Source organism: Centruroides vittatus, unplaced genomic scaffold, assembly GCF_030686945.1.
Source record: "Centruroides vittatus isolate TY-2023 unplaced genomic scaffold, ASM3068694v2 contig_2054, whole genome shotgun sequence".
Taxonomy (NCBI): domain Eukaryota; kingdom Metazoa; phylum Arthropoda; class Arachnida; order Scorpiones; family Buthidae; genus Centruroides; species Centruroides vittatus.
In genome coordinates, this window is record NW_027121272.1 from 42,743 (window position 1) to 186,921 (window position 144,179).

The 144,179-nt window shown below is 29.8% G+C and overlaps 1 protein-coding gene across 1 annotated transcript; it reads left to right on the plus strand.

Moving 5' to 3' along the window:
- Window positions 1-45,743: 45,743 nt before the first annotated feature.
- LOC136970594 (uncharacterized abhydrolase domain-containing protein DDB_G0269086-like) lies at window positions 45,744-102,622 on the plus strand. The gene is made up of 6 exons (XM_067265041.1): window positions 45,744-47,432; window positions 97,171-97,239; window positions 97,328-97,417; window positions 102,235-102,303; window positions 102,379-102,468; window positions 102,551-102,622. Exons 1-6 carry the CDS (start codon window positions 45,744-45,746, stop codon window positions 102,620-102,622), a joined length of 2,079 nt encoding a protein of 692 aa, XP_067121142.1.
- Window positions 102,623-144,179: the final 41,557 nt, after the last annotated feature.

Genomic DNA, 144,179 nt, shown 5'->3' on the forward strand with positions numbered 1-144,179 from the left:
GCACAGATTCAATTGCCAATGCGCAGAGAAGTGGTTGTACATCCATATCTCGAGCTGAGAAAAACGTGTCTTTGGTGAATGGCACTTGTGGCTACATTGCATTTTAAAGTATGCATCCATTTCTCCATTTACTATGCTACATACCAATTAACTTTATCATCTTTGTCTTAAAATTGTAGAAATTACACTATTTATCCATGCCTAGTTACTTTCTACCTACCCTATATATATATATACGTGTGTGTGTGTTACGTTTGTTACTATATTTTATTATTTTGAGCATTGAGCATTGAACACAAGACTAATTTATTAGTTGACCTTTATTAGTTGCCTTTATTAGCAACATTTATTAGTTGGCTATTAGTCAACTAATAAAGGTGAAAAAAGCCAGGTGTTTGATAAATAACACGGTCGTGTGTTTAATGCTCAACATATAGTAAAAACACGGTTTCAAGAACATTTAAACTATATTTTATCAGTTAAATAATAAATATTAGTATTACATTTTAAAAATAGATATATAACATGATTCAAATGAATGAAGAGAACTTAAGAGGATTTTCTTGTTATGGATTCTTCGAATTTGATAAAATATTTGTTATCAGAGTAAGTATCAATTCAGCAAATTAGACATTAAATAATAGAATATAGATATTAGATTCGTGAATTAAATAAAAATATCTGCTTAAAATATAATTAATGTAAAGTTAATGTTTAAAAATGTGTATTATACAGAGTGCAGCCTCAAATATTGTACCAAGAAATGTTGTCTGTTACGTAATAATTAAATTGGAATGTAAATTTAGGTGAAGGGTGGTTGTTTCTTTCGACGTCCTTTATTACATGTGCAATTTTCATCTTAAGTCCTCTCTCTGCATGCCACATCGGAAATCCCGACGTCGGTGAACACCTTGCGCAGGTTAATAAGTGGTTAGTTAAGACGCCAATATGTATCCTGGGAGAAGTTAACACCATGAAAACTGAGTGGTGAAACTGTATAAATCTGCATGACCTTAGTCTCTAAACGCAGTCAAATGTAAAAAGGAAGCAGACTCTGATGCCTGCTCTATTTGTTTTAGAACAATAGTGTTTTTAATGGGAAACTCTTTAGTTTAAGAAAAGTATATACTTCTAAATAAACTGATACCAATTTTTGTTCTATAGACAAATACTGAGTTGAGATATGTCGATCTGAATACTAACCTTGTCTTAGTTGAACATCACATATTTGAGATTAACTTCAGAAATTAGTTGCTTAGTAATCAAACGTATAGATGTTAATGGCGGATAATAATCGTGCGTATTTTTTACTGTCGTTTAGCATTTTAAGAGAAAATATAATAAAAACGAAAGTATTCAAATATTGAAATTTTATGCAAAAGTATGCAAATTTGCTTAAACAATCTAAAACTTAAGAGGATTTGCTTGTTATGGATAACGCGGTTAATGTTACCTTAGGATCCAAGATGGCGACGGAGAAAATTTTTCCCTACGTTGGAGACTGCGACGGAGAAAAAATTTTTCCCTAGAGTCGAGACGTCGACGACGTGGGGATTTTTTTTCCTTCTTTCGGTTTCTATCCTGCGTTGGACGTGGCCGAGTTTTCTGTAACCTCGAAACGGAGACAGTAGTGTATATTTGTGACGGTAGAGTGAGCTTTTTCGTAACGTCGTGCGAGAGTTAAATAGGCGGGAAATACGTAGGGGTGTTACAAACGAATATGCAAATGCATAATCTACGATGTGATTTCTGTTCCTTTCTGGGCAATTTTATGCAAATCGACTAGTTTCCAGTTAGAATCGTTTACTGCAGTGTTGCGACGAATTGCGTATTGGAATAATTGCTGTTTTTTTTTTTCTCGTTACGATATTTCATATTTTTTCCTCCCCACCTTCCCGCGTTTAGTTTATTGCCAATTGTTGGATAATGAGTAGTTTTGCTGATTCGAGTTGCAACGACGAATTTCGGTCGAGTTGCACCACCCGTGATTTCTACAAGTTAATGGAAGACGACTTTTTGGAGCTAGGTTTGCCTCCCCGTATCGATAACGCATTGAAATTTGCTGTAAAATTAGACATACAGCCGACCGAGTTCGTTTGCATTCCGTGCGATTCTAAATGCAAATTATATTATCGGAGTAATAGAGAAAGCTGTTTGTTGCGATGTAGTAAGTGCGGAACGAAGACTTCTGCCTTTGAAGGAACATTTAAAAGTAAATTCGGCCACATTTCTTGGGGTCGCATTCTGTCGTTTATATGGCCAAGTAGTAATAAATCGAACGAAGGGAAACGCCAATCGACCAATAAAAGAGCAGCCGAATCGAAAAGAACAGGAAAGAAAAGAGCCGCACCAAGCGAAAAAGAAAGTATCGAGGCTGGCAAAACCGAAAAAAGAATGGATCGGAAAGGAAAAAAAACAGTAGGAAGAAGTAGGCAACCACCATCGAAAAGTGAGTAAAAATTTCTTTTGTTTTTTTGTTTATTTCGGTTAACGTCCGCGGAGTCTGCAGAGAAATTCAAATGGCGGCCGGAAACGCGGCCATCTTGAATCGAGGGAAAAATTTTCTCCCCGTCGCAGTCTCCAACGTAGGGAAAAATTTCCCCCGTCGCCATCTTGGATCCTAGGGTAACATTAACCGATAACGCTGTGAATTCAGACAGCTTCTTCAAAAAATGAGTTTACTCTATCCAGCCAGTTAGTTATCATGTGTGGAGAAGGCAAATGAAATGCACTGGAAATCTTGGAGATTTCATCAATGCTGTTTCACTGCCAAATATCCAGAGCATACAACGATATTGTGGATCATTCTATGACTGAAAGATTGTGACACCCCTAACAAACTGTCACGTTCTCTCAATCATTGAATGCTCAGCCGTTTACAGTGTTCCATTCAAACCAACAAATAGCCCACTATATACTTGTGTAATTGCTTTTATTTATTACGTCGCAGACACGAGATATAATTTGGTGCCATGTTTTTGTCTACATCTGTGTAGTGATATAATGCTCAAACTATACGTATAATCTTCTGAAATGAGGCTAAAAATATAGTGTTCACTTAAGCATGTCACTAAGGGCAAAAGGTATCTTTCCAGCATTACATGTGCAGTGCTAGAAAGATGTTTTTTGCCCTTGGATACATGTGGCATCCATATATTTTATATGTAAAATTTTTAAATAAAATTTCTTACGAAATTAATTTCAATATATATATATATATATCTTATTACTTACTTATTTTTCTTAAAAAATACAAAAATAACAAGCGAAAAAATTATTTTCTTTACAGATGATAAGTTTCTTCATTACACAAATTTTAATTTTCTTTCAAATCAGCCAAGGCTATAAAGAGTAATATAAGTGTCTAGAAAAAAAAATAAAAATATTTAAATTATTATTTAAAATTGGAATTATTTATTTGTTCATATGCTATTGTAAGAATTAAATTGGAATCCTTAATGGTGTCTTAGATATACTTGTATATAGTTGTAATAGTTGTGATATACTTGTAATTCCAAACAAATGCTATGAAAGAGAATAAAGATAAAGTTGGAAAAACTATAATCACTATCAATTTCATGTCTTGATTAGGAAGTAATTCATCAATGAGCTAATATATCTTTCAAACATTTCCGCCGACATTTAAAAAAAATTATCATTTAAAGAAACCAACAAACTCAATATTTTTTTAAAATATAAAAGCTTGAGGATCACATTTCTTATTGATAAGCAATTAGAGTGCTTCCTGCAACTGTCTGGAGTGCTGTGCCATTCTAAACCAGTACAGCTATTGGTTTTTTTTATATCCAAGAAAATTAATTAATGTTATTTGCCATAATAGTATTTAATTGATTGTCATTTAGTGCGAGGATCGTGTTGCAACAGACACTAAAGTCTTTTTGTCCTGGAGATTTAGATCAGAATCCAATCTCAACCATCATATTTTATCACTATTGCTTGAGAGATCATAAGATCGGTATAAATTTACATTTATTATCATGTTAACTGATCTTATTTCAGGACGGACTCATTTTAAATGGATAAAATTTTAATAGGCATGTACAGTTCGGTTTCATATACCAGTGTCTCACGTTGATGAATTAATCTATCAACATAATCAACTAATTGCAACAGCGAAAATATATGCTTCAACAACGATTTTCAGTATCTTTGCGATATTAACAACATTTTCTAGCAATGCTGGTGGTTGGTCGTGGATTGGCTTCTCACTTAATGAGCTGATCACTTGGATTTTTTCGGATTTTCAATCAATTTTGTATAACACCTAAATAGGAGCAGTTTCCCATATAAAGTCCTATCGGGAGGCATAGCTCCTTGGTAGACCGCCCATATATTGCATTGCCGAATTCAATCAAATCTCTAGTTTTTCGATATTTTTAAAGGTTGACCTTTCAGAAATAGGAAAAAAATATTTTAATTCAAATTAAAAGTAAAGGCAAAGCGAAACAAATTTTTAGTTTCACACAGTAATAAGTAATGTATTTCAGAACAATTCTTTTTATTTTTGTTATGTTATATAGCATGATCGTTATATACAGTAACGCATGAATGGAGACAAAATAAATGAGCGTTATAACCGATGTAATTATCAGTTGTCAGTTATTGACTAAAGAAGCTTTCAGAAACAAACAAATAACGCAGTGTATCTGAATAAGCGATATAACGAAGACTAATGTACAGTACGTACATACTGTATACACAAAATTTAGCATCTGACAAACTTCTGTAATCCGACACCTGCCAGTCCGATATATGCCCGATTAGCTCTGCTGTATTTGTTTAATTACGCCATAAGTTAAGTTTAAAGGCAACAACCATAGAAATTATTAAATTCACGTGAATTAGTAATTAGTAATTAGTAATTGAATTAGTAATGAGATGTGATAGATATGAACTACTTTATTATGATTCATAATTGCAGTGTATGCTTTCACAGCTGTTACAAATTATTCCAGTCTAAAGATATACAGAATAGAACAGTTCGATTATTGCTGATGAAAATATTCTAGTTTTTGTAAAACGATTTATGCTACATTATAATTACTACTAATTTATCAAACTAATTTTTATAAATATAACTTAGTTGTATAATTGCTGCTGTCTGGATGATAACATAGTTGATTAACTGAAATATAAAAACAAAGTGTTAAAAATATTTCATACAGAAATAGTATTTAAATTATATTTTTGTACCAAAATGGTACATAATCTAATTATAATGACGTTTATTTATAGCTACATATTTTGTGATTTATCAAGCCTATCTTGTATCTAACTATATTGGCAGTGATGGATAAGCCAGAGAATCGGATCTATTATTGTGTTGTTTCGTTTCCCCAAATAAGTCAAAAGTTTTGCATTTAATCTTTTTTCGCATAATAATGACTTATTTCATTATATTATATGTTTTCAATTCTTCAAAATTTATACAAAATTTCTATAAATTCTTAAATATACTAAAATTAATTATGATTAATTATAATTGATTATGATTTATACATTGTTATTACATATTGATTATGATTAATACATTTATGAATAATCTACATACCTAGATTAATCATAAATGAACATGGGAATAGAGATAATAATTAAAATTAGCCAAAACATTGTATTATTTTTATCCTGGAATAGCTATTCATAACACTGTGCTTGATTTGTATAATATTCAATAAACAAATATAAATAAAACGCAAAGTATAAAACGTCCTACCATTCATTATACACTGTACTGCAACAAGCATGTAAAGTACAGTAGAGCGTCGAAAAGTAGAACCAATTCGGGACTGGGGTCCTTCCAGTTAATGATTTGTTCCAGTTTCCGAATTTTTACGAAAAAATACATTAACCTGTCCGATGTTCAAATTTTTCTCCGTTGCGTATCGCTTCCTGTTGAATTTTTCTCCGTTGCGTGTCGCTTCGTGTTGAATTTTCGTCGATTTTAAGCCTAACGAAAATTTTTATAATAATAATCGAGGCTATCGTATCGTTAAAAATTATTTCTGCATTTTGTACAAACAAAATAAATATATTAAAGAATATAAAAATCATGAAAATTATACTTTAGAAGTAAATTTAGTATCAAAAACATTCGATTCAGCACGACACAGTCCGACTGAAAATCGTTCCACTTTCCGGCCATTCCACTTACCGATGTTCCACTTATCGACGCTCTACTGTAATATGGCAATTTATTATATACCTACCTGTTATATATATAGCTATACAGTACTGAAGACTATGTAAAAATTAAACACTCAGTTATCGTTCAATTAAACTTACTTTTACAATGAACATCTTATTCAAAATGAAATATTTATGACAACTGACCCCATCATTTGAACTTCTCTGCATTTGAAGCATATTCAATATCTAGATAAATAGTTATGTTTCATAAGAAATGAATTTGAATATATTTCACGATATTTTGAAGACTATTCTTACTTTTAATTCTAAGCGAACATCTGTGGCTTCGAAATACAGAGAGGTTAGTAAATTCCACATCTTCGATAACTGTAAGCGAAACATTTATTAAAACGATATCAAATTTTTCAATTTTGTTAAATACTTAAAATTTGATACTTACTTGTATTGATAAAGGGACAAAACTTAAAATGAATAAAATTAACAAAACAAATAATATAATGCCACCGATGCATGCGATGATAGCTAAATGAGTTGGCAAATCCGTAAAGAATATTGCATATAAAATAATAATTTCTTCCATTATTAGAGCGTGTGGTATTTCAAATATAACGTCACTAACCAGGCGATCCAATTCACAAATTAAATTATATAATATTATTCCATAATAAAAAATACGAGAGTAATCTTCATTGGTTATGAGCTTTTTATACTTCATTGTAGTTTGAAGCAAATGTATTACTTGTAAGAGAGAATACGCTATAGTATATGCCAGATATGCAATTATAACTATAACACCTAAACAATACCCAGCAACAATAGCAATGTAACTGTAGCAAAAAGAATCAAAAATTTTCCATTTCTCTTTATATTTATATCATAAATACATGATTGTATTTAAAATAATGAAGCGGAGAATTGATGTAACCAAATAAGTTATAATACATTGCAGTTTTGCGATATTTGCGATCGTTCATTTTCAAATCAGCTGATAAATGAATAAACAATTTTAGTATATTTAAGAATTTATAGAACTTTTGAATAAATTTTGAAAAATTGAAAACATATAATATAATTAAATAAGTCATTATCGTGCGAAAAACGATTAAATGCAAAACTTTTGATATATTTTGAGGGAAAGAAACTACACAATAATGGATTTCGCTCTCTGATTTGTCCATCACTGCTAATATAGTTTGATAGAGAAATGAACTTAACGTAACATATATTATAAATCGATAAAATATTTTAAATTTGCTTTCTGGTAAATTTCCCATGATATTAATTCCTAAAAATTGAGCCATATTTAAAATTGCGTAAGAATCGTCACAAAAAAATATTTTCTTAGTTCTTCTCGTATTATTCTAAAAAACGTGATATTCTCGAAAATAACGGCTGTGCTGTACCTATCGATGCAATTACTTCAATGAAAATTATTAATGCCATATTAATAATATTTCATTAAAACAGGTATTTCTTCTATTTGATGTTATGGATGGAAGAGAGTAAATAATCCATTAATTTGAGAGATATTATAATAATAAATTTTACATTACTTGGTTTACCTAGCATTAATTAGGAAAAAACTTTTTAAATGCATTTTATGTGACAGCTGTATGAAGATATATGACAAGGAGTTGTAGATAACTCACTCACGAATAGAATTTTATTTTGGTTTGCATTTTCGGATCTGTTACATACAAACAAAAAGAATGTATGGCGATAGGTCAAAAAATGACCTATCCAAGATTTTTTTATTTGGCCTTGACACATGAAGAAATTCAAAAATGGAGAATTTCTGTATTATGGATGTGTGTGTGAGGGAGCAAGACTTCTTACGTTCTCTGAAGCAAGCTTAATAATTTCTGTTTTATTGGTCGAAAATTTCCAAAATTCTGTTGGGAAATTTTATACCATGGGGATTTTTGCTGTTAAATTTTAGCGTTTAAAGATGGAGGGAGTGAGGAGACCGAAAGGGGTCATGTGTTGTATCTTCAGTAGAGTCGAACTTAATAAAAATTTTACTCGTTATTATCATTTGTAATTTTTGTAAAAATTATCAATTTCCTGAAAATTAAACTTTTCCCATTTTATATTAATTAATAACTTTCCATAAAAACTTGTTTATGATAAATTTTCATAACAGATGGTGTCACTTGCAATTTGGTTTATTATGATTAATATTATATGATTATTTTAAAATTATTTTTAAAATAAACTTTTACAACCAGAAAAGTTATGGCACTTGAGGCACAAAAGTCAAATATATTTCGTAGGCACAAAAGATAAAATCGCGACTCGATCTAAATCGATGATTGACTCCTCACTAGGGGGGAAAGGAAGCATCTTATATAGCTTTTTGCTGGGAAAGTTGGTCACATGAATGTGCTTAGGCCATAGGTGTTCCCAGGATTGGAAACAATACGGCGAATTCGGGCGCTAACTATAAACTTAAGTTGCAAGATGATCTGTACTCAGCGTAAGAACAATGGATAGTTGACAGTTATACGGCCAGGGACGCATATTTTCTCGTCCAGGACCTTTTTTAGGCAGGATGTTTATAATAGGAAAATTTTCGATTCAATATAGGGAACAATTTATTTATAATTCGGATTATATTCGGATTATATCCGGATATAAGAAAGGGATAATTATTACTTCGAATATAATTTATTGTAATTTTACGTTCAAGGGGATTTCCAGATCTCACATAACTATTTATCTAGATATTGAATATGCTTCAAATGCAGAGAAGTTTAAATGATGGAGTCAGTTGTCATAAATATTTCATTTTGAATAAGATGTTCATTGTAAAAGTAAGTTTAATTCAATGATAATGAAATAATTTCATTTTTACGTAGTGTTCAGTACTGTAAATGTAGAGACGAAAAATAGAACAGGTAGGTTGTGATATGCTGGACAACTTTTCAGTTTACATTTTATTTGTATTTGTTGAGTAATAATTTTATAGAAATTTTTAATTATGAATACACCTATAGGATGACTATTCCAAGATAGATAGTATGGAATATTGTAAATAATGTTTATTATTGTATTATGTTTATTTATATGATCATTTATTATTAATCTACATAAATGTAAAGTTTTAAATTGCAAAAGTTGCTTTTTTCAACCTTTGTTTACACAAATGTAATATTATTTTTTAAACGTCATAAAAGGAAAAAGAATTTTTGAGGAAACTTTTAGCTCAAAGGGCTACTAAAGGGTTGCAGTGAAACAAACCTTTAGAAGCCGCAAACAATTACTAGGTTCGCCAACTAACAGACAGGCACTGCATACCTGCTTCCATCCAGGCTGTGGAAATGTAGAGACAAGAACTTGTAAACAGCAGTGAGTCACTACTAAACAAAGGAGATTTCAAGCGTTAACATTATATCGTTTTTCTTTTATAGCGTCATGAAACTAAATTATGTAAAACAAGATTTCTTATAATTTGAGTAATCAATTTAGTTTCAATAGTTTAATTACTTTCTTGATCATTGTTTGCTTCTCCAGTAACTTACTCTGTAACTAGCACTTTCTGTACATTAAGAAAATTCTCGTGTTTGAAATCTTTGTATTACATTAATAACTTTTACACATTCAGCGATGGCATGTCAACTTTCGTGCAGATTTTTTTACGAGTCATTATGATAATTAGGTTTAGTTTTTTCACTTTTGTCCTCGAACAGTGTTCATTTCTTGTAAGAAACAATCCACTCAATTTCATATTTGATGTCGAAAGCAAGATCGATTATTACCGTTGATGGTTTGTGTAATATTTTTTTAAATGGTAAAAATCTTTTTCAATTACCCTGCATATTTATTTTATATAATTTGATCTTCTGGGTTTTTTCAAATCTTGACATTTTCTAACTATCTGAAACTAAAATAGTTAAAACGTTGGGGGAGGAGAAAATTTCGTTTGTGTGTGATTGTCTGTTAGCGTAAATTTCGTCTAGTATCTAAGGATAAGGTAGAGATTAAGAAACGAAATTTGGCACGATAACGTCTATATAAGGGGAATTGATAACTTAAATTTTGGGGGTTAAAGATGACGGGTATGGGAATATATAGGTGTTATACATCATATATCAAGAAGGATCGGTCTAATGAATATGTTATTACTTACAGACATTTGAAAAAACTCATTTCTAGCCTCAAAATTAAGCCTTAAAAAAAAAAATATTTTTAAGCAATATTTTTTAACAGTTAGTACCACACAAAATTTTAAGCTTGAACTAGTGTCACGGTGTTTTTAAAAAGATTCAGATAAAATTCATCGGTGTTTTTAAAAAGATTCAGATAAAATTCATAATTTATCATTAGAGATACATTTATATATATATATATATATACATATATATATACTCGTATACAGTTGGCTACAACAAAAAGCTATAAAAGAAAGCAAATTTATCACATATAAAATTAGTAGCACGATTACAATAATATATAAAAAACTGTACGAAAATTAGTTAACAAATGTAACGACCGAACAAAATTATATTAATTCCGTTATCTGATGTATATTTTTATGTAAACGGAAATAGAAACAATTGTCAAAATAAAATATTAATAACAGATGACTGTCGCACCATAATTGAGTTTGCTAGTGACATAATAGTCTCTTGCCATAGTTTTTGTTTTCAAACAAGTGTAATTTTTACTTGCTTTCTAAAGAACAAAAGTGAACATAATTGCTAAAATCGAAAATATACTTTCTTCCTCCCAATGATTCGCATTAGTTGATTAACAATAGATAACAGAGACTAATCGGTATTGGTATAAAGAAGATAAACGTTTATTTCGAATATACTACAGTTTCTATAATCTGTAACTCACCAGTCCGACATTTCCAGTAATCCTAAACTCTACAGAGCGTCGAACAAGAATTTCGTATGTCGATGTGTATGACAGAGACAAACTGATGTACTGTATTAATACATGTGTACGGTCAGTCGCTAAATGTTTGTGGCAAGTGCTGTGAAAAACAGTTACAAACGTAGTTAACACGATGGGCTAGCCTGTGAACTAATTGCAATTTTTACTACAGTACGTACAGTACAGTACATTCAAATGGTATAAAATATTCTATAGTACGTTTCATTATATAAGTCAACCTATTTCTGAAAATTGAATAAAACATAAAATTGATTATTCAAATTCTTATATAAGAAAAGTTAACAAAATTACGAGAAAACATCTTATTCATAATTTGTACATTAAGAGAAATTAATAACTTTCTAGAAATATTAAAAAAAACTGTATAGTTTTTACTTTCCTGGATATTATGTGTATATGTTAAGGAAAAGTATTGAAATCGTGTGAGATTTGACACTCCGAGACTTTTGTAAATCTTCATGTTTTGAGAGCCCGTGAACCCAAAAATATCAAAAATAAACCAAAAAATTACATGGATATGTGTGTATATCTGTATGTAGCTATGTATGGACTATACATACACACATATAATATATATATAATGCGTATGTGTTGCCGTCTATTCTGTATAATGTCTCGGGGTTGGGGTAAAAATTAAGAAACAAAATTTCGCATGATAGCTTGTTTATAAGAGACACTGATGCTATTAAATTTCCGTGTGGTCGAGGTGGTGGAAAGATACATGGCTTATCTCGAATGGTGTCAGACTTTACTTGAAGGTTTTACTTGTAACTAGTGTGGGAACGCCGGGAGGTAGGACGGGGTCGTACCTCCTTTTTCTTCGGCGAACAGGTCGGCAAGACCCACCCCACTGTCAAGGATGGCTAAATTTTTATGATATCCCGACTCGTCGGGATTGGGTAATTAATTGTCAGGTCGAGTGGAGGAAGTGTGTGGGTTCGTCAATAAGTTTAAGGCGATATTCGAAATAACGGAGCCAGGATAAAACAAATAACGATTTATTTGGATAGATAACCTAATACAGAGAATCTAACGCGTCCCGTCCCTAATCGCGGAAGAGAGAGTTTACAAATTTTTGAGGTCATACCTCTTCCTAGGAAGTATCGACAAATATCGTAGGACTGATCGGTTGTTGGAAGGAGGATCGATCGTTCTCCGGCTCTGGCAGTGGGCAGAAGGATCGGTCGGGGCGGCTCGTCGTCGGCGGGCTTCGGTGGCTTCGGGTTTCGGCTCTCGATTTTCGGGACGGATCCTACGGGTCGGGCGTCTTATGCGGACCTTCAGCGACCCCGTTCTCAGCCTTTTCCCCCTTTATATACAACAGGTCTCGTCTGCTGCGATCACCAATTGCGATCGTGGGTGATGAGTCGATCTCCGTGACTCAGAGGTCGGATCCGGAGAGGAGGGAAGTGCGTTCGACGGCGGAAGACTGCACATCCTTTGAATTTTGATCGCTGCTCCGATATCTCCCGAGGGGATTTGAACAATAAAATTTTAAAATCGGTTGGGCCGGATTAACCCGGTCCTCACACTAGCATTTACAATTTTTTTTTTTAAATAAAGCACCTCACTACCCATAAAATTAAGATTTTTTTTCCATTTTATTAATATTGGAACTTATTATAACAAAAACTCAACAGATAGCGGCACACTCAAATTTATTTATTATGATTATTAAAAATAACTTTTATATTATTAAACTCCTGTAATATACAAAAAGTTACGTTGCTGGATTTTTAAAATAAAAATACAATTTAAAAATTTTTTTATTTTATAAATTTTATATTTATTTAATACTATTCGTACAACTTTATTCAAAATAAATGTAAAGGTACAAAAATCAATTTAAAAAAGGATTTTAAAAATGAATTAAAAATAGTTAATATTGAATTGATTATAGCTAATTATAGTAAATTGTAATTCATAGCAAATATGAAATTAAATTAAGAATCCTGCAATAGTAAAGAATTTTATTGTCGTTGATAGAGTGGAATTCACAAGTATTCATGACTTAACCCGGTGATTGAGATCAAAGAATTCGATGAACTTAATTTTATAGGCTAACCTCTTGATTTCCTTTGTTATATACTGTATATCCTCTTTCTTGATAACATTTTGCATCTTCTTGATTTCCTTGTTTATATACTACATCTTCCTTAATAATATTTTAAATCCCCCCGAATTTTCATGATAATTCCATTAATATTATTATATCCATGATGATAATTCACATTCCTTATATTTCCTACGTAATTTACCATTAGCAAGTTTGCGTTAAATCTAATCTGGATATTTCTCATATTTATATCTTATAAATGAATTCTGAATCAGAATTATCTCTCACTAAACAATTTCATAAGCTTAGCCAAATTATTTTAGTCCAATTTATGAAATTCCAAACCGAAATTAAAATATAAAATTTATATGTTTATTCTACAGAGTATATACTGATTTATTATGACTATACCTTACGTAAAATTATCGTATGATGCTTTATATAACTAGACATAAATCATTGATTTGTAATATAGAACGAGATTTACGGTTACATAAAATTTTAGATGCAGCTTACAATTTCTATCGTTAAGTAGAATTGAAGACTGAAAATTCTACTCTCATTACTGATTACGTTAGTTCATAATGGATGAAGTTTCTATTATATACGGATGCCATTTACAGATAATTCATAGACTTTATTTAATTTATGGCTTGAGAATGAAGAAATACGATGACAATTCTGAATACACAGAGGGCAACAGTAAATGGTTCAAATACTATCAAATATTTATTATTTTTTTATATTTGTCATTTATTTTTCAGGAAATATGGGTAATTGTTGATTCTCCAAATAATGAAATTAATTATTGTTCATTCTCCACATTTCGATATCATACAATGGGCCTAACGCTTTTTCACAGTTTCATACTTTGCAATATGTTGATCATAATCGTAATTTTCTTGTCTTGTAATTTGCAGAAAACTTATCATCTCCTGAAACATTTCCATTCGCTTATAAGAGTATTGAATAGCTCATTGGAAAACGCTAAAAGTTTATCAATCTGCAAAACCCAGAAAAAGGTATTGAGCTTCATCTTCGCTACCTACTTCTTGTCTTATATAATGTTTGTCAATTGGTACATTACATTAAGAATGACTAAAACAGGCAAAATGTGGACACATAAAGATACGTTATGCAACATTTATTTTAATCTCATAATATTTTATGCTTTAGGCACTTTATTATTCCCCATGTTTGTCTGTTTCATCTATTTAGAAACTCTGTTGAAAAAATTTAAATCTTTCAATCTGGTCTTGAAAGCTTCGAAAGTTCAAAGTGTCGAAGAACTGAAATTTTTACAAGAAAATCATCTAAATTTATTTCAAGCAATTAAACTGTTAGATGTGATAGTGGGTTTCCCAATTTTTGTAGTGTTCTTTACGTGTATATTTAATAAAACAGCAATTATTTCCTTGATATTATTTCTTGCCATGTCAGAGAAACAAGTGATATTTTTATATATTATGGTAGTAATTTTATTTCTAAGTCTTTTATTAGTAAGCTTTGTTTCGATGCCCTTTTCTACAGAGGTGAGTACCTTTAAATACCATTTCAATAAATTCTTTATATTACATAAATTACTTTATATTGCAGATAACGAAAATTGGTGTCACCCTGTATGATTTGTATTTAGAATCACATGACAGTAATGAAGAATTAAAGGCAAATTGCTTATTGTTTTTATTTTGAATTAAATTATTCATGTATAAGTTATAAAATTTCTACAATTTTATTTTTACAGCTGTACACATTAATTCAATTAAATCAAAATAGGCAACAAGGTCTAACTTGTTTCAGATTTTTCACCTTTGATAAAATATTTATTATAAGAGTAAGTTTTAAATATTATTAAGTTATTTTAAAAATTACATTTAAAATTATTTGATAAAAATGATTTCTTATAAATACTTTTAAATAATTTTAATCTTTTTTACAGATGATCAGTTTCATAATTACGCAAGTTTTAGTTTTGATTCAAATTAGCAAACTTAAGGTGTAAAGATGTTTTTAGAAAAATATTAGTAAAAATTTGTGTTAAATGCCTTCAAGTAATTAATGAAAAAAATCATATCTTTTTAAGTCTATTCAAAGTTTATTCAGGACATTAGTAAAAAACACACCTGTTTTTAAGATTATTAGAATAAAAGGTATCATTTTATTCTGAATTAGAAAAACATGCAAATAATTTGCAAAAACTGTCTCTACAAGTACATTCATTAAATTCGATTTTGAATAATAGAATATGGCAAGCAACACATGGGTGACCTAATGAAGGTGACTGAAGTTGTGACCCTTAATTACGTATCATACACATGAAGAAAATCCAGTAAATACGCGTGGCCGCTTCGTGTTGTGGAACGAACTCAATACCAACTATCAGTGTTCTGTAGTTTTATCCATTTAGGCCTCTAATGGTCCAGTAATTACTTAAAATGACGTTTATTGTTGATTAAGGTAAATTATTTAAATATAACTATAAAGATGTGGGAATTCAATTTTGTGTATATATTTCCAAAGACGTATTCTTGGATTTTTTGTAATTTCTCAATATTTTCTTTCGTTTTCTTTTTGAAAATACTTATCTACTTTCATTAATTGTTTTAACGAAATGTTAAAACAATTAATGAGGTAAATGTTAATTAATTACAAAATAAAGTTAAATGTAAGTTGGTTAATTTTATCAAAACAATTAATATAAACAATATAACTATATCCTTACCTGAAATTAAACTTAATTATAATTCAACGTTGAATACAATTTCATTAGATCTGAGATTTCCTTAATTGGAGTGTTGTTCTTAACATTTTAATTTATATCACTGGTTTTATTGTTCTTGATATAATGTTACACGAATCACAGTCTTATAAACAACTCACATATGTTTAATGGGAAAAAATCACTGTACGATTTTTACTAGTTTGTTATACTATTTTACTTGTTTTTGTGTAATAGTAAACGAGAATAATCAGTGCCTGTGTTTATTTTTTCTTGCTTTCTGAACTATATTATATTTTGTATTAGAAATAAAACTTTGTATAAAAGCAAATTAAATGTGTAATTAATAAATTTATGTTTTGTCTTAATTATATATTACACATCGTAAAACAGAATTTCTTACAATGTATGTTTAATTATATATATTAATCCTTAGTGCACTATTCATACACCCATTTAACCAGACATTATGAATACATTATTTATTGTTTTTTCTTATTTTTATAGTTAAATCATTCAATTTAATTTAAACTTGAACAGTTTAAATGAAACAAATTTTTTACATTTAATAATCTGATAACTTATTTCTGAAGTAAAAGTTTTCTTCCTATTTTTAGTAATTTGTGTAACCAAGAAAGCTGTCATGTAAAAAAATTAATAATTGTATGCAAATTAATATTAATATTTTAAAGATGATAAGAGTTCAACTAAAGACAGTGTGAAAATTGGCTCAAAAGTATTAGTGACAGATTAGTTATTGTACAATATTGGACCCAATTTCTGGCGAATTTTTAACAAAACAACAATAATAATGTTTTCAAAAACGAGCAATTATGTATTGTGATATTGTCGCAATGCGGGAGCCGCAATTTTTCGTCACAATGCTCTCAATTTTAGCAATGCCTTATCCCATGTACCATACATTATACTTTCCCTCTTAACAAGAGAATTATGCCAGTTATCTATCTAAATCTATTCAAGACAAAATTTTAAATTAAAATAACGCGACTTCCGTTCCAAACTGTAAGGTCTTATATAGTTATTCAGAGCCTCCAGTATGTACTCTTTCCATATCTGGCCTCCACTTGCATCTATCTGACTACTTTCTCGAGATTAAGAGTAGTCAGACAGACAGACGCCAGTGGGAATTTATAGGTTAAATATATTTTTTAAAATTGCAGTCCAATTATTTTACGAGTTTAGAATAGGGCGAGAGTTCTATAAATGTTTAGGAAATTTTATATCATTAGTAAAATATCTTTTTTAATATTAAAATAAATAAAATACATGATAAAATTAAGTACATAACTGTTATTATTATTATATTTTTAACATCACATGTTAACATCCCTTGTGCATAACAAAACATTACAAAACGTTATCACGTCTAATCGAACACTACTGCGCAAATGAGGTAAACTACGCATGCACATAGATGGCGCTTCACAGTAATATTTTGTTAATCATTTTCGCGCCGAATAGAAATAGATTCAGCAGTATACTCTTGTTAGCAGATGAGCCCAGCGTTGCTCGGGCTAAAAATTACAACAGCAACGATTAAGATTATTGGATTATTTCGTACTTCTATACCCTTCTACTATATTACATTATATAGTACTTGATTTATATTTACGAAGGTTATATTACTTAAAAATTTATCACTCCAAATGCCCAATCCAACACAATTTAAGGAATTTTAAAATGTGTCAGCTTGGTCATTCGGTGTGATAAACCCAATTTGTAAGATAACTTTTATAGTTATATAGCCTATCATACCCGTTTTTACAGGGTGCAACAATTAGATCCCCTCTTGCAAGGTTAATTATAGTATTTTTAGATGGGTCTAAAAATGTGTTCGATTTCCCGCAAAAACTCAAAAAACTGCATGTAAAATAGTACAGTAAAAGACGAGCTCTTCAGGATAATTACTAACCCTTTTCCTCTCCCCCGCAGGGGAATTTCTAATAATCTCTTCTTAATGTACATTCTCATGGCGTACCCTAACTGTGCACCAAATTTAAACTTTCAACTCTTAACTTTGGGCTCTGCGCTTATTATTATTATTATTATTAGGCCTATTATTAACCCATCTCGATTATATTATAGGATTTTAATGTTATGTAACTCAGAAAACTCTTATTGAAATTTATGTGTAATTTAATCGAATATTTCGCCGTTTATGGCCCATTTTTATTTATCGTTTTACAATCTTATTTTTTTCAAAATACGCTGTATTTGGCAAGTGAAGTTGACAAGTTTTTGTTGTGTAGTACTTGTATATGCGAATATAAAGATTCCATAAAATAACACCTCCCAAGATATTTCTCGGATTTATGGGATCTTGAAACATCGATAAACGAAAAACATCTTGAGAATTTTTTCTTTCTGTATGTGTGTGATTGGGTGTGTGACATGATTTTGTTTACTCGCTTTCAAACTTAATTAATAACTCCTATGCCTTTTGTCAAAATTCTGAAATTTTGCATAGAGATTGATTTGTATATTTACGCTATTAAATGTTGGTGATTAAAAATAAAAGAAGTGGGAAAATAGAGATCATATGTGATATCTCGAGTGACATCAGAATTAATGATTTTATTCGCTATTATCAATAACTATTTGTTTATAAAAGTTATGCAACCGGTTGCTGGATTTTTTTTTCTTTTATTTCTTCACTTTGTGATTTTATATAAAGAAACGGCGATATTTTGAAAAATTATTTTAAAAATTTAAAATTCCACAAACATCAATTATTTTTGATTATTGTTATACCAGAACTAATAAAAATATATTATGCAAGTAATGTACGATTTTATGGAAACAAAATATCATTATAGAATGGTAAAAATTATGGAATGATGTTTTCCATTTAAGCATATGTGAATTGTTTACTGTTATATTAATTACAATAAAAACAATAATATAAACTGAAATGTAAAGAACAAGACCCCCCCCCAATAAAGGCGAATCTCATATCTAATCAAGTGAAATTGAGATGTACTCAATGTTGAATTATAAATAAGAACAATAACGTGTTGAAGTTTGATAAATTTTAATTAAAATTCTATATATGGCTACATTAATTCTATTTCTTGGTTTTAATAAAGAATTAATCCGTTCACATTGCTCATTATTTAATAACTAATTAATATGCATCACATTAATTGTTTTTACAAAATTTTAGTGAAGAGAGACGATTAAAATTTCTAATTATTTCTACAAATTCAAACTGGAATTGGTATTACATATTTTTGACATTGATTAAGATCTGACGGTTATTTTTGAGAACAAACGAACGCAAATATTGAGAAAAATTACAATTCAAAAAATACTTTATTAAAAATACATTTATATACATGAAGTTTAATTGTCATATCTTTATACTCATGCCCAAGTAATTTAATTTAATTAACAAGAAACATCATTTTCTCTAATTACTGTCTAACAGTAGCTGGAAGAGTTTAAAACCTCTGAAGCTGGCAGTTAGCAGAGACTTCGCGCCTCACCGTCAGAGTTTACCACTTCGCGTATACCGGATTTTCTTCAAGTGTACAATACATAAATGGAGGCCACTTTCCACAAAAGTCCTCCTGAGAGGCATCCTCTTTAGCTGATCGCCCAAAAGTTGTTCATCAATACAATTTAGTTTTGGTAGTTGGTTGTGGGTTCACGCTTAAACAACGGGCTAATTACTCCCATTGGTAGATCGCTCATGTGTTGTTTGCCTTATTTCACCATTCAAAATCTAATTTAATCACTATACTTGAGATGAAATTTTGCAGACACAGTGAATTTTTTTGCATATGATTTGCATGTTTTTTTGATTCATAAAACATGCTTTGAATAGACTTATAGAGAGATGATTTTTTCATTAATTACTTGAAGGCATTTAACACAAATTTTTACTAATATTTTTTTTCTAAAAACATCTTCACACATTAAGTTTGCTTATTTGAATTAAAACCAAAACCTGCGTAATAATAAAACTGATCATCTGTAAAAAATTAAAATTATTTAAAAACATTTATTTATAATTATTTTAAGAATATAATAATTTATAAAAAGTATTTTAACACATAATTTTAGCAACATTATTTAAAACTTACTTTTATAATAAATATCTTATCAAAGGTGAAAAATCTAAAACAAGTCAGACCTTTTTGGCTATTTTGATTTAATTGAATTAATGTGTACAGCTGTAAAAATAAAATTGTAGAAATTTTATAACTTATACATAAATAATTTAATTCAAAATAAAAACAATAAGCAATTTGCCTTTAATTCTTCATTACTGTCATGTGATTCTAAATACAAATCATACAGGGAGACACCAATTTTCGTTATCTGCAATATAAAGTAATTTATGTAATATAAAGAATTTATTGAAATGGTATTTAAAGGTACTCACCTCTGTAGAAAAAGGCATCGAAACAAAGCTTACTAATAAAAGACTTAGAAATAAAATTACTACCATAATATATAAAAATATCACTTCTTTCTCTGACACGGCAAGAAATAATATTAAGGAAATAATTGCTGTTTTATTAAATATACACGTAAAGAACACTATAAAAATTGGGAAACCCACTATCACATCTAACAGTTTAATTGCTTGAAATAAATTTAAATGATTTTCTTGTAAGAATTTCAGTTCTTCGACACATTGAACTTTCGAAGCTTTCAAGACCAGATTGAAAGATTTAAATTTTTTCAACAGAGTTTCTAAATAGATGAAACAGACAAACATGGGGAATAATAAAGTGCCTAAAGCATAAAATATTATGAGATCAAAATAAATGTTGCATAACGTATCTTTATGAGTCCACATTTTGCCTGTTTTAGTCATTTTTAATGTAATGTACCAATTGACTAACATTATGTAAGACAAGAAGTAGGCAGCGAAGATGAAGCTCAATACCTTTTTCTGGGTTTTGCAGATTGATGAGCATTCAGCTTTTTCCAATGAGCTTTTCAGTACTCTTATAATCAAATGGAAACGTTTCAGGAGATGATAAGTTTTCTGCAAATTACAACACAAGAAAATTACGAGTATGACGAATATGTTGCACACTATAAAACTGTGAAAAAGCGTTAGGCCCATTGTATGATAAGGAAATGTGGTGAATGAACAATAATTAATTTCATTATTCGGAGAATCGACAATTATCCATATTTCCTGAAAAATGAATGACAAATATAAAGAAAGAATAAATATTTGATAATATTTGAACCATTTACTGTTGCCATCTGTGTATTCAGAATTGTCATCGTATTTCTTCATTCTCAATCCATAAATTATGTAATGTTTATGAATTAACTGTAAATAGCATCCATACATATTAGAAATGTCATCCATTATGAAATAACTTATTCATTAATCAGAATTGATTTTTCAAGTGTAATTTGACTTTAAAATAGAAATTGCGAGCTTCATCTGAATGTTGTGTAACCGTAAATCTCGTTCTATATTACAAATCAATAATTTATGTTTAGTTATATAAAACATCATACGATGTTATTACGTAATGATGTTTTATATAAATCAGAGTATTCTGAGTAAAGTAAATAAATAAATTCTATATTTTAATTTGGATTTGGAATTTTGTAGATTGGATTAAAATTATATAATGAAATTTTGAAAAATGAACGGTGACTGCTTTTGTTATTATTGGCGTAACATGAGAATTAATTCTAGTCAAGCATTCAATAGTTAAACATTAAAATCACGAGTATTCATGTCATGTTTGAAACTTGCTTGAACTTAGGAAATTCAGAAAATATAAAATGTCATTAAAGAAATTATGGGAATGTAAAATATCATTCAGAAAATTATGGAGATGTCTGATTAAATTGAATTTGTCGAATACTTGATCTAAATTATTTCGGTCTCTCCTAAATATTTCTGAATTCAACACTGCTCACGGTGATAAAATTATTTTTAAGGATTTAAAATCTGTTTTAAAAATTATTTGACTTCAGCGTAAGTTTGAGATTGCTATTGAAATACAGTAGTTTTCACTTATAACGAAACTGCTTATAACGAACTCTCTGTTATAACTAGGGTTTCTCAAACGGGATCGGGATATATCCCAGGAAATTTTTCTCATCCCGGGAAATCCCGCGAATTTCTTAAAAATTCACTTTTTTCTTATTTTGAGTTAAGATTGAGAAAATTTTGCAAATGGAAAGTATAATTAACTCATAAACTGTCAGAATACATTTGTATTTATTAATTTTTAAAACTACTTATTAGTTTTTTAAATTTTTGCTCGTTATGGCATGTCACAAATGGTCAATAATCAATATGTAGCTTATTTGTGGCAGAACTCTAAAAATTATTTACTTGTCAGAACCTGTAACATCTGGAATAATTGTGCTTATGCTATCTTAATTTTTAATGCAAACTTATCCATCGATATTCATTTCTCATCTTTGGATGGAATGACATTACAATAATTAATTTTTTAATTTATCTGCATAAATAAAAAATCAGTCATTATAATTAACCATGATAAAGTAAATGTAAAGGGCGAAAAAAAGACGAAAATTTTATCTTAAACTTTAATCACTCTAAATTTCAACCGTTTAAAATTCCATCGTTTTATCAAAAAGCAAAGTTAAAATCCATAAAAATTAATTCCCACGGACTTGTTTGCTTGTTGAAGATGATCCATTTAGTGTGTCACCCGGAACCTTCGATATAAACTTCAAGTAGGCTATTGGACGCCCGACCCTTAACAACCTTCTCCTGACCTCATGGAAAAAACCCAAGAGAAGGTCTAAATAAAAAGGGGGGTGATGACGAACCCAGGCAGTCGTCATCTAGTCGTTCTAGTAATGTTATAGAAAAAATTCATCGAAAAATCTCCGAAAATTCAAGCGTATTTCTAGGATATTACTCTGTGGACTATTCCACCGGACTATTAATCGGACTCGTCTGCCATATCTCCGACAAGAAGTCCTGATTCTCTCTGTCTCTTAATTAAGCAGGTATTTATCAACACGCGATTCGTCTGTAAACTCTCTCTCTCATTATGACACAAATACGACCGGTCGCGCTGAGACCATTGGAAACGGTCACCATGTTTAATACCACCTTTTGTATTTACTTCTGTTAATATTAAATCATTATTACTAGTTAAAAGGGATCCTGAGTGAATCACTTCCTCGTTTGTCTCTCCTCACCTCTACTCCGAATTTAACCGCTTACCCGCGACCGCTCGCGTGACATAATTCCCTTCCGCTTCCAGATCCTTAGCGACTCGGTGGTGTCACTTCCTGACGTGGTGTCAAAGAGACACCGATCCTAAGGTCACATAAAAATATAAGTGTGTGTGTGTGTGTGTGTGTGTGTGTGTGTGTGTGTGTGTGTGTGTGTGTGTGTGTGGTGTGTAACTTGTATATAAGTGGCATTGATACTATTAAATTTCGGTGGCGAAAGGTCGAGATGGAGTGATAGAAGGGATCACGTGATATATCTCTTTAGGAGTCAGACTTAATGAAGATTTTACTTGTTGTTAGCTTAATAGTGTTTTATAAAACTCATCTCTACCCTGAAATTAAGTATTTTGCTATTTTATAATAATTAAAAATATATAAAGCTTTTATATTAAAATCTCATAACAGATGGCGCTAGATACAATTTAGTTGTTTATTTTGCTTAATAATACAAATGTTATTTTTAAAATAAAATCTCATAAAAGCCGGAAAAGTTATGCAACTCGTTGCTGCAATTTTTTTATGTGTAAATGGTTTAATTCTAAGTAATATAACATTTTGTAAAAATACCGCTTAGAGTAATTTATAAATATAATTGTAACTTTTATTTATTTTAATTTATAGTACAACTAAATAGGGCCAAACTAGTAATTTGGCCGAAACGCGTGTTGTAAACACAACTATGTTTCATTGAATAAAACATCTTTCTAAAAACAATAATTGTCCACTAATGTTTCATCTTCACAATACCGTGCTGCTATTTCTAATCGTATTTTAATTTAAGCTAAGGTTTTCGTATCTCGATTTTAGTACTGTCTTGTTCCTGTACATTATAGTTCTAATAACAATCAAATCATGCCTGTCATACATTTAACTCCATTCTTGAAAAAAATTTTGAATTGAAATCGCGAGACTTAAGCCCAAAAGTTCATAAACAGTTAATCATGAAAATATCACATAGCAAGTCGAAACCAGATATGTTAAGCATAAGGACCTCTAAGCTTTTTATATCTGGTCTGGATTCTCATTTATCTAGTTCCATTCTCGAGATTAACTAGGAACAGACAGACAGATAACAGTAGGAATGTATAAGTCTACAATTTGAAACTTGCAAGCACTAATTTTTTCACCTTTTCTCTATCTTTTCTTCTGGTAACTTAAACTGATTTGTATCAGAATGAGAGTCTGTGTAATTGTGAAACTTATCATCTGTAAATAAATATTTTAAAATATATTATTTAATTGTAATTCTTTCTTATGTTTTTAATTAAAAGATATTTAATTATTATAATAAAATTATTTAATCTAGTTTGCTTATTAATCAAATTTATTACTGATTTTCGTTTTAGGTAAAAATAATTTACTAAATAAAATATATATTATTATTTTTATCTAAAATTTTAAATTAAATTAGTAAATTATTAATATAATTTTAACTTTCTAACAATTTAAATGAAAATTAAAACTTACTTTAATAATTAACATTTTATCTAAATTAAAAAATTCCACACAAGTAAGCACAGGTTCTCTACTGAGGTGAGTCTGAATCATATTGCATACCTGTAATAATCGAACAGAGTATTTAATAATATAGCATGTTATGTGCGGTGTTGTGTGATCATAATTACTAACTCTGTCTCTGTATAAATATTATGCAAATCGCCTAAAGTTTGGTATATATTTTGAGGAAAAGTTTTTTAATTTAAAATTCAGCCGATTGGACAAAATTTAGAGCATTTATCCCTTAAAAATTAACGTGCAACTTCGTAATATTCATTTGTAATATGCCCATTACGGGGGGATGCAGCGCCAAATTTCGCCAAGCGACTAAATTTTGTAAAAAGTTAATTTGTATTAATAATGTAAAAATATTTCCCCCAAAATCGAATCCGCACACAAATTTCGTTGATATTTGCATAACACTTTTTCTACAGTGACCTCTGAACACCTCCACTTTAATTATGATCAATGTATAGTAGATGTATTAATAGTAACTTACCATTAATTCGAATTCTGGTTCATTTTCTTTGTAATACAAGGAAATTAAAGCATTCATTATTCTATATGCCTATAAAATTTATGTTTGTTTAAACACAAATTATTTGTATTAAGGAATAAATATATTAAAATTACCTGATCTGATAACGGTATGAAAAATGTGCTGAATATGATGAGAGTTATAAATATACCTATGGCAATAATAATTCCACAGATAACATAATATCTGGGCATATCCGTAAACAAAATAAAATACAACAGAATGCTTTCGAGAAAAATAAAACTTAAAAATAAACATAAAATAATATTTCCAACACACATATCGACTATTTTTATCATATTATAACAGCTGTACTGTATACAAAATAAATCTTTTATTTCTTTTCTTCTCGTTGTACTTTCTTCCATCCTGATTGAAAATAAATGTAAAAAAATACGTAATTTATTAATAAGAACATGTCCTATTAATGCTCCAAATACCACAACACCAAGTCCGTATACAGCTACTAAACCAATGAAAATGCTGCAAAATGTGTCTTTGCCCGACCATGTATGACTTAATTTCATTAATCTCAGGTACATGTAAGATACGATTAATATAACATAAAAACAAAAATAAAGAAATAAAGAAATGACAAATCCGTTGTTAGTATTTTCACACCCCTCTGAAATTTCTATATATTTGCTTAAATTCTTCAATAATTTGCCAAACTTCTTTAATTTCGACTTGACATTTTTTGAAGAAACAGTAAAGTGAAATGTAATTAAAACTAAAGCAAATATTAATATAATACCATGAAAAACTTTCGAAGGTCCATGTTCAAAGCTTGATGGCACACAATATTCAATTTCGTTTTCCAGCTTATCTAATATTGTACATATTGTAGTTATTAACAGCAGTATATACAAAAATAATATTGAAGTTTTGTATATTGAATAGTATTTATTTTGAAATTCTGCATCCAGATTTAATCCAAATATTTTTATTGTATTTAATATCAAAGGAAAATCGCAACGGACTGATACCTGAGTATATTTATCCATGGTGATTGATTTTGGTTATAGCAAAACGTTTTTTACAGTTATTAAAATGCAAAACATATATTACATTTCCTTTTCTCAAAGACTACTTTTCAGAAATATGGAGAAAATTCATGGCTAATGGAAAAGCGCTCTATTACGTTCCTCAATTATGGTCATGTGAGGTTTTACCTGGCCAGAAATTGCATAAACTATTCCTTTTTCTTTCGCTATATTACATTAATGGACTTACAAGAGGAATAAATTTCAAATATGTGTGTACATTGCAGATTTTTCATAAAATACTACTCGTGTACAAACAAACTGTGGTATCAGTCAACTAAACTGGAACTTTATAGATTGATTTATTCATCAATAAATCGTTTCGGACTAAATTTCCTGTTATATTAAGATATGCTGAAACGTTATATATATGTACTGTATACTCCGAGTAATTATATTTTATATAACTGTAATATTCATTATAGAAAGATTACGTAATTATGTTTTGAGTTAAACAGCAAACTTATTAGAAATTTGCGAATATTTATAAAATAACTAGTCTATAGTTATTTCTTATATTTACAATATGATTATTCTTTTACTTTAAATCATATATATAGATTACGTTTGAATGTATTTATTGCTTTAAAATATTAAAGATTATTATTAAATCACTTCAAACAAATGGCTAATAAAGTAGCTGCAGTAAAATGCTGTCAGAAAAATATTTATTTCTTGAAATTAGCCAATTACCAAGTGTATAGAACTACTGATCATTGGTAGTTATATTGGCGTGTTATAGATGCCAGATAAATTCGAATTAGGGGGTTCCGTGTACGATGTTTACATCAAGCATTTTTGTTCGGGGAATCCCCCGGTATCTTCGTTTTTTGATACGACCTTAGCGCTGTGCCTTTGCATCCAGACCCTGCACCATACCGCCAATCTAGGATCTCTAAATATGGCTCAAATTTAAATTTTGATATTTATCGTACAGTAACGAGTTTATGGAAGATTGGTTCGGGTATCCTGTTGATGGGGCTTCCAGGAAGTTGCTCTTTTTACCCATAGAATTATGGCCGGCGCGTGTGGGTGAGGCAGTGAAACTGTGAAAATAGTGAATTTTGTTACAGATGGTATTAAGTGACGAACATTTGTTGTTCTACCTCTCTTCTAAGATGAGACTACCCCTATGAACACTTAACAGTCATAAACATTCTAACATAAACATTCCAAGGGCAAGACAGTACTAAAATTGAGAGCATATTTTTGATTAAATAAATAAATAATATGTTTAAAAATTGCAGCCTGGAATTGTGTCGATATCAGAATTGCTCATTACCTTATATAATTAATTTAGTTAAATAAAAAATATTAAATAAAATTATTAAAAAGAAAATAATTCTTCTAAATATCAAGAAATGAAACTTCAAATTTTCTATATTGAAATTGAATTTTTAGTACTGTTATCTTAATTACAATAAATTAATCAATGATTTTTCTCCTTTTTACTTTCTGAAGGTATCTTTTCGAACACCCTTAGGATCTAGTCTGTTCCTTTTCTTTTGACTAATTAGACCAAAGATGCTGAAGGCAGACTTGCCAGATTGAGGTTTTTTTCCTAAAATAGGACTTTTTCAAGGAAAAACCTTTGAAAAAACTGAGGAATTAGGTATTAATAAAGAAATTTTGTGAAGAATTTGGTATTAATGGATAACTTTGTGCGAAATTTTATATAAATGGAAAAATTTTGTGAGTAATTTTATATTCTCGAAGGGGAAATTGAAAAATATATAATGCAGTATATTCAGCACTAAATAATTACATTCAAAACACATGCAAAAGAAGAATATGATTTATCAATACTATAATATATACGTAATAATACATAATAATACGCGGAGTTTTCCGGATTTTTTTTCACGTTCGTGCACTTAAATAGGGTTACGTTTTCCGTAGAAACTTATTCCTTGGAGACATCACCCACGTGTCTCATACAAACAAATAAACAAAAATAATTGAAAGAAAAGAATTAAGAAATTTAATATTAAGAAAAAATAAGAAATTTATAATGCAATTTTATAATTATATATCAAAGGTTTATACGAACTAATTGATAACGAAATGAAGAACATAAACATTAAGTTAGCACCATCATACCAAATTCAAAGAAAGTGTTGAGATTATTAAAAGCAAAAAATGTATAAATAAAAACCTTAGTATTAATATAAATAATAATTGGCTTAGTATATTATAAAATTATTTTTTTAAAAATAATGTAGAAATAAAATATTTTCAACATGTTGCCACAAGAACGTCACCTAGCTACCATATAATTATGTAAATGACAATATGTAAACTTAATTAAAAGCGTTAAAAAACAGTGAGAAGCTATCGAGATCCGTTCGTGTGAAAAACTTCTTCGATTCTGATGTAAAAAGTGTAATTAGATAAAAACGAATAACTAGGTACGTAATTTATTGTATAGTTGTTAAAATTGATTTATACGGGAGAATTAATGTAAAATATTTTTTAGATAACGATATATAGAAGATGTTATACGTGTAATGAGATTTAGTAGTTTAAACCTTACAAAAATCTGTAATTTAAAAAGAAATCTGTTTGTATGAAATAACTAGGTATGTAAATTACAGTATTATTATAAAAATCGATTCAAGTGTGATGATTAATGTAAAAACATTTTTTATATTTCCAATGTTTTTAGATAACAAGTAGTCAAATTTGAAAAGGGATTTTACGATTCTAACTTTCTGTGATCTGTAATTTAGAGGTATGTTTTTAAAAAACACAATTTATATATATGGTTTGTGCTGTTGTAACTTGTGACTTCTATTTTTAGTTGGCTGAAGAGGGGCATGAACTGCCCGAAACTTGTACAAATACGATGAACACGTATCAACTAAATAAATATTAAAGATGAAATTTGCGAAGTGTCTGAATGAATGAATATAATGAATGATTTGTGTCCGAATTATTAAAGCAATTTTATAAATAGGCCTATAAATTTTGGCGTATAAACAATAAATCTTAGCACTTAGAGCAATTAAAAGACGTCACATGAGCAAGTAATTGCCTTAAAAGCATTTGAAATATGCCATGCTTGTATGCAATAATGGATACTGAACTAATTAGATTCTAGAAATTTATCGATTTTAATAAAATGCATTAACGAAAATCCCTTGTTGCTCATTAGAAAAATTGATGTGTTACCATACACTAGAGTAAACGCATTTCTGTAATAAGTCATTTATAAAAAATGAATTATATTGATGATAATCCCGGATTTGAGTGTCCCTGCTTAAATTGCCTATTTCAAACTACTTTCTACATACTAAAAACTGTTGGAGTTTTTACAAAAGAAGAAAGAAAATCTAAATTTCAGAGATTTTATCAATTTGTGGTGATGTTCGTATATGTTCTATGTATTTTACAATACACAATTATATCACTGTCTTCAAGAGGAATTGTGTTAAGTGACGAGTTGTGCGGAGTGCCAAGTATACTTTTAACTGCCGAAAATAGCTCATTAATTAATACAACCATCCAAAATACATTTATTCTTTCATTATCTGTTTTTTTTACATTAAACTCTAGTAGAACATACGAACTTATGGATTTATTAAATGACTTGTATATAAAAATTGAGAGATTAGAACCGAAAATCATCGAGATTCGAAGAGAAATAAGCAAGCTGCAAAATCGTTTAATTATTCCTCTTATAATAATTATTATAATATTTACTTCACTAGCTGTAATATTTATATGTAAGGTTAGATTGGTAAATAATGAATCAAAATTTAAGTATATATTATGTACTACTTGGTTTACAATATCTTATATATACTTCTTTGCCATTATAATAATAGCTTTTTTCTGGTTAATTGGCCAAATTTTTTATTTGAAAAGTTTAATAGTATTTCTGGTTAAAAAACTTCATCAAATTTATAAAGATAATGTAAACGTACATACAAATTATATTTTTCTGTTTTCCTCCTCGATTTTACACCTAATTCACATTTTGGATTTAACTATTGGGCCGTTAATTGCTTCTGCTTGTGTTTCTTACTTTGTTTCTGAAACCTTGTACATTTATCTTCTCTTGTTTACTCGTGCAGGTGCTACTTTGTTTATTACATACGTATTTATTGCACTGTCTTTATTCCTTAGTGCTGTAATTGGCAGTAATTTACTTAGTTTAATTACTACACCGGTAAGTTTAATTACTATACGACTTTACAAATGTTTATACATGCATGATATATAGTTTTCTTTCTTTCTTTGCAGATACATTCCATGTATCTAATTTTGTATAAAATTTATTTAGAATGTTACAAATTAGATGTCAGTATGGCAGTAAGTAGAATTTTCCTTTTCATTTTTTAATTTAAATTATATTCTTTCCGGTCTGACGTTTTCCCTGTCTGTGAACATTAAGAGGGCCTTTTTAATCATAACCATCCGTTGGTTCCGCCAGGCCCAACAATGAACGTGATTGAAAAAATCTTCTTAGTGTCCACAAATGACTAGTGTATTGACATTTTCGGGATAAATTAAATATATATTTAACAAGAGATGGTGGCCTGGAGGCCTCTCTCCTGCCAAACTGCTTACTAATTATTTAGCCTTACAGCCCAATAAATAATTCCGCTGTTCGTTTAGTATTTGATATTATTGTCGGGTTATTTTTATTTTTATTTATATATTATGTATTTATACTACAGTAAAACTTGTGTAAACCGTACCTTACACAATATTTTTTCGGTTTGGCAACTCTCCAATTTATTTGGGTTTTGCTTTGGACAGTTTTTACTGTATTTAATTTTTTAAAGTAAGGCCTAAATATATTTAATACCGTATTCATTTTTTGAAAATTATATTTAGTTTATTATATTTTAAAATTTGATTTTTTTGCCAAAAGATGGCGCTATATGTAAAGCCAGCATTAGGATATCGACAGAAATTAATTATATATTGATTGATCAATTAAATTAATTGACAACATCCAATCAATATTTTGGAGTGATTTTATGATTTTATGATATTTTGAAAGTTAAGAGTTTATTAACATAACGGTGGCGTTTCAAAGCAATTGGTCTAACGGCCTAGGAATACATAGCGAACAATCGAACAAACAAACATCCTTATTTATGTATATAAGATTTAAATTGTTATTTATCAACATGCCTTTAAGCCGAAATTAAGATAACATTATAAATCATAAATCATTTTGTTTTGCAAAAAACATTAATAAAAAATAAATAAAATTAGATTACAGTGGTGCCTCATATAACGTACTTAATCCGTCCAGGTGCACGTCCGTTTAGTGAAACGTCCGTTATACGAAACGCATTTTCCCATAGAAATACATGTTAAAACATCTAATTCGTTTCGTAGCATAAAATAACTGTACTGTATCATTAAAAAAATGAACATGGGGTGCGATCTTTTATTCCTCCGCGTAACTCTGCGCGAGCGACATCTGTTAAAAAATTCCTGCAGAACGCGTTTCTAAATTCCGGTGGGAGTGCGCGCCGCCGAACGTCAAAAACGGCCGCTTGTAGCAGTAGTTTACGGTGGAAAGCAAAATGGAGTCCTCCATGGCTAAGATAGTTTCGTTTCCGGGCCCTTTATGTGGTTTTATGAATGAGAATTTAGAAATTGTGAAAGCGCGAGTTAGCTCACGCGGTGATGTAACTGTCTTTACGAATGTTTTTTCGAAGCTATTTTCAATACTCTTTCAACAAATAATCCATTTTATGGTTAAATTTTACAATTGGGATCCTTCTTTTGCCTTTAAAAGCTCATATTTTAGAATTATAGATTCGTTCATCACGGTATATCGATAGTGCGAGCGCTGCCATCTTTCTTTCTTTCACCGTCGTTCCTAAATGTCTACAAACAGCAGGGCACTTCCGTAGTAGCGGAGACGCAGAGCGACCGCTATTAAAGAACGCACCCATGGAGCAATCACCAATTATGCCGGAAAGTCCGTTGTTCGCAGCCAGTCCGTTATTCGAGGCGTACGTTATACGAGGCACCTCTGTATTTTATAATTTACAAGTCAGTGCGGCAGAAAAAATTATATAGTTCTCTAAAATACTTCTTCTAAAAAAAATAATAATAGAATTTACGTTTAACTTCCTGGGCCCTAGTGGATTAAAGAAATATTTTAATCTATTAAATTCGTTTTCTGCCTTAAAGGAATTAAACAGATAAGAGAGATGAACGCCCATAATTCTTATCGACGTTCATCGTGAGCTGTCTTAGAGTAAAAACGCCGAACACTTATGCTTCCGGTCAATGCTAAGCAATGCTAGGGATAGCCTTAATATATTAAATTGATAAAGAAAGACCAAAGCGCATCGTACTTTCTACAATCTTCTATGGTGGTGCGTATTTCTATATGCAAGACTTATGGTTAGCTGTCAATGGGAAAATGGGTGGTCAGATTCTGTTGTGTGCTGACTGCAAAGTTAAAAAATTTAATAATATTTTAAAACTCGTAAGGCTCAGTAGAGGCAAAATGTCAAGAGAGCGAACCAACGAACAAAGACAGTTCCACGGAATCATTATATTCTGTCGGAATTGCTTTTGAACTCAACGGTTTCACATCATTTCTATATACATTATATAAATAATAGAATATTTGTCTCTCCCTGATTTCATTTCCCTTATTAACTCGTAAACTTTTTGCTCGATCTGTACCAAAGTTTTTATACTTATTCTCTGGGACTCTGAAGAAAATATTGACAAACATCAAACTTAGACACCCCGCTCCCGATTAACTCCGATGAAAATATAAATTTCCATGAAATCTGAACGTCGCACTATCTTCTCAATTTCACCTCCTTCGCCCTTTCTAACAACCATAACAACGGTAGGCTAAAATAACATCTTGTAATAGTTTTTATTTTAAAGTTTATCCTTCTTTCTTTTCTGGTGGGCATTTCCACACATATCTGTTAGTTTACTAATAAAAACAAAAGATTATGAACTGTAATAAAAGTATACATTTTTATACTTTCTTTATAAATTGAAAATTCTAAAAAGTAATTCCATTAATCCCTAAAAGTCCCTGACAGTTAGTTTTATGTTCAATTCCAGATAAAGTTTACGGTTTCGTTAAAAGCCGTATTCATAAAAATACATGCTGTAAACCAGCGGTTCCCAACCAGTGGTCCGTAAGAGCTAACATATGGTCCGCGAAAGATTTAAAACTTTTATTCATTTTAAATTATTATTTCCACATTGATACAAACTGAATTTAATTTTTACTAAAAATGTTGTTTTCTATTATAATAGTACTGTTAAAGCATGTTACTCTTGAGTTTAACGATTATGTATGTTAAAAGTTTTGATTAAAGATTATATTTAGATTGACACAGTTTATTTTTCTTAAACCTTGTGGTCCCTGCTAACAACAATGAAATCAAAGTGGTCCATGGTCAAAAAAAAAGGTTGGGAACCGCTGCTGTAAACAAACCAAACCAAAAAAGGGAGTAAGATGGAAGAATTACGCGGCATTAATTGACATTTTGTTCCGTAAAACTATAGACTTGAAAGTGTTTTTGTTTGCTAATTTATTTTCACTTTTATAATTTTTCTTAAGTTTTAATAAAATTAATAAAAGTTTTAATAAAATAAAACTCTACAGTAATTCACAAAATCATAAAAATGAAAGTGTCGTATTTTGCGGCATAATATAATAGTATGGTAATGCTATCAATTTCGAATCTAAACCAGAAACCTAGTCTTGAATATGAGTAGAACTTTCTGCAATCTCTTTTAGTAAGGCATTTCTTGATGAGTTAGTAATGTGTGTAGCTCTCAGCACGTTCTTATTGTTACTCGCGTAACTAGGTCTAGATACCCACTTTTCATAAGATTTTATTGATATCAGAGAATCAGAGAATCGCTTCCTCCATTTCTGCCATGCTGATTGAATTCGCTGTTTCCTCCGTATTAGGCAAAGTTGAAACAAATGATGAAACGAACGCCAACGAAATGAACAACGCTCGCTTGAATGGTAGCTAAAGCATTATTTTTTGAGGATTCAAATTTGGATTTTTTGCTCCGATGGCCGGGTGAATAAAACCACTGAACACTGGTTATTCACGGGTTCGCGCCTGACCAAACGACAGGCCACGTGTTTCCGAGTTTTCTTCATTTATATAACACCCAAATACGGTTGACTTTCCGGGTGGCACCCGTTTGGCAGATCGCTCCTGTGTTGTTGCATTACCAGTACTTTATCCGATCAATTCAATCCAGTACATTATAGGTTTGGCCTTAACTGTGATAGGCATAAAAGCCCTTTTAACGCTACATGATTTTTTATTTTTTATAGATACGAGTATGTAAAATAATATACATTTTGTGAAGCCCACCATTCCACCCCCCAAAAAAGTATTATTGTATCTATATAGATAGAGTTTAAAATAGAAAAAAACTGTTTATGTTTATTTTATATCTCTTTTTTTTGTTCTGTCTGGTTGTATAAAAAATCAACTGTTAGATATCCGACAGGACGCCCTTTCAACCCACATGAATAGAAGATGCGTATGTAAACGTGACACCGAGATTGTTTGTTTATATATCAAGGAACAGTGTAAGGGAATTTCGCCTATTTTTCCAATTTTAGAGATCCCCTTTTCCAACTTTTTAGTAATATCGACTTAAAATAATTTAGAGAAACAAATTATTATAAAAAATTTATCAATTAACTGTTATAAACCTCACAACATGCGAAGGAAACGGTGAGGGGGATGCCCGTCGTTTTCCCCTTTTTCGATGGTGTTATGCCATCCATATCACATGGATGCACATAATTCTTCATTGACAAGAGAGGAGGAGGACCACTAGATGACCAATCATACATTTTTCAAATTACTTCATCTTCCTCCGGAACTGAAACATGATTGGTCAAAAACAAAGAATAAAATAGAAAGCAGTGAGGAAATTAACAGAATGAAAAAGAATTGAGAGAGTGAGAGAGGATTAAGAGACTGACTGACTGAATGGCTGGACAGGGGATTGACCGGACAAGAGATAACCGACCTAGTGAAGGACCTAGTGAAAGACCAAGTAAAGGAAAAGACGAAAAGGAAGAAGAGAAACAACCCTTTTCCTGGTATGTTGTGAGTCGTGCAGTTCGGATACCCTCATTAGGTACTGTACCTCCCTCGTTTTATAGATAGAAATAAGCCAATTTCCTAAATTGTATTTTATAATTTTGTTCAAAACTTTGTTTTATATATATATAATAAATTCTTGTTATTTGTACTTGACTCTGCATTTATCCTCCTGAAAGGCTCATTCCTGGACTTCAGAATGACTCTTACCCTCGCGCCTTAACTTCTTTTTCCGTCTAAATCGGAGGTGTGTCCGACAAAACACACCTGGTGGCACCTGGGGCCTTCCCTAAACTTGAGGAATGAAATTTTTGACGGCCCCCGACCCCCACAATTTCATTTCGGCATGAGTATATAAGAAATCACAACATAAAATTCAAGTCACTTGCAATAATTTATATCATTATTTTAAGTTCCTTTCTTGAATAGAAGATAAGTAAAACCTATTTTTTAACTTCAAAGTTATTTACTACTGTATTCTTATTATTTTTATATTTTTGTCATTATAGAACTTTATGCTAACATTTAATAAAAGAAAATCATTGACTTTAATGGGCTTTTTCGCATTTACAAAACTTACAACTCTCCAGGTCAGTAATTAATATTTTCATGAAAACAACTTTAATTCGATTTACGTTATATTATTTAATTTATATTAAGTATAATTTATAAAAAAAATTAATATAATTTTTCTTTATTTTAGATAATTAGTTTTGTTGTTACTCAATTCTTAATGTTGCTGCAGATAAGTAAAGCAGGATCGTCGTCTTGTAAATAAACATTACAATTTTTTTTTCAATTTCAAAAATAATTTAATATTTTATTGCAAAACCTTATTATGTATCTTAATAAACAATACAATTTGTTTTTATTTTTGTAATTCACGTGTCTATTTCTATTCGAGTATCATGTGAGAACGGCTGAACCGATTTGTGTGAAATGTTATACATAGATGCTGAATAGTTCTGGGAAAGATATAAGCTGCTTTCGAATTATCGTCTGCTTGTCTGTCTGTTCCAGAATCACGTGAGAATGACTGAATCGTTCTCAGGCTGTAGAATGTACTGTACTTATATAAAAATTTTACATCAAAATTACTTAAAGATTAATTTACTAAATGAAGTAAATCGAGCAGTGAAATACATAAATTTGTCGTCTTTGAAAAACACAAAGCGATCAGAAATTATGTAAACACCAAAATAAAGACGGATGGCAAATAGCTATCCAATGCTCCAACACATCTTATGACAGAAGAAGAAAACCTGTGAAACCACGTTAGCAACAGGGCAGCCATCTTAATATCCACCATCTTGAATTAAATTCCAAGTTTTTAACTGAAAGTTGGGTATGTAACATTAAACCGGTGGAGAATTTCACCAGAAAAACGATGTTGCGCTTAATTTTTAAGATAACTTTACATATTCACAAGAGTTAAATGACTTTTCGTTCAATGCAGGTGATAAGAATAACAAAGGCATTGATTAATATAAGCAGAACGTGTTAAACTCGTTTTCATATGAAGTGATCGAATCACTTCATATGAAAACGATTTTAACACGTTCTGCTCAACACTCCGACATGGAGGATATCAAACATACGTATAAACTTCGTGGTCAATATTATCTTTAACAAAATAACTTGATGAATTTATATAGAATACAATGGCCCGTACAGCCTTTCTCCGGTTTCACATAAGAGCATTTAAATCTTGAGAATAAATAAACCTAGCCACTGTTTTTCTGTTAAAATTTTTCATCAATTTTTCTCTCTTCTGTATTACTTATGTGCTGGAACATAAAATTCTATTTTTCAATTTGTTTTTGTTTTATATTGGTATTTTAAATTTTTGGATACCTTGTATATACGTAAATACACTTTCTATCATCTAGTTTATTCAATAATTTTTCAATGAAACAAAGTTCAAACCTAGACTTTTCAGTGTAGTTTTTGGACGTTTATACTCTTAAACAAGTGCTAAATTATTTGACATTAGCCTATTGATAAACATGTACGTTACTCTCTATTATAAAAAGCTACTATCACTTTGATAATACGAGGAATACTTTTTTCTTCCTTCAATATGCCTGGAAAAAAACGAACAGTGAAGATCAAAACTGTTTAATTTACAAAAGTTATATATACTTTTGAGCTACTCTTCTATATTATCTCTGTTTCGACTAGGTATTTATCTTATTGTGGCACCAGTTTTTCTACACCTTCATCAAAGATGATTGCCTCCTGGTCGTTCAGTCAAACCTTCACGCTGGCTTTCAACTCCTTGTTAGTTTGGATCCGATGACTTCCTAATCACCGCTTCATGTAAGTGAACCCGTGGAAATCACTCGGTGTCTGGGTTGTACAGATGATGATCAAACACTTCACATTTGAACTCCCAGAGTTTCTGTGTCTGCTGTTTAAGCGTTGTCGTCGAGAATAATAACTCCTGATAGTAACATTTCTTTTTTCTTGTTTTGTACTGCCTTGTATATGCTCGAAGAGTCTAGCGTGGATGGGGTGATGATCATGCGATGGCCTTCTTCCAGAAGTTCAAATGGAAAATGTCTGATCATCCTTCGTAAGCCGACTTAGCGCCGAGTGATTTTTATCACATGAAGTGGTGATTAGAAGGACAGCAGTTCCAAACTAAGGAATTGAAGACTAGCATAAAAGTTGGTTGAACGGCCAAGAGGCAATTTTCATTGATGAGGATGTAGAAAAGCTGGTGCCACGATATAAAAAATGCCTAAATAGAAATAGCAATTATGTAGAAAAGTAGCTAAAACTGTCACATAGGACGTTGAAAAAACACCCCCCCCGTAAATTATGGTTATAAGCACCTAGACAAACCTTAAAATTCTTAATGATGTTAAAAATTATTCCTGTTAGAATAGTGAAAACGTTATCAGATTATCATAGGCGTTAATAAATTAATTTTCAGAAAATTTCTCTTGAAAATAATAATTCTTTATAGTTTTAAGAGAGCGGTTGAAGAACTGTTAACTGTACTGTTAATGTTTAGATGTATGACTTAATGATTTAAGTTTACTTTGAAAATTATGTCTTTATAAGAGTGAAAATTGCAAATATAGAGAAACTTAAAACAAAACTATGGTTTATTATACAACAAAATATAAAATTATATAAAAATACATCTCCACGTGGAATATTTTCGTGCTATCCAAATATTGTATTGATCATAGTACCAATTTCCAGAAGACAAACGTCATCATAGCTGTTAGCTAAAGAATTATATTTAAAAAATATTACTACATTTATGAATTATATCAATATTCATTATGTAGCATATAATTTTTCTACGAATACTTACCTTTCCTTTCACGAACGACTCAGTTGCATAATTATAACGAAATTTGTCACCATAAAACTAACTAGCTGTTATAAAATATAAATAAATATATAGTTACATATAAAAATAAGCTAAAGTTTACTTTAGTAAAATTTATAATATTCGATATAATCTACAGAAACAATGCGATTTTATTACAATATTGCAGTGGCAACTCGTATTTTTAAAGAGAAATTAGACAAAAATTCACTTCGGACGATGCTTCAAAGTTCGAACTGCGTGAGCCCAAGTTATGTTTTCGATGCTTTCTTTGCTCTATTGTTGGTGTGTTTGGTTATATATATATATATGATATACCTAAAAGAATATCGAAGTTTAAAATAATTTGCACAGTTATATAAGCGAACGTACGCCTTCGTAATCTATATGTTAAAAGACCACTTCTAAAAAAGTCGCCGGGTTTAAATTACATATACGTTGATATGTAGGTGTGTGTAAACACTAAAAATCAAGATGTAGTCTAAACCCTGCTTAGACAATTTTTTATGTCTCCTAACATTTCTCTTTGGGGAAACAGTCATATATTGCAGTGTTGTGCCTGTCTAAACCATGGCTTAAGTCTAGACTTTGTTTCTGTAATCGTTCTTAGAGCTTAACCACCAGTTTTGTTTCCAAATCAAAGTAAATTCCTTAAATTAGACCAGAGTGATAATGAAAAATAGGATGTGTAACATGAGTAAGATTTTTACAAAAACGGAAGCGCACAGGCAATCACACTAAGGCCATGCTGGATAACTGAATTATTAAAGGACGGATTACCGAGAGTGCGCGTATGTATGAAATGTTATTTGGTTATAAATATTCGATAGCATCTGTCAAATATTTCAACAGATTCAGGATCAAAATTATTATACTACAAAAGTCAAAAATAAAATAAGTAAGAGCAATTATAAATCTATAATATAATTTTAATCATTTTTATATAAGTTAACTTACTTTTAAATAATATCGTTTATTAAAGTAAAAGCATCTGTAAAGAGTATAGCCTCTTCTTCTTCTTTCGTGAACCAATAAAAAATTATAAACCTAAACATTAAAAAGGAAAAGGTATTGAATTACTTACAATATAAATAAATTTAATAAAATATTTATTTTCTCAAATTTAAATCTATTGAATTACTTATTTTATTGGGTCCCAGCCCTGCCCATGTGGAATTTTCCGGGATTTCTTCACGTTTGTAATACATAACTTTTATACTATACAATATGTGTATTGAATGACAGAAATAAAATTGAAGATAATTACCATAGAATTGAGAAAATTTACCAGAAAATGATGAGCAAGATGCTAAGTCTCGCGTTCTGTGAGTAGAAACACGAAGGAGTATCACCTGTTAAGTGAATGGTCTCATTGAACAAGTTCAATATATTCTTGTAGTTACTCAAATAAGTCGAAGTTAGGCATCCTGACGTTGAAAAATTCACATTGAAATCTATTATAGTTGAAGTAGATTACGGTATAGAATATTTATAAATGTAGTGTAAATTCGGAAAAAACTTCAATTTCTTCTTACTTTGTCAATTATTTTTCAAAGGATATTACTAAACATAATTGCTAGAAGTGTACAGTTTGAAAGTAATAAATTGCATAATTACGATCCGATTTTTATGATTCTTTGTATCATAAATGCATATTGTGTTCAACTTTAAGATTCATTTTCTTTGTGATCTCTTAGTCTCTTCAATTCATCTTTGGTGCACATTTATTTTTTCTTTGGAATCTTTCTTCTTTCATTTTTACATCTTCATCGGTATGGCCAAATTTTCTTGTTTGGAAGAGCAGGAGGACATCAAAGAATTTTTTCAGACGTTCTTTCGGATGACGATAGTACTATTTATTACTTTATTATTATATTACTTCCAAGCATCTTCCTCCGAATCCATTTATCTGACACGGAAATCTTCGGCATGGGACATAGTATTCCCAATGGATCAAGTACAGGATCCAGTGAATTGCATGAATTTATTTCTGCTGCATCTACTTTCAATCCGAATCAGTCGGGTTATAACAAAAATGAATTTTCGTTCCTCAGTAAAGAACTGCATGCATTCTGTCGTTTACTTACAAACGGCAATATCTAAATAATAGTGTATGAAACGTATAATACTTTCTGCAGTAAGTAATAAGCTTTACCTTCATTTAACAAATTCTGAGAAAGGGAGCATATGAAGTGATGTGGACGGTACTTGTTCTTTCAGCTCTATATAATAAACTTAATTTATTTAATTACATTTCATCATGGAGGGAAACAACCATGGAGGTGATAATGCCAATTTTTCCGTATGTTTAATAATGCCACACGTAAAAAAATAAAAATACTGACCAAAACAAGAAACATTACACATTTATTTTTTTTGAAATGGAATGCTCTAAATCGGCATTACTTATTAGTGTGGCATTACTTAGAATGCCACACTAATTCCTCCAACCAAATGCAAGTTCCAACGAATAAATTATTTAAACGAAGGCCTCCGATGGTCTATAAAACAAAGACAAGTGTAAATAACTCAATGAATTTATTACCAAAAGTTAGGTACAAACATGTTTTCTTTTCGACATGATCACCGTGAATATTGAGGCATTTTTCATCTGTGGACGAGCGTTGCAATCCCCTAGTGAAGTTTTCTTCCCAAACTCCGTCTCGAGTTGGTTGCCAAATTAAGCACGACTCGATATTGTTAAATGTAGGTTCGGTGAAAACACACCTCCACACTCAAAACAAACAATATATACAGTTTATCTACAAAAAATATATAGAGAAAGTATACAAATTGGAACCACAAAGTATATAAAGCGTGATGCCTCGCGTTCCAGTTTGGATTTCGGAAACATTTGAGCTCTGCAGAGGCTTCGGTCAGCCTGTGGAGTGGCTCTACTGTATGGTTCATCTGGTCTCAGCACTTACCTGTCCCTGGGATAGTTTGCAGAGGAGTAGGCTCTCTCTAATCTCAACGGGTCTTCCAAGCGTCTGAGACTTCTGTGTTAGCAGTCTCGAGCCTTTCTCTCCTCTCTTTCGTTCGCTCCGCAATTTAAGGATTTTTTGGGACTGAAACTTCCAACCAATTACAAATCTTCCTTGCGCGAACAGCTTTAACCCAGGTTCGCTTTGATTGGATGAGGGTGAAGCGTACATTTATGTCCATCGATCCTCTGACTTACTTGTTTACTGCCAGGAGTTTACCATCTGGCAAGTGGTCTGACTTGTTTAATACCAAGAGTTTACCATCTGGCAAGTGAGGGCAAGTGAGTTTGCCAATCCGACCACCTTTGAATCCAAGTAGTGGGGTCGGCGTTCCTTTCGTTCCCTCTCCGTTTGCATGCCAATACTTTACGTCCCCTTCACAGAATGTTGCCGCCAGTAACTTGAGATGGGCCGTAACGTTGTTTTGAAGATCGTCATTAGTCTCGAACCTCTGCCCTCCTAGCCACGTTTTCAGTTCAGGAAAGAGATGAATGTCGCTTGACGCTAAATCGAAGTTATACGCTGTGTATTTAAAAAGTTTCAAGCTGGGAGGGTAGCTGAAAGGTGAAAGTCTTTTTACCTTTAATATGTGAAACTTCCACCTCTTTCCTGAACTGAAAACATGGCTAGGAGGGCAGAGGTTTGAGACTAACGACGTTAAGGCCCATCTCAAGTTACTGGCAGCAGCATTCTATGAAGAGGGGGTTGGAAAGCTTGTCCATAGTCATGAAAATATGCCTCAATCTACACGGTGATTATATCAAAAAGTAACCATGTTTGTACTTAAATTTTGGTAATAAATTCATTTTGTTATTTACACTTGTCTTTATTTTACGAACGATCGGAGGTTGAAAAAACAGCTTACATAATTCGAAATACTTTAGATAATTTAAAAGTTTAAGAGTTGCATGGAGAAATTCTTCTCCCCCGTAAGAATAATTGCATGGATGAATGTTTCTTCCATTGGAAGAGATGAATATTCTTCTCGGCAGTTCCTTCTTTCAAACAGGGCTACATTTAGCATTAAATTATTTATCATAGAAGATTGTACACTAATTATCCTTAAGATGTAATAGTTTATACAGAAAAGACAACAAATTTGTTGCAAGTAACGTAAATAAACCCTTTAGTTTCTACTATATGATAGATTGCTATATAAAAGATAGATATATAGGAGAAGGTTGACATGTTATTGAATTTAAAATCAATACAGGTTTTGATGGAACAGTTCCCTATCAAAACCGCTATTCGTTTTAAACTATAATGAAAACAAAGTTGCTATGGACCAGCAGGGCCCGCAGACTATAAAAAAGTGGGACACATTCTGTAAAAAGGCATCGTACATTATGCAAGGCGTTTCAAATCTATGATTCAAAGTCGGATCAGCGCTTCCACCAGGTGGCGCTGGTTGCACTCGAGGCTAACTTGATCTGGAAAACAAGGAATGGGGTTTTGGTCACCATAAAACCAAAGTAGCATGAGTCAATAGACAAATATCTTCATTAATTTCTTTTATGTTTGCAGAAGAGGCTAGAAGTCACGAATTTTCTGTTGTCTGGGATATTCTTGCAAATTAGGAAAAGAGCAACCGAAACGACAAAGGGGTACGTGCCCCAAGTGCCCCAATGTACGGACACTCCTGCTATAGACCAAGTATATCTTCCCCTTAAGAAGTATAATCCAACACCTAAACGTAATTAAAATTGTATATAATGATTCCATTTAATGAATACTTGCATTGATAACGTCTTCATAATATTTAAAGAATATTCATTAGAAAATAATAGCAATATGTTGTATAAAAATATTCCATATACACTATATATTCTCTAAGGATATTTTGCATGTCTTAATTTTATGACTATTTTTGTTTTTATAAAGCATGTATCTACCTCATAAAATAAAACAGCTTATAGGCCAATATTAAAAATGTTGCAATTTTGTCATACATTTTAATATAAACGTTATATACAATAATTTTAATTTATTTATAAATTAAATTTAAATTAGAGTTATCGCGTTCATCGCCTTCTCAATGGCGCATTATCCTATGGAAAAAAAAACACTTGCTTGGGCCCTCACTAATAGAGGGCCCAAACAAGTGAAACAAATATGTCTTCCAAAAAATTCCCCCATGGGACACTAACTGAGGTCAACACTACACCTGTAATTCATATTTGCCTGGGCCCCATAAAGCTAAAACGCACCACAAAAGGCCTTCTGCAGAGAGAAAATCAAAGGGCAAAACATTGTTTAAATTTGGTTTCCACACGTTTTACATAGAAAAGACTTGTGAAAAAATTTTTCATAAATCGCCTCTAGAGGTGCTAATCACACGAAATTCCCATCAGTTAGATTTACAAGAAAAACTTCATAGTTATCTGTAACAAGCTTATTCAGGCATACACACACGTTTAATTATGGACAATTTTAATTCTTTAACTGTAGTACTTACGACAGATTTTCTCAGATCAGTTGCCTGATGCAAGTTAGACTATCAGCTGCAGGTTGGCACCAAGGTCACCGCATAGCTTACATCCTGATTGACACTAACAACCAGAGGACGTCTCTGATTCCATTGTGTTTTATTCTCGATCGTTTGTTTATGCCTATACAAGCTAATTACAATTGAACACCACGAGTAAATTCTACGTGGTTTAGCACCACTAGCGGTAGGTTTAGGAACAAGTTTTTTCATTAATCTCTTCTCCAAGAACGGAAACCTATAAAGGCCAAATTTAATAAAGTTTCGCGCATTGGTTCTCTCTGCAGATGCGTTGAATAAGTTGATAAGTTGATAACTTCAATTTAACTATCGACATAAAGTTAAACAACAAAAGGAAAAAGTAAGTTATTTAGCTTTTCCTTATATTAAAAACATTTTCGAGAAATGTGCTACAAAAACAAATAATTTTAACGCCAACCATGAAAAATAAATTAAATAAAATAATAAATATAAATAGGAAAGAAAAAATTAATATCACACAAAAAACAGGAGTTATCTACAAATTAAAATTTACACGTCAAGAATCAAAAATATATCTAGGAGTAACAGGAAAAAACTGGAAAAAAGAAAGAGCATTTAGCAAAAATTAGATCGAATAAATATATAAATCACTGTAAATTCGCCGTGATTTATAATATATATAGCTTATATTTTTTTTAACTCTCTCCACCCTGTGGGCACTAAGAGGGCCTCTTATAACAAGCCCATTATGGGTTCGGACAGGCCCACAATGGGGCGGCCGGGTGGTGAGGGACGGGGACCGACATATCCGGACGGACCACCCCCGAAAAATTCCTGGGGATTTTTCGACCCGTTCGGATTCGATCCCGGGTCTCCCAGGGCGGTAGGCTGCTAACCTTGACCGCTCGGCCATCCGGCCGCTATAGCTTATATTATAAACCATATTGTAAGGTATGGAATCGCCAAGACGCGCGATTCCCACCTGTTTGTTATAACGAACTGTCATAACGGAAAAGTCGTTAGGATCGGCCGTTGGAAACGACCGTTAGGAACTTCCGTGGGAAGAACCGTTAAGTTTCGAATCGTCAACCATCGGACGATTGGCCGGCGGGAAGTGACCGTTGGCGGCCGTTGCGGGAACATTCAAATTTGATTGGAGCAGGGTTCGAACGCCGTCGACTATTTAAGCTCGGATCGAGCTCGTATCGGGAGATCGGATCGGCTGGCATCGTATCGGAGGTGATCGGATCGTATCGGATCAAGGGAGATCGTCGTTATCGAGGTGCTAACTAACTCTCTTGTTGGAAGTTACGTGTTTGTGTACGAACTTGTTCCTGACTCGGAGGTTTTGTTAATTACAAGTCTGTTTGTTCGTAAGGAGTTCTTTCGACGAATTTGTACGGGAATAGTCGGTTGTCGTTGGATTATTGTTTGTGCATAATTAATTGTAACTCTAATTTGGATTATTTTGTACATTTACTGTACATATAAAATTTGTGTTTTTCGTCAAACCGACTGAGTGGTTATTTTGAACATTACTGGCGCAGTCTCGACAGGATATTTTGGATACTTTGGATTACGTTGGATTATCCTGGATTACACTTCAAAGAATCGGAAGAACTGAGCTACGACAGAGAAGCAGACGTACGTACAGAGCATCACCAGCAATTAGACCCAGGTAAATTATTTGTTTCTCGCTAGCACACAGAGATGCCTAGACGCGCGAAATCGCGGCAGCTAGAGGCTAGAGACTGGGAGGACGACAAGCAGGGAACGGCGCGTAGGACAAGCAGGTCGAGTCGTGAACTCGAAGCACGTAAGTTACGGGCCGAGATCGCGAAAATCAAGGCGGCGACCAAGGAGAGAATTGCGGAAATCGAGGCGGCGAGCAAGAGCAGAAAGCGAAAGGCAGAAGCGGCGAGGAGAGCAGAGATAGAGTTAGAACGACTTAAGTTACGGCTGGGGATCACCGGGAAATTAGACGATACGAAGCGGCAGGAACAGCAAACACGATCCGAAGGACTTAAAGTCGAGGGGAACCGCGACTTCGGGGATAGAATTAGCTTGTCGGGAAACAAGCCGCAGGGGGAATTGGATAGGCCAAGGGAAACTGACCGGCAGAAAAGAGGGTGTCCTGATAGGCGGGTAGACGACGAGGCCGAACGCATGCGACCCAAGGCAGCGGACCGCGTGGTGGTGGAGGTGAGAGCATCCAAACTCTCTTGCCCACCGGGGAGCGGGGAAGCAAAGGATCGGGTCAAGGCAATGCGGGGAGAAGGGAGGCCCACGTACGTAGCCGGATCGAGGACGGGAACCGCTGGGGTCAGGGTGGCCAAAGTCCCCATGCTAAGAGTAGAAAGTAGGCGCAGCTCACAGGTAGACCGGGACATTAGGGAGCCTAGTGGAGTCGCGGCAAGACGAGAGGAGGCAGTTCATAATATCCAACCCGAAGTCGGGAGGTCGCTGAAGGAAGCTGAGACAGTAAGCGGCAGAAATGGTCCCCCAGTTAAGGACGTTTCGGGAACGGAAGCGTCGGGGTTAAGGGAGTCATGGGTCCCTAAAGCGGTGACGGGAACGAAGGAGGAAAGCCAACTCGTTGGAGCCTTCGGTCACCAGGTAGAGGCAGGCCTAGCGTCAGTACCGCTTGGATTGTGGGAGGAAGGACGCGAAGAAACGCCGGGATCGGCACGGGTGACGCGTGCGATCACCAATAGGTTAGGGAAAGCGACAGACGCTCTCTTAACGGAAAGGGACTTCCGAGCGCTGGTAGAAGCGAGAGAGAAAGCGGATTCCGAGGCAAGAAAAAGGGAATTAGCTGAGGAGCAGAGTATATTAAGTGCGGTAGCGGGGATGTTCGTGGAAGCGAGCGAGGCGGTTAAACGAGAGCCGCCCGACGACAAAAACCGGGGGATGGTCATAGGACCGCTTGACCAGACACAAGAGCGGCAGCGCACGGCCCAGTGTGAGCGGAGGGCGCAGTCTGAGCAAAATAAAGCAGGGGACGCGACTCCTATTGCGAGGAGATATTCCGGTAGCGAATCGGATAGCCGAAGCGAACGACCCGCCGCGAACAGGAAACTGGAGGGCGAGGACGCTGATGAAGGGAGGCCGGGAGTCAGAGCAGTAAAGAATGGGGTAGCTGGGACGCCTCAGGGTCAAAATTGTGGCGTCGGGGAAATAATCGACTTGGGAGATATCGGCCGGGAACCCGCGACGCAGTTGGCGCAACACGCCGATGACCAAAGACGAGCGATCGGGGAAACTAGCGAACCGCTGCTAGGGTTACCGAATGCGACACGGGATAAGCCCCTGGATGCTACGAAGGAGTGTCATTCCGTGGACGACTTGGCCGAATTGATTGGGCAACAGGCGAACCTGATCTTGGCGACCGTCAACCGGGTTCAAAGAAAACACAGCGGTAAAGAGACCCGGAGGTCTCGGGCCACGGCGGGCGCGGCCAGTGGCCAATCGGAACTACCCACACACGTGCTAAGTCCGGAGGGAGGCATATCGCCGGTCCGGAAAACGACGGACAACGGTCACAACCGAGCTCGCGGTAAGAAACCCAAATTCCGTGAGAAGGGCCGAGCGACATCTGGTGACCAACAAAACCGGATGACGCGCCGAAGGCGACGGGGACGACCTCCTCGTAGGGGGACCCGCGCGGATAGGTCTCGGGGATCCAAGGGGTCCTACACTATCGCGAGGCATCTCTGTGCGCGGGTTATAGCGAGTTTGCCCGGTTGTACCGGAGGTAAGGGTCAGTCCGCACGAACGGACATTTGTAAAATTGCTGAGTGTTGTTGGATCAAACAGGCTTGGGCTAAGCTCAGTTTGATCCTTGGCCGCGGAGGTGTAAGGTATGGAATCGCCAAGACGCGCGATTCCCACCTGTTTGTTATAACGAACTGTCATAACGGAAAAGTCGTTAGGATCGGCCGTTGGAAACGACCGTTAGGAACTTCCGTGGGAAGAACCGTTAAGTTTCGAATCGTCAACCATCGGACGATTGGCCGGCGGGAAGTGACCGTTGGCGGCCGTTGCGGGAACATTCAAATTTGATTGGAGCAGGGTTCGAACGCCGTCGACTATTTAAGCTCGGATCGAGCCGTATCGGGAGATCGGATCGGCTGGCATCGTATCGGAGGTGATCGGATCGTATCGGATCAAGGGAGATCGTCGTTATCGAGATGCTAACTAACTCTCTCGTTGGAAGTTACGTGTTTGTGTACGAACTTGTTCCTGACTCGGAGGTTTTGTTAATTACAAGTCTGTTTGTTCGTAAGGAGTTCTTTCGACGAATTTGTACGGGAATAGTCGGTTGTCGTTGGATTATTGTTTGTGCATAATTAATTGTAACTCTAATTTGGATTATTTTGTACATTTACTGTACATAAAAAATTTGTGTTTTTCGTCAAACCGACTGAGTGGTTATTTTGAACATTACTCATATATATACTTTTTTTAAACTCAATATTGGTAAAAATTTCGGAAAACTTAATGACTTTCAATAGACTCGAGCAATTCACATTCCTTAAAAGTGCAATATCTATTACTAAATATCCTAAAAGAATATCCAACTGATTATTTTAGTAATATTAATATAAATAAATATATATTACGATTAACGAAGAAGAGCATACAGTTATTTTGGCCTTGTTATGTTACACAGGGCATCCCATTTTAATTAGTCACCAAAAATATCTGGAAAACTATGCATCTCACGAAAATAATGTTCTTCAATGAGGCGAAAATATTCTGCCTCAAAATGACACAAGATGGCAGAATCTGTTTCCTCATAAATGGCGTCACTACATAATAAGCGAAAATATGTTCGCTTCAGTTGAAACGCCTATTTTTTATTACATACTTGGAATCAATGGAAAAAGTCACCAGTGATCGAGTGAATAAAACCAGTAGACTCTGGTCGTGGATTCGCGCCTCGCAACGCGAAACCGAGTAGAGTTTTGCGGTTTTCTTCAAGTTTGTAACACCTAAAAAGAGACCAGTTTTCCATAAAACTCTTGCCGAGAGTTATCGCGTTTCAGTAACTAAATAAACCAAACCGAGCCATTGTACACATGATACATTAGAAATGTGAGGTCACAAGCTCGTGTTTAAAGCCTCGCATGTCTTTACAGATCCTTTGCACGGCCAGGTAATGATATTTGTTATAACTTAGACAACAAGCCGTGGTTATAAATAGAGAAAAATTGTAGGGATTGCTTTTCTATATTGACAAGTTACTTACTCTGCAGTATTATAGAAAAACATTGTTTAATTCCTGTACAAAAGCAGCCAAAACTTTAAAAATATTTTAGAGTTTTGGTTATTTAGGCGTGCCTATCTTTAAGGTGCTTCTCCTTATACGGCACTTTTAAATTGTAATTATGTTTATTTTCTGCGCTTGCCTTACTCTTACAGGGGTTCGCACGATGTTTTTACTTATTAATTCAGATTTTTATACGCATTGGTAAGTAAAAGGCTATGATTCACTTCACGGAGGTGGTCTCAAACAGAACGTGCCATATTAGTGAAGTATGCCTGTATTTAGTGGCTTTAAACTGTTATTTAAATAATACTGAACATAATATACTTTCAAGCTTAATAAAATACTACCAAACACTAAATACTTTTTTCACGTGAGTACAGTGTATTCAAATTATCTTCATATAAATTATGGTAAAAAATTGCTATCACTAAAACACATAAAGTGCCAATTACTTACAATAATGTTTTCTTCTTCACTATTTTCTTCATAACATAATTCACAGATATACGAATATGGTTCATTTGACTGTAAGAAAAACACAGTTAAATCACAATTTATATAATTTAATTTGAATGAGTTAAATGTAACATGTCTTACCCATTTATAAATAGGAAAAGCAACAAAGGGACTGACGAAAATTATTGTAATATAAACAAATAATAAAAACATAATTAATAATTTGAAATTAAAATCACATTTTTCAAATAAAATAAAAACAGTGCATATGGCATTCCCTGAAAAAACACCAATAAATACGTTGGTAAATACGAGATTAAATCCGTCGTCTATAACTTTAACTAGATCATATAAAATGTTGATATCTTCTAAGTATTTGAACTTCATTAATTTAATTTGTTCAATAAATTCTTCAAAGAAGAGGGCAACAAAGCAGGACATAGACAAAGTTAATAGAAACAATAATGGAAAAACGCAAAGGTAGTATAAAACGGGTATAAATTGAAAAATAAAGCATATACAATCAATAAATGTAAACGTGTTCATAATAGATGAACGTAAGTAAATAAAAGTAAAGTAATTAATGATTATACCACCTGAAATGGCTAGTACGATAAACAGTGAAGAATAATTTTGAAATTTTTGAAATTTTCTCCTTTTATCTAATGACAATTTCATTACTCTGCAAACACTATTCCATACGTCACACAGTATTCCATTAACAAATTCACCTCTATACAGAAATATTAAACATACCAAAAGGTCTTGCACAATCCATATCAATGTATTTGCATAAATTACATCGAAATTTAAGTTTAGATTTACTTTACAATATTTCTTTTGTCTTTCCTCATCCATGAAATAATACGAAATGTAATTAATCATTAAAGCGAACAACATTATTATATATTGATATCGGAATAACTTATAGTATATTGTTTCTGTATATATTCCTTTGTTTCTAGTACACTGGCTGAAAGATATGCCTAGTACCTTTAGCATTTGCAAAATTGGTAGGAAGGTGCAATGGTAGCAATCACAATCCATGTTTGAAGTGTTTAACGAGTGTGATTATCTTCAAGATTAAGTAAAAACTATTCCTTTTAAATGGATATTCTCATGAATATCGAGTTTCTTCACAATAAAAGTATTTACGATCGATTATCTGGTGTCATGGTAACTAAGTGCTTTAATTGAAGATTCAGTATCGTAGCTTCTTTAGGTAATTTATTGCTGTAACAGAAATTGCATTACAAAGGATTTTTTAAAGTTTTAAATAAATTCTCTCGATAGTTTTAAAAATTACATTACTTTTAAGAAATTATAGTTTTTAGCAACAAACAGTTAAGAAAAAACAATTACTTATCTTGACACCGTCACAATGCCAGGCTGCAATTTTTAATTGTAATTTAATTTAAAATTAAGTATTCCGTATCTGGTCTCGATTTTCATGTGGGTGTAACTCCGTTATCATGATTAAGAACCGGTGGCTTAAATTAATACTACATATATACAGCACATAATAAAAATAATAAATACATTATACTTCATACTAATTACAGTTGCTACAATTCACAAAAATAGATACTTTGTTGTATTGAAATATTTCATATTAGTATAGGAGAAAGTGGTATTATGGAACCCCATTTTTATTATTGTAAATTGTAAACAAGGTATCATAACTATTCCCACATTTTTTGTGCGCAAAGTACTGGTAACTGTCAAATTAAATGTTCCTAATTGGATTTTTCGCTGGTATAACTATAAGTATGGTTTTTGAAGTCTTCTGTAAGAAAAGTCAGGAAGTCGTTTTTGGGAAACCGGATGGTAATATGGAACCCCATTATATGTTTTCAAAAAAATGCTTCAATGTATTCAAAAACAAATATAAAAGTACAAAAATGTTAATTACAGTAGAGAGTCGTTAATCTGAACCCCGGTAATCGGAACGATTTCCAGTCGGACTGTGTCGTGCTGAATCGAACGTTTTTGATACTAGATTTACTTCTAAAGTATAATTTTCATGTTTTTATATTCTTCAATATATTTATTTTGTTTGTACAAAATGCAGAAATAATTTTTAACGATACGATAGCCTCGATTATTATTATAAAAATTTTCGTTAGGCTTAAAATCGACGAAAATTCAACACGAAGCGACACGCAACGGAGAAAAATTTGAACATCGGACAGGTTAATATATTTTTTCGTACATAATCGGTAATCCGAACAAATCACTAATCTGAACACCCCCAGTCCCCAATTGATTCCGATTAACCACTCTTTACTGTAATTACAAAATCATTTCTCCAATGTATTTTATCGAAAAAATGCTTTAATAATAGAAAAATATGACCTCCATCAACAATATATATTCCAGCAGCTCTTTTTCGATATTCTCAGAAAAAATTAGCGTTCTACCCAGTGTCTTTTCACAAATTGCTCCGGACAAATCTCTGCTTGCAAAGAGAGAGTTCGCAAAGTAGTTTTTGGCATCTCATAAAATTTTGCAGCTTTCTTCAGCATCATTTTCTTATCCCTTACCATACTCAGCGTTTCTGCAATTTTTTTTGATTCATGTTTGTCTCTTCAGGTTTTTCTTTGGCTTGTTCAGCTGGGCTCTAAGCATCTGAAAAATAAAATAAAATAAATTTTTAAAAATCAGTTTAAAAGAACACTTATCTATCTCAGAGCAGTTTCTAAAACCAAAATAACTTCAGAATTTAGCTAGATCTACTTATCTATAGTTTTAGGTATCTATTTCTAATTCTTTTATTCGTCTACCATATACTTTTACAAAAACTATTCCATGGTTTTAATTTGTGGGTATTACGAACCCCAGAGAATTCCATATTAAAAGCACCAATGGGGTCCGTATTTCACGCATCTCCATTTTGGGTTAACTTAATTTCTGTCAACACCAAATTTTAAAACAGTAAACATCAGACAGATTAACATGTACTGTACCCCTAGGCCTATGAAACGGGACACATGCACCAGTTACTTACAACTACATGATTTAAATTTTAGAAATAATTATTGAATAAACTCACTTAGCATTCAAAAGTTTGGAATTGCGAAAAACACAAATGTCCTGTTTCTCTGAGCTCAACCGCATAACTGAAATGGGAGGCGTCCTCCCCTTTCTATGGATGTCTGCCTAGTGCAGCAAAGCCACAATTTGCTAGAGTTCGAATCTATTATCAGTCTGAAATGGAGGGGTTTCGTAATACCTGTGGGTTCCATAATATCAGCATGTCCTCTATATATTTATGGTTTTGTAATCAGATGTAATGTACTGTACAGTTTATCAATTGGTTAACATGCATACTAATTGAACCTACCCAGAAAACAAGATAATTTTTCCTCCTTTTAATATTTATTGCTATATTTTCTTGTCTCTGTATGTTGGCCTATGACCTTAGATGCAGATCTAGTGCAACGTGGAAAATGGTTTTAAATTTTACTAAAATGTATTTCAGCAACCTGTTGGTAGTGTTTTTCCAAACTTATCACAACGAGTTCGATGTATGTTATAATACATCGAACTCGTTTTATTCTTTTTAAGTACTTTTAATTTTTATCAAACGTTTCTATGAAAACTACAATTGAGTCACAAATTACTTCAAAATGACTCAAATTAGCGCTTTTCGTAAAATCCAAATTGAAATCGCAATCACCACCGGATTGCGATAAATCGCTCAATCTGGCAGCCGTAAACTTTATTCCTAAAAACCTTAACATAGAATGGCCGTTTATAGGATGGCCGAGCGGTATAGGTGGCAGCCTATCGCTATAGGGGCCCGGGATGGATCCGGATGTATCAAGAAACCCCACGATTTTTTTGGGGTAGTCCATTCCGGATAAGTCCAATCCGTTTCTCACCACTGGGCTCTTCATTGCGGGCTTCCCCAAATCCATAATGAAGTTGCGAAAAATACTATCATAGTAACTCTATTATAAAAAAGTATCTTGTTCATCAATCCTCACACGAGATTATTAATTAAATTACTACCACTCGAAGACCAGCATAACCAGGTCTCTAACTGCAGGAACATAAATTTTTAAACTATTGGGTTGCTCGGAAAGTAATTTCGTTTTTTTTTTTTTTTATTACTAGAGGAATTAGATGTATTTTTACCAGCCAATTTTAATTTAAATCACATTTTCATTATATATTTCGACAGCTGACATTTTAAGGCTTATTTGTAAAAAATTTTGTTTGATTCTGTACAATTGTTTTTTTTTCGGTGACCCATCAAATATGGAAAATCGAAAGCATCATTTTCGGCATATTTTACTTTTTTATAACTAAAAAATCAAAATGCTGTTCAAACAAGAAAAAAATTGTGATACAGGTTTGGAGATGCGTTGAGAGAAAGACATTGCCAAAACTGGTTTACAAAATTGCGTTCTGTCAATTTTAATATCGAAGATACACCACATTCTGGATCGCCATTTGAAGCCAATAAAAACAAAATAAAGATACTGATTAAAGCAATCTGCCGTATAACAACACGTGAAATCACTAAGAGATTAAATCTGTTAAATTGAACCGTTTATTATTACTTAAAATGAATTGGTTTCGTTTCAAAGCTCGATATATGGGTTTCACATGTTATTAACGAGAGACGCTCTCTATGGTGGGATTTTAAAGAAATTTTGTTTTGAGCTTTTACCAGACAATTTAACAATTGATTCGAAAGTATACTGCCATCGAATAAATAAATTGAGTAATATCATCAAACAGAAAAGGCCAGAATTGATCAACAAACAAAGTGTAGTGTTTTACCATGATAATGCCTAATTTCACACAAGTTTGGTAACTCGTGAAAAACTGTTATAGCTTAGATGGGATGTGTTATCACACCAACCATATAAGCCAGATCGGAGACACTCAGATTATTACTTGTTCCGGTCTATACAATTTTTTTTAACTGTAAGACATTTACTTGAAATGACAATGTCAAAAATCACTTGGATCAGTATTTTGTAAACAACAATCAAAATTTTTATGGATGTGAAATCATGCTACTACCAGAAACAATGACAACAGGTATTTGACCGAAATGGTCAATATATAATTCAATAAAATATTTATTTATTATAAGAATATTGCGTTTATTTTTCCGTGGAAAAAACGAAATTACTTTCCGAACAACCCAATATAATAAATAATTTGAAATTCTACGTTAATTTTAGTTAGAGTTTATGCTGTAAATTTACGATAAAGATAGTTTATTTTCGTCTTTATTTTTTAAAATACATTCACATAATTTTTGCAAATGGACGGCTATTAAGACCTAATGGTAAAGGCCGTAAAGCCTGACACTCTGGAGAATCCGGCTTTGAGTCTAAGTCAAGAATCTCATTAATTTTTATTGGCTGGTCTGTCCTGGATACGAAATAATAGAAAAAAGACCATTGAAAATTGGTTAGGTTATCTTATGTCACGGGTTTGCGCCTGAACAACGGATTAGCCAGGTGGAATTTTCCGGGTTTTTTTCACGTGTCTAACGCCTAAATAGAAGGCAGTTTCCCATAGAAAGACCTTCTAGAAGATCAGATCGCCTATGTGTTACGATTTTAATCCACGAATCCAATCTAATCCTACACTTCGGTTTCTGGATCAATAAGCACAGGTCCAGGCACTCTAAGAATCGGAAATGTTAACATGATTATTCTTTTTTCCTTCTTTATATTATAAAAATTTAAAGAAAATTTTATATATTTTTTTATTTGTGGTGACTTTTTAAATTTTTATATTGTTTAAAAAGACGCAAAATTTGTACGATGATACTTATAAGAATTGATACGTTTCTGCGCTTATGTGATCCAGATACATCTTTGTTATCTAATGATTATTATTAGTCACTAATAATAATTCTTGGATTCGAGATTTGTTTATAATTTCAGCCAAATCAGCCAGCTTCACGACTCAGAATTACTGTGATTTAGAACAAAAATTTAAGAAACTTAGGTTAAGTAATTTTTGGAATAACTTACCAGAAGTGTATCCCAATGTAGTGAATCGTGTAGTTTGAGTATTATTTCCTTTTGATACAGTTTATATCAGATCTTGCTTTTCCTATTAAACGCCCACCAGTAGACAAGAGGATAAAACTACTAAACACTAATAGATTGTTATGTGTTCGCGCCTGACCACTAGGCTGTGCACATGCTAGTTTTCGGAGTTTTCTTCATGTATCTAACACCTGAATTGTAGCTTGTTTCCCATAGAATATCTTCGAAGTAAGCACTCTCCTTTATTCCACCAATCCAATTCGTTTCCTATTATACTGCAGTAAAAAAATAATAAATAGAAATTAATATTCAGCTTTTCGGCGTCGGACATAATATTAAAGAAATTTGTGATCCAAAGACACAAAATAATCCCAAACATTTCATCATAATTTTTATCTTCTTTTGTCACGTACGTGTCATTATTGATTCTACCTCTGCAGTAATATAATGAATTCTGATTAATTAAAAAAATTAGAAAATTTATCTATACACCAAAGTCGCGTGCATTCTTTAACATGGCGGCGGGAACGGAGTGCATGAAAGTGAATGACGATATTATGTTCATTTTTGTGTTTTTCATTCATCGATTACATATTATTTTCTTAATTTCTTACTTGTTCAATCGTAATTTATATACTTAAAATTTCGGCTCTCATTATCTGTGTTAGCCTTTAGCGCGACGGCAATGTGACGATGTGGCAAATTACGGAAATGTGACAAAGGCAGTCATAGCCGTGTGTGAGTGAGCACTATCCTGTTGGTAAATGATTCTAGGGAGCCCTGCTACGAAAGGCAACACATGTGGCTGCAGGATGTGACTAACATACCGCTAGGCTGTCATTGTCCCTTGGATCACTACTAGAGTAGACCAGCTGTCGTATGTAATGGCACTCCAGACCATCACACTAGCTATGGGGACAGTGTGCAGCTTCAAAGCGTTAGGCAGGATTCAGGCTTCACCACGGGTCCTCCAGACACGAACACGGCCATCGTCAGGGCCCAAACCGAATCTGGATTCGTCGCTGTAGATGACTTGGTTCCATTGCGTTGTGATGTATTCCAATCGGGAGTGACCACTCCAAACAGAAGCGGTGAATGATATCACACATAATGGCCGCCGATCCTCATCCAGGCGCCTCGAAATGGTACGGACAGACACAGGGACCTCTAATGATGGCATCACCTGTTTCGGATGGCTGACGTCAATACTCTCGGTTGTGTGTGTGTGTGTGTGCTTGTCGGAAGACCAGGCGGTTCTCATAGCTAGTGGTCTGCCAAGAGTTTCCTGAGCCTGAGCTCCGTGTGTGCAAGCTTTCACTCTCCCAATAAACGTAGATAAGAGACTAAACATAGCTGCACATGGCATGTATAATGTTGTTATATACAATATGTGTGTATGAAGAGATTTAATGTAAACTATTATGTTAACTTCATGTCTTTTTACACTTCTCCAGTACATAAACTGTACTGGTTTGAACGAATTCAAAGTGATGTAACTTTCAAATGTACATTATTCTGACAAAACAAACGCATTTATACATCATATTGTTATTTTATATGTTAGTAAGAGTAACAAAAATGTGCATACATACTTAATAATTTAATAATAATAGATCTGAACTAATCTTAGATCTACATAAGTTAAAACATTTGATCCTGACACAACTACATGGTAAGCTACTATATGATCCTGATGTCTATACCGTAAGCTACTATATAAATGTTTATTTTAAATATTTTGTTATTGGAGTAAAGTGATGTCAATACAACTTTTTTACAGTAGAGCAGCGATTAACCGTCACATCGGTTAACCGACCTCATTCTAGTCGGCAAATTCAAATGTGCGCTAGTGATGTGGCGCTACAATATTTGGCTATGTTTTGGCTACTTTCATATTATTTTTGTTAAATTTTCGCGTGTTTTAGCTGGTAACACTGGCTTGACCATGAAAGGGAGGCCAGTATTTAAACCAGGCTTAATTTTTTATTTTGACTTTATTTTTGTATTTATTTTGTGGAAAATAAAGAAATAATTTTTAACGATACAATAGTGACGATTATTATTTTTTAAAAAATTTTGTTAGGCTTAACATCGATGAAAATTCAACGCGAAATAGGTTAATAGCGATATACTAATATACTAATTACATGGGATATATTAATATACTAACAATGTATTTTTTCATACTTTTCGGTTATCCGTTTTTTTCAGTTATCCGACCAACCCCAGTCCCCAATTAAGTCGGATAATCGATGCTCTACTGTATTATATTTTTTCTAATAAATTATTGATTTAACATTTTGCTTACCTAGAGACCGACTGAGTTGCATTATAATCAGGAAATTTGTAACCATGAAGCTAATTAACTGAAACGATAAAATAATAAAATGTAAATATACAGTAGACTCCCCTATAACACGGTAGATACGTTCCGTGTTATATGAATTCGTGCTGTACGAGTCCCTTAAATATATGAGCCAATCACAGCCCGCCACGTGTGCAGTTTAGGAGCTATGGCAGTTTGAAAGGTTTTCTTTCATAAAATTATTCGATTCTAGAATAATTTGACTCAACATTTCCAAATCACGTATAATTTTTTAGGAATAATCCATATAAATTATGCTATAAACAAAATATTGTTGGATTACTTACCGAATGTGCACCGTTCGAAGACACCATTGCCTAAGCTTGTTTTCGTCGCGGAGCGACTCATCGAACCGCAGATGCGTTTCCTGATAAGTTATTCTTTCTGTGAAGAATTCGCTGAACTTTGGAGATATCATTAATAGAAATATAATTTTTATGGCCGTTGAACAATACTGTAAATGTTGTTTTCACAAGAACTGTAAAAAAATTTATCAATACTTTCCTGCCTAAACTCTCCGTATATACGCGTGGCGCTGGATGGCAGCAAGTAGTTCGGCTGCTAGTCTACTATTGGTCCAGATTCGACCAATCTTGTCGCGACACGAGTCGGCGATGACGTTTTACCGTGTTATACGGGTCTCTTTTAGCGTGTTATACGAAACCGATCGCAATTTTTTCGCCGTGTTATATAAACCCGTGTTATAGGGGGGTCTACTATATATTCTAAAAAATGTTGCTAATGTATAAAAAATATTAGATCTTGTGTAATAATAACTCCAGTGAAGAATTTATGTAATAAAAATTTAAATTTGTAATTAAAATGTATTAATTAAACCATGATTTTTAATATGTATTTTTCGCATGTCTTTAAAAGTTTACAACTTCGATCTTTATGCAATAAAAGTACAGTAGACCCCTATAACACGGGTTCATATAACACGGATTCGTATAACACGGCGAAAAATTGCGATCGTGTTATACTAAAACAGACTCGTATATCACGGTAAAACGTCATCGTCAACTCGTGTCGCGACAGGATTGGCCGAATCTGGACCAATAGCAGATATTGTACAAACCGTTGAGTTTAAACGAGCACTGTTCTTACTAAAAAACATTTATTATTCAATGGCCATAAAAATTATATTTTTATTAATCATGTCTCCAAAGTTCAGCGAATTTTTCGCAGAAAAATAACTTATTAGGATACACGCGCCAGCCGTTCGATGAGCCGCTCTGTGACGAAAACAAGTTTAAGCAATGGCGTCGTTTAACGGTGCACACTCGGTAAGTAATCCTATAACGTTTTGTTTATAGCATAGTTTATATGAATTATTCCCAAAAAATTATACGTGATTTGGAAATGTTCAGTCAATTTAGTGTAGAATCAATTAATTTTATGGAAGAAAACCTTTCAAACTGCCGTACCCCCTAAACTGCACAAGTGCCGGGCTGTGATTGGCTCATGTATTTACGTGACTCGTACAACACGGATTCATATAACACGAAACGTATCTACCGTGTTATAGGGGGGTCAACTGTATTCAATAATAAAATACAGTAAAGCTACTGATTTAGTGACAAAATTAGTTAAACTAGAAGCAGTGGCGCACACCCAGAGGGGAGCACGGGAGCCCTGACACCTTCCAAAAACAGTTTATGTATTGTGAGATTGTCACAATGTGGGGTCGCAATTTTTAATCACCTTTTAATTTTAAAATAATCACGTGACATTCGGTCTAGACTGGCAGTTCGTATATAGTTAATCGAGGCTTGCTTTCCCTGAGCTTTCCACATCTATTTTCATTTATCGAACTCCGTTCGATTAACATTGGACAGACAGACATCAGAAAATCAGATAAACAGACGACAGCGAAAATGTATAGGTCTTCAATTTGAGAATTGCAGCCTAAACACACTAGAAAATTTTTAGAAAATCTTTTTCTAATCAACTCGATCGTTGGGACGTGTTTCAATGTGTATGTAACAACGTATCTGTATGGATATGTTCGAGAGAAAAAAAGAGACTGTGTATGTGTGATTAAGAGGAAACGGTTGCTGGTAACACAAGAAGGCAATCCTTGCACTTGTCGGCCACAGAGACGCGATTCTTGCACCTGCTTGGTAAGGACAGGCGATCCCTACATACGCTCGGATTCGATTTGTTTCTTTGTTACGCTCATTTTACGTTACGTGCGCGCAAAGCTGTCTATTTTTTATTTTGCCCCTAAATTCCGTTTGGCTCGCTCAATCGCGTCGGAGAGCATAGACATTGTCACTCTGACTCTGTACCTCGAAAACGAAGTCATGGATCCCCATTTTTTATTACATTTTTAGATTCCGCATTGCAGTCAATACAAAATGTCAAAGATTAATTGAAATCGATCAACAACTTTAAATATTTTGAAAACGAATACAGTTTTGCAACCCATACAAACGAAGCTTCGCAATTTGAAAAAGGGTATGTTTTCAGTTATACAAAATTGTTATGATTGAAAGATTAAAGACAACTGGAGAGGGGATTAAGGTTCCGAAGAAAATGAAATTTGAAAAAAAGAATTTCGAAATGAGGAAGACGTTTATTGGAAAATAATAATTGCAAAATGTGCCACTAGAAGATACAACAGCATAAAAAAAATGATTTTTGTACTCACTATTAAACTTCATATAAGAACTTATTCCCAGTACAAAAGTCATGTGCCAGCTCATAAACTGTTAATTTCCTCAGTGTTGCTGCAAGCAACAATGAAGAAATTAATGTGTCAACTCTTGAGGTACTGTCCATACAAAATACATGAGCTACACTAATTACAGCACAATGGTATATGGACTCATCATACAGTTTCTGACATGCATGAAAATCGATATCAATTAGTCATGGAACATTCTTCGTGACCGTGATACCCAATTTTGTTTAAACGAACAAATGGATACACACAATTGTCACATTTCAACGACAGAAATCTTCAAAGAATCTATGACGTTTCTGTAAATGTCTTAAAGTGACAATTAATTGCGGATTTAATATTATAGCGGATTTATCATTAAACTGTATTTTATGAAGTGTTGTCACCAGCTAGATCAAAGGCCTGTTCTGTTAATGAGCTTATATAGGAAGTGATGGTGTAAATTTTGTAATCCAAAGCTGTAGTAGCAAGAGTGTCTGCAGAATGCGATAATTATGTACTACAGGGTGCCAACAAGATCATGTACAACCGGATAGCCGAGGCAGTATTATGTTAGCCTATTGCTCCAAGGGACCCAGAAAAAAATCCGGACGTGTCGAAAAGCGTAATTTTTTGGGGTGGTCCATTCTGGATGTGACATACCCCGTCATCAACATCTGACCATTCCATTGTGGGACTGTATTGACTCCTGATACGTATAAAAAGTAAAGACCCTTTTACTGCACACAGGGAGGAAAAATAATATACAGATAACAATACTAATTATGAGTTCGGCCAGACTCTCAATGGGGAAGAGCGGATGATCAGAAACAGCAGTAGACACATCCAGGACTTCAACCCCATGAAAAATTGCTGGAGTGGTTCAAACAATAATTTTAAATATTATAATATTTTTAATATAAAAATTATGATGATAAATTCGTTTAAAACTGTCTTTAATCTCCAAAAACATCTGTTACATTCTTACATATTTGATAAGATAATAATTAATAGTTACATACAGTTGAAAAGAAAGAAAATCAATTGATCGATTCTTTAACTAAACTAAATTTCTTTTTTAAATTTTGTAATTAATCACAAATTTATGTACTTAAAAATTTTAGTAATTGTATTTATTTATTCATTGGAACTATAACAAGTTTTTCTATCATTAGTTAATATAATTCTCAACAGATGGCGCTCTTTACTATCTACTTCGATTTATAATTTTAACTACTGTATTGAATACAATTCTACATTCAAAATTTAAAAACTTGTGAATAAAACATTCGATTTGTTTAATATTTTTTGACAAAATGGTGAAGAAAAATTTTTGTCTCCCCCATTGTTATTTAGCGGCAAAAAAAAATCGTATTGATGCGTTCTCTACCGGGAGAGCCACCTCAAGGCCTATACATGGCTTATACTATATCAAAGAAATGCAATCAATATTAATATGTTTTCTATTCAGGTGTTAGACACGTGAAGAACACCTGGAAACTCCACGTGGAGACCATGACCTATTATTAAGGCTCAGTAGTTTTTTCCATTTGGTGACTAGTAGTTTGGATCCTGTTAGGATTTCGAACCAGACCTGAAGACTATTTACTAATGGTTTTCAATCTATGTAATTTAATAAATTACAAAATAAAAATACAATAAATAAAGAATCCAGTAAAGAGTTGCTTAAGTTTCGCGGCAACATTTGAAATTGCGTTTGTGGCAGTATCTGTTATGATAATTTATTTTTAAAAATTTATATTTTTAATTATTAAAAAATGGAAAAAAGCTTAGTTTTTATAGTAGTAATGAGTGTTTCTAAACATTGTAAATGCTAATAACAAGTAAAATCGTCATTAAGTCTGACCCTACTGCACCCTCTTTATCTCCCTGCTTTTCCACCCTTTAATTACCAAAATTTAATACCATCAATCCGCTTTATATTCAAACTACCCTGCAAAATTTCAGAAAGTTTTGACAAAAGACACAGGAGCTTCAAAGTGAGTGAACAAAATTATGCTCCTTACACACACTAACTCTTAACACACCATTGATGAGAATCTTTTATCAAAAATTTCTGAAATTTTGCAGGGAGGTTTGTGAATTAAGACATTCTGGTAGCATTACCTGGTGTGCAAAAGACCATAATCATTATAAATTCTTCTTTGGATTTTCAAAAATACAGATAACATTACTTTAGAAAAAATGAATAATTCGACATTTTTATAATTTTATTTATTAGAAAAAAGATTATTTCAACTTTAAAAAGCTAAAATAATCCTGTTTTTAATAAATATTATTTTAACAAATAATCCTTTTTGAAATATTTCAAACCGATTAATGTTTTTACGTAACACGTAACGTAAAAACATGACGAAATCGCAATACGTCACGCGTTGTTAAAAATATATTCCAACAATAGATAGTTGATAGATCCAGGCCGCACCGAAAGGCATAGCCTGAAAAGGCACCTCCACGTGGTGAGTTCTGGGTTGTCGTTCGTCTGGAAATGACGAACGACAACCAGAACCCGAAGGCAAGCGAAGAGCTGCTTGTTCTTTTCAATTGAATAATAAAAACTGAAAACACGCCAATAAAAGCAGAAATTACAAAAGTAATTAAAGTTAGGAGAACTAAGTATCTAACTTTTATATAAATCGTTTTAAATTTTGAATAAATGTTAATTTCTTTGTTTCAATCGTGAATTTCAATTGACCCTAGTTTGCTTTATGGCAACATATTCGTGTCATGGTTGGCTACAAGATTATAACTACGTGTTCGATATAATGAGATGATCTTAATGGCAAAATTGTTGAGTTGCTAATAAAACAATGAGAAAATATGAACGTAAGTCGTTAGCAACGTAATAAAAACACAGAAAACTGCACGTATTCGACCCGTTGGCAGTGCTCGAACTCATGACCGCCTATCGTTGTTTAGCGATTTTATCCATTCAACCGCTGCTGGGCAGCTTTCTTATGCCGTTTGATGTTGAAAGCCAAAAGTGTTTTGGTGTTTTGTTGAAAAAGTAGAGTACAAAATAAAATTAATGCAAATTTATTATAAATATAATATAAGTAAATAATATAAGTAATTTACAATTGTCCCTCTTGTGGTTTATTAACTCTAAAATTCAATATTTTGTTAAAAACATTGTATTATATTAATTCGGGGTGTCCCGACGGGGTCGATGAAAATTTGCGGGAATGGCTAAAATATTTAAAATTTTACACATTTTTCTTGCTCTTAATTAAATGTAGAAAGATCTTTTAAAAATTATGAGGTTATAGCATATATATTAGATATAATATAATATTGTTTAATAAAAATAGTACATAATATTGAAGGGGTCGAGAGAAAATTTTTAAAGGGAGCAATACATGGAAAAGTTCGGAAACCCTTGTATGAATTGGTTTAACCTTTCATTTTTATTGGTTTGTAGGGAACTGGAACCAATCTTCCATCTTACTTCTCCGGCTTCTTTTGTATATAACACGGTAAAGTATTAAAATCGTATCAACCTTGATCCTTCAAGATTTTAGCCAATTTCGACGTTCTCAACCCGAAAAAGCCTAAGAAATTCCCAAAATGAGTTGCATAAATCCTTGTGCTATGAGATGTTATTTAAAAATAACATTTAATATGTGCCTGGTACCATCTTTAATGAGATTTTGTAATAAAAAACGTTTTTATATTATTAATTATTATAAGATGACAAAACCCTTAATTTTGACGGTAGCGATTGGTTTTATAAGAAAAATCGTAATTGCTAATAACGGATAAAATCGTCATAAGTCCATCCCTACTCGAGATACACACGACCCCCATTATCTCCTACCCCCTAGACCTTTAATCACCAAAACTTAATAGCATCAATTCCCCTAATATACAAACCTCCCTACAAAATTTCGGAAATTTTCGACAAAAGACACAGGAATTATTAAGCTTCAAATGTGGTGGGCTCTCCCCTTTCACCCACACATAAACATTTATACATACAGAAAAACACCCGAATTTTTTGAATTTCTCGATGATTGAAGGTCCCGAATCTAAAAATGCAAGACTATCTGGGAGAGGTCATTTTTTGACCGATCGCCATACTTTCCTTCTGTTATACACAACTCTACTTTGATAAAGAATTAATAGTGCTGCAAGAGAAGCATTTCTAAATTGGAGGTTAAAAAGTTGAAAAATACTAGATTAATGCATCAAAGAAAGTTTATACGTATTGTCCTTTAGTATTTGGTAAATGAGGAAGGGCCTCTTTTATGTTGTAGCGTACAGTACGAAGTCTGAATCGTGCTCTGTTAGAGCTTACCTTTCTTGAAAACACTTTCTGCTCTGTGGCACTAAAAAATGCATTTTTTTAAACGCTTATTTTGGCTCAAGTAGACAGGCCGCATAGTCAGGAATAGGGCTCGACATATCTGATATTTTGAGGCTTCCTGAACTAAAAAAATGTCAAAATACAATAAAAAATTCTGTGGATATGTATATTTGTGGGTAAGTGGTTGTGTGTGTGTGTGTGTGAGTTGGCGTCCATCACGTTTAATATCTCAGGATAGAGTAATAATAAAGAAACGAAATTTTGCATTTTAGCTTGTGTGTAAGGGGCATTGGGGTAGAAAAAATCCCTAAGAATTTTTAAGGGGGTGGTTCATCCAGATATGTCGAACCCCATCCCTTTCCACCCGGACGCCCCATTGTGAGCATGGCCGAACTCATAATGGACTTGCTAAAAAAAGAAGAGACCCTCTTAGTGTCTACAGGGCGGAAAGTGTTAAAAAAGAAAAAATAGACTTACTTTTTTGCCATTCGATAATAATTAAAAATAAAAAACATTTATTTATAACAAAATGTTATAACAGATGCAGCCGCACGCAATTTTATTTGTTGTATTGTAATTAAAAATATAAATGTTATTTTTGGACTGCAATTTGAAAGAATTGTATACCTATAAATTACCACTGCCTGTCCGTAATCTCAAGAACCGTGTTAGATATACGAGAGACTGGACCAGACTTGGAAAGATTAGCAGCATACTAAGTACGATCTTCCGTTGCAAACCCGAAATCATGTTATTTAAATTCAAAATTTTCCCTGAAAGGAGTTAGGTAAATCACCAGCACAACTCTATTGTTAACAGGAACAGTATAATGTACAGGGGCAAGATACTACTAATTTAAAGTGGAGAGCATATAATTTAAATTAAATAAATTAAAAATATGAACCCAAAATTTGCAGCCCGGCATTGTTACTATGTCACAATAAATAATTGCTCGTTTACATAAGATTTTATAACAGCGTGGATAATTATGCAACTGATTGCTAATTTCTTTATCTGTTTATTAAATCTATTTAACCGGTAATTGCATTTAGTATTTTACATAAAATAAAATTTTAGTTTTTAAATTTAATCTTAATTTTCTCTCGCTCATATTATTTATCTTATATATTTTTCAGCTCCAGAAATTAAGAGTTATGCAGCACTACTCGATATGCATAAGCAATAAATCTGTTATTGCCTATTACAATCGATATGTATTTAAATAATTGTATAAACAACTTAAAACCCTAATTGTACTCACCCTTAAGTAAGTAGTCTTATTAAAGTAAATACATCTGCAAAGAGTTAAACCTCTTCTTCTTCTTTTAAATACCAATAACTGATTGTAAATCTATAAAATTGTAAATATAAAAATTATAAATTTTTTATATTTATTTTAAAATTTTCACCTTAAATTTTATGAATTTTAGTATAATATTATGCTATAAATTGTCAGTTATTTTGACAGGATACATTTAATATTCTGTTTGCTTGAACGATCTTAATCAATGGCTAGATTGATTGAGCATTGCATAAAGGAATGAGAGCTTTAAAATGAAAATTCTACTATTTTACAAGGATTACAAATTTTAAATTAGATTGATGTGAAGACAAGACAACATAAGAGCAATTTGCTAAAGGGGGATGCAAAGGTCTTGCAAAGGTCTTGATGACAGCAAATATTTTCTGTTAAAGAAAGTGGCTTATAATTATTATAAATTAATAATATATATTCGAGTGAGAAGTTTATTTTGTTTTCGGTTTGATTGATCAATTAGTTTACGTGAAGCACATCAAGACTATATGATCAGCTATAATTACATCTAATGGAAAATATCAATTAAGTGTTAGTAACAAGTAATTTGATACGCTGCTAACAACTTATTTCAACAGAATTCATTCTCTTTTTCTGTACAAATAATGGATAGATAAATAATGATAAAAGGAATAGTTTATTAAACCTTATAATCTCAAACTTTTTATACATATTTAAGTTCATTATTTTATAATAAGCATAGGAAAGTTACATAAACAGTTTTTATGATTTTTTTTACGTCACTAACACCCAATTAATTACCAGTTTCCCATAGAGTATCCTGTACTTATGCAACCTGGCTTCTCAGATTTCCCTTATGTTGTGTTGCCTTACTTATGCATTATCAACTATTGCAGAGTCAATCATAAATCATGCTTTAATAAAAATAGAAAAATGTGCTTAGTGTATCTGTAACATTTACAAAAACAAATAAAATTTTGTGACTTTAGTAACTAAAATATTTTTAATTAGATGTTAAAATGTATTCAGATTTTTAAAAATTCTGTTGAAGAATAAAGTCAGTAATTAGAAATAAAATGCTTTTGTGAAGAGACTAAGAACAGTTAGCCGTTAGTTAGGTGCAAACTCACGACACTGCTTTCCACTGGTCTTACTTACTTATAATATGTGCCACTAATTGGCACGTATTATTATATTACTTATGAATATAATTACATTACTTATATATTACTTACAGCCAATTTTTCTTTTTCTTCATACTCTTCTTCAAGATACATTTCACAAATAATTAAATATGGTATGTTTGTCTACAGAAATTTAAAAAAAAAACTTTATATAGAATAATATATACTTATAATATTATATTCTTTATCTCACTTTAAATCAATTTATATATCTTACCCATTTATAAATAGGAAAAGCAATAGCAGGAGCGATACATATTATCAAGGTATAGCTAAACATAAGTATGCAAACTAATAACTTCAATTTAAAATCGCATTGTACAGAGAATATAAATATAGTACATAGAGAATTTCCTACTAATACACCAAGAATTGAAATGGCAAACACTGGGTTGAAACTATCATCAATGTTTCTAACAAGAGAATCTAACATGTCCATCAATTCTAAGTGAGTAATTTCTTTTAATTTAAATTTTTTAATGAATTTTTTATATAAAAATGTAACATACAACGACATCAAGAACGTTAACGAGCATAAAAATGGGAAAACAAAAAAGAAATGCATGGGTGGTATGACGCCAAGCGCCGAACATATTAAGTTATTTATATTAACATCATCTATTACATAATTTTTTAGAAATAATACAATTAAATTATAGGTCAAAGTTACTAAAGAGCTGACGTGTATGAAAAACAATACCAAATATTTCTGAAATTTTTTAATGTTAAACCAATCTTCTTTGGATAAGGTGATCCTTCTAGAAACCCTCTCCCACACCTGGCATAGATTTTTAGTAAAGGATTCGTATCTGTTTAAGAACGTTAAGTAAACTAGGAAGCTTTGTATGGTCCAAATCATTTTGTTTAAGTAGAATATATCAATTTTTAAACTCATGTCGTAAGCTTTCTTGCAGAACAGTCCATTCTCTGTAAACCACTGCGAAATGGTGATGACGATAGAAAAAATGAAAGGAAAAGACAGCGTGTACTTATAAATTTTATAGTACTTCGTTTCTGAATATGGTTTCCTGTTCATTGAGCAATTGCTAAAAGTTATACCGAACACTTTTAAAATGAGTATAATTGATAAAAATGTACAGTGAAAACAGCCGCACTCCATAAGACAATTTCTCTGGAAATTTATTCTATGGATATTGAAATTAATGCCGCCTGTATTGCATACATTAATTGATGATGAGTAGTGTGTTACACGTACGTCTCCGATACTAAATTCTTTGACGTGACAGAAGTTTTATCGATCTTCAGTAGCATAGCAACTAATTGCATCGTTGATTAATGATTATAAAGTGAACCTACTAAATGGAAATTTATTGGGTCGAAATTCATCTTCTATATATAAATGAGAATGCTTGTTTGTTTGTTTGTTCGCTATACACTCCTAGGCCGTTCTATCAATTGCTACGAAACTCGGCAGTTAAGTTTACATACTTCCAGCTTGGATAATATAGTACATCCCACTCCAAATTATTGATTGGATTTTTATATATTAATTTTTGTCTATATTTGATTTGCTGACTTTACATGTAATTTACATTTAATTTACAAGTAATTTACATTTGATTAGAATTGCTGGCTTTATATGTAAAGCCAGCAAATCAGACGTATCACCACAACCTGTCTAACACGGATCACTTTTCAAATATTAATAGCAGATCTGTATTAGTTAGTAGTCGTTGATTGAATAACCAATCTAACAAATTTAAAAATTCTTTATTCCTCTACTATAGACAATTTAGAGAATTTTTAAAAAGTGTTAGATTGAACAGTTGATGTGGTAAACTCTTACCTAATATAACCCTGCAAATATAAATCAAATACTACAATATAATATAATAGAAGTGTCAGAAGTATGAAGCAATCTAATAATGTTAATCGCTGCTGTTATTTTTTCCCCGAGCACTCCCCTGCTCATCTGCTACTTTTTAATAAAATTGATGAAATTCAGATGAAAATACAGTTCAATCTGTGGCAATCATCTATATATATAATCGAGACGAGTTGATAATAATAATAATAATAATCAGTGCAGAGCCCAAACGGTTAGGAGTTGATTGTTGAAATTTGGTACACATTTAGGGTACGTCACGAGAACGCATACTAAGAAGGGATTTTTCGAAATTCCTCCCCACGGGGGAGAGGGACAGGATTAAGGCTTAACACTTCCATCAACAATGAAAGTGTCAAGTAACAATAAAAATGTAAACAATGGAAGTGTTACGTAACAATGGAATTGTCAAGAGAAAGCGACTTGCAAGACGCAGATGCAGTTTTTTTCGTTTTTGCGGGAAATCAAACATATTTTTAGACCCATCTAAAAATTTTCTAATTAATCCGGAAACAGGGAAATCCAATTCTTGCATTCTGTGAAAACGGGTAAGGTTGACTGTAACGTAATAATTTTAATTTTCGCTAAAACAGTTAAGAGTTGAAAGTTGAAATTTGGTACACACTTAGGGTATCAAATTTAAGTACCAAAGTGTTAAGTAACAATGATAGTGTTAAGTAACAATGGAGAACAAGAGAAAGCGACATGAAAGATTTACGGGCTCTGGAAAAAAAGAAAAAAGAAAAAGAGTAGTATGTTAGAACATATTCGATTTTCAAATTTAAACAGATTAGTTCGGTTTTTCTCGATCTTTCTTCTTTAGAACATTCGATGAAAATCGAACGATGTAATCAGAACACGTCGTGAAAATCGAACAATATTAGAACATTCGATTTTCAAATTCGACCTTTCTTTAGAAATATTTAGTTTGTTGATGAAATTACTCTTTTTCTTTTGTGATTATAACGTAATAATCTTAACCTTCGCGGTCGTTACTTTTGCCCGAGCAACGCCGGGCCTACCTGCTAGTTTATTTATATTCTAAGATCTCCATTAGGAAATTACAATTCGTATTGCGTCACAATATTAAAAATATGGAAGAATTATTTGTGCCATGAGTAAAACAATTTTAAAGAAAAATGTCTATGATTTCATTGGATTGATGAAATAAGGCAATGCAACAAGTGAGAGATCGGCCAAGGGAATGTGCTTTCTAGAAGTACTTTCTATTGAAAATGGTTCCTATTTAAGTGTTAAAGTACCCGCATTCAAAACTGTCTACATGTAGAGCATAATTCAGTAATCCAAATGAAACGAAATTTGGTATGGTAATATTTCATGATCTGCGGAAGACAGTTGCGTAAAATATTAATACGTACTGTACTGTGCATTCTCCTCGTGACACTTTTTGAGCTGAATGCCGTGTGATTATTAATTGTGGAGACATTTAAAGAGTGCAGTTTATCGAAGACATGTAAGAAAGTTGGCAGCTTAAAAAGACAGCATTGCATTGTATGTGCAAAACATCGCAGAGAATCAGATACATACTGTTTATTGCCTATAGAATGAGCAACACATTAAGTGGTATTCTATGAAAGGTCCCTGTGTAATATGAGATGTTAATGTTGTAGAGGATACTACTGCGAGACACTCTGTGTAGCATGAATGCCTTCTACAAATAAAATGTTTGTTGCTCTCTTAAAAAAATGCTAATATGCCTAACAAAAGCATTATATTCTATAAAAATAAATTGTTTTTACTGTAAGAAATTAATGTTTTACTTTTGAATTACATTAAAATACCAAAGTATAATCCTTTTAAACTCAGAACTAACTTGTTTATTTTGCTATTGATGTATATTTAATATTAGAGTTGTTATAATACAATATTTAATTAATTTCTAGTTTATATTATTCTTTAAATAAACTTTATTAAATTGAATATTAGCTTGAAATTTTAGTAATTAAATATATAACTTAATTAATATAATTACTGTTTAAGAGTACTGTATCCATGACAGACAATGATTTATCACCCTTTTCAATCGAGATGAAACCACTGATATTTGGCGAGAAGTCAGATTGATCACTATGATCAATATTGAAGTCACTATTGGTCGTGGGTTCGCTCGTCGCCAATCCGTCGCATGTGGAGTTTTCCATAATTTCTTCGCAGTGGTAACAGCTAAACAGGGGCTAGTTTCTTATAAATGTCCTCCAGAGAGGCATCCTTTCTTCAGGGTGATCTCAACACAGAAATAAATTTAGAGAACACAGGGTGCAGTAACACCCCACTTATGGGGGTGCAGTAAAGACGGGTACTTCAGTTAGTAAAACACTAATTTCCGGATCCGCTAATACCTAAACAAGTGTGTGATACTCTATTTAATTGGAGAAAGAAATAGAAAATTATAAAAATAGACATGTTCTATTTACTTAACTTCCATTATAAATTTAAAAAATATTTAAACTGTTAATATAAGATAAATATTTAAACGAAATATAAGTAAAATAATAGAATGGATTAACAACTTGATTCCGCTTACCTTTAATTTTTGCTCAACTGAATTATAATTATATAATGCGTAACCATGAAACTAATTAACTGTAATGAAAAATATATTACTTTATTCAACTTTATTAACTTTAACCTGTTAAAAATAAAATTAGTTTATAATTTAAAAGTTTTACTTCACAAATGACAGCGTTTTATTCTTATGCTCTTTATAAAATTAAAGCATTAATATAGCAAAACCTGTCTAAAACGGAAACAGAAAGGAAAAAATTCCTTGAAACGGGGCGATTTTCTATTATAAAAAAAAAAAAAAAAAATCTGTTCAGGACGGAAATCGTCCAAACTAGGAAAAAATATTGGGTATAGCGCAATTTCTCTTTATACAGGTTTCATTGTACTGTAAATCTGGTCCTAGTAGGCAAGTTACAACATTATAATTCAAAATTTCGCTGCTGTTAATTCCGCTTTACTCGGGTTATGTAAGGCAATTGTTTCCCAAAGTCTTACGTTCCGCGTTAGACAGGTTCTCGATTATAATTGTATCTTACGTAGCAACGCGCTTCGTTCGGAAACTTATTTTTTTATTTAAGCAGGCATCCGTTTTTGTGTCAAGTCCGTTCTATACAGGTTTTACTGTATTACTTAATAAATTATTTGATTTTTAAAAGTATTTTACTTCAAATTATACGTTTTAGAAGGTGTTTCGAATGCATTAATTTATTGAAAACACGAATAATATTTGTATTAATTACAATTTGGTATTTGAAAGGATTTGTATAAGATTATAATTGGAAAGAATTGGCTTATTCGTTAATTTAAATTTAAAAACAAAAAGAATCTAAAAAATGGAACCAATAAAATATAACAATTCGGAAATTTGTTCGATTCGTAATTGTACGAAGATATGGCAAAAGTAAACTTTCCTAAATTCCTATAAAAGTAAGGCCCACTGCACGCTGTGACTTAGATAAAATGTTGGGTAAATAAAAACTGTTAACACTGCTGTTAGTCGGTCGTGAGTTCGCATCAAACCAGCGTACTGTATGAAAACTTTCCCGGGTTTTCTTCACGTGTCTAACCGAAGTTGGAGACATTTATCTATTTAAATCTTCCCGGGAGGCGCGGGTTTAAATCAAACATCGAGAGCGACAGCCAACCAGTGGCCAAGTGAGAAAGCACCGAATGCTGGTTCGTGCTTGACCAGCATGCTGTTAAGTGAACTTTACCGCGTTTTCTTGTGGGAAACTGGCCTTTATTCAGATGTTAGACAATAGAAGAAAACCTTAAAAACTTCATGTGGCAGCCTGTTAGTGGCCCACCAGTGGCCTATCCGCTCGGCTACTGGTGGGCCGTATGACATTTTAATAAACAATAACATGCTATTTCAAAAAGAATGCAATGAAAAGAATTTAATATATTTTTATTTGAGAACTGGTTATTCAATTCACAAATATATCTTTGTTCCTGTCGTCTTGGTTTAGGTTGTTCCAATAATATATCAATACTTAAAGTGTTCTTTTCCAAGTTATCGATTAAAGTCATGTTGATCATCGATATCGATCGGCATTATACTAAAGCTTTATACACTTTATCTCTAGTGTCATAGAACACAATTTTAGTCTCTTAGACTAAAAAGTAAACATTTTTTACTGATACATAATATTTATAAAGTGGTTTTATACTTTACATTAATATCCCTCGGAAGTGTTATTATACTCTTTACTTCCGTTCGGTGATTTTAGTAGAAGTATCGATTTTATTTGTCTTTTCCCCTATTATATGTATTTATTATGAACATTGCTTTGACAGTTTGATCATACACCTAAACTACCAGAGGAAATAAGGATAAAATATTCAAAAAGTAATGCGAATAAAGATAAAATTTAATAAATATAATAATAATATAGTGGATTGAATTGGAGAAGGGTGGGTGTCAAAATTTTGTAGTCGACTATTCTTCCGTAAGGTCCTAGAGAGTAACTATGAAAAATTTAGTGCAAATCTGTCAAGGGGTTAGAAGTGTATAGAGAAACGCAGATATTCTGTTTATATACTGTATATATATAACTAACAATAAGAATATTTTTGTTTATTTCTTATGTTCGTCCCGGAGGACTTTCTATGGAAAACTGGTCCTTATTAAGGTGTTACGTGTAAAGAAAACTCGAAAATCTACATTTGGCCATTTCTTTGGTGAATCCGCGTACCCCTCATTTTACTGAGCAGGATTCGAAATAGTACAGCTGTCCATTGATCTAAGAGAAAAATTATCTTTTAGATTAGTGAATAACTGAAACGGGATTAATATAATTTTCTCAGTATTCTGTAGCATACATTAAAAATCGTTTATACTTTAAGAATTTAAATAGAAAAGAAGACACGTAATATCTCATATGACTTCTTTTCTATTTATTCCCAAAGTATGTGGACATACGAGGGTAGTCCGTACACTTTAAACAGAACACGACATATAAAACGTATTTCTAGAAAGACCAATTGAAAGAGAAAAGACAAGAACAGAAAAAAGCAGATGGTTTAGACAAGAATGATAGAAGAAACATATATTTAATGCCCAACAAAAGCCTAAGGACAAGAGTAAATGGAAATTTATAGTCACAGAGAGACTGTATCTAGAAAAAAGTTTCGTAAAGATGTATAGTTTGATTTAACTGTAAAATCTACAAGATTTGAATCTCAATTTTTTTGTAATTACAAAATTTACAATACAAATTATTCAAATTTTGTATTGTGTTGTACTTCATACCAATGAAACAATACTAATTTTGTCACTGATAGTAAAAGGAATTGTACACTAGTGACCGAGTTGATAAACTACTGAACACTGGTAACGAATTCGCACCGTTCAATTTTTTTTTCATTTTCCTCACATTTGTAACACCTAAATAAAGTCAGTTTACACAAGAAAGTCCTTTTGAGAGGCATACTTCCTCGGCAGATAGCTCAAGTAATAAGCCCACAAGCGACCGAGTAGAAACAAACATTGAATATTGGTCGTGGGTTTGCCCCTCACCAACTTGCTGGCCACGAATTTTCTTAAGATATGTAACATCTAAATATGATTTAGTTTCCCATAGGAAATCGTCCAGGGAGGCATTTTTCCCTAGGCAGACTGCTAAAAAAAATTACCCCTTCTACACTTTTACATTTTTTTTTTTAATTCAGAGTGACCTTGAAACATCGAGAAGTGCAAAATAATTTGGAAGTTTTCTGTATGTGTGGTTATGAATGTTAGTATGAAAGGTACATTTTTGTTTACCTTGTTTGAAGTTTAATAACTCCTGTGCTTTTTGTCGAAAATTTCTGAAATTTTGCAGTAAGGTTTGCTTATTAGGGGATTGATGCTAATAAATTTTGGTGATTAAAGGTCGAGCTGATGAGGAGATAAAGGGGGTCATGTGTATCTCTAGTAGGGTCGGACTTAATGAAGATTTTCCTCTTTATTAGCATTTCCAACTTTTTTTAAATAAAACTTATCTCTACTCTCAAAATTAAACTTTTTTTCATTTTATAATAATTAATTAGTATATATAAAAAAGTTTCTCTAATAAAATCCGATAACAGGTGGAGCCACTCACAATTTTAAGTTTTTTCCGGAAAAGTGGATTTTTTATGAATATTATCAACAGTAAACTGAACCAAAATAATTTAATAATATTAGAATAAACTAAAATCATTTTAGTATTTATTAAATTAAGCAAATTACAGTAAAACCTGTCGAAAACGGAAACCTTCATAAACAGGAAATATCTTCAAAACGGTGCGATTATCTACGTTAAAAAAAAAGGAAAAAAAAAAAGACCTGTGCAATACGTAAACCTGCCAAACCAGAAAAACTATTCGATACCACGGGTTCCGGTTTACACAAGTTTTACTGTATATTATTAAAATACTTACTTGTAAGTAAGACTTTTTGTTAAAATAAAAAGCTTGGAGTAGAGTATAACCTCTCCTTCTACGTTGGTGACTCGTTAAAGCATGGAGAATCTGATATTATATAAAAATAAATTATGAATACAGATCAATAGAAATTATTTTCTATATAAATCTATCATAAATTACTTGTATCTAATTAGCATATTGATTGTTTTCTTCTAGATACATGCAGTTATGAATAAACTTAATAAATTAACTTAATTAGTTCGAATATTTGATGATGATAAACGTAATTAACATTATGAATAAATTCGAAAGGTCCTTCCCCTCCGCAAAATAACGGGTCCATGAACTATTGTATACATTATTCATAGAAGGGGGTAAGTATATCATTGTACACAATGGTAAGTAGGGAAGGGATCAAAATTGGCGCAAAAAATAATGGACGGGTCCTAAACTATAATACACTCATAACGCTAGGCCCTAAGCCATAGTAGCCTCGACGCGAGGTCCTGAGCTATAGCAGACTCAAAACGAAAGACCTAAGCCACATTGACTCATAACACGAGGACATAAGCTATAGAACACTCAATGCCAGGCCGTAAGCCATAGTAGTCCACTATGGATAATAATGCGAGAACCTAAGCTATAACTCGTTTAACTCATATCATTTGTTTTCAAGCATCTAAAACTTTTATCAATGTACTCAAAAATGATAAAATTACTCACAGCTACTGTTTCTTTCTCCCGTTCTGTTTCAAAGTACAGTTCGCAGACATAAGAATAAGGCATATTAGACTACAAAAACAAACTTAATTTTAAAAATGTGTATGTAGCTAATGTGTTTAATGAGTTAAAACATAGATAAATATGATATCTTACCCATTTATAAATAGGAAAAGCAAAAACAGGCGCTATGAATAGTATTATCAAATAGAACAATAGCAACACTAATATTAACAATTTCAGGCGGATATCACAATCTATAAAGAACATAAATATGGCGCATTGAACGTTTCCCAATAGCACACCAATAAATGTAACCATAAACACAGGATTAAAGGCATCGTCGATGGCTTTAACTAACGAGTATAATTGATTTAAATTATGAAAATAAATATCATTTCCTTCTTTAAAATTCTCCAAATATTCTTGAAACATGTAAGAAACTGTTATAGACGTCAAGAAAATTAACACACCTAAACACGGGAAGATGAAACAGAAATATATTGATGGTAATATATGTATAATGGAACACAACACATCAGTAATTCTGTATTGTTTCAGTATGAAACGTTGCAAATACATAACAAAAGAAAGGCAAATAATCGAACTGAACGATCCTAAATTAATAAAATATATAATTAAATACTTCTGAAATTGTTTAATTTTACTTCTCCTTCCACTTGATAAGTCGATCCTCTTTGATACTTTACTCCATTCTTTACACATTGTTTGATCAATAAAATGGCTATTTCTTGAAAATATTAATAAAACAAAAAGTACCATGGATGACCATAGAAATCCATTTATATAAAATGCATCCACTTTTAAATTAATGTTATAAGTTAGCATGCAATAAGTTCTTCGACTTTCCTGCTCCATGAACCACAGTGAGATGCTACCATACACCATAAACGAAAAGAATAAGAAGAGTAAACACTTGTAAATGGTGTAGTATACATTTTCGATATATTTTCCATCCCTAGCACATTGTGTAAATGATATGCCAAATACTTTCAACACTAATAAAGCCGGTAGATACGTACAGTAGTAACATTCACATCCCATGTTGAAACGATACAGTTTTCATCTTTTACATTAAAATCATTAGGAAATATGCATTGACAAGTTAGTTTCTGACATAAAATTCGAATATTAATAAGTTTGTATAGCCATTAACCATTGTTAAAGTTGATAAAATAAATGTACTCGTTAATAAAAATAATACATAGCAACCATCGAATTTTTATGTCGTAGCAACTAGCAACGATGTTTATTCGCGTAGTGTGATTAACAGTCATTAATCTATGTTCGTGTGTACAGCATCTAAATACAACTGTACAAACTTCCTATCTTTTGCAACAATTCATAATACATCAATAAATTTTAGTTATAAAACTATAAACCCTATTCTGATACAGTAAACCCTGTCAAAAACGGAAACCTACCCAAACGGAAAAAATCTCTTCGTTTTCCGTGTTAAAAGAAACCTTATCAAAACGGAATTCTAGTCTAAACTGAAAAAAATATATATTCGGTACAGCGCTATTCCGGTTTACACAGTTTTCACTGTATTTCCAATTGGTAAGATTAATTTTGTAAGTTTTATAAATTGACATATTATATGAATTACAGATTTTTATAAGAAAGAACATTTGAAATGTTTTATGCTTTAATTATTTAATAAAACAAAATTTTATTAACTTATAATTTGAAGATCTTATACCAGTGGCTAGTGGATAACACCACTAAACGTTAGTCGTGGGTTCATACCTGGCCACGTAGAGTTTTCCGTGCGTAACACCTAACTAGATGGCCAGATTCGTATATAATATCCTCCATGGAGTCATATCCCTCTTGACTAAGCGCTCATGCGTTGCCTTATCCCATCAAGACCAAACCAAAGCAGGATCCTGTAGAAAGAAGGCGCAAAAAAATTTGGTTTAATATTAATTTTTATTTTTATTTTTATCTGGAATATTTTCATATCGTTTGTACAAAAAAGCTCTCATAATTTTGCTTGAAGATGCGCCTGATACAGATATTAAAAGAATGAGAAATATAAATGGGAATCATAACAATGATGAAGTCGATATCATTTATTCTATCGTCCCACATGCCGTACGGATGTATCTATATTTGTATGGCGTTGTCTGTACAGGATACCAGAACAATACGCAAGACAACTCTAGAATTTCCTGACAGATCTCAAATTCTTCCATTTTATCATAAAATGTAATGGAGGATCATAAGCTGAAGAAAGAGACAAATGTTATTTAACATCAGCAGATAATGAAGATAAACATATAAAAAAATCAAAGAAATTATATTATTAAAAGAAAGAACTTTATTTATTTAATATAAATGTTATAAGGACTTCAATAAACATAATTATATTGTAATATATTTGAAAAAAATCCCAGGAAGGAGTTGCGTAACTTTTCCGGGCAAACTTTAAAATAGTTGTGGCGCCTTCTGTTATGATATTTTATTTTTAAAATTTTATATCATTAATTATTATAAAATGGCAAAAGCTTAATTTCTTGAGTTTTAGTTACAAAACTACTCAATTATATAAATCCTTAAAATAAATATAATTATCAATATTTAATTTAATTTAATCTAATTATTATGCATAATTTACAACAGTTTGATGTAACTTAATGTTTGTTTAGTTTTTAACTTAACTGTTGAATCGAGGACATCCGGAAGACTTTCTATGGAACAGTTTCTCATATTCAGGTGTAATGTCGCTCGTCTGTCCTTTGTTAATGTCAAGGACAATTATTTGAAAATCGAGACCAGATATGGAAAGATTAAGGACAGAGCCTTCTCCAGTCCTAATTTTTCCGTATATGGTATATGGCTTTCCAATAAAAATCACGCGAATTCCGGTCCAGGCCGGATTTGTTTTCGAATTTTTCGAAGGTGGAGTTAGATAGACGACTGGCATGACTCAATTGTTATTAGGAAGAGTATGATATACAGGGGCAAAAACTACTGAACTCGAGACCTGATATAAAAACCTTAGAGGCGGAAATGCAGATTAATTTTTAAATTAAAATATGATTAAACATTGCCCCAAGCATTGTAATGACGTCACAATAAATAATTGCTGGTTTTAATTAATTTACTCTATCTACGTATCAATAATGCTAGATATATAATTATAAAACAGAAATAACATATTATCCTTCATTAAAATGCGTTGTTAAATAAACCTATTTTCGTTTTTTTCCTCAAAAATAAATTACAAAAACAAATTTTTCAATTTAAAATACAATAGGTTTGCTCAAGCAAATTTAGTATTTATAAATTGCGCGGATCGCGCCTGACGCAACAAATAACATTAATGTAATTTATGAAAGCAATTTATAATTGTTACACTCTCGAATTATATTAACTTTATGAATTATGAATAATTTAAAATATTATATAAATCATTTATACTAGATATGAACTTCTGATAGGTTTATAAGATATTAAAATAGTTCATTTTTCATTGTGATATTAATTTATAGCTGTTAAATGATAAATACTTTCAAAATTTCTTGAGGAGTTTAGAGCAAGAAATCATTAAAGTTTAAGCAAGAATTTATCTCTGAATCACTTATTTCAATTGAATGAAAATATAGGTGGGTCACTGAGTAGTAAAGGGGAAGAAGCTTGTGTTTTTTCTCTTTTTCTATCTCAATATCCTCAACAATAGGAAAAAAACACGAGCTTCTTCCCTTTTTCTACCTCAGTGACTCCTACATTACCCACCTTGCTGCATATGCGGAATAGAAAACTGAAATGATTTAGAACGTCATCCCTACTGTCCAATCCCATTACAAGAATAATTGATAATAATGAGGCCATAGTTTGATTTGGCAATGGTTTGGCTAGTTTCATAATACAATGGCTGACGTAAGAGGTAATGAATGGTCTCAACATATTCAGATTGAAACTCTATAATCGAAGATTGGGTGATTTATTATCACGAGGCATCAATATATTAAAAACTTTATTACATATTACCATCACCCTCATCTCACTAATATCACTGAACACTTGGGAATTGTCGTGGGTTCGTACCTGAACATGCAGATTTTCTGTGTTTCCTATACCTGTTAAACATGTAATTGGGGGTTATTTTGACGTAGAAAGTCCTACTTGGCGGGCTTTTTATGTGTTATGCAGCCATATCCCATGAAACCAAACATCAGCTTGAATGTATGCTGCCATATCATTTACTAATAAAAATAAATCGGATACATTACCACTACAAGACAGACAAAAATGTTTTAGAAATATAAAAAATGTAATAATTGTCAGAAAAAAATTGATGAAATATAAGTCAAATTTCGGCTTCACTGCAAACCTCTGATTTTAGCCCCTCGGGAATTGGCGTCAAATCACCCAGTCTTTGTTCGTGGAAAGATAAAACAAGTGAGTGTTAAGAATAGAGGAAATGCGAAGTTTTGCTTTTTATTTTAGTGTCAAGATGAAAATATATTCGATAATAAAATATACTTTTTAAAAATTTTTTTAAATATTGAAATAAAATAACTTTTTTGCTACAATATACTTTCTGAATAATTCTTTTATTGATAATAATAACATGATGCATTTATAAAAATAAAGAAATTAATCATGTTTCTCTTCTTCAACTTGTGCCAGAGTGGATAAAACCACCGAATGGTCGTGGGTTCGTGCCTCTCCGATGGTCTGACCACGTGGAGTTTTCCAGTTTACTTTACGTTTGTAACATTTAAGTAGAAATTAATTTTCTTAGAAAGTTCTTCCAGGAGACATCTCCTTGCCATAAGCAAACAAATAAACTTTTTTAACTTTGATTGTAAAGCCTAAACTTTACTATTTTCCAAACGCATGACTTGTTGAATAATTTCTGACTTATCCCGAAAATCATTTATATGCATAATTCTTAAAAATTTTAAGCTTTCGGCCCTTAATCGGTTGTCAAATTCTAGCATACAGCATTTTAATTATAGAAAAATTTGAACTGACGTTCCACAGATTAGAATTTTTCATTAAATTGTAACGATACAATTTTTTATTTTATTCTTTGTAATTTCGAAAAAGAACTTTTTGTTTCTTGTACAATTTCATAAATTTTATATAAAAAATTATTTTCTAAAGACAAAATTTAACTTCTATATAAAAATCTACATTATAAAAATACAATATAATGGAAACTTCACAAACTAACTGAATCATCTGAACTAATACTAGTTTATTAGAACTAACTGAACTAGCAGTATTCTATTCAAACTAATTGAACTAGTACTAGTCTATCTAAACTAAGAGAATGAGAACTAGTCTAATTGAAATTTTACTAATTAAAATAACTGAAGTTTGACACTAAATATCTCATGGAAATGGGGAAATATCTTAGCCATTGATACTCGTAAACTCGTACTTGTTTGCGATGCCAATATTTTTATGTTAGTAAGATGTTTCGAAAAATTTAATTACAGTGTATGCAATTCATTTAATAATTTATATTTGTTAGTCATTTAATTTTATCGCCTGAATCAAGCTTTTCTAAATTAATTTATAACATAAATAACGAAGTAATTAACACATTTAACAGATAAATATCTCTAATATATTTATACATTTTATATTTTCTTAAAACGTAATTTTTTGGCAGTATATTAACAGAACATTTAACGAAAATTCGAACAAACCCTCTTACTTATCGAGAAGTAAATACTGTTATTTAAAGTGTATTATATGTATGTATATTTTTTAAAAATTAAAATCGTTAAATTTTCTTTTATGCTTTTCATTGGGTCAAATACATGTATGTAAAGTGACAATATAAAGCATGTACAATGACATTTTGATTCCTTGTTTTCCTACAGATCCGATCAAAACCCCAACAGGATCAAAATGTCATTGTACGTGCTTGATATTGTCACTTTACATGCACACATTTGACCGAATAAAAGTTTTAAAAGAAAATGTAACGAATAGATACATGAATATACCTTTATTTTAATTCCTTTTAATTCTGTGTTAATTTCAATGAATGCAGCAATATAGTATTACGTTTAGTTCGACGTGTCATAAAAAAGTGTGTTTACATTTCTTCCAAACCTGCCGAAGACGGAAAACTTGCTTAAGCTGAAAAGGTTTTACAATGTTAATAAAACTTGTTCATTGTTATTGAATTTTTCTACTCTGGGGACACCTTAAATTCATACATATCATGAATTTGATCAGATCCACAGGATTGTAACGAAGTTAACTCTTAAATAGGTGCACAGTAATATAGAGATTCCTCCCGGAAAGCCTACCCTTTTGGCAGTTTGCCCATTTTTTCTTAAATATGAAAAATACGATAATACAAGATCTATTTAATTCGTTGAAATAAGCGCAATTTCACGTAACTGTTTAAAAGTTTTCATTGCGAAATTGAAGTAATAACATCAAACTGACGTAAACTATCTCAACCAATAGTACAGATCCATGGTAAATACGGTAAAACCTGTCTAAACCGGAACCTAAATAAAACAGAACCGTGCGTAAAACTTCGTTATGACGAGATTCCGGTTTACACAGGTTTTACTGACTTAGAATTAGCATCAGTTAGTGCCGCCATCTGTTAACAAATTGTTATTACTATTCACATGAATTTACTAGAACATTTAATAAAATGATTTTTAAGTAACACTTTTAACCTTTTATGCAAGGAACTAGCCATTTTATAATGTAAAAAGTATTAATTTCAGGTTGAATTAATAAAAGTATTGTTAGAAAAATATCCGAAATGAATTAAAATGATAATTTTTTTAAGATTTTAAATCTTTTAATTAAGTTAAATTCGAATTAATTATAAAAAAGCTAATTAGTTGTATAATTTCATTAAATTTTAATGATCTTTTCATTAAATGATGTGTGATTTTTTCTGTTTTCAATAGTAATACAAATTTCCGCTGAGAGAATTAATTTTGGTTTTTTTTTCGAAAAGATCTAAATTTAGGCATTGAAAATATCCTTTATTTAACTTGAAATTTTCATTTTTTATAATTAATTTCAAATATTTAAATTCAAAAAATATAATTAATTTGTTATTTTGCAGGACTGACATTAATATAATTTATTTGAAATTGCAATTAAATTAGTTCTGGCAACAATATTAAAGTTTTTTTCAGCCTCTGTTTATAGTATAAACTTGTAATTATATCTCAAACACTGATGAAAAAACTCGATATAGTGGAGTCTCGATAATCTGGCCTCTCAATTATCCGGTGTGATCGCGTATATGCTCTAGCTTTCGTGAAAACGTTAATCATGTCACATATCGCGTTTACCTGTCTACTCGTGTTTCATTCCTGTTTACAGTGTTGCATTTCAGTGCTCCAAACAGAATCAGTACCAAAGGGCGACAGGTCATGTCACTCATTGCCTTTAGTCCTATAGACCCGCATTAATCCGGAAATTTTCTGTAGGTGGGCCGGATTAGCGCTCTTATGGCTCACGAGTAGCCAAGTGGATGAAACCAACGAACACCGATTGGTCGACGGTTCGCACCTTAACAACCGGATGGTCACATGGAGTTTTCCGTATGTTCTTCACGTGTCTATCACTTAAATAGGAGCAGTGTCCTATAAAAAGTCCGCTCGGAAAGCCTATACATTTGGCAGCTTGCCATGTTATGTTGCTTTATCTTATCAACCAAACTTAATTGACAATGATGATTAGAAAAAACAACAATCCCCGTAAAGACTGATAATTCTCAAAACATTAACTAACATTAATGATTTTCTGATTGTCGGGATTCAAAGAATAGCTATTTACATATCCAATCACACTGAATTTGATCCTAATTATGATTTAGAGAATTTTGATAAACTATTAAAGAATAACAGAATGAATAACAAACACCATCAGTTAATATACAGTAGACTCTCCATTATCCAGGATAAATAGAGAAGGGTTTTAATCCTGTAACCGGGACTAATACGTTTTCGAAGAAACGTGAAGTACACAGTTTACGAGTTTTATTCACTACGGCTACTGGTGGGCCACTAATGGTATAATATATTGAATTAATTTTGAAGAAATGCTTAAATAATAAACCTGTTCATTGTCTATATATCGTTGTGAAAGAAAATCGAGTGTCAGGTGAGTCCGGAATCGATTTCCATTCGGGAGAAACTTTGTACTTCATTCTCAAGCCAATTTCTCATATTTATAATGGTGAAAAGAAGATAATCAATTAAAAACCATGCATTTAGTATTATCATAATATAACATTGAAAATTCTTTATAAAAATTTTATATACTGTATGAATGCGACAAGATACTCGTATTAATCGCATAATTTCTATTTCTAATGTGGAATTTGTCCTAAGAACTAATATGTTTTACTATATGAAAATAATGCAGTAAAACCTGTGTAAACAGGAATCTCACAATACAGATTATTTTTTCGGTTTGTCAGGTTTCCGTTTCGACAGGTTTATAACATAAAAATTTGCTCAGTTTCGAAAAATTTTTAGGTTATATTCCGTTTTAGACAGATTTTACTGTAATTCTTTTTATTAAAGCCGTTTACTTGATGAATACAACGTGATATAACAGAATATCTCAAATTACTGTAAACTAGAAAACATGATTTCATTAGTTCTCATTAAATGAAAACTAATGAAAAATTTTTAGTGTATTGGGCTACAATTTGAAAAAAATTGTAAACCTATAAATTCTCAGTCTGTCTGTCCTTCTAGCATCTCGAGAACGGTGTTAGATAGATTAAAGCCGAAAAAAACATTGAAACCGTAGGTGTAGGAGACCCCGATTAACAACCACATATAAACTTCTGATGCAAACTGAAAGTCATGTTTCTTTTAATTCAAAATTTTCCCCTGAAAGCTGTTAATAGATGACCGGCACGACTCTATTGCTAAAGGAAAAGTATAATGTACAGAGGCAAGCCACTACTAATTTGAAGTGGAGAGCATATATTTTGTATTAAATAAATTAAAAACTGTGATTAAAAGTTGCAGCGAGGCATTGTGATGATGTCACAACAAACAATTACTCGTTGTAATTAAGTTTATTAATAAACGTATATATGACGTACACATTATATTTAAGGCAATAATTCGTCTTTGTTTAGTTTTATTTACCCATAATTTTCGTTTAACCTCTTATTTATTTTAAAAATTTCAATTGAAAAACTAATTTTAATAAATAAATAAAATACACGTCTGTCTCCTTCACAAATTACATTTTATTATTAATTAATATTAAACTCATGAAATATTTATTAATCTTTTAATTCATTAACTGTATCATTAGATACATTAACAGTGAAGAAAATGTTAAATTTAATAAAGGTATTACAAAAACATTCATTAATGGATATACTAAATTACTTGTATCATTAATTGAAATGAAGATAATGTATAAAAATAGCATAAATATTTTATTATTACGAAGAGTAATGAACTCTAAATTCAGTATAATAGGATTACCATGATCCTCTAGAAGATATAGATTTGTATAATGGCAAAAGCCACTAGCAATGGAGAAATATTATCGAATGAATTATGACTATTATACATCTTGTCCACGTACATAATTAAATTCATTAATAGAAAGGAAATAAGCTTCACCGATTTCGTATCGTAGCAACTAATTGCTTCATCGATTCTGTTGATAGTTTTAATCCATTGTTATATAGTTTAGAATATAAATTTATGCAGCCAACAGTCAAAGGGGTTTGTCAGGAAAATGTACCAAACTGGCAACTCCATGCTTAGAATTTAAGATTAGTAAATGTTAATTAACCGTTTCTTTAAAAAAAATTACGGTTTTTCTTAATTTCTATTTCTTGGTGCACATTAAAATTGACTTGCAATTAAAATTACAATTAATATTTAATTCAATTTTACAATCAGTTTCGGTAATTGAAGTAAATGTAATTCGTTAATTACGAATAAAATTTCCTTTATGACAGAAATGAATTGAAAGTTAAATTGGCATAGTGACAAAATAAACTGTAAATTGTGAGATTTCTACGATTTTATTTATTCAATTCAATTTGAATTGATATTTTTGTGTTTTGTTCTTAAATTAAAATAGAATTTTTCATGCACAGTTAGTTGTTTCTTCAGAGAGTCCATTAACTCCATCAACTTTTCCATTACAAGTTCATCTAACACTTAGTAACATAGATAATTGATGATCACTCGTGCTGATGACATGATTCTGATTCAAAAACAAAGCAAATGCATTAGGATCTACCGCGATTTCGAACCCAAACTCTATGGATTTCTTGCTCTTCCGTACGAATTTCAACTCAAATTCCTCATTTACATAATTATTCTCTAAGCAAGATGTCTCATTAATTGCTAATGAATTTCCAAATTTCTAAACAATTTTTCACATTTTTTCTTATTCAATATGTTGGAATAGGTTACATGTGTATACACTATTCATATTATCTTTATACAGTAAAATATGTCGAAAACTAAAACCTGCTTAAACAAAAAGAATTCTTCGAAATGGATGATTTGCTATGTTAAAAAACTTATTCAAGACAGAAACCTGCCAAACCAGGGCAAAACTGGGTACCATATAATTCCGGTTTAGACAGGTTTCACCGTATTCAATTCGTTCAGAAGTATCTTTAATTAGAAATATTTTCACCTCTATTTTCTTTACAAATTTTAATGTTTACTTAAGTTTTTCGAAATATTTCTTAATATTGAGTGTTGGAAGCGGGTCCATGGTTTTTAAAAGGTGAGCTTAAAACCGTAATTATTTTCTATAACGTAGTTTATTTATTTTCATAGTATTAAAGTAACACAGTACAATAGAGTAAGCTGGAACTGAACGGGTATAAAATAAATATAACTTACCTTATATACATTTTCCATGTGCACGGTTTTCTTGGATGTCTCTAAAAGGTGTCTTCGTGAAATTCAGAGATTTATTCATTTTTTACAATGTTCCGAAGTAAATTTAAACAGTCGGAATCCAAATACTGCATTAAAAGTCTCCCAATATACAAATAAATAAATAAAACATTATTAAAGCGTGAAACAGCATCATGTATTCCTTCTTTATGGCCATTCTATACAATTATACTGTCTAGTGAATACTTTGTTTTTCTCTGTATTGTGCTGACTAGTAATTGTCTTATATAACTCTTCCCTGAAAAAATTTATCTCCATGGCAATAATTTATATATTTAATTAATTTTATTAATTTCAATAGTTATATCAGTATCGAAGAAGCTTATCATCATAATCCAAGTAATAAAACAGCAAACATATTGAACAAATTTTCACATAAATTCAAATAATATTTAAATATATTATCAATAAATTACACATTTCATCAATAAAATAAATAGATTTAACTATTTTTCTTAATATTATTATAAATGTGTAAACAAATAACAATTCATTCCTTTAATTCAATTAAAGTCGAAAACAAATAACTTAAACATTAATTTATTAGCAAAGAAATGAAATTTTATATTGTAAAATAGCTGTCTTAAATAATTCAAATTAATACACACGTCTTATTTTACTGTGTAAAGTCTGAATAAATATTTGGATATAAACAAACAGCAAAAAATTGTATTTATACTTGAAAGAGTTTCTTTTATTTATTTGTATTTATTTAAATAAGTAATTAGTAAACATAAATAATTGCACATACAACTACTTAATCTCCAGTTCTGAATAATATCTTAAAATTGTTTATTATTCATTTTAAATTCAAAAGAAATTCTTAAATTATTCACTTGGTTAAAGGAATTAATTGAAATTTTTGAATAGTTCTCTCCAAAAAATCTTCCCTTAAAAAAAGGAACAATTTTATCGTTTGTGCTATCGTCACCAGATGGAGGAACCGTAGAAAACAAGTAAATATGGCCAAATTATATTTATTTTATTCTAAAAAATAAAATCACTTCATTTTTCATAAATAAAAAGAAAAAAAAAATTAAAATATAAAGTTTATTAGTTAAATTACATACAGTCGAACCTCTAATAACGGTCACCTGGTAACAACGGCCACTTTTTCAGGTACTTTTTTGAGTAAACGTGCATACAACTAACCTCCAAACAACAACACCGCTTAAGAATGGACATTTTTATGTTTCAGATAGTGAACGTGGTTTAGAGGTTTCACTGTAATTATCCCTATAAATGATAAAAGAAAAGTTATTAAGTTAAAGGGATTCGAACCCACGTTCTTTAGTGAAATATATAGAAGTTAAAGATGAAGATAAGGTAAAATGTTTTATAACAACAATTGAAAAATGTGGGTTCATATCCGATCTTCGTACCTAAACCTCATATTTTTAATTATATAAAAAACAGAAAGAAAGAAAAACAAAAATAAAATATTTTCCGAGGGCTTATAATAGAGAACATGATGGTAGACGTGGGTTCATACCGCACTTCAAACGCCGTTATTTTTTTTAGTCTTGCTTTACTTTATTGAAATGTTTTTCCAATTTTATTTATTAAGATTTATACGTTTGAAATGCTTTCTATATTAAAAAAAAAAACGTAATTTGAAAAGAAAAATATTGTAAAACAAGGAATGTAAAGTCTATACCTACGTTCTTTAGTGTATTTTTCTTTCCTAACCCATCAGATAATATTATATATATATATATATATATTCTTATTTTTTTACATTATTGAAAGATATTGATTCGGGCTATCTTGAATTAATAATACTTTCATCATTTGGAGAGTTAAGTATATTATTTAATTAGTAACTTTTATGTTTTGGACTTTTTTTGCTTATTAATATACTTGCTTATATAATTCTTTCACAACACGTGACAGAACGTAAAGAACTAAATGCCATTATGAATAGTTAACACGTAAGCACTTAATTTTCGTAGTTTAAATTGCTACTGTTAGCATAACAATGCTTGAATATGTTGTTTACATTAAAATATCTGTATTGATCATTCATATATCGAATATACAGGTACAGGAATTTATATACTTCTATATTAATAATTCAGGTATTAGATAACGATCCTTCTGTACGCATTATATAAAGTTCAGTTCAAACATTTCTCTTGTTTACTCAAAAATGAATGTTAATGCCAACTATTTCTGAAGAATGATTTAAAAGTGTATTCCTACATCTTCTTCAAAAGTAATTTAAATATAACCAGTAATTATTTATTGTGACGTTGTCACAATGCTCGGGTGCACTGTCTAATTAGGTTTTAATTTTTTAAAAATCACGTGACTTCCGGTTCAGGCCGGAGTCTCCGGCCTCTAAGCTTTCCGTAGCTAAACTTGCCCCTGTACATCATACTTTTCCTCATAACAACCGATTTATGCCGGTCATCTAACTTCGTATTTGAATAAAATTTTGAAAAGAAATCACGTGACTTCCGGTCTAGACTAGATGTTCGTATATAATTAATATCATAGCTAAAAGTTCGTATACAGTTGAAGAATCGACACCATATAAGGAAAGCTTAGGGCTTCCAGCTCCTAAGCTTTCGTTATATAGTCTCGATTTTTATTTATCTAACTCCATTCTGAGATTAACGAAGGACAGACAAACGGACCGACGACAGTGGGAATGTATAAGCCTGCGATTTGAAAACCACAGCCCAATTATAAAAATTAAATTATAATTAATCCTAATTCTAATGGTTTTTTTCTAGTGAAAAGATGCAGAAGAGCAGTTGTTGAAAATTATAGTTTTTTTGTGTTTATTATGTAGCGATAATAATAATATATATAATTAAGGTTTATACAAATAGCTAAGTAATCGATATTAATTCAGAAGCGATAATAATCATTATGTCAAGAAAAATGCCTTTATGTACAATACATTATTATCACGCCACGTAAAGCACTATCTTTGAAGATGTCCCCGTTTTTTTTTTTAAATGCAATTTACTTCAGGAGCCTCATAAAACATTAAAGCAATCTTGATAGTGTCTATAAATTTATTCTCTTTGTAACTTGTAAGATTTTTTCCCATCTTCTTTTTAGATTAAACCTCGTTCTATTTATCTAAATTTTATGGAAAGGGCAGCAGTCATGAATTTTAAACTGAGTTAAATGCGAATGGTTTTATGATCGATCTCATTAAATAATACACATGTTTGTCGAACTCAAAATCAAAATGTCGTACAAAAAGTTACGTAAAGATGCTCCAACTTATTTATTTTCTTAGTTAACAAGTGAGTGAAAGAGTTTACTTCACAATAAATAAAAGATGAAGTTAATGAATGTTGTCGCAGGTTCAGCCTTTTCTTCAAGAGAATCCTTTCATATTTTCTTAGATTTTTTCCAATCTATACAATGATAAATTAATAAAGCATTATTTTTATATCTAATTTACCTTAATAACTTTACCTTTCATTAAATAGATTTTAAATACTTACAAATTTACTGACTGCTCGTTTTCTTTAAAATACATCAAATGGATAAATGGATAGAACTATTATACACCGGGTCGTGGGTTCGCACCTGACTAAAACACAAGCCACGTGGAGTTTTTTGGGTTTATTCACGTGTCAAACACTTCAATAGAGACCCATTTATCATAAAAATCCTTCTGGGAGGTACCTCCTCCAGATAGATCACCTATGTGTTGCATTATCTCATCAATACATTACATAATCCTGTTTTAATGGATTAATATTTCATAAAAATGAAGTAAAAGTGTTGAAATAAAGCAAAATTTATGGAATATTTTTAAATATTGTGCAGATATGTCTTAATGTTTATATGAAACTTGTATTATTCAGAGTAAGGATATTGAAAAATTCTTTACTTATCCATACCTATATATTTATATAGCATTATAAACACAGGAGAATTTATTAGTTCTTAAAATTGAATACAGTAAAATCACTTCACCGCAATATTAGTTTGCATATTACTGCAGTGATTGGCAATTTTATCCCAGCACAACGTCACTTAATGTTCTTTCGAGCGAAACAAAGCACTGCCCATAATGAAAGTACAATCTTGAATAATGTCCCCCTTCTACGCTATTAAAATATCAATAAAAGTGACAAAAACATTTTCAGAAAGGAGGAGAAGAAGGGGAGAAATATTTTTTTAAATAAAGTAACTATGTTTATTCCGATTTTCTACTTTAATACTGGAATTTTATGGTCCAATGCTGCGACCTGTTGAGGCTCGATTTAATTTGTTTTTTGGGGATGTAATCATCGTGTTTTTCACTAATCCCTTCTAAATATTTTGTACTTTATAATTAAAATTTAAATAGAATGCTGAATAATAGTTTTGTTTTCCTATTTTTATAGACATTTCGTTTTTTCCTCCCCTCTACTTTAATAGCCTTTTACTTTTAAAAAGTATAGAGATTTACGAACTTTTTTTAAATTCTTTTCACTTTTTATTGTCATTTTTAAATTACAATTCTTTATTGTACCCTTATCGTGTATAAGCTAGGTTTTCCTATTTTACATGATAAGAATGTAATTTAAATTTCTTTTTTAAATTGCATTAAAAATCGATTTTTTTAAGTCTTGAAGTGTTCCTTCCATTACAATTAAATGTAATTTAAACAGGTATTGTATTTTATTTTATATATTAATACTAATAAATGGTAATAAAAAAGTCTGTAATTTAAATTCTTTTAAATATTAATTATTTTGAAAATATTATAAATAAATTTAACATATTTTCTTTTGATTTATTGAAAGAAAAAATTTTCTAAATAACATTAAAATGTTATTTATAAAATTTTTTACCCGGTGATTTTTTACTTTTTCATCTGTTATATAGCAGAGGAAAACTATGGCAATCGGTCGACAAAAAACCCCTAAAATTTTTAAATTTTTGGACTCAGATGACCTTGAAACTTCCAGAAATTCAAAAAGTTGAAGATTTTTTTCTGTATGTGTGTGTTAGGCATGATTTTGTTCACCTAGTTTAAAGCTTAATAACTTCTGTGCCCTTTGTTGAAAACTTATGAAATTTTTCAGGCTAATTTTATGTATTAGGTGGAATGTATCTAGGAATTTTTAGAGAGATCGATCTATTTGTTCGTGAGATATGGCCCCCGCCCCCCGTAATTTCTCCCTAATCAATCTGAAGATTTAAAGGTAATGGTAGCAATTAATAGGGATGTGAACAAATAACGAATGCTGCTGCCTGCTTTTTTCAACGAGAAAGACTTCTAGAGCGAACGATACTAAATTCTTCCTTGCAGAAATCGAACCCGAATCCTCTTATACCATCATATTTTTCATTAAAATTTGATTTCTTAATTATATTTTAAAATATAAATAAATTTAACAGCGATATAAAGTTATTATTTTATAAATTAAATGTTTTTAGATGTATTTGTTCTGTTAATTAAGTAATTAATTAATTTAAAAATACATATAATTAACCTGTAACTACTAGTGAAATTATTTGTGTTATTTGATTCCTTTATTGATTAACTGATAACATGTACCTACTAATCAGCTTAAATGATACCGGATAATAATATAATATTTACAGAATATAATTAATAATAAAAATTAATCCAATTTTATTTAAAATACCAACTATATAATTAATTTAAATTTTAAAATTTATTTATACAAATGAATTCATTACATATTCTTTTACATATAAATGTATTCCAGTAAACCAGAAGCGCATTTTTCCGTTTTATTCAGATGCCGTTTTAGACAGGTTTTACGGCATTATTATTATCTTTATCATTCAAACCTGGATCTCTTCATTACGTGGGCTGTAAATTCGATTTGATTAGGATTTTCATGATGTTTTATGGATATTCCGGGTCGTAAATGTGTCCCTAATCAATTTTTGGTATGGACCATCCTCAATACACTACATAGTAGCCACTTATAGATCCAATTCGAAGCTACGTAATAAATCAAATCCAAATACTACCATTTTGTTTTAAGCATGGAAGTAATTTCTACGCTGTAAAGTCTTTAAATATTGGATAATGTAAACTTCTACAGACGTGTTTATTTATAAATTAATCAATTTTGAATATATATTTTAAAAATTTACTACTAACAGCGGGCATTTTCAAACACTAAGATAAGTGCAAAAAGTAAGAGTAAAAAAACAACTCTAAAAAATATTAAAGAAAAGAATGATTGTAGTACCTGTTTTAATAATTTATTATAACTATTGGAATTTCTTATTAACTTAACTTAATTCTTTAGTTATGGTATGTAAAATTATATAAGGATTTAACTTATTTATTAGACTAAAACCCTAAATAATTCATTTATCAAAATAAATTTTAGATTCTAAGATCTCTCGTATTATTTATCTGTGCACAAATACTGTGTATTTACAGTAGAATATTGAATAAAACTTGAATCAGCATGGCCTTGAATTCTATTTTCTAATCAATATTGTTTCATGTTGCCATTAATAAATGTCATTTAATTTAATTTAAAAATACAATTTCTATTTGTTTTTTCTAATCTTAAATATCGATATTCTTAAATATTCATTAAAACAATTTAATTAAAGATTTTAAAGATAGGAATAATACATTAAATTAGTATTTAAGAGCTTTAAAATTGTCTTAAAACGTATAAAATTTTCATAGAAACCAATTAAAATCATAATGATTAAGTAACAAGTTACAGTATTAGAGAACAACCATAACTATACAAAGGTTAAACTATGTTTAAGATATCTCAGATATTTAATATTAATTATATACCACATAATGTATATATGAGAGATTATATTAAGTACAGGCCTACAGTTATATTGTATATAACTGTAGGTCCACTAGGAATATTGTGAATTAATTTTAATATCAATAAACTAATCCTCTAACTATATAACTTGTTTGTTGTAAAGTTTACAATCCGTTAAGCTGAATAATCGATACTCACTGTACTTGTATCCTACAAAAGGAATGAAGTAGCTTAACGTAATTATGATATTAATTATTTATCATTATCTTCCTTATAATTTATTATTAAACGAAAATCGTTTACATGTTACATCATTTAATTCGGAATTATTTGAATTTCTTTGTGATATTTACGCTAATCTATGAAGTTTCATTTTTATATAATTTATTAATATTCCCCTTTAAACACGCGATAATTTATTAAATAATTAATAACTATTTATATTTAGAGAAATAATTATTAAGTTTATAATTAATCTCTAAAATACAATATATATTTTTAATGTATTACTACTTATTTGATTAGGTGTAAAGTAAATAAATAATTTTGAGTTAATTGTATTTTATTTATATTAAAAGAGCGAAAAATTATTGTCGTCGTCGTGTAATTTTTAATCATATTTTTACTTTATTTAATTTAAAATGTACGCTCTCTAACGTTTTGCCGCTGTAAATTACTCTTTTCCTGACAATAACAGAGTCATGCCGGTCATCTATCTAACTCCTTTCAGGAAAAAATATGAATTGAAATCACGTGACTTCCGGAATTGAAATTACGTAACTCACCGGAAGTTCTTATATAGTTAAACAGGGCCTCATAGTCCAACGCTTGAACACACCTGGTCTCAACTTTTAACTATCTAACACCATTTTCGAGATTAAGGATGAACAGACAGACATACAGATGAAAATGGGGAATTTATAGGTCTACAGTTTTTTATAGGCAGCCAAATATGATAAAGTAAAATGTTTTGTACATGTAAAATGCCGAATTTATTTGATCTTCATGGCTTATTTTAAATTATTTTCGGCATTTGTGCATTGCCTGAAATTGTAAAGGTAGTTTTATTGATTAAATTTCTCTCTCATCTTTCATTATTCAAATTACCGTTTCGACACAATCGAATTTTGTCACATCTTATTCCGGTTCATGATTATATCAGTATCGAATTTTGTCAGTCTATTATCATCAATGATTTTCTCGCCTCTTAAATTTAACATTAGTTTGTTAATTTTACTTCCAATTCTAAACTATTAATTGATATAATTAGCAATATTTTTATATTTAATACGAGTTATAAATAAATTTAATTTATTTATACCAAATTTCTACTCTCTTTCACCCTCTTCATTAATTGTTATAATATCAACAAGTTAAACAGAATTTAATAAAATTAATTTATTAATTGAATTTTTAACTAATTTCGTTTAATAGAAAATTTCATTTGCAATTATTAAATCATTAATTGCAATTAAATAATTCATCATTAACGAAATTGATTCGGTTTAATTAAATTATTAAAATGCATCAGTTTCAATAAAATTAATTTCATTTTAAAAATGATTTTCATTCGCCGAAATCTAATCAATTTCCCTCTGTTTACGAATAGAAATGTTTGAAGAATCTTGTATTTTTCACTTTGATTGAAATTAATTAAATTAATCAATTTTTAATGGCGTTATAAATTAATTGAATTTAATTTTTAAATTTCATTAAGTAAAAATCTCTGCTTTTTATATTTTATTATTAATATATTTATTATTACTTTTTTAAAAGAATTTTCCATCTATTGTTACAATCGTTAAATTCCTGTGATTGGATCGTACGTGAAATACCTGTATCGATCTGTAGCACTCACGCAATGATAAAATATATACGACTATACACTTTCTTCTAAGGCAAATTTTACATTAGTACAGAAAAATATGGTCTATGAAAACTGCTTAATTTGCTTAAACTGGCCAACTTTCTTCATCTCTGAAGTATTTGGACTTGGTTTCTCGTCCTACAAATTATGCAAAATTTCCCATGAAGATCCATCCATCATCATAAATTTCTCTAAAATTTTCATCATGGCAACCCAGTGTTTATTTTTCTTATATTTCTCTTTGAACTTACTTAGCATCATGTATCCAAGTACTATAACTATGATCTGTACACTGAGTAGTACATTAAAAGACGACGTAACTCTTGTACTTCTTATGTTAATTGCACTCGGATCTACGATAATTATATACATCATTTGCAATTCTGAAAATAGTAAGGTAAATTTTCGGGAATTTTTAACGTTGTGGAAAGAAAGCAGAGAATTATTACGTCCAAAATACAATGGAGGAAATTTAAGGAGACAGCAAGATAATTTATCTACGGCTGGATTAGGAATTTTTACTGTTATGATAATGATCTCTATTATTTACTGTTCAACACTGGACTGGGATTGTGGCTCGACACTCGCTTATTACTTTTGCAATGTACAGTTTACTCTTATATTAATTAACATATTTAGTTTTTTGGTATGTTTTTCACTGCTTAGAATCATGTTAATTTGTGAAGTCAGGCAGATTTTCAGGACATTTACATGTATTTTAAAAGATAATCCAACTTTACGATACATAAAAGAAGTGTATAGATTAATATATTCCCTATTAAGGGCCTTCGACGATTTGTATAACCTTGTAAACTTTGTCTTTACCTTTGTCCTCATATTAGAGCTTAATATTGTTTTCTGTATTTTGCTGTTTATTGAAGTTTCTGTCAAGACGAAATATTTTTTAGTCTTTTTATTTTTTGCACTCTGGATTTTTTTAATTATCATTTATTTCTCTTTTATACCTCTCTCTACTGCAGTAAGTATTGGATTATTTTTTGAAAATTAATTATAATTAATTAGGGAATTAAATTAAACGATTTATTTTAAGGTTCAAAGTCCATATTTACATTTATATGATATCTGCTTCGATAAGCTGACTGAAGAAGAAATATTAACGGTAAAATTATTAATGACTTCATAATAATAATTAATTAATAATCTGTATGCAATTTAAGAATAATTATTTATTTATTGTATAATTTAAGGTTTATGATATAATTAAAGTTCGAAAAAACCATCTTGCTGGACTAACATGCAGAAAATATTTTGGTTTTACTAAAAAAGCTTTCCTACAGGTAAATTTTAATTACGTTTTTAATTAAAGAAAAATTAGAAAAACGTAATTTAAATCCTACTCCTTATTTAATTACTTTAATTAATTTTTTTTAAAATTATATCTAAATTAAGTGTATGTTTATAATTAATTTATTTATTTATTCTTTCAGACATTCAGTTTTCTCATCACCAATTTCCTCATTTTATTGCAGTTAAGTGTAAATTATTAAATGAAATAAATATTTAATTCTGTATTTAATAAATAAAATACTCAATTTTCTTAAAAATTAAATTAATTATTTGATTTTCTTCTGTAAAAATTCCCTTTAAAAACCAATAATTTAAATATAAAATTCTAATTTAATGTATATTACTCCATCGTATATTATGCATCTCTATTGAGTATAATGTAAATTGTATAATTAAAAAAATATACATGTTTTTAATTATATAAATGCTTATATTAAATCAGCAAACAGAAATTTGTGTAAAATGTTTTTAATTAATAAACAATTTTGCAAACAAAAATAATTATTTTTATTATAATTTTTTTGTATAAGAATTACCTCAAGATAAATTATCTTTACCTTAATTAAATTTTTATAAATGAAAGCGCACACAAATTTATATTTCTTAGTAAATATCTAATTGAAAAACATTTTATTAGTTCCTTAATTATTTCTCTTATGAAATATTTCATTTAATCGGGATTATTTTTGAAAATAAAAGAGGAAAAAATACACATAATAACACTTTCCCCGTTTAAAAATAATGTTAACATTGATTTTTTTTCTAAATTAAAATCTGCCTGATAGAAAATATTTATTTATATTATCCTTACGGGACGGCGTGTGAATTATTCGTTAAAAAATCAGTAACGATAAAACCTGTGTAAACCGGAATTTTCTCGTTTAGACAAGTGTCCGTTTTATTTAGGTTTCGTTTTCTGCGGGTTTTTTTTTACAGTGTAAAGTTGTTTAGATTTCTCCTTTTATTTAAATAATGAAGGAAATTATTGAAAAAAATAGTGAGAAGTTTTATAAATGTAAACGTTCCTTCTGTTTGGTCTTATTTTTATAAAGAAATGTTTGGTAATATTCACGGAAATAATGTAAAAATCCAAAAAAAATGATGCATTCGAACCTCTCGACAACGGCCACGGAGGAAAACGTAAAAAGTGGACGTTGTTTGAAGGTTATTTTATGTGAATTTTTGTTCGATAAACAAAAAAAAAAAATTTCTGAAAAAATGGCCGCCGTTTTAAGGGTGTCCGTTGTTGAGAGGTTTTCATTGTTTTGAAGTTATTTTATAAGCGTGTTTCTCACAAACAAAAAACACGCACACAAAAATTCCTAGAGAAAAAGCTTAGGGAAGTTGAGGTTGAGCTTATACATTATAAAACCTTCTTTATTACATTAAAGTAGTAACAGAGTATTTGGATCTAATAAACCATACATTTACCACTTAAACAATTAAGATAATAATTAGAAAAATCTGAAATAATACTTTATTACTGCAGCACTCAGAATCCCTCTTAAGAAGTACTACTATGTTTGATTTATATACGATAATAAATAGAACATAAAATACTTTCAGCTGCTGTAACAGCACTTTTACTTAATATTTGTATAAAAAATAAATTAGAAAATAAATAAAATTATTTAATTTCTTAAAGATTTAAGCAATTTTCTTTATTTTTAAATGATTTTGTTGAAAATTAGATTCATCGTCTTAATTATTATGTATCAAATTAAATGCAAAAACACCAGAATCGATTGTGAGCATTTACTTTAAAATCCGCTTATCAATATTGCATATCCTCTGTAACTATAGAAACAGAATCAACAAAAATAACTAATATACCTCTATTATATCGTATTACTTGTTATATAATATCAACAGAATCCCCTTGTAACCATTACTTGGCATTATCTTTATTTAAGTCGTTAGAAAATTGCGTAGACCATGTACAATTCGGATCATCATACTTGCATCTCTTGTAACCTTCGACCCATATTGAACATTCTGCTGATTTTCGGAATGAATTTCTCCGATCACGCAGACACCAACAACAAATTGTATTGTTATTACAAATACTTCATCCTAATTAATATGCACTTGTACAGTTTCCTGTACGCAACTTACTATTTACTATTTTCTGATGATGCGAATGGCAACATCACCTCCAGTATATCAATTGCTACCCGAATTCTAATCATTAATGGACCTGTTGGAATAACTTTATTCACTATCTACACCAATTCCGTATATTTTAAGAATGTTTACAAGAAATTCGAGAATTGTTGGAGCCAAGTAATCGAATATAATAACGTGCAGGACATTATGAAGTACATGAGGTACAGTCAATTGGTGTTGATTTCTATAAGTGCTGTTGGATTCATCATTATCTTAATTTTTACAAATATATTTAGAGTTATTTTGATAAATATTAAAAATGAAAAGATTTTAATTTATTTACTCCATATTTTATGGACGTCTTTAATATATACTGTAACTGCCGGACGTATTTTATTTTTTGGTTGTTTCTCATTCTTGATCATCATTGCCACGTGGAAAATTGTAGATTCATTTTATAACAAAGTTAAGAACGCCGATTCGTTACAGAATTATAGAGTTATCGAGAATTTATACTTAATTGCATTTACAATTCTAAGGAGTTTAGATGATGTACTAAACAATGTAGCTGCATTTTTCTTCTTTTGGTTTATTCTACAACAGAATTATGCCGTTTATCTTTATCTTTCCATTAATGATTTCAAATTTAAATTATTTCTTAAAGGTTATTTCTTTGCACTTTTATTCATTTTATTTCTCTGTTGTTTGGCATTCACTATGATTTCCAATGTGGTAAGTAACTTTACATCATTCATATCATTTTAACATTAATTTTAATCTGTAAATGCGTATAAATTTTATTTTTACATTAAAATTAAATAATTTATTGAATGAATTAAAGAGAAAAATACATTAAACGTTTTATATTTTATAATATTACAAATTTAAGAGGTAATGGGGGTGAAATTAGAGGAATGGGTGGGATATCCAGGTTTCATTATAGCTTATATTTCCTCATAGAATTACTAGAAAATTTGGATACAGAAATGTAGGAACGAACAAACAGACAGACAGACATTTCATTCTATATATAATCAATAAATGAATATTTATGTTTTATACGCTCTTTTGTGTGTATTGATAAAAGGTGGAAAATTTTTCTGTTTCATCTTTTTTCACATTTTATTTATTTATTTAAAATTCGTCACAATTTAATAAAATTATAATAATTTTTTTTAATTTCCCAAATTTTATGTTAATGTTTATTTTAATTACTCATAAAGTTAAAAAATTAAAATAGGAGCTACACAGCAAACTTTTGTAATTTTAAACTTTTCTTTTGATTTATTGATTTTTTACAATATACATATTCCTTTTAATTTACTTTTTTCCTTTTAATTTTCTTCTTTTAATCACAGTCGATACCACGAAATATAGATTTTGAGAACTCAAAATCCAGTAGCTTTCTTGTAAAAATCCAATTTACTTTTACCAAAAAAAAAAAACAGAAAAAAATTATAATGGTTTTAAAATTTTGTTTTAAATAACTTATGATAATTAATTAAGAAAAACAATTTAAATTATAATTAAAATAGATCAAAACATTTTTTTTTTTTTTGCATTTTTCTCCATTCAGAATCTAAGTACTTCACGATAAAAAGATAAAGAAATTCAAAGAGAATATAATCTTATCACGTGTAATTACAATCTAATGGACTATAACACTCCCCTAAAACTTGTTGAAGGTCCTTAAAAACAAAACAAAAACCTCATAGTCTGAATCTTTTTACATCACAGCATAAGGTTCATTGACATCTGAGATAATTGATCTTGACTTCCACAACCTCTAACATCCAGAGATCAGTTACTTTTTTTCGGTGTTCGACCTCTGAATGCAAGAGACAGTAGATGTTTGGATGATCTCTACAAAGAAAAAACTGCTATATCAGTTAATGATAAATCCCTAAAGTCTACCTCTAAGTGGTTTTTGCACCTATTAAAGAAGTAGGAAAAAATTTTATAGCCTCCATATCTAAACATTCAGCAATTAATAATTATATTAACTTTAAATCTTATCTATTAAATTTATTACAGTAGGAGCCACGATAAATTTAAAAATTCTTAATGTATTTGTTTCTTTATTATAATAATCAAATATGTAATTTTCTTAACTTTAACAAAATTATTATTTGTATTACCTTTAACCAGACAATAATTAAAATCTTTAAAGTTAATTACATTATCTCATCGATTTTGTACTTAGATAAACTTGACTTATACGGAATTATAATTGATAAAATCTTCTATTTTAACAATCGATATCACGTGTAAATTTATATTAAAAATCTTATTAGAATCTCCATCCATATTTTATTTCATGATCTTTCGTAATGTGACAATATCAACTGTATAAAACCTTTTACAGGGGTGCGAGAACGTAAATTTCTACACACCTAGGACATGTATAACTTACATACGAACTTTTAGTATCTTTGTCCCCCCTGTGATCTGTATAAAATAGAGAATTTGAAACTTTAGAGTTATTTCCAACTTTAGGGAAATAACCCTAAAGTTCCGAATTGTTTCTTCAATGAGTAAATGAGTAAAAGTCAATTACCTGAATACACGTGCATGTATATCTGGAAGGTATACATGCACGTGTTCATCTATTGATTTTAAATGATTTTTATTATTAAAAAAATCAATAAAATATCCATTAATTTTTAAACATAATTAACATTTATATAAACATATTTAACAGGCAATTAAACCGTATCAGTTACTTTATGATCATCATTTTAATTATTCAGATCAGGAGGATGTATTAAGAGTAAGTTATTAAGTTATATATTTAAAATATTAATATAAATATAATAAAATAATCATTTGTATTATTTTTTTCTAGTGTTACAACCTCATAAGTGTGCATTATAACGATAGACTAGGCATAACCTGCATGAGAATGTTTATTTTCACGAAGGGTACAGCAATTCACGTATGCTTATTATTATTGTTGTTGTTGTTTATAATCTATTTAAATTTCTGTAAAATATATTTTTATGTTGATTTTTTTACAGATTTTTAGCTATCTTTTAACTCATTACATTATTTTGGGCCAAATAATACCTTCTATGAGCGATGCAGGATAATATAAATAATGTATAAAAATAATGGTATATTGTAATAATGTACAAATAATGTAAATTATCTGGTTATATAATATCTAAATTATGAATAATGTTAAATACTTTGAGCGATTTCTTCATAAATACATTTTAAAATATTTTAATTTGTAATAAATAAAATTTTGTAAAAAATGTTTTTATTAAAAATATTAATTAATATTCATTTTTAATGTTATAAATCTACAGTTATTAACAATGATTCAAGCATTAGTACATATATTATACACTAAATTTTACGATGCAGTCAAACCTCTAAACAACGGACACAGATTGAAACGAAATGGCCGTTATTCGGAGGTTATTTTAGTATGCATTTCAAAAATAAACGTTCCCACAGTTTAGAGGTGGCCGTATTTGGAGGTGCGACAGTAAATTAAAATTAAACAAATTAAAGAAAAATTATATACAGTACGTGAAATAGACGAGAGGAATCTATATTTTTGACAACAGATGGCGACACGACACTTGAACGCAAAACAATAACAATAGGAAACAAAATGTTTTCGATAAAATTTAAATTTTGCTACATTTATATATTCCCCCATCAGAATTATCGTTATAAAATATTTATAACGAAAATTTTGATATTGTAGAAGAAACGAGTTGGCAACAGACACACTGAACTGTATAATACCCTTACATCACGTGATGTGTTACAATCATTTGATATTGAACGAGGAAACAAGACTGTATCGTGATAAGGATTAACATGAACATGGACGGTGAATGCCATTATCTATTGATTTGTTCTAATTTTGCTCTCTTGAATTTATGATCTCGTGTAACGCAAAATATCAATAGGAGAAACATTACAAAATCATCCTGTTTTCGAATGTATGATGTCTTTTATTGTCCTTTTTTCCAAACAGAACAATAAGAATATTAGTTCTTTCAAGCAGTTATCCATTACTAAGGGGTTTGTTGTATCGCTCGAGCCTTGACGTCATCTTCGATTTGTTGTTCATTATTGTTCTGTAGTGCTTCATAATATTCCGACAGACCGAAATAACGATGAAAATATCTTATCATTTGTATAAGAAATAATATATATATATATATATATATATATATAAATTTTTCCTTATTATTTTTTTATACACACACATTATATGTGCTTATATACAGAGTAGTGGAGAGGGGGAAGGTAGGATTTTTCTATAAATTAATGTTAATTTTACTAATAAAGAAACATTCTGTGTGTTTTGTTCCTTAAAAAATTGACCCTCGAAGAGGGAAGAAAGGGCCCACTCTACCCCAGAACCAATGCAAATTATGCTGATACATAAGGAATGAAATAAATAGAAATTGATAAGGGACGCTAAAACTTAATCTGTTATCATTAAAATTTACTTTAATTATCAAAATTATTGTATAAATGGGAATGTTATATTAATAAATAATGCACGTGCCAAACAAATTTTACATTGGACATTGAAAAATGTGTGTGCTGATAGCTCTACAGTTCTGATAATGCGGGTGCCACGATGCTCTTTTGTGTGCCCTCAACTATAGGGAAGACTTGTAAATCTTCGGGCGCTATTTATAGCTAAAAAGACTGTTGGTTTCAAAACAAAAATAAAAATAAAAATAATAAAACGTTATTCCGAAGGTCTGCATTATTCTAATATCCTGTATAAGTGCAAATAATAATTATATTAATATCCGTTCAACGTAATAATTTAATTACCATTTGGAATAACTGTTTCCAAATTATTTATATTATTTTTACGAACAAGTACGATGACATTTCCTACAGAACAAACAGGAAAATGTAAACACGAAGAAAGGAAAACACACAGAACGAGATGACAAATTGAATTAAAAAATAATAAGTTAAAATAAATGTACTTTTATCCTTCGTTTCCGGTGATAATTCTATTGTTTTATTCCCTTCTTTTAAATAGTTAATTGCATAAAAGGATTTTCTATTTATTTTATCTTAATTGTAATCAATCAGTACCTTGTATTCGTCTGGACAAAAGAAAACAATAGCTGTTATAAATCACACAAAAAATAATTTATTTTATTTCTAATATTAACAGGTTTTATCTTATATAAATTTTAATATATTATATTATTTACTTTTATAAATCTAACCGACAAAATTCCATCCCATACCTCTGTATTCCTCAATTATTATTATTATTTTTTTTTTTTTATTTTTATTATTTTTATTATTATTATTTTAATATACGTATAAAACAATAAAATAAGCTTATTTTATTAGAAAATTTAATTTTATATACTTTAAAAAAGCCGATAAGCTCATTACTTTAATCCTATGAGTTAAAGCTATTAATTATTTTATTGTGTTTATTGTATATTATTAAACGTATTAAGTATAAACATATTTTAACAATTATCGTTATTAAATATTAAAAATAAAAATCAAATCAGAAGGAAAAAAAACCGAAGTTTATTTGATTTTAGACACGGAACGAACATTAAAATAAATCATTTTAATTAATCAAAACAAAAATGTTTAATCTTGTGATTATTTTCCTTTCCAAATGACTAGTTTTTCAATTACAAATTTTGTAATTTTCTTACAGTTAAGTTGTCAGAATGAAAAGAAATTTAATTATTTCTGAAGTATTATACACGTATATATATAGATATATATATAACAATATTTATTTATTTTCTACTAAAATTTAAATTCACCTCAATTTAATTAATAATTATGCAAATCATACACCTATATTAATTGAAATTATTGGGCTGTTGTTCGTCTTTCTCTGTGTCTTTCCTTAATTTCGAGAACGGTGTTAGTTAGATGAAATTCGAGAGCAGATATCAATTCAATATATGATTTCAATTTGAAAATTTTCTCCAGATTGATATACATAGATGTCCAGCGTGACTCTGTTGTTACCAGGAAAAGTATTATTTACAGGGGCAAGACACTAGTAATTTGAGATCGACAGCATATATTTTAAATTAAATAAATTAAAAATTGCATTCCGGCATTGTGATGATATCACAATTTTTATTTGTGTTAAATTAGAATTTTTTAAACGCATTTTACAATTTAATTAATTTTAAAAAATAGTAATTTTGTTTAAATTTTTGTGCCGTTTTCTATTCGAATTAACTCCTAAATTTACTATGGCAAAATTTATGTTTACCACTTCACTCTATACTTAAAGCTATAGCATAGGATAAGAATATAGTTGACTGAAATAGGCAATTTTATTCTAGGAAAAACAATTTAATTTATCCTCTTAAAATCCCTAAAGAAACACAGTTCAATGTTATGACCAAAATTCCTTCAAGTGCAGTAATTTTGCTGATAGATGTATGGCGATTCCGTTGAGGTCTTGTGGATCCACATCTGTCCCCATCTCTTCTTTCTCTAAAATATTGCCTTCTTTCTTTCCTTACTTTTTATTTTGCTCTGTGAGTCTGCTTTTGTTGATTTATTGTGGGTATTGTGTCTTTCAGCAAAATTCTAACTTGACCTGTTTGGTCCAGAAGGGAAAAAAATGTGGGATTATTACATGTACTAAATCTTCACCACATTTCTGTTCAATACAGTTGCATTGGTCTTATACCTTATTATTTTTTTAAGAGTTTCTTTAAAACTACACCCGTAAAGTAAAAGTATTATTTAATTATTTCTTACGCCCATACAATGAAAGTAAATAATATTTTTTTTATATTATGGATGGAAAAATAATTAAATAATGCTGTTTATTTTAGGGGTTCAAAATGAATCATACTTTAGGGGTGATAAATAATTAAATAATATTTTTATGGATGAAAAATAATTAAATAAAACTATTTTTTGGCGTAAAGCATAATTAAATAATACATTATTTTATACACTCAAAAATAAAAAGTATTATTTAATTATATTTAACCTTCACAAAACATTTTTATCGTTAAAAACGTAACACATTGTTGATAATGCGTTTTTTAAATCTAATATTATTTTTATATGTGTTAAATATTAAAATAATTGTTTTTAAAAAGAAAAAAGATAAATTAAGTAAAAAGACTGCTTCATTTTAATTAGACAGAATGGCATTTAATTATCTTACTTTTTAAATAATAATTAGCATTATATACTTAATCAAGGTAATGAATTTGGTGATAATGATATTATATTTGCTTAAAACAAAAAAAATTATTATTTTTTTTACCATGATTAACTTATTCGGATGATTAACTTATAAAAATAAAGAACATATTTAAACAGCTTTTAATAAATACTTTCTTTCTTTTATTTGAGTAAATTAATAAAGAAAATAAATAAACTTTTTATATACTTTTAGCAAACAAAATGCTTCATTTAACAGCTTAAGAAAAAAAAATAAAACAATCGAACCTCCAACAACGGCCACCTGTAACCACGACCACTTTTAAAATCTATATGGAAAAAGTATGCAAAGTAACGTCCATCCTTTAAGATTTTTTGAACTAAAATTCATACAAAATAACCTCCAAATAACGGCCTTTTTTATGTTTCCGTTAGTGGCCGTTGTTGGGAGGTTTTTCTGTATTTAGTTATTTTATGTTTTTACGTTTTTTTAAGTTATATATTTAACAAATATATACACATACATAAAAAATGTATTAATTTATAATTTAACATTATTTATTTATTCCTTTTATAAATTAATGAATATTATTGAGAAAAGTTATTAAATATAAAACAATTTTCTATAATGAAACTTCTTATTAAAGTTAAAAACTTATAAAAAGACAAATTTAATTTAACAAACTTTAATTTTATATAAAGTATAACTGTTTTTTTAAGTATATAAAATATTAATATTAATCTAAATTATAAAAAAATGTACAAGAAATTAAAAAGAAATTAAATTGTTTTATAAATTATCTACAGTTTTTAAACATTTATTATTCATTTTACTTGATATTTTAAGTAACAATTACTAAAAATCAATAAAACACAATAAATTAACTACATTAAAAATACATGGGAAGGGTATAAAACTGTTATAATTAATTAATTAATTAATTAATGCTTGTAAATAAAAAATTATAATCTTTAAAAGAATATAAATACAGTCAAACCTCGATATAGTGCCACCATTTGTTCACCTCCGCGTTATATCGAGGTAAAATTGGCGCTAAACCAAAATACTAGAAATAATAAGAATTAAATAAGCAATGAGATCTACGCACAGGTTACAAAAGTCATGTGATTCAGTGACAACAATACTCTCTGTAATACAATATCGTGCATTTTTTTGTGAATATTTGCATTATATGAAGGTGGCTCTACATAGGAGGGCGTTGTATCGAGGTTTGACTGTACAACAAGATACCGGCTTTACTATTGGTATGGAATTTCTAATTACAATTGTATACCCTGGCGTATATAATCGTTGTGTTTTTCTTGGTTATCCATATCTTAATACATAAGTATAACTGTATTTTGAGGAACTTAAACTCGATTTATGATAGTAAACTTATTGGAAATGGGATGGCTTGCTTTACGACGGTTATTTACGTCTTAAAAACTAGGATGTACAGTACAGTACAGTATACAGATACTTTATATAAAATAAATCGTAAATAAATATACTACTAACACTATTACAAGACTAATACTACTAAACATACTACTGAAAATTAACCAAATATTTGAATTGAAAACGAAAATCAATTGAATGATTTCAAGTGGGTTAAAAATTATGAATGAAAACGAAAACTTTCAAAGGCAATCACAGACAAATATATGAGTGATAATTAATAAATTTGTAGCGAAAACTGTAGAGAATACGTAAGAATTTAATAGAGATATTTAGAACAATGGGCAGACTGCAGATGAAATGACATATTTAAATGACAGTAATAGAGATGAAATCTTGATATATCCAACCACAAATTCCTTTTCCAGATATCATTTTCTCTTACAGTCTATCATCGAAATAATTGAGTAAATTTAAACCATTTAAGTTACAAATTAAATGCACCTATGCTTTCAAACTTATATTTATTCCGTTGCCAAATGATTTAATAACTGTCCGGTGTTAGTTCATACATCTAAAGTTTTCATGTCATGTGATATACAGTTATAATTATGTTTAAAATATACGTGACATGTATCTATTTATTTCTAGATTATTGTTGCAATAATTAGTAAAACCCCTAATTATTTTTAATTATCAAAATATTGCACCTTCTGTAGGATGCAATATGCAATATTACGACCGTAAATTATGCCTATAATTACAATACTAGATCTAAAAAATAACGGTGTGTAAATCTGCAAGAAGGGTTCAATAAACGTAAAATTGCTCTGAAAAATGACATTTGTTTAGGATTATTTTATAAATTAAAACACGGGAAATTATTTGATTTTATTTTATTTTTTAAAAGCGTAAAAATTAAAATTTTAATTTCGTTTTGTTGCATCTTATCCCAATTACAACAGCATCCCGTTCCATTGTGAAGTGACTAATTTCTTCAATTAAACTTTTAACAATAATTTCTAAAATAAACAATTTTACAAAGGTGTTTTCTTAGGATTTTCTTTAAAGCATTTTACATTAAGAGATAATTACATTTTCATAATAATTTGAAGACATTCTTTTAAATTACTTTGCCTTAAATTCGCATTTATAAGATATGAAAAAGAAGCAAAAATTATTGTGACATCGTCAGGATGTAATTTTTAATTTGTTTAATTTAAAATATATGCTCCCCACCTCAAATTGATGGCTTGCCCCTGTAAATAATACTTCTCCTGATAACAACAGAGCTATGCCAGTCATCTAGATATCTCCATTCAAGAAAAAATTTTTGAATTGAAATCACATGACTTCCGATCTACACCGGAAGTTCTCCCATAGTTTGTCGGGACCTTCTGCCCTTAAGTTTTTCATATCTGGTCTCGATTTTCATCTATTAAAAACCGTTCTCGAGACAGTGGGAATTTATAGGTCTACAATTTTTCAAATTGCAGCCCAATAATACAAAATAAGTTTATGTAAAAAATTACAAATTACAGAAAATACAAAATATTACGTAACAACTTGAAATTCAGGACCATTTGAGTAATATATTTTTAAAATAAATGCCTTTAAACTTACAGTGAAACGGGTATTTATTGTAAGACAATCTTAAGAAAATTTTCCGGATCATTGCAGCATCTTCAAAATAAGTGGATGCACCAAAAATCAGCAAATGTATACTGTAATTTATTAAATATAATAGTTATGGTTTTAAGCTTTAAAAACTTAACAGTATATTAAATAAATAAATATATATATATATAAGAAGAAAGCCTATACAACACGACAAGCTGGATATAAAAATAGAGTTTGAAGTCGATAAATTAAGGTAATGGAGTATACAGAATCGAAAACCAATTCAATATATCTGGTATATAAAGAAGAAAAATAAGATGGAGTCTCTTTAACGTTTGGTATTTTTTAAAAAATAAGATAGTATTTGATTATGAGTGAAAACTAAGTTGGCCATTGAAGATTTATGTAGCGAACTGTAATATTGGGTCGAAGCAACTTGTTATGGATTTAGACAGAAAGAAGATAGGATTCTGTAAAGAACAATAGTTTATCTACGAAGTTGAACGTATTTGAAAGTATGCTGAATAGTTAATAAATATTATTAAGAATAGCTTTTATAGTAGCTATTTTTTCAAGTATCTATAATTAGATTTTATGATAGATGAGCATTTATAATTGCTTAAAAATTAAAATAAAATATTATATCTTTTACTGTTTCTATAAGAAAAATTTTAGAAAAAATATATACATATATATATATATATATACGTTCATATACACAATTTCATATATAAACTTTTGAAAAATATATTCACAAACTTTACTCCCATAAATTGAAATAATTCATAATTCTTTACGAAATGCAAATTTTTACTTTATAAGTTAATTTCATTTTGCCATCGTCAGTGTTACTTTCTGCTAGAACCAAAAAAAAAAAAAAACAGAAAGGAAGAAATCAGATTTAAAAAATAATAATAATAATAATAAATAAAGAAACTTATTAATGGTTTCTAGTAATAGGAGAAGTTAAAACAAAAAAAATGCATTCCAAATTTTAAACTTTCATCAATACTTTCACATAATTTCTCCAATGTATTTTATTGATTATTTTTACAAATGTTTGATGAATATTTCAACAACAAATCTTCCAGATCTAAAAAAATAAATAATAATAATAAGAATATATTTTTATTATATAAAGCACATTAACCATTTATTTTCTATAGCAAACTAAACAATTTATCTTAAGTACTATCTTCCATATTTCCCAAATTGCATCTTCTGAAAGAATCCAAGAACTTATTATTCCAGTTCATTAACTTTATCTATTCGACACTGAATAATCGATACAAACATCAAAAACATACGTACATCTTATAATCGAATATTCATTTTAATGAACTGCTATCCTTTTATCAGTCCTTTCAAATGAAATTTTGAGAAGCTTCCCTCTTACAATCGAATCATGTATTATTGAAGAGTATGAGGAAACGGGGGATAAAAAAAAATACACACAGACACACAGACACACACACATATTTTTTCTTCAAAAAAATTATTCAGAAAATTATTTAAATAAATACATTTAAATAGTCTACTTTTGGATAGATTTTTTATCGTATAATTTACTTTAAGAAATATACTTTATAAGGTTCAGTAATGCTTCCTTCCCCCATTTTTCCCTACTGAAATATTATTATTATTAGTTCCGAACGGTTGTTTTAAGTTATATTTATTTATTCCTATTCGTTTGATAGTTATTTCTTTCATAAATAATAAAAAAAATAGCAGTTTGAGATGATAATTTGACAAATAAAACATTGAAAGTATTTTCAATATTTCAAAAGAACACAATAAAAATCAAGAAGAAGGACAACAGAAGGATCCTTTTCTACTTTCTCTCCCTTTTCCTCTCTTTCAGAAAGAAGAAAAAAAGGGAAAGTGAAATGATATCAAATGATGAACGTAAACACATTTTTGGTTTTTTATTTCACTTTTTAATGGCAACAAAAGAAACCATTGAATAGGAATTTAAGTCCATTTTATGAGGTTATATTTTGGACAAATCAATAAAAATTATTTATTTTTATTTTTTATTTTACTGTCTTTTCTTATATTTAAAATTCAAGATGGTGGTTTAATAACAACAATTTTTATTCCGGTACTTCATTCCGATCGTCGTATCGTGAAATTTATCGTGTAATTTATTTTATATTATTAATATAAAGTTCTAGAAGATAATATAAATAAATAAATACATATATATGTTTTAAATTACGTTTTATGATAAAAATTTTGTATGAAATTATCAAATTCTAAATTAATAATTTCATTCTAATTAAGTAATAATTATGTTTAATAATCATAAGTATTGTTAATGTAGTTATTTTAAAATATTTTAATTATTTTGATAAATTTCGCGGATTTTTTCACTTAAATTTAAAGATTTTAAATAAAATAAAATTATACTTTTTTTTTAATATTTACAAATCTGCGAGTGATGGCCTCTGACAGGAACGTATGTCCGTCGTTTAGAGGTTATTTTGTAAGCATCACAAAAAGAAACGTTCCTAAAAATGGCCGTCATTTAGAGGTGTCCATATTAGATGTTCGACTGTTTAAATTGTTATACTGTTACTGTTTAAAACTTAGAAAACATTAAAAACATATTTAATCGTTTATAAGCCGTATAACATGAATACGATTAAATATATTGTACATTTTAATATTTTAAACTAATTACAATCCAAATAAACACCAGAAAAACTTAATTTTATTGAAATTATTCTCCAAATAATCCAATTATTTTTAATTTTCCCACTCGAAATTCGTTGGAAATTTAAGACAAATTAAATACAGAAGAGGATAATCTGTCGGAAACGATTTCCGCTAAAGATGGCATTCAAAATATTTTGTTACATTTCGATTAGTTTTAAATATCTAACAGGTAAAAGATCTAAATAATTAAATTCTTAAACTGTATACGACTCTATGATTAACAAGAAGCAAGTCAGTAATTATCTTTTTAAAGAGTATTCGATTGATGAGAGAGTGATGTTCTCCTCTGAGGAAATCATTTAGCAAAGAAGAAGCAAAATGCACTAATAATCAATTTATCTCTCGACTAAGTCGAAGAGAACACATTAAAAAGAGTCGACCTGACTCAATTCGATCGTTTTGGGAAAGAAACCAGCTGTTTTGTGTTTAAAGTTTCTTGATTCTACTTAACTTTCGTTTTCTTTGATAGATAGACAATATTTCTCTTTGTTTCAACATAAAAACCTTAAATTGTATGCTATAAAACCGCGTATAACATTGCTCCCTCGATATAACGATGATTTATTTATAAATTTACAAATACAGTGCACCCACTCGTTATAACGCGCGTGTAAGGAGTACGAACAAAGTAAGTGATATTTGGAAGGCGCTATAACGAGGGTCACTGTATCACTGTACACATAACCCATTATTCGATTCGGATTAAGCTACACCTCGTTATAAAGGATATAACGCTTACATTGATTACACTATTGAATTTTGTCGCGCTGAAATGTCGTAGATTCTTTTAATAATTGAAATTTTCGTGAAATTGAGTGAAAGTTTCGCTTACTGAGATCATCATCTAACTTTATTCTTCGTCTTAGACGGGTTTATCAGCTTATCCATCCTACTTGTTCCAGTATTATCAGCTTAACTCGAACCCTATTCATTATTCTTGGAATCATCCAAAAACTGCGATCCTTCTAATCATCTCATGAGATCACCCCTGTTTAACTTCTCTTGTATCGATCACTACTTTGCAGTCGTTCACTAGTAAAATTCAGAATTAAAATGAACGGGTACATAAATTATTTATATCTTTAAAGACCCCCAGATTATGATAATAAGAGTTTTATGCTTATAAACTTAAATTTTGGTTCATAAATATTATACTATAATTAAAAAAGGTCCCGGTTATATCCATGCCATCCTACGAATAAAACTTGATTACCCGTTTCTTCAGGAAGGAGATGTTGAGTGCTTTATCCGTTCTGGTGAACATCACAGAGGAAAAAAGATCTCTAATCCTCTTTAACAGGTTTACTCTAATTTGAGGATTTCTCTTTGTTTAATGGCTACTTTTTACTTTCCTGACTATTATATATTGTATAACAGAGGAAAAGTAAGGCACATTATCCCCAAAATGTTAATATTTTCGGACTCTGAGGACCCTAAAAACATCGATAAATGCAAAAAACATGGGGTTTTTTTCCTCTTATGTATGTGTGAGGGCACGATTTTGTTTATCCAGTTTGAATCTTAATAATTTCTGTACATTTCGTCGAAATTTCCTGAAATTTTTCCAGGAGGTTAAGAGGGATGTTTCTAAGAGATTTTTAAGAAAATCGGCCCATTGGTTTGGGAGATATTAATAGAGTGGGCCATATCTCCCTAACTAATCTCAAGAATTAAAGGTAACTGTAGTAATTATTATAGAAAGTCCAGCAACAATGTTGCCAGCTTTTCTAAAACTTTTAACACAGTTATATATTATTTTATTCTACTTTGTTTTATAGTCTTCTCCCGCGATTCAGCAGATTGTTATGATCACCCTCTTTAACAATTAATTCCATAATTATCATTCTATCGACGTTCAAGAGCATCAAATTACTAAAACACTACAATTTGCCTCCCTGATAGCAATTAGGCAATTTGATAAATGTGTAAATCACGAGAACTTCAGGAAAGAAAAAAGTTAACAAAACAAAACAAAATCGCCATTTTGCTGCTAAACTGTAAACATGACGTACAAGACATCATCTCTTACACATCATAATTACACTTAAAAGTTTGATTTAAACGGAAATTTTCCCATATTTTGCCCGAAGTTTTGCAATTATTAAAGCTCGATACTTAAACAATAAAGCAATGCAAAGTTTATAGGAGGAAGAAGTTAAGCTGTGATAGATCGATTTTCAGCTTCCTGCAGAGAGAGAGATCGGCAGTTTGCCAAAGGGAATTTTTCTCGACTGGAGTGTGGTTAGTTTCTTTAAAGATGGCTACAGATAGCGGCCTTAGGTACTTCAGTGTGATAGATATACCATAGTAGAGTAACAACTAGGCGAATAATTTTTTAACTCTTATTGGATTAAAAGGAGATAAAAATCCTTAGTTTGGCATGATGCATCTTGCACATCCCCTTTTTATGATAGAATGCATCCTTCTTCGAAATTTTCCAAAATTTCTTTAAGTAAAAAGTCATTTTTTCTTCTTTGAAAAAAAAACCGTGTGTATGTACAGAATTTACAGCATAGTCTGTAAGTTTGTCAGTACGTTCATCATCTTAAAGCGACGTTTATACACATAATTCTAAAAACTAAGCTGTAATTTTTGGTCAGACTTTAATGCGTTAAGTAAGCATATACTGTACGTGTTTACTGTTATAAATATCAATTTTCATTATAATAGCATCGATATTTTCTTAATAAAAAGTCAAATTTACTCTTACTTTTTATCTAGAAAAATGTCGAATTTTCGGTAAGGCAAACGAACGTACAGATCAGTCACAACACAATTACACTTCTATACAATTTTCCTCGTTTATAACACCGATTTTTATATTAAAACACGAGATAAAAGTAAATTATTTTTGTCAGAAATATCAAAATTTCTTCCTTTATATTTTCATTTATATTATCTTAAATAAGAAATGGAAATTAATAAAAGTTGTCGAGGTATTTCCAACGTAATTAAATTTATAAAACCGTTTGAAAGAAGAAAGTTTAAAGTAGAAAAATTAAAAAAAAGAAAAGAAAATTGTAGCTACAATTAAAATGCAATTTAGAAAAATTTCATTGATTTTTCTTACTTGTTTACATCATTTAAAAATAAAAATAAACGTCAAAATTCTCTCCTCATTTTTTCATTTATGAAAATAAAATATTTAATTAATAATATTCCATAAAATGTATAATAATAAACAAAATACTTCGAGGTTTATAGCGTAAAAAAATAGAGGTTGATATCTTTAAATATAAGTATAAATCTTTAACTGTTTAAAAGCCTCATTTAACTTATGATTTATATGTTTCATAAAGTCCACGATTCTTTTTAGAAGTCTCATATATCTCATAGTTATCCCATATTTTTCTTACAAGCCTCGTTTATCGTTCTTATAACTCTTAGGGACTATCTATGATTCCGAGATATCTTACACTCGTTTAGATATCGATACTTTAAACATAGAATTTGACCCGATTGTATTGTAATTATGAAACCATAACTCGACTTTCCATACATTCATCACGATATTCTCTATTTTACTCTTCTTATTAAAGAAAAAAAACTAATCAAGAAACGAGTTGCGTAACTTTCCCGGCAAAAACGTTAAAATTCACGTAGTGCCATCTGTGAGGAAACTTTGTATACTATTAATTGTTGTAAAAGTGCTTAATTTTGAGGGGAGAGATAAGTTTTATTTTAAAAAATTGTAAATCGTTAAGTCTGATTCTATTCGAGACGTGACGCTTAACCCTCTGTATCTTCCCACCCCCTTGACCTTTGACCACCGAATTTTCATAGTATTAATGCCCCTAGGAGACTAACCTTCTTGCAAATTTTCAGAAATTTTCAACAAAAGAAACAGGAGTTATTAAGGTTCAAACTGGGTGAACAAAATCGTGCCCTCCACAAACATTAACATCTATACATACAGAAAAAACCCCGAATTTTTTGAATTTCTGGACGTTTCAAAATCCTCTTAGTGCACAAATGTAGAAACTTTTGGGGTAATTTTTCACGATCGCCATATATATAACATTATATTATATATCGATATAACACCTCTGTTATATATAACACTATATGAACATAAAATGTATAAAATTTCATCCATTTTATCACACAATCTGTTAATATCGTTGTAAAAAAAATTATTATTTTTAATTTTAATTGAATTTCAATGAAGGTTCTATCAAGTAAACACATCAAATATGCAAATTTCAGTTGTTATCAAGCTTAAATTACTGTTTATTACGATTATTTACACGGCAACAGACACTTTAAAACTATACCTTAATATATAAATTTGATTATGAGGCATTATAAATATAAATTAAATCTATTATTCCTGTTATATATCTATATATATCATTAAAATAATTTTAAAATTTTTAACTGCTTACATTTGACTTATTTTTGAGTCATAAATCAGTTTATTTCTTTGCAACAGGATCAATATTTTAGAAGGTTTATTTCTCTTTTATATTGTTCATTACTCCTTTATCTAAACTATAAAATAGAGTACAATAAATCTAAAAATTATTTAAAATATGGCATAAAATCTTTAATGAGTATGCTATAGTTAAATTATTTAAGTTTTATACCTGTCTTATCACGTTAAGTACAAATACGTCCATGTTCTCCTTTGTGTGATGATTAAACGCTTAAATAGTCCCTAAATTGTGAAATTTCGATTTAAAAAAATTTTTCCACACAGTAAACATCTTAAAAGTGTTAAATTATAAGCATATTCGTCTATAAATTTGTACAAAAATTAATAAAAAGTAATTCTTTACGACATCTATAAGATCAAGTCAGACGTTTAAATTAACGTTAAGCGTGCAAATATGGCGTTAAAAACTGTTTAAACGGTTCCTAAATTGTCAAATTTTCACTTTAGTAGAAAGAAAACATTCACGGGATTTTAATTTTAAACATATTTCTGTATAAATGAACATAAAAATTAATAAAAATTAATTGTTCTTCATAATATCCGCACGTCTACACAATACATAACTCATTAAATATATCGATTTTAAAGCATATTTTCTTTACGTTAGCCTCGAAAACATAGTATACCCTTAAGGCCTGGTAAAAGAATTGACAGATTTTTACAGAAAATGTAATCAGGGAAATTATCACGTTGAAAAAGGGAAAAAATACAGGGGAAAAAAGGGAAAAAAAGTATAATTTTTTCAGCTTCCTGCAAGGCAAATAATTGGATTGTATATTGAGTTATTTATTGACTGAGAAGAAGAGTATTATTCAATCTCTCAACTTAATATCAGAAAATATCTTTCTGATCTTTGGATAATAAAGTTTTTGAAGAAGAAGAAAATAAGAAAAGAAAATTTTATATTTCCCGATAGAACTTAAAGGATCAGAAGTTATTTCTTTCTTGTCAACGTAAGAATATTTCTAGACATTTTCAAATTTATTCTGATTTTATTTATTCTTTTGTATTTTATGAAATAACCACATTTTCTGATTATCTTGTCTTGTACTTTATCCAAAATAAGTTATATCTTTAACGTTACTGACCTCGTTACTATAAATTTAAGAGAAGTAGATAAAAATTTGATATGATTCCTTACATGTTAGTTATTTGTTGTTGTAGATACAGCCAAGGATTACAATGGAAAAATAAGTTGTTACAATAGAAACTGTAAAATTATTTTTCTAGAATACAAAATGAAAAATTTATATATTATTATTTATTGTAAAAAATTCAAACCTGTATACGACGGCCACTGGTGGAAACATTAAAAGTTGGAGGTTGTTTTTGTATTAAAATTAAACGGTTCCGCTATTGGGGGTGGCCGTTATTGCAGGTTTTATAGTAAAAATTTTATTTAAATTATTATAAATCTCTAGTAAAATATTTATAAAATTTACCAGATTTTTCTAATGATTTTTTTTTAAAATTAAGCGTATAACATTTAATTTTCTTGATTTTTTACGATAAAATTATATAATTTGTTATTAATGTAAGTATTTTCTTATTATTTTAAATAATTGAATTTTTATATTTAATTTAACCATTTTTTTCTACTTAAAAAAATTTATTTGAAATGCTTTTAAGCAAATGTATTGTTACAAAGTAATTTACGTAAGATATTACATTAAAATGAAAGAAATATGATGTTAGTTTAATTAATTTATACAAACATAATTCGAGAAAATTTAATTCAAATCATCATTACTTAATTAAAACCAAAAAATTAACATTAAAGCCAATTAAAAATATAAATTTGTATGCGGGTTATACATGAAATTAAGGAATTTTTGCATATAGTAAAGTGTGATATAGTTAACTAGCCCATCTGGTTAACACACACAACAAGACAGACTATGTTGCACGTTATTATAATCAAAAATTTCATAATTTTGCCTATAATCCACATAAAAATTTATAGTTTTGACATACACTCAATATTCAAAATATTATTCACGATTGACTTTATTTATTTAAAAAAGAGCTTTTCTTAATTGTAAAAATACAAAAAAATTTAATAATTAAGAGTAAATTATTAAATTATGTGCCCAAATGATGTGATGTTATATATAAAATTATGAATATATATAAATAACAGAATAAGTTTATTAAGTGCATCACTCTATATACTTACAACACAATATAACATAGAACAAAGTGTAAAATACAAAAAAAAATTATATACAAACATTTATATATTATCTACTTAAACCTTGGTAATTAAGAGGAATTATTATTCTGGTGTAGTTTCTGGTTTGCAAAGAGAAAATAAAGAAATAACAGCAGACAATATATAAACAGAAATGTTAAACAGTAAAGACATAAGGGTAAAAAGAATAAAGAATTACTTATTAAAATATGCTCTTTACAATTAGCCAAGGAATATATAAAGAAATATAAACGACATTTATCATAGATTCATTTTATACTTTTCTTTAACATCGGGAGAAAGAAGAGGAGGAGGAGGAGGAGGAGGAGGAGGAAGAAGAGGGAAAAAAATCATTTTGAGTTTTTCTTCTTTTTAAAGTAAATAAAAACACTCGTTTGTAATTACAGTTTAGAAGCTTTTTTTCTTTTTTTAAAAACATTCTTTATACATAAAAATTTTTCAAAATAAAATAAAAAATAAATAATATATATATATAAGTTCAACATAAATAACATCAAGTTAAATCTTTTTTTAAAAGATGAAAATGGAAAAGTAGGAGACAGACTTAAAATGACTATTATTTGATATCAAAAGATTACTTTTGCTTTTTTCGACAAGAAACGGTTGACAAAATGACGCCAGTAGCAGATGTCGTTGTTATTTTGTTCCGATCCATTTCATTCCAGATATCGCAATTTGTTCTAACGATTCATCCAAAATGCTACTAAAGCCCATTGCAACTTTTTAAGTCTACCCTCTGTGAAATTTAGCAAAATAATTCCTTAGCGCTATAACAGCTTTGCTTTTATAAATAACTCCTTTATATATACTTTTTTTTAAACCCAAGATTACATTAAGTCTACACATTTTTTTCCTTTGCTTTTGAATTTTTAAAATTGCACCACTACTTTTGTACATTTGCTGTTAAAATTAAACGAGTGAAAGTGTGCATGAATGTATTTTTATTACTAATATATTATTATTATTATTATTATTATGGGGGTATGTGCGTAGAGGAGGAGGAAGAAGATGAGCTTCTCTGATAAATATAATTGAGAAAAATAAGAAGGGGGAATGGAAAGATAAGAGTTAATACATATCGAAATTAAGTAACAGCTGTTAATATTTCGGAATAAGTAAATTAACACCGCTTTATATCTTCGGAAAATAGCGAAATTAAATTGTGTTTTAGCGTTGAATTGAATGAGTGTTATATAAGTGCCACTTCTGTTTTAAGTCAATATTAAATTATTGCTAGTTACTGTTTAATTTAATTACCAATTTTTTAAGCCAGTTTATTTGTTTTATTAAAAGTAAAAATTCTACATTATTATTATTATTATTATAAGCGTGCTAACTTTATTAAATTTCTCATAAATTTAACGATAAATTTCTTTAATGCATCATCAATTAATATTATGTTCTGTGAGAATGAATAAAATTGGTTTTTGTTTAATAGGAGGATCTGAAATAGGATTATGTATGATGACAGGAAGGGTAAATACACATTTTTTACGCTTTTTGTCATTAGAACACCAGCCATAAGAAATATAGGATTAAAAGTTGCAAGAACTAATCAGTTTATCATCTTTAAATAATTTTAGTCATTCACGATAAAGAATCCGTAGAGAATAAAGGAATTAGAAAGATAATACAGTTCTGGTGTATTAATATAGCTATATAACTGATAATATACACAGTATACATATGTGTTAGATACAGTACAATGTACAGTACATATACGCTATAACTGACATACATTAGTATTTATGATAATTTATAACTGCACTGTACCAATATTTATGTCATTATATTTTCATCTACATGCTGGATCAGTATGTAGATAATAATATAATTAATTTCATCGTAATCCACGGAAAGTAGGAACCATATAAAAAATTATTAAGATTATGTAAGCAATATAATTGCATAAATTTAATAATTTAGTGAAGAGCAGCCATAAAAATCCGATTAAATTCGAAATTTTATATAAATAACATAAACTAGACATTAAAAAAAGAAAAAGTGAAGAAGATAAAATGTCATTTTTCTTCAAATAATTTGTTAAAATGACTGTAATATGAATAGAATGATTTTATACACTTAGTCTTTATTCTGATAAATTATCAGAGACATCAAGCGCTTATATCCTATTATATCCTATTGAAATTGTTAACTATTCATGATAGACGAGAAAAATGCAATTTTCCAGAACTCTTTGATGTATAATCGAATGAGAAACCTCATCGAAATTTGGCAAGAACTTTGCCTCATCTGTTTTCTTTTTTTTATTTTTATTTTGAGGGGGTGGATATTCAAATGGTAAGTGTGTTAATTTAACTGCTACAGTTATCGTTAAGTATGATTTCCAGGAATCAAATTAAAAGAGAGCTCTTTCACGTATCAACGATCGGTAAAACGTAATGAAGAGGAATAAATAAAAAGAAAGGGGAAACAGTAAAACATTCAAGTAAATTGCTGAACAACTTCTCTCGCCTATCTACAAGTAATATTACGAAGAGACAGGTAAATGCCATTTTATTTTTGTAGTAGTACACGTTCGAAAGAACCATTTGGTACTGCTACATCCCTAAGGGAATCAAGTAAAGAAAGAAGAAAGTTAAATGTAGGAATTCTCTCTGATAGCAATCTGATTGTAAGAAGAGTGAAGTTCACAATACCAAGAAAGAAATAATAACAAAAAATAAGGAATTTTTTTTATTTAAAAAATATATATATTTATATAAAGAATAAATATGAAAAATGGAAAATGAAAGTAAGAAAGGAAAAAATTCGTGCAATTTTCTTTAATTAAGCTGTCATAAGCAGTGGTTACTTTCTTTACTTTTCATAGAAAATAAATGGAAATTGCTTCCATTAATCGTGATAAAAATAAACAGCACAGGGGTTTTTTTGTTTAGTCTCTTATAAGAATATCTCATTTCTCTCATTGGAATTAGTTTTAATCTATAGAAATTTTTACAAAAGTGGTCTATACTTTTGTTTATGGATGAAAGAGATTAGTGAAGTGTCGTATACTAACTCAGATAAATTAAAAATTGATAGAGAAGAGGGGGAAAGAATCACAGAAAGAAAGTAAATATTGATACGTAAATAAGAATGGAAAACATATTTGATTGTCTCTTAACAGCATCGACAACAAGTAAGCAATATTTAATGAATAAATTTTCCAAATGTTTAAATAAATATAATTGTAAACGATTTCAAACGTAAGCCAATTGTATTGTGATTTCTACGTTTATTTTAATAGAAAAATAACGAACAATTATTTATTGTGACACCGAACTGTAATTATTAGTCATCTTTTAATTTAAAAAAGTACATAATTTCTGGTCCAGAACGGGAAGTTCATACATAGTTAACCGGATCCTCCTTTCCCTACACTTTCTAAATTTGCTCTCAATTTTCATCTATCGAAATTAGCAAAGGACAGACAAGCGGACAGACAACAGACAATGGAAATGTATAAGTGTACAATTTGAAAATTGCAGCCCAATTAAATTGGTACAATTGTATTTATGATAATACGAAACTTCTAGATGATATCAGTTCAAAAAATCATATCAGAAAGTGAGAAATTTTCTTACTTTGTGATATGATTTTTATCAATTTTTTACATTTTTTTTTAAAAAAGAAAATTAATCTATAAAGCTCGTTTAACCTGTAAAATTTCTCTAAAAGTGATATATATGTTCTTTTATAAATGAGGAGATTAGAGAGCAGTTGTGCTATCTTATCAAATGTCAACAAGGCAAAAACTTTTCTAGATAGATGAGATTCACCTTCTCTAAGCGTAACAACTCGTAATTTCTTCCATTAACGTTACAAATGTAATATTTTATTTAATAAAATTACTTTAATTTTTTTTAATTCACATTTATATCTTCATAACTTTTTTTTATTATTACTTGTTTAATTAATGATAAAGTTCTGAATGGAGAGAGGTTAATAACCTTTGATATTATTCCCCTACACGTACTGTACTTTATTCGTGCATTTTCTGCTCTTTGAAATCATTATATCTTTTTTGTTATCGGTAAAGGTAGCTTTAATCTAAATTATTTTAATAAATATGTAATAATTCAAGTTGTAAAAACCTTTCAAAAGAGGACAGAATGATAGATAATGCTGGCACTCTCATCAAAAATCCAGCAACGAGTTGCTTAACGTTCCCAGCAATATTTAAAATTTTGGTGGTGCCATCTGTTATCGTATTTTTAATTATTATAAAATGGCAAAAAGCTTAATTTTGAGGGTAGAGATGAGTTTTATAAAAAGTTGTAATTCTTAATAACGAGTAAAATCGTCATTAAGTCCGACCTTCCTCGAAATATTACACACGCTCTCCTTTATCTCCTCACCCCCTCGACCTTTAACCACCAAAATTTAATACCATCAATCAACCTGATACGCAAACTTACCTGCAAAATTTCAGACATTTTTGACAAAAACTACAGGAGTTATTAAGCTTCAAATAGGGTGAACGAAATCGTGCCTCCGTGCACTAATATACAGATAAACCCGCGAATTTTTTGCGTTTCTGGACGTTTCAAGGTCCCCTCTGTCCAAAAATGTAAAAAATCTTGATCGATCTCCATACTTTTCCTTTGTTACATATAACAGAGCCAATCAAATTAGAGGAATTTCACGAAGAGAAATAATAAAATTATCATTGGCATGTAAATAATTAGCTATAAAAAATAACGACAAGTGAATTAATAAAAGAATATAAGATCACGTGACCAATAACAATGGCACTCGAAAAGTATTAGAAGGAATTTAGAAGAAAGAAAAAAATAATAATAATTAAAAAACTCCAACATTTGGCGATAATTAAAATGGAAGGGAAGCGAATATACGTGAGAAAAATATGGTTATTGAGTTGAGAAAAAGCTGCAAAGAGAACTCAATGTTCTCTTCTTTATCACGTTCACGCAACTAATTACAGGTAGTAAATTTATATCCGACAGTAATGTGAAAGAACATTAATTTCTACTATGGAGAAACAAGCTTATTTAAAGTCATTACACCTGAATTGACGTGACTATATCTCTGCCAGTATCTCCAAAACCATTTTACATGGCTACAACGTAACAGAAAATTTAAGGCCATTAAAAGCAAAGTAGATAATTAAATTTCCTAAGCTGATGAAGCTTTCCATTAGCATTGACAAAAACTGATTGTGGATTGGATATTTTGTTTCAAATCACCTTACGTGTGGTTATTGCTCTTTTAATTGTTCGCTTTTATATCTATAAATCGGTCAAATTGTCTTAGCTGATGTCCAACCGTTCTGTTAAGTGTGCACCCTTTTTTTTACCTTCATTAATGAATGGAAACCGGATTGAAAATGTAGGCGCATTTAATAAAATCATTTCCCTCCTCTCCTCCTCGTGGTTAATATGTTTAAATGGAGACGTTTAATTATTATTATTTTTTTAATTTAAATTTTTTCTTATAGAAAAAGCGTGTTTTTTTGTCGTTTTTAGCTATATTTTAATTGGTTATTTATGAAAATGTAAGGTAAATTCTTGGATCTTTTAAAAAATTATTATTAAAGCCTTAGCTATATATAAATATTTCGTACTAAATTAACTTAAATTTCTTATAAAGTTGTTATTTTAAACGTATAAAAACCTTTAATAATAGATCTTATTGATAAGATCTTCGTACTTTTTGGACTGTAAATTCCAGATTGCAGACCTATCTATACATTCCCACTGTCGTATATCTGTCAATCTGTCCTTTCTTCATTAATCTCGAGAAAAGATTTTGATAGATGAAAATCCAGAGCAGATATGAAAAGATTCCACATGATCCATACAGAAAGCTTCCAAGATCCAGATCAAATATGGAAAACTTCGAAGATGAAGATCCAGACCAAATAAGGAAAGCTTCCATATCTGGTCTGGACTTTCATCTATTCCAGAACTATCGATCTGAAATAGATGAATAGATTTAGTAAATAAATTAATATTTACTAAGATTACAAAAAAATGTCTTAAATTTCATCTTAAACTTCACACTTATTCTCTTTCCTGATCAATAGGATCGGGCAAAGGAATAAATTTATTACAAAAAGAAAAGGTGTTATTTACTTATTTTTTGTAATAAATTACTTGTTTTAAATGTAACAAATAATAAAAAATGTAAATTTTTTTAAGCTTTTACCTTTTCTAATAAACAATTTTCATACAAATGGCTGATAATTTTTGTTAATAAATGTTAAACATTCTCATTTAATACTTGATAAATATGCAAAGTAAATTTAAATATTTATTCATAATAATATTAAAAATAAATGACAATTTAAAACTTGTTTATGACAATTTTTCTCGTTCATTAAGAATTATTTGATTTTTCTTTACGGTCTCCTATTAATAATTATAATTAAGTTTTGTACTAATAAGAATGCTACTAACGTACTTTCTGTAATTAGTTGCTGCTTAAATTTACTATTTAACGAAGCAAAATTCCTCTTAAATGGGGTTAAACAGAAAAATTTAATCAGGAATAACATAAAATTAAAGATCTTGAAGCTGATAAATGAAGGAAAGTTAGAAATATTCAAGGATTTTTGGCAACAATAAGGTGTAGTCATTCATCTAACTGTCATTTTACGTACAGTACTTACACGAAGTCTAAATAAATTTAGGATTTTTTAAAATACTTTTCAACACAATTCTTAAAAAATCTGAACAATTTGAAACGTATAATACGTTTTTGTATACTGTACTGTGCACGCTAATAGCAATACAGTTGAACCTCCCAACAACGTCCACCTGTAAACGGCAACCAGTTTTTCAACATCGGAACCTTTTGAAGTGCATAAAAACAACCTCCACACAACGGCCATTCTTCATGTTCCCATGAGTGGTCATTGTTTAAGGTTTGACTCTGTTTAATAACTTAAATTATAAATTAAATTACTGTTTAATTCTTTAATTTTTATCAGTTTTAAGTTAATTTTTATAGAATTTCTAAAATTTGAAATGCTATAAAATATATATTAAATTATCAATATTTAATTGGATTATTTATTGAAGATTTCCTCTTTATCGGATTAAAGTATAAGAGTATAAAATAATTAATTATATAAACAGAAACGAAATTCGTTTACATATTTCATTTTGTTTTCACCGATTCTTGCCTCAGGTAAATCAAAATTCCTTTTATAATAAACAGATATTTACAAAATTCATTTCGCTTCCAGGTGTAGTCGTTGCCAATAAGTAAATATTTACAATAGCTAAAAGTCAGGTGACTTAGAATCAACGACCAGAGAAAAATTTACTTTTGTGTTACTTTCCTTGGCCACTTTTGTTTATTAAATTATTTATAAAGCGCCAATATCTCCCCGTTTGTTATTAATAACGTGTATTGTTAGACTTGTCATCGATTTTTTTTTCTTTTTAGCTGTGACTTGTGTTACTGTACATGTAACTTTTTCCAGAAGGTAGCCTACTGTGATAAGAGGTTCCTCTAGTGGTCAGGTGATCAGAAAGACCGGCGGTCACTTAATCAAACTCTTGTCCCCTCCCCCTGACTGCCTTTCATAGCCAACTATCGTATTCAACCATGCCACAAATAAATGATTCTGTTCAATTTATCGAACTTATTTTTATTTATTTATTTTCCCATTTTTCTGAAATTAAAGAAATAAAGGTCTACGGTCTTAAAGTTATGTAAAACGATTGCTTGCCACCCATAAAGCGCTGCAACAGTTATACTTAGCATTAAAGAAAATATTTAATATTCAAAATTGAGTGACGATAACTCTCTTAAATTACACAAATTTAGAATATTACAAAATATAATTTCATGCAAATTGCTAGATCGTTCTAGATATATGATCGAGTGATTGATAATGTATGACCATTGAAAGTAATAAATCATTCGATCTAGGGAACTTACCATTAATTCAAAAGGTTCACGTGATCCAAAATACCATTACAATAACAAATCATGCGACCGAGCTAACCGTTCGATCGAGCGAAAACCAGTTATGGTCACATATTTTATAATACATATATATATATATATATATAAGGGGGAGAGAAAAGAAGATATATTGTTGATTTAAGCCAAAAATACTAACTTGTAGATTATACGTAAGATTTTTATTTATTCTAAATCATCGTAATTGTCATGTTTAATGTGATATCATTCATAACAAGCGTTGCATTGAATTACCCATGAACTACAGCATCAAGTAAAGCAATTGACTGGAGAATTTAGCTTCATTACCTTCCAGTCACATGTTAGAGAAGAGAGAGAGAGAGAACAGAATTAGCAGTTGAACATGAATTATTGACATCTAAAATTACACAAAGTATAATTATTGTTCAACTTTAGTAATATAATAATAATAATGTTCGATCCTTAATAATAACGTCTATAATAAATAATACAAAATTGCTTTTGATTAAAGCATAAACATTCGTTTAACTCCATCGAATTATTATTTACAGCAGGTAATGTTTTTTTTCTGCTTAACAAAATAATAATAGAAATCGAAGTTCGAAGTGTTTCTAAAAGTGTCAACTCATCATTCAGACAACAAAAAATCGTTGGTTATATTGGGATCAACTTAAACCTTTCCGAAAAAAACTACAAGATCTGACTAAAAAAACAACCAAAATCCTACTAAAGAAAGTAAAAAAACGAGAGAAAACATTCCATGAAAACCAGCAATTTAACTTCTAAATTCCACATGAATGGTCGTAAAATGTAAACATATCGATAAAATATTATCACAATTTACCTGGACGACATACTGGAAAGCCTCATCTCATCCTTGAAAAATTAAATATGAAAAAAAAACACAGGAAAGAAAAAAAACACGAATCAAAAATGCTAGATGATTCATAATTATCTATTGATTTCAATTTTCTACGGGTATATAAAGCAGAACATAGGGATATAGGAAAAAATCCAGGATGGCATGTATATCCTTATCAGAGGATAGAAGATTGCAGCAGACTGTCTACGTCAATAACGTCATCGATGCGTCAGATAGGAAGAAGGACAGCTAACAGATAAGAAACTTCTATATTCTTAGAAGGGATTGGGTGACATCTTATCTGTAAAGTAATAACAGATTTGCTTGGAGTACTTTCGAATTAGAAGGTCTCATTACCTCTTCAGGGGCATTTATGCAGCGATCTTTCATAAAAGCAAAGTCCATTAATACACTCCAATAGAGAAGAGGAGGGGAGGGTTAAAAAAAACGATATGTATTATATAGATCCCTCCACACTGCAAACATTAATATAAATAGCATCTGTTAAACAAATGACGTTTCTGAAGTTGAGAAAATTGCAAAAAGGGTATTTCCCTTTCAGATTTTCAGACTCTTCTCCTCTTTTTCCGACCCCCCCTTTTGGTCCAAGACGCTAAATTGCGATCAATAACTTTGTGCGGCCTTTCTAATAAAAACTGAAAGGAATGAGAGTGTCTTTTTTTAGTGGATATTGATTTATTTTCTCTTCTTTTGGATCATTTTTTTTACTTTCATTTTCTTATTTTTTTTATTTTTATTTTTACTCGACAATAGTTTGCTGTTGAAACTCTTACACAACAGTGGTTTCACTTTCAACCTATTTGTATAGGAATTTTTTTCCCTCCTTTCCCTGTTTATAAATTGCATATTGCTTCTATCCGATAGATATCTACAGTGACAATATGTTTTTATCTTTTTCTAAAATAATTTTCTTCTCCTCAGTTTCTTCTACGAAGAGTTTAGAAAGTATTTCTTTTGTATAACTTGAAATTTTCCTATCTACACACTCGGTTTATAGTTACAAAATATGGTAAATCGCTGCGATAGTTCTAACATTTGTCGTAAATTTGTCACTTTGCTAAGTGTATAATGTTATGGTTTAAATTTTGCAAAGTATCTGAAGATAGTTTTGTCGATAAAATTCATATTTTCCAGTGTAAAATTTCATTTAAAAATTGCACTTTTTTTAATACTAAACTGTAAAAATTTTGTGGGAGATTTTAAAAGAATCGGTACAATTCTAATTATTAAATTGTAATTAAATTTACTGTAATTACAAAATTATAGTAAAAAAAAATCTATAACATAATTAGTATGTTATAAAATTACAATTACAATTATTTACTATAATTACTATTAGTAAAAATAATTATAATTATTACAAAATTAAATGTACTGTAATTGTAAATAAAATTTAAAATGCTTGTGTAAAATTAAATATTAAATAATAAATAAATTTAAGAAAAAAAATATTAAAACTAAATTCGGTAAATTTTGAATAAAATTCGAATTTTTATTTATAAAATTTTAATAACTTCATTAAATTTCGAACGAATTTTTAAAAAATATTAAGAAAAAAAATTTGATTTTTAAGCTAATTAAACACATAAAAATTTCAATAGAATATTTAATTACTTTTTTTCCATCTAAGAAATAAATTTAACAGCGATTTAATCTTATTTTTTTCCTAAATTAATTTTTATTTATTTATAAAATTCTATAGGAAAGTCTATCAAAACGGTTTTATAGAAAGAAAAGTAAGTGAAGAAAGAAAATAAATTTTGATGTTCTGATAACTTTAATAAAAAGTAAAATATTTCTTAAAACATTTTCTTTTATTGTGTGAAATTTGATAATGATAAAAATTGCTTTTATTGGAAGAAAATTTATAAAATATATCGTCGATAATACTTCGAATTTCTTGATAATAACGAAAAATATAGAAATAATCTTTAGAACGTTACCTGGAAAAGTAAGACTTTAAAACAATTTTTAACGTTAAAAAAGAGAGAAAACTTGTTGAAACATTTTCTATTTTTAAAAATTTTTACACAATATTAAATCTAAAATATAAAATTTTAATTGTTTTATTAGTAAAATATACTTTCGTATATATAAAAAAAAATTCATTACAAAATGTACAAAATTCACTGCAAAATTCAAAATAAAACTTGAATTTCTTAATAAAAAATAAAGTAAAATTAAATTAAAATAAAATAAAATTTGTTGAAATTTGAAATAAATTTACTTTATTTTACGTAAATAATAAATTTATAAAATCAATAATAATATTTATTTAATAATAACTTTAAATAAGATGTGAACATGTCGAAATAAAATAAATTTTAATAATAAATTTTGCTTGTAAAATAAAAATTTAAAAAATTCGAATTTTATTTCGAATTTATTTACGAAAAAAAATGGATAAATTTATCTTTAAACATATTTTTAATGTGTAGAAAAATATAATATAAATTTATAACGATTTTAATTCAGATTTATTAAGGTGAATAATTAATATTGATAAGGAAAATTAATATTTATTTATTTTATTTATTTACATTGGGTAATACCCAGAAACAAATTAATATGCGTGTGAAATCAGGGAAAACAAACAAAACTACACGTAAATGATTAAAAAATAAATTAAACTTTTTACAATATTTATATAAATTTCTCTCTCTCTTATTTGTTTTTAATAATTTACATACATTTTTATTTATTCTTTCCAACATTTATGAGACGTATTAATTGTTTTTTGATGTAGTAACCCCATGATAATATATATACTATATTATTATAAGATGTAATGACAATATATATATTGTCATTTCTTTAAATGTATCCTTATTTAAGATGTAATGTTATCTTTCATAATGTTTGAAAGTTTTAATCCTCTTAGAATGGTACATGCATCGGATGCTAACAAGCTGTAACATAATCCAATCCATCTGTAGCACCTTTATTCTTGCACGTCATCTCTTTAATGGAAGAAGAGTTTTTCTTTTCACCTTTTGAAAGCTTCTTTTCCTACATAAACTGGTTTAAAGTTTTGATTCAAGTCTAAAAATAAATTCCCCCATCTAAAAAAAGCCATAAATTCCTCTGTTAGATGGATTGGAAAGGATAAATTTTGCTTTAAATTGTTACACTTTTTACTTTCACAAAATGATAGTAACAGTTCTATTTACAAAAGGAACACAAAAATAATAATACAAAAATATTCTATATAAATTAATTTTTTTTTAAATCTCGCAAAGATTATTTTTATTATTAAATATTAAATAAATTATAATCAGCAAAAATTAGAATGGGCTACAATTTTAATCATATTTTTAATTTATTTAATTTAAAATATATGCTCTCCACCTCAGATTAGTAATGGCTTGCTCCTGTACATCATACTTTTCTTGATAACAACAGAGTCGTGCGGGTCATCTATGTAACTCGATTCGGGAAGGGGGGAATATTTGAATTAAAATCACGTGACTTTCGGCTTTTATCCGAAGTTCGTATATAGTTAACCGGTGCTGCTTGCCCGTTACCTTTCCATTCCTGTCCTTATCTTTTAATTATCTAACTCTGTTTTTAAGATTAAGGAAGGACAGGCAGACAGACAGATAGTGAGAATTTATTGTTCTACAATTTTTTCAAATTGCAACATAATTATACACTTATTTTTAATAGCAGGAATAAGTATAATATTAAATTATAATTTTAAAATGCTTTTTTATAGTTTGTTCTAGAGATTTGCGTGGTTAAATGAATTTGGGTAGTCCTATATTAACTACAAAACTACGCAAAAGGAGAAACCATATGTTCGAATGAACATACAGACAGGCAAGTGAATATTATTATATTAATTATTTTTGTACGATTTATAAAGAGATTTTTTTATTCAATTTGCTTTTTTGTATGTCCATCATCTTTTCTAGATTTTATATAAATACAAAGTGGGCCAAAGGTCAGCTTAACCATACAAATGACTCTAAATTATATTTTAAAAGTTATAATTTAATTCGTCTTATCGTTATAATTGTTTCATTAAGTTAATCAAGAAGGGTGTCATTTGAACAATCAATTTAGTCTTTACAGCGGTTGAGTGACTTTTGTGCTACCCCGTACAACAGCTATTATACTTATTTATTATTTTTTATGCGAAATTTCAGTCGAATTCCATGTTAATTTACGTACTTTTCAGCAACACATTAAAGTTTTTGTTATACACATTTACATTATTTACAAAGTTTGGTGTAAAATTAATTACACATAAAAAAATAAATAAATAAAAATATTATGTAACAAATTAAGAAAATTTAAATAAATTATATTTTTTATAGTTTAATACACGATAAATAAAAATACTTTACATAAAATAAATTTCTTAATATATTAAATAAAATTTAATTAAAGAAAATAACAAGAAGTGAAGTATATAAAAAACAATATATATCGTTCTTATATATATATATATATATATATATATATATATATATATATAGTTTATGAAGTCATAATATTTTTATTTTCTTTTTTATTGATAAAGTGCTTATTAGTTATTTATTCATATACAGTACGGTACTTCTGCTATTTACTTACACAGATAAATAAAAATACGAATTCTTAATGTAAATATTATTCACAAAATAAATAAATATATTTAAAATATTCAAAAACATAAATAAATAAAAATATTAAAATATTATTTTTTTATTTTAGTATATCTCTTTTTATAAATTTTATTTTCTGTCTAAATTTAAAATCTGCTTTTATAATAATAATGATAATAATAATATGGTTACAATATCAGACATGAAAAAACAACACAGTTTACACTGTCACATCTCATGTACATGGATGACATAAAACTTTATGCATCCACACAAAAACAACTTCATCAACTCCTACAAATCACACATTCATACACCAAGGACATAGAAATGGAATTTGGCCTAGATAAATGCAAAACACTTCACATAGAAAAAGGAATCCTGAAGAAAGAAGATTTTGCGCTTGGAAATGGAGACGTTATTGAATCCATGGAAGAAGGCAAGTTCTACAAGCATTTAGGATTCCAACAGGCCAAACTACAGAACATGCACAAATAAAGCAAAGATTAATTAAAGAATACCAAAGTAGGTTAAATGCTATTCTCACAACACAGTTAAATGCAAAACACACAGTTAAAGCAATAAACACATATGTCATCCCAGTACTCACATATTCTTTTGGAGTTATTCATTGGACTCACACAGATCTCGAGCAACTCCAAAGGAAAACAAGAACAACACTTACTAAGCATAAACAGCATCATCCTAAATCCGCCACAGAAAGATTAACCCTTCCACGTAAAGATGGCGGACGTGGCCTGATTGACATAGTTAACCTTCACTACAAACAAATACAGTCACTGCGAGAGTTTTTCTACAAGAAACAAGAAACATCACAATTACATAAAGCAGTAACTCTAGCAGATTCAAATAACACACCATTAAACTTACACTCACATCATATGGACACAACACAACATATAAAAAGCATAGACACCATTAAGCAATCGTGGGCTCGAAAGGCACTCCATGGCAGGCATCCTTATGATCTGGCCCAGGATTTTGTTGACAAAACTGCGTCAAACAGCTGGTTAGCTCGGGGATTCCTCTTTGGGGAGACGGAAGGATTCATGATTGCCATACAGGATCAGGTCATAAATACTAAAAACTACAGAAAACACATACTCAAAGATGCAACACTCACAAATGACACATGCAGAAAATGTCACATCATGCCAGAAACTATACAACACATCACCTCTGGTTGCAAGCTCTTGGCACAGACAGATTATTTACACATACATAATCAAGTAGCAAATATAATACACCAAGAGCTTGCAAAGAAACACAAATTAGTAGACATCCACGAGCCATACTACAAATACATTCCACATACAGTATTGGAAAACAACACACACAAAATGTACTACGATAGAGCCATAATCACAGATAAAACAATTTACCACAACAGACCAGACATCATACTCATTGACAAACACAATAAAATCACATACATTATAGACATATCCATTCCAAACACTCACAATGTACAAAACACATACACTGAAAAAGGCAACAAGTACACAGAACTTGCCCAGGAAATAAGGCATCTGTAGAGGATGGATAGGGTGCTTATTGTACCTGTTGTTCTCTCCTCTACAGGTGTCATACCACACACACTACACAAAAGCCTGGGCACATTACAATTGAATAGAAACACATACATCACACTACAGAAGACCACTATATTGAATACATGTCATATTGTGAGAAAATTCCTGAATACAGACACAAACACTGATACACTTCTTTAATTCTCTTTTGGTTACTATGCCTTGACTTTGGTCCGGCATAGTACACAGCCACCGGTGTTAACCGAGCATATCTCACTTAACCCAACACAGTAATAATAATAAACTAACTTTAATTTTGAATTTTATAATAGCATGATTATTTGTTTTATGATTTATTTTAAATATTATTTAAGCATTCTTTATAGTTACTTTATTTTATTTTTGTACACAAATTGATATTCTAAACATATTTAAATCATTTAATTGATATAAATTTTACATTTGTACATTTAAAATTTATGATTAATATCATAGTATAGCCCATAAATTATGTGACGTTACTTTTATATTTTCTAACTATCATTCCATCTCCGTAACGCTGTCGCACGTACTGTACTGTACAGTACATACCCCTAAAATTACGTAACGCATAACCTCAACCTCTTAATTGTTTTTCAAAGAAATAATACACAGCACGGATATCGAACGTTACATTTTTATTATGTGTATAACGTATAGAGCAGTGACATAAATATTACGGTTCTCTATTTAACACTTTAGAAACGAAAATAAATTGTTACGTTACCCAAGGGTTGTGAGCCTAGTAGACGTAACTCTCTTGCAAACACACTCACTCCTTGATAACGTAACATTTACCTGCCTACCCAACCATATTTGCGTTACGTAATTTATGGACAGTTCTATCAAGAAAAAATACATAAAATTACTTATCACAATTAATAAATTGCTTAGTTAAAATTTTTTAAATTATATTTTTTATTTATTTTAAAGACACGTAAACTATAAAATGAAGTATAAAAAAAATATCTAAATTATAAAATTACATTTAAAATCTACAACTTTAAAATTGTAGACCGAAAACCATTACAATTAAATTAAATAAAAATAAATTTTTAATTTAAAAATAATTATTTTTTCATAAAAACATGATAAATTTTTAAATGATTTTCAACTTTTAAAATTTAATTTTAAGCTTTATAAATATAACTTAAAGTGCATTAAATATATATATATATATTGTTTTTATTATAAAATTTTAAAAATTTTCTCGAAAATAAATAATATGAAGAAATAAATAAACTTGCCACAAAGTCTTTAGGGCTGTTTGCTGATTTTTTAATCTTCTTTTAATTAATATATATATATATATATATTTATTAGTTTTTCTCTAACTTTGGCGAGACACCACACCATAATCTTTAATTGTTTTTATTTATTTTTTCTCCATGAAAGAACGTAAACATATCAACAACAGCGGAAAGAAACAAAATCAGATAAGAGGTATGTGGAAACAAAGAAATCAACCAGACAAAAGTAATCGCTAAATAAGTCTGTCAGACGCAAGGACTCCTTCCACTTCCGGGGAGGACGGACGGAAAAACTACCCAGTTTCCTGTCACTTCCGTTCTTCCAAGAAGGAACTATTGCCACTCTCTCCTTCCCATACAAGCCTATCAGAAGCTAAGAAGGGTAAAAAAAGAAAATAAAAAAAAAGGGAGGTTTGCAAGATATCCAATATCGGCTCCTATTCTTCTGCCCCAGTTGTTATACTACTGGACTCAATACCAAAGTGAGAAACCAAGTTTTATGTCTTAAGAATACTTTTTTAACCTCTTCACACCATATGATAAGGTGTGAAGAAAGTTGGATGCGATCAAAATAATTTGTTCCTGAAGGGGACAATACACGAAACATCAACAATAAGTGGTGAATTGTCGATAAGTTTCTACAGTAATCAAGCGTATGTCGGCTTATCCCATTTTTTTTTTATTTGTGTTATGTATGGGCCACCTATATTTTTGGGAGAAAAATAAATATATTTGTGATTTATTTTAGTAAAAGTGTGTTAATTGTATTGTGTTTATTATTCTTATTATTATGTTAAAATTGTTTTAAAAATTTACTTAAATATAATTAAAACTTTAATGGAGTGCGGTTTAATTTTAATTAATTGATTTAATTTAATTTAATGAATAAAAATGTATACTTTTCAGGAAAATTTTTTATTATTTTTTTAAAAACCAGTAAAAATATACAATTTTACAATTTATTTATTTATTATGATTATTATTTTTTTCGTTATAACTTATCAAATTTTCCTTTTCTGCATTGTTTTGTGTGTAATTAATATAGATAAACCTCCGAACTCAGTAAAACATCCTGAGTAAAACATAAAAAACATTTCTGTTGTTTGCAGGTGACCGTCGTTTAAAGGTTATGTCATATGCATTTTCAAAAGATCTGCCAGCAAAGGCCACCTTATGAAGGTGGCCTTTGTTGGCAGTTTGGAGTTAAAAGTTAATTTGAATTTTGCCAATTTTTATATAAAATGTAGGACATATGATATGTTTTTAAATAAAAAATAAGGATAAAATTCAGATTTATATATGTAAATCAAGAGAAAAATATAGATAACTTCATACTTTAAGATATTCTTGTTGTATTAAGAAGGGAAAAAATAAGGTATAAATTATAAAATAAACTTCATTATAACCATAAAAATAAAAGTATAATGCGAATCGTAACATCGTAACCATTGCATTACGCTAATATCACCATACAAACAACCCAATCTTGGAACAAAATGTAAAACACAACTATATCCTTCAATGACCTTATTCTTCAATGGCGCACGAGCCGTTAACCTTAAACAAAGTTACTAAACATAAACGACAAAATCCGAATGTGTGACATAATGGCTCCAAAATAGAGGAAACTTAACGTCTTATTATGCAGATTTGATACTTAAATAAAAGATATACCCTAGGAATAAAATAGGATTATACAGATTCTCTTCCATTATAGCTCCATATTTTGGATAATATGAGATTTACTTCGATTATAAATTATCTGAAAGTTTCGCCGCCATTTTGCTTTAAGTAGGTAAGTGTAATAAGTCTAGAAGATAAAGCTTTTAGTGTCGATAATAAATCTTGTAAGAATTAAAGCTTTGTATGGTAACAATAAGCTCGAAATGCCGTTATTCCCCTTTACATTTCCCATTGAGATCATCGAACACTTCTATTTTAAGTGTTATTTCTTTCGATTTTTACACTTTATATTATGAATTTCTTGTATAGAAAATTATATAAATTAATAAATTTTTAAATATTTAAAAATCACTAATCTTTTGTTTGATCATTATAGAAAAATGTAAGAAGAAGAATGGAATAGGGCACACTTGGGCAGTGTGCCAAAAGGGATGACTCTCAGGAGAAATTTCTGCAAGAAGAAAAGTCTGGCCCCTATTTAGGTGATAAACACGTGAAAAAAACTCGAAAAATTCTGTGTTCAGCACCTTGATGAGGCCCGTACCCTCGACTAGTGTTCAGTAGTTCGCACCACTCGACCACAGAAAAAGCTAGGAGTTTGCCTCAAACTCTATATATATAGTAACGAAGAATTATATATTTTATGAATTTATATTAATAAATAAAAATAATATTTCTGTACTTTTCCAATTAATTTTTCGTGATAAAATAAAAAATTTATAGTTTTTGAAAGTTGCGCAAAATATAAAAAGTAAAAAATGTAGAAAAAGTTTTTTTTTCCTCCGGCCAAAATTTATTATTATTTTTATTTTCCTCGATTAATTTTTTCTTATAAACAATAGGTTTTTTTCTAATAATAATTTAATTTTTTCGCTAAATTTAACTTTTATGAACCAATTATATCGAAAGTTTCATTATTTTATTTTCCTGTCTGTTATATAACACAGGGAAAGTATAGAGATCGGTCAGAAATGACCCCGAGATCTTTAATTTTTGGACTCGTGGGACTTTAAAACGTCGAGAAATGCAAAAAATTAGGGTGGTTTTCTATGGATGTGTGAGGAGGTTATTTTATAATTTTCACCCATTTTCAAGCTCAATAACTCTTGTTCCTTTTATCAAAGATTTCTGAAATTTTGCAAGGCGATTTGGGTATTAGGAGAGAATGAACGTAGAAATTTTCAGAAAAATTAGACCATTGATTCGGGAGATATGGCCCCAATTCCTTTAATATCTCCCGAACCAATCTGAAGAATTAAAAGTAATGGTAGCAATTGTTAGAGGTTAAAACAAATAAAAAAAATGCTGGAAAAGTCCAGCAGCAACTTTTAATACATAATTTAAAGCCATATAATTTTAATAAAATATTATTGAAATAATTACAAATTAACTTTTAAATTCTATGTAAAACATTTAAAAATATAGGCAATTTATTTAATTTTACGCGCTTTCTTGCATGATATTATTTATAATTTATTTTGTATTATAAGAAAAAATTGAATTTATAAAGTCAATAAGTGTGAGAAAAAGGATTTTATTTCCTTATACTCTTTTTTTTTAACCCATTATATTATTTCAAAGTATACATGCAACTACAGTCAAGAAAATCACCTTTTTTCCAATTTACTTCTTGAATTTTGGATCTAGTATTGTCTGACCTTTTCTTTTCCAATTTTCTTTTCTATTTTGGAAGAAAATTTATTCCATAAAATCCATTCTTTTCTACTCGAGAAGTTCATCAAAATAAAATACGTATGTTGTCGCTTTATTCCTAAATAACCTGTTCGAAATAACTTACAAATCTCTTATTACCAATAAAATAGAGACTTTTTTCTACGAATTTATGTAACTTAATACCTTTATAAGTACTAATAAAATATATTAAATAATATTAACAATTTTATAACTATATTAAGCTTAGATAGCAAGAAAAACAACGAGAATCAGATGTGAGCATTATACACGGTTTTCGCTCATTTTTACGGCTTAAAACCTTATTTTATTATAACTTTATATACATTTTTAATGAAAAACAATTTAATTGCGTTAATTTAACTTAATTTCTTCGCTTATATTATTAAATTTTAATATAAATATTAAAATACGTTAATGCTAATCCTTTTAATAAAGGCACATTTAAATGAACCTTTTTTAAGGAAAAATTTTAATAATAAATTTTAAGCTAATAATATATGAAATTTAACATCTAAACTAATAAATACCCCACCTTAAATTTACTACAAACGTAAAACTTCCACCATCTTCAAACTGCTTAGCATATAACCTTAATAACGTCATTAAATGCATTTCCACTATAAAACAAAACAATTAAAATAAAACATAATTTCCCCTGCTTATTTATATTATTCATAAAAATAGTTCAATAAAGAGTTTGCTTTTTTTTAAATTACAAGATTAGAATTTCTTTATTACTGAGCATCCAGAGCAACCGAAAGCATTATAAGAGGGATCATAAAAGAATTTTTAAAACTTTACTTTTGAGTAAGTACCCACGATACGACTGCAATGCTTTATCTGTCATATTATTGTGGAGTCGACATTAGGAGAGATTAGTCATCTGGGAGTCATTGCGGTATGAGCTATCATTGAATGGACGAAAATTGTAAAAGTACTCATTTGATAAAGCTAGCCAAATTATTGTTACGTAAATGGCAATTAGCACATAGTCAGTGGCCCTTAGGGACCTCCTTTCATTCCTGTACATGGCGTCATTTTCACTTAATATCCTTCCATAACTAAATATTGAACTTTTTCACAAATAAATGGAGCGAGAAGTGTTAAAACTTGCATCATTACTGTTTCCCCTTTGCTAGGGTTTTCCACTGTACTTTGCACGCTTGTAAGAGGTCTTTTGAAAAACTTCTCCTCTTACCATATAACCATATTTAATTCTCTACACTCGACTGATTTAAAAGCTACTCCCCAATGAACCATATCTTACAATACTTTGTATTATAATTCTTTAAATCCTTTATAGGAACTATGTAGAATATCTATTCTGCAGGAGTTACACAGGACTCTTGTAGGTGTCCAAGAGAATATCTTTTATTAATTTCTTATTTATTCCCTCATAAATCTGTAGGTAATTCTACTAAGAAATTCATACCAAGAAGGAATTAAGTGCACCGTTTTTACTAATTTATAACTACAGATATTATTTTAATGTATTATAAATAATCTATAAGACCTCCATTATAAAAATGCCTATTAGTATTATAGTTTTCATTCCTCAAAGCAGACAGACATGCAGACATACCCTATACATGCAAATACGATAGCTGTATTTTATTATAATATACTTATAGTAAAAACCTGTCTAAAACGGAACCTGAATAAAACGGAAACCTGTTGAACAATTCCGGTTTATACAGGTTTTACTGTAATGCTGTAGGAAGAAAACAAGATAAAATATCAATTAAACTGTAATTTTAATGATTTTAATTAAAATTTCTCCTAAATCTAATTCAATTTTTCTATTTGTGACGCAACATCTAGAGAAATAACCCTTTAAAATTTTAAATGTAAAATATTAATGGATCCATTGTAAATGATAAAATATTAATAATTAAATTTGACGCCTTTACAAACTTTTAACACGATCAAAATCTTATTAAATATTAAAATATCCAATGTAAATATAAATTAACCTAGACATACAGAAAATGCATCAGGGAGAATGTCACATCTCAATCAAAATATTAATATTCATTTAAGGAAGAATAAAAATTTTTTTATGTTTAAATTATATAAAAACACTTTTACTTTTTTTACTTTAATTTATAATTTTTTTTCACTTTCCCAAATATATCATGTGACTTATTTTCTTTTTGACACGCGATTCCATTTCCATAAACATAACAAGTTTACTTTGACGCTATCAAAAATAGAACCAAAAAAAAAAAAAATTATATAAATTCTGTCAAGAAGACTGAACACTAAAAAAATGAGTCGAGCTTAAAGGAAATTTTGTATTATTTACAAGAAAAATGATTGATAAGTCAAATCAGGATAATGGATATTATATACTAGACTTTCCAAAACATTTTAATATAGTTATTCCTTACTTTTTCTGTGGAGTCTGACTTGATAAATAAATAAGTAGAAAAATATTTGACACGAAAAGAGTTTCCAAATATACTTAGGAGGGGAGAAAAATATATATAAAACAAAATTTTGCAAAAATTTTCACAGCTTCAATGTACTGTACATCAAAATTTTAAAAATCTGAAACGAAATTGTTAATTTATCCGATTTTTCGACTCAAATTTTTGGTGGGTGCTCACGTGCGCTTTGTATTCCTATCACTTTTCACCCCTCTGCCTTTTCTCCTTCTCTCTTCCTCCCCCTTTAGTCTGAATCTCTAAATAAGCTGCCCTTCTTCAATGTCATGTAAATTAAAGGGCCATAAATATTTTAACGAGTGAAGATAACGATGCCGGATTATTTGGATGATGCATGGATTAAGGATGCTGGATTTAAAATACATAAGGGAAGCAGGCTTATTCATACTTTTTAAAATCTTTAGAACATCGTATACGTTGGTAAAACACTGTATTTTTAATATGGTAAAAAAAAAAAATGGTGTGAGTATGCTTAAAATATGGTAAATTTTACTATGGTGAATAAGGTAAATTGTATTTAAATAAGATAAATACAGTTTAAGTAGAGTTTAAATGGGGTTTAAATAATGTAAATATGGTTTAAATAGAGTTTAAGTAAGGTTTATGTATAGTAAATTTCATAAATTTAATGAAGTGAAGAAAAATTTTAAAAAAAAAGGTTTCCTCTTCCAAAATTACCATATTTATTAATTGATCCTACTAAAATTACTATAAAATATTCCATTAATTTGGTGTGATTGATCATCAATTCCTAGACTTTAATAATTAATTATAAAGGAAGTTAAACATTAACGATAAACTTTTTAATGTATTTAACAACTCTAATATTTTATATTGACAGACATCAGACATTTAAACATATTAAAAATTATTCCTTTTTATAAAAAAAAACAATAAAATAGTAAAAATCATGTAACTTAAAACTGAACTTTTACTCTGGTTCTTATACTCTTAAAATAAAATAATTAATTAATTAAATTAGAATTAGAAAATTAAATATATTTAATAAAAATTAAGAGCAATCGTGCTTTAAATACAGGAATTATTTAAAAGGAAATTCGTTATTTTTTGAAGGGAGAATAAATTGAATTTTTTTTAATTGTCATATTTAATACAGCACTTAAATTATAATTAAGTTACCATCACTAAATTATACTTCAATATTGTGGTTTTATTACTAAATACAGCAGTAATTTGCCATCGGTTTTATTACTCGGATATTGTATAACTATAATGATAAATTCTATCAACAGTAATAAAAATTCTAGTAAAACTTGAGATTATTCCTAATTAAATGATCATTTTTCCGTAAATAAACTTAAGGATTTTTAATTTCTTCGTGTTATTTTAACACGTGAAATCTAATTTTTTTTTCCTTTTCCTCCTCCTTTTTTTACCATCCTGTTATTGCAGGAGCTTGTTATCTTTTTCCAGACGTAATAATGACATATCGCTATGATCATAGACTTCTCCGATGAAAGATGAAGAAAAGAAGAGCACATCTCTGATTTCAAGTAGCAGAATTACTATTATATAATGATTAAATCTTCAGCCAAAATTATTATTTGTCTTGATTTATTGTTTTCTTCAAAGAAATACAATTATATTTTGATAGAAAGTTTAGAAAAGACAAATTGCTAACTTTATTACCCCCAAATAACTGTAGAAATTTACTAATTAATTCCATTGTGTGTGTAATTTAACAATTCAAATGTACTTGCTCCCGTATAAAACACACAATAGACACTTCTTGACGCTCGACAACACGGAATCGAAATGAATTTCGGGATTTCTATTCCCCTCCTAATCCATGCCAACAGCTCAAAACTCTCAAACAGCACTTAGACATCACAATATAAGTTGCTGTTTAACACACATCACAGTGTAATTATAACACGTCAGTGCCACTAAGTGCCTGTACTTCGTTGTCTATCTTACAAGTAACAAAATATATTTCAAATTGTTAATTATGTTTATAATATAATAATATTCTCTAATAATGATGTTGCTTAGTATTTAAAACGTATTTTTTCATGTACTCGTGACCTTACAGTGTGCGTATTATATTCGAGTGTTATTTCTCACCCTTCAAAGTCTATACACAATGAAAATTTGATGTTATCTGTTAATCACGCTCTAATAAATTCTTATAAAGTATATTTACTTTGAATGCTTTCCAGTTTTTTTCCCCCATAAAACTCTCTCTTTTTTTAAACACGAGAGTGTGACTTTAATTTAATAATTAAATATTGTAATTTCATACTTTATAATATAATTTATAAACGTATAAACAATTCTATAACACGAATTTTAAATGTTTAATAGTGTTAAAATTGAAATGATGGCTTATTTACTTGTTAGTTCTGGCACTAGGCACAGAATTTTGGATTTTTACTTGTTAGTACTGACACTGGGTACAGAATTTAGGCTTTGCCTCGTTAACTCTGGAACCAAGCACATTATTTAGTTGTACTATCAACGAGTACACGAAAATTTAAATTTTCGTGTACTCGTTGATAGTACAATTACATAGGATTGAAAAATTCTGACTCCATTGTTTTTAATAATTTTTATTTTTTATTTTTACAGTGTTTTGGCTTTCTACTTAACTGTCAAGTTATATTTTATGTTATTAAAGCTTAATAAACGCCCTTATTCGCCTATTTAATTACATTCATTAGTAAAACTCTCCAATTATCATATTTGTTTAATAATATATAATCTATATTATATTACTCACTAATTATTCAGCGTAATATTTATCACCAGTTCAATAAAATATTACTAAGCATTTGCACAATAATTCTGTAGCAACAACAATTAAATCCAGTTAAATTTTACTCTGATCCGAGTAACCCTTCGAATTTTCGTTGTCTTAAGAGATTTCCAAGTGCATTAATTGATTAAATACTTCACAAATTCTCTATACTAAAACAGAAATTAATGAAGAATAAATTACATAACTTAATTATATTATTATTATAAAGTTTTATATAAATTTTAGGAAAATTTATAGAAAAATTATTGAAGCTTTAC

Bases quoted from the DNA above. Each gene is read 5' to 3' on its own strand.
- LOC136970594 (XM_067265041.1), top strand. From the start codon at position 45,744: ATGCCTAGACGCGCGAAATCGCGGCAGCTAGAGGCTAGAGACTGGGAG. The intron at 97,240-97,327 runs GTAAAATTATTA...GTATAATTTAAG, and splicing joins CTGAAGAAGAAATATTAACG to GTTTATGATATAATTAAAGT. The intron at 102,304-102,378 runs GTAAGTTATTAA...ATTTTTTTCTAG, and splicing joins ATCAGGAGGATGTATTAAGA to TGTTACAACCTCATAAGTGT.